The sequence below is a fragment of the Sorghum bicolor genome, chromosome 1 (genome assembly GCF_000003195.3).
Source record: "Sorghum bicolor cultivar BTx623 chromosome 1, Sorghum_bicolor_NCBIv3, whole genome shotgun sequence".
Lineage (NCBI taxonomy): Eukaryota > Viridiplantae > Streptophyta > Magnoliopsida > Poales > Poaceae > Sorghum > Sorghum bicolor.
Window position 1 is genome coordinate 21,727,936 of NC_012870.2, and position 143,541 is coordinate 21,871,476.

Here is a 143,541-nt window from a genome sequence, read left to right on the forward strand (position 1 = left end):
ATCTCACACAGACAAGTAACCTTCTCTTTTTTTAGAATCAATCAGCGGCTTCAAATAATATGCCTCATCAGCCACCACATCAGCCGGGGTGGCCAGCTTGGCAGTGAATGGTTCATGCTTATTGTGTTGGTGCTTATGTACTTGGAGACTTAGATTTACATTACTGGTTCACTTGTGCTTGGACTTAGAATATTTGGTTAACTTGGTGATGCACTTGGATTGTTTGGTTCACTTGGTGATACACTTATTATTGCACTTCTGCTTATATGTGATGTGTGATAAATGAGATATAAGTGATATATGTGTGATATCTGTGATATCTGTGATATGTGTGATATCTGTTATATATGTGTGATGTACAAATTATTTTGATTCATTGGAATGCAAAAAATAAAAAAAATGGACCTGGAAAGTTGCTTTGCCGAGTGCAGCAACCAAGAAACTCGGTAAAGATGTAGGCTTTGCCTAGTGCAGGAGCAAAGACACTCGGCAAAGATGTAGACTTTGCCTAGTGCAAGAGCAAAGACACTCGGCAAAGATATAGGCTTTGCCTAGTGCAAGAGAAAATACAATCGGCAAAGAATTTCTGCAAAAAAAAAGAGTTATTTTCTTTGCCTAGTGCCTGAAAGAAGGACACTCGGCAAAGAATTTCTGTAAAAAAAAGAATTATTTTCTTTGCCTAGTGCCTGAAAGAAGGACACTCGGCAAAGAATTTCTGAAAAAAAAATTTCTTTGCCGAGTGTCTCGACGTGTTAGCACTCGGTAAAGTCTCCGTTAGCCGTTTGGTCTCCGTTCGTGTCGCTTTTTTTTGCCGAGGGTCACAACAGCACTCGGAAAATATTTTGCCGAGCGTTCGACGGAAAACACTCGACAAAGTTTTCTTTACCGATATTTTTTTTGCCGTCTTGGCTCGACAAAGCCTTTGCCGAGTGTTTTAGTGCCTTTGCCGTGTGTCTTCGGCACTAGGCAAAGTAGCTGAGTCCGGTAGTGCGCTATCGGGTGCAGTGAGTGCTCTGAATGATGAGTATATGCAGTCCGCTCGCCTCGTCCGTGGCTCTTAAAATAGAGTCCAGAACCACATGCCCGCGTCGGCCCTGGCCGCCTACGCTTGTCTTGGAGCTCTCCGATTGCCCTGTTCTCCGATCTGAGTCTAAAAATCTCCAATCCAACCTATCATGGTGACCGGTGAGTGGTCAGTGGTGATCTAGTTTGCTATTCTTTTGGGCACTCACAATTTACAGGAAGGAAGTCCAAAACTGTTTGTTTGCTTATTTTGCAGTATTTTGTTCTTTCCGAATTCCCAATTTCCGAATGCTAAATCCAATTCGGATGGTATATATTATCTAGAAAAAATAAATTAGATGTGCTTCTTATCCCAAATTTCCTCGTTCATATGATATAATGACTACCTTTGTATATTTTTAGGTGAAATGGTTAAAGAGAAACCCATTTCTGAATTCTTTAAAAGGAAAAGAGGTGATTACGTTATTCAACAATCTTCAGTTCTTGCTCCTTAACTGAACTAGAACAAAGGCAAGAGTGGAGAAACAACTACATGGATTTTCTGTACATGCTAGACAAATACTCCCCCCCCTGCCCCCCCATATGTTTTGTTGCGAGCTCCGCCACTGCTTGACACCAATATAATCATTGTGATTTCTTTGGTTCACCATGACCTGTGTTAATTTAACAATATAATTTTCTTATTACCTAGCAAACTTCTGGTTGTGCAGTTTAGTATACCTTTCAGCTCAAATGCAACTAACCAGTACCGACGTCTACTCACTTGCTTAATTTATTTTAACATTTTTTGCCCAAACAATTTTCTTCTGTTAATAACATATATTCAATTCACACAAATACGATGGCTCTAGGGTGCGTCAACATTTTGATGCACTTTGAGGGTGCTTTCTTACAGGAAAGAGCACTACCTTATACCATTTTAAGGAACATATATGCATGACTGCAACATTTTCATGGTGAATATATATGTGCACAATTTTTAGGACTTAGGCAAATGAATGGCGACCTATTAATCAAATCACTTGATTGAACTGTTGGTGAAAGAAGAATCAATATGTATCTTAACGGCTGCACCAGGCTAGTAACTACCACGGCTTGGCATGTGCGATCAGCGTAGACCTAATCCCACATGAGGTTGATCAATTCATTCCAACCTTGGTTCCGACTTCATACTCCTCAGCATTTTCATGCCTATGTCTGGTGACAGCAATTGTCGAATTGTGTGTTTTTTCCATCTTGGTGATGAATTTTCAATGATGCCCCTTGGAAGCACAACTTCAAGCTGCTCAAGAAGGCCGTCTTGCTCGACGGCTCCATTCTTCGCGTTCGTCTGCTAGGACAATCGACCAAGGATTTCCTATTCACCGACCTGGCACATGTCGATGTTAGTTGAGCTCGAGCCCTTTTTATCGAAGTTCTGGTCTATTCACAGGTGCTGATGTGGTTTGGAGTAAGCGTGTGTTCTAACAAATGCCATGGCGTAGCAACAGCTTGCTCAAGAATCAAGATATGGAACATGAACAAGTTCATTGGCATCCTCGGTGTGTACAACTACCAAGGCACGACGTGGAGCTCCGTGGAGAAGAAGAACGTGTTCCAGCATATACTTGCACTAAGGCCCTGACATGCGGCATCAAGGGCAGCGACGTCCGTCCATCTCATGCCAGTGCCAACCTCGTGATCTCTGGTAAGATGCAGCCTTGCCCATATATCTCTAGGTATTGGAACATGGCATCCTCACCGTGTCACAGATCAAGGTTGGTGCCCATTTGGCAAATGATGTGAATTGGTGAAGTTGACCACAAGTAAATGATGAAATTATATGTAATTATGTTCCTCTAGGACGACTTGGCACCTAGTTTTAGGTTCACCCTGATCGGGGATCAGACTAGTTGACATGTTCAATAGCAGTGGGGCGGTGGAAGGCCTGACCTACCACCTCCTCGATGACAGTGGTTTTACCTCTTGCTCCGAAGCTGTCAGATTAGTATGCATGGAGGTGAAGCATTGTGGAAAGGTCAAGCGCCTACTCTTCAACCAGACCAAAGAAGTGCATACTAGGCTCAGCTCGGCTGGAGTTCTCCCATGACTCCTTAGGGATGCTGATTCTTCAACTGGAGGTGATGCCCAAGGATGGTTCACAAGATTGGTATTAAGTAATCAGAGTCAGAGTCCCCTCAGATGAGTATAAAGTAGTATTAGCATATTAATGGTAGGGACTTGATTTATAATTCAGGAATGTGTGCAAACTACGTGATTATTCTGTTATTTAAAGGGAGTCTAATTATTCTGCTTGCTTGAAGTCTGGAAAGGTATCGATCATCGGTTGACGAATAAAATGTGGTTTGGCTATTAAGTTACAGGGGTATCGATTAGGAACGAACCAGAGATCTATATTGCATTAGAAATTTAAGCTGATCATGGTACATGCTATCTCGTAATAATCTTTATATTCCCGGTGCAATGCAGGGTTGGTATTTAATTTGTATTTAATTTTTACAATATTATTATTTTATCGTACGATCTGTGTGTTTTTTTCTACGCACGGATACGCTACCTAGTAGCGAATGAAGGAAACAAAATGAGCAGAGAAAATAAGGAACTATTATAGAGAATAAAGGAAACAAAACGAGCAGAGAAAATACGGAACAGAGAAAAAAAGGAAAAAAAAACAGAGTACGTAGCAAGAAATCTTGGCTTTCCATCTATGCGCCCAATGGTAAGGCGGTGGGCGGTAAATCCCTTGCGGCCTGCTATATAAACATCGTCTCGTTTACTCGTTATCGTCAACAAGCGCAAACACAAACGGCCCAGTACCAATTGTGAAGCGCCGTCGACATCTAGGTCAATTGCTTCCATGGAGCGCACTGCCGCCGCCGTCGACCGGTGCGCCATCTGCCTCGGCGACATCCTCCGCGGCCAGGCCGTGTTCGTGGCCGAGTGCTCCCACAGCTTCCACCACCGCTGCATCTCCGACAGCGTCGTGCACGGGAACCGCGACTGCCCGCTCTGCAAGGCCACGTGGCGCGACGTGCCGGCCGTCGACCCCGTCCCGCCGCAGCCGCCAGCCCGGAAGTACGCCGACGACGAGGAAACGGTGGCGCAGGGCGTTGTCCAGGCGGACGCGGACGCGGACGCCGCCGGCGTGGCTGCCGCCGACGCTGGAGACATGGCGCTGAAGACGCACTGCGAGTTCCCTGCCGTCGCGAGGGACGCGTCCCACGACAACTTCGCCGTGCTCGTGCACGTCAGGGCGCCGGAGGCCGCTGCCGCGTCAGCCGACGCCGCGCGCGCCCCGCTCGACCTCGTGACGGTGCTCGACGTCAGCGGCAGCATGCAGGGCAGCAAGCTGGCACTGCTGAAGCAGGCCATGGGATTCGTCATCGACAACCTCGGCCCCGCCGACCGCCTCAGTATCGTGTCATTCTCGAACGACGCAAGCCGCGAGATCCGGCTCACGCGGATGTCAGGCGACGGGAAGGCCTCGGCAAAGGAAGCCGTGGAGTCCCTGGTTGCTGATGGCAGCACGAACATCTCCAGGGGCCTGCTCGTGGCATCCGAGGTGCTCGCCGACCGCCGGTACCGGAACGCCGTGACTAGCGTCATCCTTCTCTCCGATGGCCAGGACAACCAGTCCGGTGTTGGTAGGAACCACCAGAACCTCGTGCCGCCTCTGTTCAGGGACGCCGACAGCAGGCCGGGGTCGATCCACACCTTCGGCTTCGGCTCCGATCACGACGCGGCGGCGATGCACGCAATCGCGGAGGTGGCGCGTGGCACGTTTTCCTTCGTCGAGAACCTGGCGGTCATCCAGGACTCGTTCGCGCAGTGCATCGGCGGGCTTCTCTCGGTCGTGGCGCAGAACGCGCGGATCGCCGTGGACTGCGTGCCCCCGGGCGTGCGCGTCCGGCAGGTCAAATCTGGGCGCTACGAGAGCAGCGTCGACGCCGAGGGACGCGCCGCCTCGGTGAACGTCGGCGAGCTCTACGCCGAGGAGGAGAGGCGCTTCTTGCTGTTCGTGGACGTGCCGAGAGCCGAAGCTTCGGAGGATGTCACCCAGTTGGTTAGGGTGAGATGCACATACCGCAACGTCGTGACCGGGGCCACGGCCGCCGACGTCGTTGTCAGCGGCGACGCCGTGGTCCAGAGGCCGGTTGAGGTGTCAAACCCCGAAGTGTGCATGGAAGTCGAGCGGGAACGCGTCCGCGTGGGCGCGGCGGAGGAGATCGCCGCTGCACGGGCGGCGGCGGAGCGAGGAGCTTTCAGCGAGGCAGGAAGGATACTCGAATGCCAGCGCTATAGCCTGCGGAAGTTGGCCCCGGGGATGGCCAGGGACGAGATGTGCCTGGCGCTGGAGGACGAGCTGGAAGAGCTTGTGGACTACATGGTGGAAGAGAAAGAGTACGTGACAAAGGGACGCGCGCGTGTGCTCGAACGTATTTCCTCGCACGCCTCTTATGGTGCCTCTTATGGTGGCGTTCCGCCCGGCGCGGCGCCGCGGGCGTACAGGACTCCGGCGATGGAGAGCATGCTGCACAAGTCGAAGAAGTCGCGTGAGAAGCAGTCATCGCCGCCTCCGCCTACTAAGAGGAAGCATGGCGGCTCAAAGTGAAGAAGGCATGCATCCACGCACTGTCGGTGGCCCGTTGCATGCTCTGAAATAGTCGAGGTTTTGGTGGTGAAATGCTTGGTTTGCTTAATTAATTTGAAGTCTTGATAGTTATAGTTGGGTTTATTGTGGTTTGCTTATTTTGAAGTCTGGATGGTTTAGGTGCGTATGCTCTTTTGGTTATTATTAATATGTGTTTTTAAAGACATATACATCTAATTTTGCTGCTTCAGTTTCAGTTATGTCAGTGTTTCTCTACACTATTCACTATGAATTATTTGGTGCGAAATTTTTTTACTAATGCAGTTATATGCGTGCACTTTAGTGAAAACATTACAACTGTATGGAGAAACATCATTTTGTAGCTTCAACCATCAACGAGGATTACGATAATCTAGTCGATCTCACACTCCTGCCATGGGCCTATGTTTGCCACCGGGCATGGACTCCTACGTCTATAACAACAACAACAACAACAACAACAATAGTAATACTAATACTAATAGTAATAATAATAGTAATAGTAATATAATTGCGTTTTAAATTAATGTCGAGCTTGGAAATTTTTTCTTTCTTTTCTTTGGACCTGAACTTTATGATTGGGTTTCTGTGGACCACAATATTGGTGTCTCTAATAAGAAACATCTATATGCATTAGTCGATGCAGAGGCTAAGATATTTATAATGTATTCTCTTTTTTAAAAAATAGTAATAGTAATTATAATAGTAGTAGTAGCAGCAACAACAGCAGTACAAAGGACACTAGAAGACCTCGAAAATATATTGTAAGTTTGCAACCACTAAAGTCAAGATCAGATATACTAAAGCTTTTTTGTTGCAATTGTGAAAACTTGGAACAAAACCACAACTTTAATTTAGGTGCCCGTTGAGCTCGGAGCATATCCAATAGTTCCAAAAAAATTAAAAAAATAAAGAGTTTTTCAAGTGGCTAGAAAAAGTTGATAACATATTTCTCAACAGTTTTCAAAAACCTTGATTCTAAAATATAGAAGATAATTTTTCATTATGAATCATGAATTATTTCTAAATTATCTTTAACCACTTTTATATTTTCTTCTCTCTTGTACATTTATATCACGAACTGGTGTCTTATTCTTTCAACATACTTCCACCTCTAGTTTGGCACATCAATATGCATGCGTATATTTCGGTACGATTAAGTGTGAAAAGATTGAGTTAGGAAGTTGTTGGGGAGCAATTTTTCTAATCTTGCTAAAATAATCTAAATTAGGAGTGGGTTTTGAAAACTCTTGGACATACTCTAAATTACTATTAGAGATACTCTAAAAATCTACATCATGATCTTGGATTATTAAATTACCATGTACTTCACGTGACTACTCGCCCTCTGTCCCTGAAAGCTTAGGTTCCTAGAATATGTACCAGACAAACTTTTTTAAATTTGACCAACCTTATAGAAATGAGCATGAATATCTATAGCATAAAATGAGTATCTTATGAAAATATATTCTATGATAGATCTAATGGTACTAATTTAGTAATATAAATCTTAGCGTTTTTAGAACTTTGATTAAATTTTAAAAAGTTTGATTTAAGATAAAAATCTAGGAGTTGAAGTTTTCAGTAACAGAGGGAGTATTCCTTTATATAAGGAGTGAAAGTAAAAGGATTGTCATGTGTAGGTTGTTTTTTAAATTTCTTTTCAACTTATTTATTTACTTGCCTGTGTATTTTCAATATAGATAATAAGTAAAGCCTCGATCTTGTCATGGAAAGCTATCTATACCTTTCTTTACCATAGAGGTAGCAGATCCTATAAAGACACTCTGGCAAGGTGCTTGGAAAGCGTTGCCGGCGACGACGTCGTGGTGCTGAGGCCTGAGGCCAGTCCAAGTTGCCGACGGCGACACCGAACTATCCATGGAAGTGGAGCGGGAGCGCGTCCGTGTGGCCGCAACCGAGAACATCGCGGCGGCAACGGGCGGCAGCCGAGCGCGGAGACCACACTGAGGCGGCGCGCATACTCGAGAACGGGCAGGAGGCCCTGCGGCGGTCGGGGCCAGGTATGGTAAAAAGGACCCAACGTGCGCCGCGCTGGACGACGAGCTGAGCGACCTCCGGAACCGCGTGGCGAACCCGTGGGCATACGAGCAGACGGGCCGCGCAGTCATGCTGGCCGGCAGGAGCTCACACAGGCAGCAGCGCGCCTTGTCGGTGGCGCTGCGGGTCTGCGGCGAGCCGGCGACCATACCCGCGTTGTGGAGGCAGAGGTGCACGCGCGCCGGCCGTACGCGACTCCGGCGATGCAGAACATGGTCGAGATTTCGCGGAGTGCGCGCGAGCAGCAGCAATATGCGCCGTCGCCAGCGCCACCGGCGAAGAGAATGCACTTAATAGGCTCTGCAGAATGATACTGGTAGTGGATTTTAGCTTGAGCGTTAGACGCTAATTTGCTGTTGCGAGGGTTAAGTCGCTATTTCTCCATCTCAAATTTTTTTGTGCAGCTCCTACTTTTTAGAAACGACTGTATTTCCATCTGTCTCTATAAATCAACTTGTAGAGGCAGCTGAAAGTATTTCTAGAGACGGCAAGTATTTCTAGAGACCGCTCGATTCGGACCAATTTGTAGAGCTGGATGTAAATTAAGTCACCTCTAGAAAAATAGTTGAAAATCAATTCTACAGCAGTGAACACTAGAAATACATGGCACCGCTTGCTACAGCCTGAGGAAGTACTAGTTAAGGAACGTAATCTTTTGCAAAATAGTCAATTAATCAGGTTGATCTCAACTTCTTCAAAATAAATAAGGTCGCCACTCCAAAGTTCTACTGCAAAATATCTTGGCAATGGTGTAGTGTAGTGTGCCTGAGCGTGTGCCTTCATGGGGTGTTTTTTTAACTGAAAACTCATATATATGTCCCATGTACACAGATTAGGGATATAAATCCCCAAGTACACACCGAGTCAGCTACCTAGCATATGTGCATATGTATTACTACACTTAGTGACATGGTGAGAATGCAAGAGAAAAGCCTTGAAAATGTTTTGAAAATACTAACTCACGTGCACAAGTTGTTAATTAGAACATTTGGAGAAGTTAGCACTTTTGAAAAGGAGAGGATATGTGCTTAGTGGGCTACTGTGGCTTATTACCTAGCAGTTGAACTGCCCCTGCAGCAGTATCATCATGGCACCGGAGGTGCCTAAAGATGGCAATTTCTACCCGAAACTTGATGGGTAAAAACACTATTAGGATAAGGATATGGCTAATTTTTTCACCCATGGGTAAGTAAATGGGACAAAAGTCTTACCCAGCGGGTAAAGCGGGTAATGGGACTGCATTGCCCATACCCTTTAACTCATGGGTAAATTAAACCTGATTTAACTCTATGAATCATGGATCAAAATTACCACCACACAGCCCAAGCCCAGTAAAAATATATATAATGCAACCCTAGGTTTTCACCTCCCCATCCCACTTCCTCCCTCCCCTCTTGCGCGGAACGAGATCCTCTGCAGTTAGGGGCAGCGACTGCTCCCTGCAGTCTCTGGAGTATCTCATCGTTCAATGATATCGAACGGCAGTTGACTCCCAACGCTTTGTTTGCACCTGGTTTTATTTAGTTCACTTCAAAATTCCAAATGTTTTTAAGATTTTCCATTATATTAAATCTTTGAACATATGTATGAAATACTAAATATAATCGAAAATAAAATTTAGTTGCATAGTATGCCTGTAATTTGCAAGACAAATTTTTTAAGCCTAGTTAGTCCATAATTGGATAATAATTATCAAATATAAATAAAAATACTATAATAGCTAAAGCCAAAAATTTTTGCGAACTAAACAAGGCCCGAGTCTTCCAAGCGCCGCTGAGCCTTGGCCAACCAACACAACATTGTTGCTGGCGTTTTTGGCGCGAGGTACGCATGCTCTTCAGGCCTTGTTTAGTTCCTAAGAAATTTTGCGATATTTTTTGAGATTTTTCATAACATCGAATCTTGCAACACATATATAAAGCATTAAATATAACTTAAAAATAACTAATTGCACAGTTTATCTGTAATTTGCAAGACGAATTTTTTGAGCCTAATTGACTGCATTCGCTTGTCTTATAAGTTGTATTTTTCTACCGGCCAGCAGTGTTTTTCTTTCATAATAAATCAGCAAACAATACTTTCAGCTATGGCTTTTGAGACCAACGGACAGGTTAGTGCATGATTGGCCACTGTAACACTTTCGTTTGTATTTGATAAATATTATTCAATCATGCACAACTTATCTGAAAAGCCATGGCTAAGAGTAATGTTCGCTGATTTATTGTGAGAGAAAAAATACTATTGAGTGATACAAAAAATACAGCTTATAAGACAAGCGAACGGAACAAACTAGACTCAAAAAATTCGTCTCGCAAATTATAAACAAACTATATAATTAATTATTTTTTAATCTATATTTAATGCTTTATATATATGTCATAAGATTTAACATAATAAAAAATCTGAATTTTTTTATAAAAATTCTCGAAAACTAAACAAAGCCTGAAGCAGCATGCGTACCTCGCACCAAAAACACCAGCAACAACGTTGTGTCGTTGGCCAAGCCTCAGCGGTGCTCGGAAGACTCAGGGGCAAAAAAAAAACACTGCGAGTCAGTTGTCGTTTGATTTCAATAAACGGTGGATGCCTCTGACTGTAGGGAGCAGTCGTTGCCCCTGACTGCAGAGGATCTCGTTCCCTCTTGCGCTCCCCGCTTGCCGTGCCGCATCTCACGCAGTCACACACTTGGGAGTCTGGTATATTGACACATGTAATTTTGATAATATTCTTAGATCCATGGGTAAGGATAACCTATGGGTACCTGTTACCCGTATGGATAAGGATATGGGAAAGAACTCTTACCCGCGTATGGATATGGGTAAATTAGTGGTTAAAATATTTTCTCGTGGGTAAGAGGTATGGATATGGGTAAATTAGTGGTTAAAATATTTTCTCGTGGGTAAGGGTATAGATATCCATAACCCGGTGGGTAATTACCCATGCTTATTACCTAGCAGTTGAACTGCCCCTGCAGCAGTATCATCATGGCAGTGCCTGGTGTGGCCTCTAGTGTAGGTGTAGCCCTCGGCCTGTTGGCCTGCCTAGGTGGCATGAGCAGTCTGACCGCAGTGCTTGCTGGTCGGACAACCGCTGTGCACATAGGACAAATATCTGTGGCTTATTACCTCGGCCTGTTCTCTATGAAATTCATGTTATGATGTTGGCATTGTCTTTATTAGCGTGAGGAGAGTTGCTACTTCATTTAGTTGCTACAAATATCAAGCTTTATTCCTTACCCAGGCCGAAGGAGATTTGGAAGAGGTGACCAGCTGCGTGCAGCAGCGTGTTACACACGAGATGAACGAGCAGTTAATGGCTCCATATTCAGGGGATGAGGTATAGAAGGCACTAGAGAGCATTGGGGACCTAAAAGCCCCAGGTGTGGATGGCATCCTTGTTTTATAGGAGATTTTGGGGGCTGATTGGAGACCGTGTGAAGGGGGAGGTGTTAGGCGTGCTGAATGGGGCAGAGCTGCCACGGGGATGGAATGACACTCTGATCGTTCTTATTCCGAAAGTTGACAAACCAGAAAAACTAAAAGAGCTTCGGCCGATCAGCTTATGCACAATTTTATACAAGCTCATCTCCAAGGTGTTAGCAAATCGGTTGAAACTTGTGCTGCCTGAGGTGATCTCCCAGTCTCAAAGTACGTTTGTGCCAGGGCGGCTAATAACAGATAATGTGTCGGCGTCTAGACTCGTGGTCTAGACACAAACGAGTATAAGTTTGCGTGACTACCCAAGCCTAGATGGTGATGCAAGTGAGACGCAGAGGGTTTATACTGGTTCGGGCCTGGAATGCCCTACGTCCAGTGAGATCGGGGGTCTGTATAGCCTTGCACCCAAAGGTGCTTGTAGTAGGGGGTACAAGCAGGTTGCGAGAGAGGGCTAAGTCCCAGATCTCGACTTTGTGGTGGACAGAGTGCTGGTCGCTGCTCTGTGAAAGAGTGTGATGGTTGTATGTGTGAATCCTATGAACCTGGCCTTAGTTGTGAGCACTAGCTCCCCTTTTATAGCCTCAAGGGGAGACAGGTATTTACATGAGTAGATTTCCTCTGTTGAATGATGAAGCCACAGTCCCGACCCTGTTGAAGCTGGTCCATCTCGTCCTTGAGGGATGGCTGACTGCATGGCTGCTCCTGTAGAGGGTTACCGAGCCCTGTAGGAGTCGTGGGGGTCGGATCGGTGATGCTGCTGATCGTCCTGTTAATAGTGGGAGAAGACAGCAAATAGTGGTGTTGATTAACCTCTCCCATTCCCTTTCCATTGTGAGGCGGTACGCCACAGTGAAAGAGGTAAGGTCACACAGTGAAAGAGGTGAGGCTGCAGTGCCCAAGGTGGTTGGAACAGTCGTCACCCTGCCCTGCTGCGGTATGGGAGTCATTGCGCCTGTCACGTCGTGGGTACGGGCGTCGTGTAGTAGAAGTCTTGCTGACCTGGTGGAGCGGGGTCCGGCGCCCGAGCCCAGAAGGGATCGGGCGAGACGGAACTTGCGTCCGAGGCCCTGAGGGCTCGGGCGAATCGGAGCTTGCGTCCGAGGCCCTGAGGGGTCGGGCGAGTCGGAACTTGCGTCCGAGGCCCTGAGGGTCAGATGAGCTGGGGCTCGTGCCCTGGTGATTATGGTTTACATGCTCTGTTTTTTGCGTTTTTTATTGCTCTGATTTGGGTATCCCTTTTTATGGTACCCAACAGTAGCCCCCGAGCCTTTGAAGGGGTGAGGTCACCCCTTCAGAGGTTCTTTCCCAAGGGACTATTGTTGACTGAGAGCTTTTTTACTTTTCTCCGGAGGGTGCGCGCGAGCGCACCCGCCGGGTGTAGCCCCCGAGCCTTTTGGAGGAATGGTGTTATTCCTTCAAAGGCTTTTACCCCTGACAGCTATAGTCTGGAGTATTTTGAGGGATAGGTTGCGTGTTCTTTACACGTAGTGCCTGTTCCCATGGTGCGAGGAAGCCCCCGAGCCCTTTCCCCGCAAGGGTCGATCAGGTTCTTTCTCGTCTTGAGATTACGTCCCTCATTCTTCCTTTCGCTCGGAGGAGGGGTGGGTCATGCCGTACTACCCTCGATGGGCGAGTAACGACGCTTCCCGAGAGCTGCAAGCGGGTAGATTCAAGTGGATGTCCGAGTCCCATTCGATAGGGGTCGGCTAGTGGCCCTATAGGCACATCTCAAAAAATACCCGAGGGCAATCACGGTGGATGTCGGAACCGTTCGTTAGGTTCCGAGGGCTCAGTGCCTCCCTCAATGGGATCCCACTCGCGTGACACCCGCATGGGTCTCGGATATGACTTGTAAAGATGCGCCGACTCGCTATGGGGCTCGGACCTTGGCCTCTATTGTGCTCATCTTCAGTCATCCCTCGCTCAGTTATCCTGAGGCGACTGTTCGAACCTGTTTTGCAGGTCAGTCTCGCAACCTCTGGAACGTAGGTGGCCATGGCCTGGGGATTTTTGACCCCGAAGGGCTCTTTTCAGACTTGGCTGTAGTGTCGGGGTCGGGCGAGACGGAATCTGCGCCCGACGTGAACCGTCTTGCGATTTTTGCTCGGGGTTAGCAGGGGGTCGGGCGAGACATGGACTGCGCCCGACGGAGACCGCCCTGCGACCTTGGTCAGCGGGGGGTCGAGCGCCGCTTGCCCTGAAAGGAGTCGCCCTGACAGGACCTTTCAAGGCGCACCTTTTGAGGCGTGGCGCGTGGGGACTCGAAACGGCCGTGCCGTTTCGCCCTGGCTAGATGGGACGTTTCTCCTGCGAAATAAATGCGCGTGTGCGGCGGGCGCGGGAATCGGAGGGAGTTGGCGCTTCGAGTTTTTCACCTGGTGGGGAGTGGGCGACGGTCGCTCTCCTTCCCGCTTGGCCTTCTGCGCAGGCGGCGTGGTCGTGGCGCGCCCCTTCTATAAAAGCAGCCGCAGGGGACTTGCACTACTAGGAATCAGGTCTTGGACAACACCTATATTTGGTTGCAATATGGCTTTTTTGGTTGTAACTGGAATCAATTGCATCTAAGTCTGATGGTCGACAGATGGTTGCAGTTGGAACGGTGCAATAGCCTCAGGCAACCACACTTATGTGGCGTTGCAAAAGACTTTGCTATTGCAATGAACAAAAAAGCCTAATGCAACCAATAGTTGGTTGCATGAACAAATATTGCAACGATTAGATTGGTTGCCTAAGGTTCTATTGAGACGAAACACTTGGCTGCAATATTTCATGATTGCCACGAATGAATGTGTTGCCATAGAAAAGTATTGCCACTCCAATACTACGTGGGCATATGGTCATATTACCACAAAGTGTGATCCATTGCATTAAAGTGCTTTTGCAACATATCATATATGGTGGCAATAGATGATATGGTAATGCAATGAACTAGACTTTGAGGTAATATACGTAGATTGCAACGAATTTGTGTTGGTAGTAATAGAGGTCACATGCAACAAACATTTGTTGATGGCAATAGATGATATGGTAATGCAACAAACAAGTCTTCGAGGTAATATATGTAGGTTGCAACGAATTTGTGTTGGTGGTAATAGAGGTCACATGCAACAAAGATTTGTTGGTGGCAATAGATGATAGGGTAATGCAACAAACTAGTCTTCGAGGTAATATATGTAGGTTGCAACGAATTTGTGTTGGTGATAGTAGAGGTCACATGCAACAAACAATTGTTGGTTGCAATAGATTATATGGTAATGCAACGCATAAAGTTCGTGTCAATAATGCATATTGCAACCAAAATCAATGGTTGCCTATAATTCTATCGCAACGAGAGGAATTTGAATAGCAGTTTTTAAATTATTTTCACACCATGCAGATCACATATAATAACTGATGCATTCATTAATTAAATTGTCTCAAACCAAAGTAACATGACCAGAATTCTGCTTAAAAGAACATAACCATAGCTAACAAAATAAAGACACCATATTTAACTAAGTTTACAACATTGTTTAGCATATAATAAATCGATCTAAAAATGAGTTCGCTGGTTGCTCCATCGCCCATCAGCTACACCATCACAAATAAGCATCTTTGCAACCTTGTCATTCTTGTTGGTGTCGGCCATCAATATCAAGCCATAGAAGCATTCTCTAACTGTTTTGGCTGTCTAAGTTTCTCTGTGATTCATGAAAACATATATGATTAGATTCATGGAGTAATTAGCAATCATAGAACAAGAGCAATTGAGATCAAACAATTCCAAACACATTCAGCCCTACAAGAACAGCTGTGTCTTGTCATTGCTGGGAAAAATGTTTAACATTTCAATCTATAAATAATTTCTGTGAGCATCCAATGGGACACTAGAGTTGTTAAATGTAGTTTATTTATCCCCACACGTTAAACAAAAGCAATAGCAACATAAATGTGTTTCAGTATACACCAGATCAGTTACTGAATCAACTTAAATGTCAAGTGCAAAACAGCTGTAGTCAGTAAAGAAATTGGAATGACAAAGTTTATTAAATAGACATTGTAAACATCACTTGTTTCTTTACTGGACAGCATACACAATACAAGGCATAGGCAAAAATCTAGCAATGACATAGTAAACATCACCTGTAGATCAAGTTATGAGGATTCAAATCAAAACGTTATTCATACCTGTTGATTCTTTTTCTGATTACGAGTCCTCAATAGCTGATCGGAACTAACATAATTCATCGTTGATCCAGCAGCAGCAATATTTTTTGAAAAAATATTCCTAGCTGAAGTACTCTTTGCTTTCATGGTCTGATCAGGTGCAACAACTTCCTTTTCTGTAGTCAGCATGCTCTGTGGTTCAGTAGTCTGCCACAAAGAAAATTTGGTGTAAACAAAATGCATTTCATTTGGTAGCATGTGTGGGGACCAGCCTCTACAACAGAATTACCTGTACAACATCAGCCTCTGACCGTGTTGGTGTGATGAAGTTCTGGTTAGTAGGTCCATCTGAAACCTGTGTGGGGATCATGGTTCCAGACATGGCCTGTGCAGGACAGAAGGCAAGGGAAATTAGAGGAATACAAAGCTAAAACAATAGTTGAAACATGTTTCAAAGGGGGTACCTGTTGCAAAAGCTGATGGAATTCTACCCTCATTTCATCCATTTGTTTCTTACTTTCTTCCTTATCTCTTTCCCTTGCTGAAACTTCATTTGCAAGCTGTTCTTTTAGTTCTCGAACCTCTTCTTGGTGCTGCAATCTTTCTTCTTGGGCATCTAATTCAGCTCGGGCTGCATCTTCTTCTTTTTGTTTCAGTAGAGCTCTTCGTGTTGGATATTTCGCCATGTATCCACGTCCATGACACTTGTATGATTTTGTTCCAAGAGTTTTTGAGTAGTTGAGTTGGAAAACTAAGTTTTCCTCCTCAGCTGTAAGGAAAGGCCTATCCTTCCCTCTTTCTGCATTGGTAACTTCGATGCAAGCTTTTTCCTAGGTGTAACATGTCAAAGAAATTAGGAGCATGTCAGATTAAACAGTTCCAAATTTTAAGGTAAAAATGCTAGAACTTTAATGATGCAAACATACACAAGAACTCACATAAACATCCCTAGCTTCATCAGTTGACCATTCCCCATTTTTGGTGTGAGTAGTCATCCAAAGTTGCATATCAGTAGGTTGTTGACCATTAGCACGGTTTGTCTAAGGTGCCAAAAATATAGAATTAGGTGATGGCTATATATTTCAGAAAGTAATCTACACATTAGTTAATGTAGTTATTACCTGTTCAAAACGAATCTTGGAAAATGGTTTTGCTCCCATGAGATGCTTAGTCTTTTGTTTCTTTCGGTTTCCTGAATTCTTTGTGCTAAGATTCTACAAAAGGTGAATGAGCATAGCTCTATCAATTGCATTACAGAACTGGAATTAGTAACAAATTTGGTCACAAACGAACCTGGAATTTCTCACATCCAAAGTATTGGATCAAGTAGTACCACTCCACGTTGTCTAAGTCCTCAGGCTTATGCTCCATACATTCAGCATCAGTGGAGTATGCCTTGTATGTAGAACTAAATGAAGCTCTCCATCCTTTGTACCTCTCTTTGGCAATTGTCAATATCTTTTCACTAGCATCTTCAACAGCGTCTAAGTCCTAAATTTTCTGTTTCAATTTAATGATCAATATAACAGTAAAGTAGAGGCATTGAATTCATTAGATTTGGCTAAAGCTTAAAATTTACTTACCATCATCTCTTTTACTATTGATTCTTTTACAATTTCCTTGACTTCCTTCCAAGATTTCACTCCTATAAGTGGAGTCTTTTTCCTTGTGAACACTACAATCTCATCCACAAATGTACGACTATTTTCACCACAGACTCCTCCCGTCAAGGCATCAAATTCAATTTTTAATTTCTGAGTTCCGCTCCTGATTCTCTTAGCAGCTGCTTTATAACCTTTGAGACATCCACGCCGACGGGTTTTGGATACACCTAATTCACATTTGAGACAAATATAACATGCATGATCAGCAAAAGAGTTTACAACATACATTTTAAAAATAAGAGAGACAAGCAGATACCATTCCCTTCTTTTGGTTTCTTGCATGAGATGGCCTATTATTATTATTATTATTATTATTATTATTATTATTATTATTATTATTATTATTATTATTATTATTATTATTATTATTATTATTATTATTATTATTATTATTATTATTATTATTATTATTATTATTATTATTATTATTATTATTATTATTATTATTATTATTATTATTATTATTATTATTATTATTATTATTATTATTATTATTATTATTATTATTATTATTATTATTATTATTATTATTATTATTATTATTATTATTATTATTATTATTATTATTATTATTATTATTTGCTGTCCTCCTTTCCTGATTTCCCTCGCCTCCCTCACCTTCAGACAATTGATCATTATCTGTATCTGAATGTTCTTGTTATAACGAGACTACACACAACCAAAAAAACAACATATATCAATTAATTTATTCAATGAACAAGTATTTGATGATGTGATGAAAGAAATTTATTTACGCATATGGCGACGCCGGCCTGTGTGCCTGAGCCATTCCTTGTATGTATCAATTGTTTCGTCCCTAAAGTCATCCCTGAAGTCTATGAATCATGATTAAGCAAATGCAATTGTCAAACCAACATTATATCAGATCCTATCCAATTTAATGAATTATGAAAAAAATGAGTTTACCTATTTCTGGGTCTTCCTCTTGCATTTGTACTAACCAAACCTTGTAGGCATGAAGCTTATTTGTACCAGTATCAGCATGTCTTCGCTTCCCCCCATGTTGTTTTATTGGCGTTATGCTGACATTACCCTGAACTTCGGGCTCCTTTGACATTATGAACCTGATTTAATTATAAAACTACAATTAATTTTGGTTGAGCAAGGACATGCAGCAACAAAGTCTAGTATAAAAGAGAGAATTCAGAACTGTATATGACTAAACTAACTATAAACATGCAGAAAAAACAAAGTCTCTAATCATCAGACATTATCAACCTGATTTCCTTTTCCTTAGCATTGTCATGTAGCATTTTATCTGCGTCTCGTAAATATTCGATGGGCTCAATTGTAGCTGCATTGCCTCCGCAACGCTTCTTGTAGTATAAATAATCTCTTGATCCATAGCCAAACTGTTCCTTGAAATACATCAGGTTATGAAATGTGAGATGAACTCTATCGACTTCAAGTTCGATAAATTCATCGTCCTCAGAATGCCCCTTCAATTGGAAATAAATTGTCCACATTTCATCCGTCAGTGGTTCACTGCATATAAAACATAGAAACATTAGTCCTGCTTATTATACTATGAGTTCTCACAATATGATCTAATAATAAAACTATAATTAAACTTGGTTTAACAAGGACATGCATGCAGCAATAAAGTTTAGTATAAAAGTGAGAATTCAGATCTATATATGTACACTGTTGGTACTGCTGGTTCATCTCAACTACTAAACAAGCTAGATGATAGGCAAACCATGAGAAACGCTGCATATTGGTTAAACAGAAACAACAAGCTATGAATGAAACAGTAAAAAAACTAGAGTCGCAGGGAGTCTGTTTGAAACAATTATCTCTGAAACCAACTGGAAGTCTGTTTGAAACAATTATCTCTGAAACAAAAAAATGTTAACCCTAACCGGCCATGGATTCTAATCGGTAGAATCGCAAGGTATGCCAGGGCATAGATCCGCCCATGGTGCTAATCCTAACCTGTCATCGTCGCCAAGGCAAGAAGACATGCCCAAGAACAAGAACAACTAGGGGCAATCCAAATGAAGGTAGCTAGCAGATTTATTTAGTACCTCGTGTGCAGGAAGCGTACAGTCCCTACGCCATCATCGCCAAGTTCGTCATCATTATCATCGTGTTGATGTCCTGATGGGCGCATCTCCTCAGAAGATTCAGGCATGGAGGAAGGAGGCTCGGCGAAGCTGACGCTTCTGCATGTGGTGTTTGAAGATGCACCAATTTTCTTCATGATGTCCAGCCGTGGTTGTGCGTCGTCGTCGTCGCCGTCCTGGTGCAATGGGGCGAGGTTGGAGGAGTGGCGGCGTCGCCGTCTCTTGACCTAACTGGTGAAGACGAGCAGTCGAGTTGCTGGAGTAGTTTGAGGAGTCGGGCGGCAGGCGAGACATGCGGACGTAGTTTATTTTAGGCTGGAGTAGTTTTAGGCGCGTGAATTTGGCATCCAATCGATGCTTGGCGGGCTCCTAAAAAAGTAGCAGAAAAGCTAATGATCAACCTGTCTAATGCGTGTGTCCCTGCCTAATACACGAACACGAGCATGGAACACCCTGCGACAATCTCCTCTCTCACCTCCTTGTGTGGATTTTGTTTTTTTTAAATGTCTGAAGAATTTGTGAATAATTTGTCATATATTCCTCTGATGTCTGGAATCCAGAAACAATTTGTAGATCTTTTAAGAAATTTGACATATTTTTGTGTTATATTCCCAAGTTACAACTGATCGTTGGGTAGACATCTCCAAAAATAGAGGGAAATTGAGTACGGGACTTCATATGGTTTAGATATTGATCTTTTTACATATACTACAAAAGTATCCGTGCGTTGCAACAGGAAAAAAAATAATTATAACAACCATAATAAAATCATAAGTAGAATATAATTAGAAATTTAGAACCCTATCACTGATGGAAACAAAATTGGTAAAGTCTCGATCAGCTATGCCCTTGCTCTTTCTGCTCCGGTGTGTAGTAGTGACATCATGGAGCCACATCGTTGCATTGGACGATTGGGCAATAGGACGAGAAGACAATAAAGAGGAACATTGATCTGCTCAACTAATCGATCAAGCGAAAATATGAAGCAACACCAGCAATAGGTGGATGTGGATGACGTGTTGATTAATGGATTTCTTTTTTTAGATTAATTGATGGATTTCTATAGTGTCTGTATAAGCCTCCAAAAAATCAGACAAATCTACATATATACTTATAGGCCCATTAGCGCCGTGGGCCCTAGGCCGTCGCACCGGCTGCCCACCCCCTAGAGACGGCCCTGCCTATACTTTATTACCAAACAAATATTTACAGAGAGGAAGCATTTGAATTTCGACAAAAAAAAGGGTGACCCGGAAGCAACCAAACACCACGGCACCTGCGCGCTTGTCGATCTCCTGGTCTCTGAAGCCGAGCCTCCCTGCTGCATCGTCCAGCGCCTCCACGCACATTTCTGTCAGGATCATTTATTGTTTTTTCAAGCAACTTCCACACACGTACGAGACCCATTTGCACCTTATCGTCAGAATGTCAAGATCATTTGCACCTTATCGTCAGAATCATACGAATCGATGTGGCGCGCCAAGACGATCGGGCCAACGGTGCATGGGTGACGGGCGTGCCCATGGTGGGCGTGCCGCAGTGGACGGACCAGCCCATGAACGCCGAGTACGTGGAGGCCATGTGTCGGGTGGGCGTGCGGCCGCGCCCGACGGCCTCGTGCGGAGGGGCGAGGTGGCCAGGGGCATCGAGGAGGTGATGGACGACGACAGAAGTGCCGAGTACAGGAGCCTTAAAACCCTTTCAAGAAGCTAGCTTGCAAAATAGGCAATGCCGCTTCATGTTTGGCTACCCAAGTAGAGACATTATAGCTCAAGGAAGCTTGCGTACAAGTATTGTAAATCAATAATCGGATTTGGCATCAGATAGATGATAGACATCAAATTATTGCAACACCTGACGACATCCAGCACACTTAAATTGCAGAATTCAAGTAAAATCATAATTCAAGCACAGTTCACTGTCTAAATGAAACAAAAGATTTCATACTAGGTACCAAATAGAAACAAATATCACATGAATACATATAGGATCACAATTATGTAAAAAGCTCATCTTCCTCTCCCTGGCCTAAAGTGTTGACAGGTGCAACATGCCCGTCGTTGATGTAGGTGTCATCATTCTCATCATCATCTTCTGGTATGTCAGCTAGATCTGGTTCTGGCACAGGTATAGCACTTTGAATAATGCTGGCATCTCCAGACACTCTATCGAGGTCATTCCTTGTACAATTTGTCAACTCTCTAAGCTGGCTACAAATGTCCATGTCCTCCACACCTACATCGACTGAGTCAATATCAATCTGTCCCTGTTGTTCAGTTTCTCCTTGTTCTGGCATGGAAAACAAGGTCCTAGGCTTCATTCTAACAACACTGCTCCAGTTGGGTTTATTTGCACATTTCACATAAAAAACCTGCTCCACTTGAGTTCCCAGAACGTAAGGATCATTCATATATCGATGACGAGTTGTATCAATATCTATAATCCCATATTGATCCTTACTGAACCCTTTACTTTTACTCTTGGATGCGGTAGGAACATCAAACCAATCACACTCAAACAATATGACTTCTTTTTCACCAGGGAAATCTAGTGCGATTACCTTCTTATAAGGACACCGTACCAATCCATATTGCTCGCACTATCATCACCCTTCACTAGAACTCCTGAATTTTGTGTATTGAAGTTAGCCTCTATAGTAGCCGTTCGGAAAAAAAAATCATGAATTACGCATCTGTTGAAAACCCGAGCCACATAATGAGGACCCTGTGAAAGGTCATATAGCTCTTCACTGATCTTTCGTTCTCCATAAAGTACCTTAGCCTGGGTGCAAGAAAAAAGAATATAAGAACTGAAATATTTTAAAAGTACACAACTGTAATATTTTTTTTGTCATGTATATTATAACATTACTCACCTTACGTTCAAACCATCCAACAAAATACTCCCTGTGACGCTTATCAACGCCTTGTGCGCTAGTTCTTCTCAATAGCTCCTTATGCTCCCTATACATTTTTTGGGAAAAACATATTACTATACATTCAACTATAAACTATGAAAAAACACAAAAAAATGTTTCTAACAGCTTACTTGATCCATCTTAGTGCCTCATCACAGTTTGATAACATATAGTGCCGCATCCGCAGCATTTCAGATTTAGGAAGATGCTGTAATTTGCAGCCTTTCTTACTGTAGTCGATGCTGCCAACTATGCTAGATCCAGCCGGTGGTTCATTTACCACGCTCCTCTCATGGCGCATTGGCCGATCTAGCTTCGTTTCAATGTCTTCTAGGAAGTGAGAGCAGAATGTCATGCACTCCTCTAAGATATATCCCTCTGCTATCGAACCTTCTGGATGTGCCTTGTTCCTAACATATCCTTTAAGTGTACGTAGATACCTCTCGATTGGATACATCCACCGATAACACACTAGTCCACCCAATTTAGCCTCCTCAGCTAAATGAACCGGCAAATGCATCATAATATCAAAGAATGCTGGTGGGAATATCATCTCAAGCTTACATAAAGTATCTGCAATTGAAGAGCTTAGTGTTTCTACGTCAGTTTGCACCAGCTCCTTTGAACACAGCGCATTGAAAAACCTGCTAAGCTCAATCAATGGTCTAGCAACAACTTCAGGCAAGATTTGCCTTGTAACTAAGGGCAACAGTTTTTGCAAAATAACATGATAGTCATGTGATTTTAGTCCAGAAACCTTACATCCATTCACATCCACACATCTCTTTATATTAGACGCGTAACCATCAGGCATCCTCACTCCTTCTAAGAATGTGCATAGCATCTTCTTCTGGTCCCTGTCTATGGAGTACACTGATGGTGGCAAAGTATACTTTCCATTCTCCACCACTGGATGTTGATCCTGCCGTATCCCAAGATGCTGCATGTCAAGCCGTGCCTTTTCACTATCCTTACACTTACCATCTATGTGAAGCAACGTCCCAATAATGCTTTCACAGATATTTTTCTCGATGTGCATAACATCCAAGTTATGCCTTACAAGCAATTTTTCCCAATAAGGAAGCTGAAAAAATATACTCTTCTTCCTCCAGTTGTGCCACCTACTATCTTCTTCATGTTCTTCCTCTTCTTTGTTGCTGTCCCAAATTTTGGTTGCTCAAAACTTTCATACTGCTGTAAAACCTGAGCACCGGTCAGTGGCACAGGTGCCTCCCTCATCTCTATCATGTTGTTGAAGCTGGTTTTGTTCTTGCGCCACCTATGGTTCTGAGGGAGAAATCGACGATGACCCATATAACAATGCTTCGACCCAAATTTCAACCATAAGTACTCTGTATCTTTGTGGCAGTATGGACATGCAAACTTTCCTTTAGTACTCCAACCAGATAGCATGGCATAGGCAGGGAAGTCATTTATGGTCCACAACAGAAGCGCATGAAGAGTAAACGTCTCCTTCCCATTCTCATCCCATGTTTCAACACCTGTCACCCATAACTCTATCAGCTCATCAATTAGGGGTTGCAAATAGACATCAATATTCATTCCAGGTGATTTTGGCCCTGGAATGAGCATAGACATCATCCAATAGGGTTGCTTCAAACACAACCAAGGAGGCAGGTTGTAAGGGATTAGGATGACAGGCCATGTAGTATATGCAACATTCAACATCCCAAACGGATTAAAGCCATCAGCTGCAAGACCGAGCCGTATGTTGCGAGGGTCCTTAGCAAAATCCTTATACTCGCTATTCACACGCTTCCATGCCAATGAGTCTACCGGGTGACGCATTTTCCCATCATTTACTAGTTCTTCCTCATGCCAACGCATCAGCTTCGATGTCGATGATCTCATATACAATCTTTGCAAGCGAGGAATAAGTGGAAAATAACGAAGGATCTTACGTGGAAAACGCTTCTGCTTCTTTCCACAATCACTGTCAACAGGATCATCCTTTTCAGTACTGCCTATCTCTTTCCACCTAGATTCACCACATGTTGGACACTTATCCAATTTAGCATAATCCCCACGAAATAACACACAGTCATTGACACAGGCATGAATCTTATCGTAATGCAGACCAAGATCTCGAACAACCTTCTCCACTTTCTCCAAGGAAGTTGGGAGACAATGGCCATCAGGAAGCACAAGCAAGAACAATCGAAGTATGCGTTCTAGACTGCTATTACTAATACCATCCATGCATTTAATCTGAAATAGCATGACAATGAAAGAAATCTTTATAACCTCTTTGCAACCTGGATATAACTCCTTTGCCTCTTCTAGTAACCTAAAAAGTTTTTTTGCAGACGCATTTGGCTCGTCCTCATCTCTTCCTATGACTTCTCCATGTATAACACCTCTGATCAATGAAGAAATTAATTCATGGGAACTTTCAGCATGATCTAGTGCAGCGCCATCATCGTTATCATTCTCAAATAACAAAGGCTCACAATTACCTTCTCCTAAACTCTCATCAAACCCTCTCAGTGCCACATGAGTTCGAACCTCCTTTTCACTTCGATAAGACATGCAGCGGCATCGAGTACATGGACATGGAGCTTTTTCTTCACTAGATGTGCCCCCAAATACACTCTGTAAAAAGTTATTGAATCCTGCCTGCCATTCTGAAGTATATCTAGACATCCGCATCCAACTCTTATCTTCATTTGACATCCTTCACAGTGTCCCTACAGTGAGCACGAATCCAGTGAATAAATACCGGCTATCAAGCTAACATTATGAATTGAAAAGCTTTTTTTTCCTAATGAGCACGATGTGCCTTTGTAGCTCTCTACAAGAGTTTGAAGTTCTTCAATAGTTCACCAAGGAGAGGAAAATTAACTAGGACCCCTGTGTTGTTTTCTCACCTTGTTTGAAGCACAGTAGTAGCCAGATGAGGGGGAGCAAGCCAGGGTCGCCGGAGCCGGATGGCTGGAGGCTGGAGGGGAACAGAGGCCGCTAGGGAGTTCATGGCCAAGAGCAGGGAGCCACCACCGTGCCACCCCAGGCCGCCGTCGCCGCCGTGCCACCCTAGGCCGAAGCCGCCGCCGTGCTGCCCCCGGCCAGATCCGTCGGACTTGGAACGAGAGGACGCCGGGGGAAAGATGGGAGAGGCCGATAGGGAGTGCGAAGGGAGCCCTACAGCGCCAGCGGAAGCTGAATCCGGGCTACGCAGTATCCTCACTCGCAAAGAGCCCCGTCAGGATCTCGGAACCGGCCGCAAAGGGTACGAGTGACTGAGTTCGTGGAAGATGACGAGAGATTCAGATGGGGTCTTTACCTCCACGCGTTCAAATACCAATTAAAAATAAAAGTTGTGATCAAAGTACACAACAGTGGTAGTAGTCCAGTGGTCTGTAAGGGTGGTTTACATCACTTGGTCACTGGGATGCCTGCGCCCCTTGTTTTCTTTGTTTTTTATTTTTTTAAATGTCCACTGGGATGCCTGAATTGTGCGGCCCAATTATCGTTCTTGCTGGCTAGGCTTCAGGCAGCCCATGGATCACTTTGCACAGGCTCTCAAAACAAAATATTTACGGTGGGCTGGGTTTTTATGTTTATTCTTTAAATATGCCGGTGGGCTTAATTGCATCATCAACTTTTCTTTTAGCGCAACCAAGAATAGTCTAATAAATTCACATAATTTATTGGTGGCAATAGAAGCTAATTAATGCAACGATTTGTTTTCAGGATGCAACAGGCACATGAGCTATCACAACGAAGGTTAAGTTTAAGACAACGTTATTTCACCGTAGCCACAGGCGTGCATAATGGCAACCAATGAAATATTCATGGCAACAAACACCAATCAAACGCAACGAAATATTTTCTGGATGCAACAAGCACAAGAGCTATCACAACAAAGATTAAGTTTTAGACAACGTTATTTCGTCGTGGCCACAGGCATGCATAACCGCAACCAATGAAATATTCATGGCAACAAACACAAATGAAATGCCACGAATTGTTTTCTGGATGCAATATGCACAAGAGCTATCGCAACAAAGGTTAAGTTTTAAACAATGTTATTTCACTGTGGCCACAAGCAGGCATAATCGCAACCAACTAAATATTCGTGGCAACAAACACATATCTATCGCAACACTAAATTGATATTATCGCAATGCACAATTAGTTGTGGCAATAGGTACCCAAAAAGGCAACCACCCTTTTCACCATGGCATTAATAGCAACGTGTTGCAACGGATGTTTCAACAGATGCAACCCACAGTTTTGGTGGCCATAAGATCTAGATATCGCAACCCATTAATATGTTGATTGCTATAAAACCAAATATTGCAACCAAATGTGTTGTGTTGCGAAAAAAATGGTGCTCTAAGGGTCAATTCCTAGTAGTGTTGGTTTCTTTCCTCTCGCTCCTGCGCAAAAAAGCTCTTGCCTCCTGCCTTTTCTTCTGCCGCCATCTTCTCCACTTCCGCCGCGTAGACGTCCTTCTCCACCCTCGGCTATGGCCGGCGTTGAGGCGTGGCCTCCCTGCAATGTGACCAAGTCCGCGCTGGAGGCGCGTGTGAAGGCCGGGATTCTCCGTCCTCTCAAGGATGTCGAGTTCCCGGAGTGGATCGTTCCTTCGGCGAACGACAGGGAGCCAAACCCGCCACCGGGCTATGTGGTTTGCTTCCTGTCGTTCTTAGAACGGGGGTTCAGGATTCTGGCCGGTCGTTTGATCAGGGCGATCCTCCACTACTACGAGGTGGAGCTGCACAACCTGAACCCCAATTCGGTGATGCAGGCCGCCGTCTTCGCCACGGTCTGTGAGGGGTTCCTAGGGGTTCCTGTCAATTGGAACCTCTGGCTTCACCTCTTCAAGGCGGAGATGTCGGCCCGTTACGTGGGGAAGGAAAAGTTCCCCCTGCGAGTCGGCGGCTGTACGCTGCAGCTTCGTCAGCAACGGGTCGGGCTATACATCTGGAGCTCGATGCCCTCGTCAAACCGGGGGTGGCAGAACGGGTGGTTCTACCTCCAGAATGACGGCGGTCTGCTGCCGAAGTACACCGGGAAGATGGTGACGGAGGCCCCCCAGAAGTGGGCGTGGGGTGCTCCGTCCGAGGAGCAGAAGAAGCTCGCCCCGCTTCTTGCGGGGCTTCAGAAGCTGCGGGATGCCCGAGTTACTGCGGCCACGGTGGCAATAGCGTTCCACAAGAGGAGCCTGCTTCCGCTGGCGCAGCGTCGGGTGCCCATGTTCGAGATGACTCGGGACGTCCCCTGGGCTGGGACGAGGATGTTAGCCGAGCCGGTATCGGCGTCGGATATCACCGCCCGGGTCGAGAAGACCACGCACTCGGAGTTGAAGAACTCCCGGGTGGTGCCGATGCGCCCTGAAAAGGGCTACATTTCCCTGGTAAGAAAGTGTCTTTTGTTTCGATTTCTTGTACCTGTTTTTTCTTTTGCCTGACTCCCCCTTCATCTGTTTGCTTCACAGGGGATGGGGCTCGTCAGGGATTCCCTACCCCCAGTCCCTGAGGACAAGGAGATCCGGGCCAAGAATAGGGCCCGGAATGAGGAACAGAAAAAGGCCAAGGAGGAGAAGAAGGCAAAGGCGGCGCGAAGGGCGGAAAGGCGGGAGGTCCGTGAAGCCGAGAAGGCGGGGGTCGCCCCGCCTCCTTCTCCTGAGACTTCGGTCTCGGAGATAGAGGGCGGAGGAGACAACGCTGACTGGCTCGACGAGCTGGCGGAGGAGGATGACGTGATCCCTCCTGCCGGCGGGGGGACCGAGGTCCCGGAGGGGTCAAAGGCCCGAGAGGGGTCAGAGGTCCCTGAGGGGACCCAGGCGCCGGGGGGCGGACAGGCGGTCCCCCACATCATCGTGGATGACGAGGACAGCGCGCCTCAGGAGGGTTCAGCCCCCGTGGGTCCCCAGGAGGGGGAGAAGGCGTCGGGGGGCGAATCCGAGGCGCCCCCTCAATCGGTAGTGCCAGAGGGTCTGGCCGAGCCCTCCCCAGCGTCCGGGGCGGGAAACGGCGCCTCGGTGGAGGCGCCGCAGGCTGAGACCACCGTCGTGACCCCTGCGCCGTCGGCAGGCGAGACGGAGGTCCGACCAACGGCCCCTGGCGTTTCGGGAGGCCCTCAAGGAGCTCCGGGCTCCCAGAAGAAGTCTGCTCCCCGAGCGAGGTATGTATAGGATTTCTGATCCTTCTGGTGATTTTTTGTTTTTCTTTTTCTTCTGATTTGGTGTTGCTCCTTCAGCCGTAAGCAAAAGGCGCCTTCGGTGGCGCTGGCCCCCCTAAAGGCCGTAAAGAGGGGGCATAGTCGACTCCTGGGTCGGCTAGGCGCATGTCGCCTCCCCCTCTGAGCCGCGAGGAGAGGGGGCGTCGTCAGGAGCTGGATACGGGGGCGCCGAGGGCACAAGGGCCGGAGGAGACGGCCCTTGCCCCCGGGGCTACGCCTCCTCCGGAGGATGCTGATTTGGGAGGCGCGGCCCGACCCGCGCAGGTCGAGGAAGGGCGAGCCATCGTCGCGTTCAGCGCGACGCCCGAGGCCCCCATGGCGGGAGGGGGGGCGATGCCCGATGGGGCAAGAGCCCCGTATTCTGGCCCAACCTTGACGACGTAGAGGGAGGGGCCAGATTCGTTCTGGACGATCCGTCGGAGGATTACCTCTGGCAGGGTCTGGACGCGTGTGGGCGTGCCAGCGTCGAGGCTATCAATCGAGCTTCTCAGCTCGTGAGCCGAGACATGTATAACTTAGCTCAGGTAAGGCTTCTTCTCGTGTTGTGAGGTATTTTTGCTCTGTTTTACAGCACTAACTCCCTGTGCGACTTTTGATTCTACAGGCGCTCAAGGCCACATCCCTGGAGAAGTCAGTCTTTCTCCGCCGAGAAAGGGATGCCTGGGCGACCTATGAGAACGAGAGGGCTGCCAGGGAGGCGGCTGAGGGGGAGCTCACGAAGGAGTGTGAGATCTCTGCCGAGCTTCGGCAGAAGTGCTCGGCACTGGCAACCGAGGCTCAGGATACCCGGGACAAGGTCGCCCCCCTGGAAGAGAGGGTTGGGGTCCTTACCCGGGAATCCGAGGTGCAGAAGGCGGCGGCTGAGAGGTATAAGGGCGAGGTTGCTCGGCTTGAGGCTTTGCTCGTCGAAAAAGACCTTGCCCTGAACCAGACTCCGGCCGACCTTGCTGCCGCTCAGAGTCAGGTGGCCCGCTGGCACCGGAGCTCGACGGAGCATGAGAAGCGAGCTGATGGTAAGACTTGCGCCTTTTACCTTGGCCCCTTTGTACTTTGAGTTAGTCTTCCTGACTTTTTGTTTCTTGTTCTGCTTTTCAACAGAGTTCGAGAGGAAGGTGGTCGAGGCGACCTCTACTGCCGAGGCCCTGCAGAAGTCCCTTGACGCCAAGGCTTCGGACCGCTCGGCTCTTGAAGCCGTGGTCACCTCGGCGTGTGAGGGGCTCGGGGTGTCGGCGTCGGGATCGTCGCTGCGGAGTCGGGTCGAAGCCCTTTACTCCCGGGCTGGGGAAAGGATGAGGGAGGCGCTCCACGGCGGGGTGAAGAAAGCCCTGGCGGTGGTGAGCTCTCACTACGCCGACATTGACTTGCCGGCGGTCTGTGAGGGCTACGTTCTCCCCGATGATGAGACGGAGGCCCAGGAGGAGGTGCAGAGGCTTGAAGACGCCGCGGCTGCCCCCGGAGATGCCTTGGCCGCCTTCTTCGACGATGAGGTGGAGCTTCCCCCCTCGAGGTTCAAGGACCTACGCAGACAGGGCAGCAGGACCCTTAGTTTTCTTTTTTCTTTGTGTGGGTATAAAGGCCAGTGGGCCTTGTATTATATATACAATGTTAATGTCGAATATGGATATTTGTATAACTGCTCTTTTTAGGCTTTTTTTCCTAAGTGTCTTATTTTCTTTTTTTCCTTATGCCGATCCGACCTTGGCAACGCGAGGTCGGGTGAGCTACTTAGAGTTTTGCGCTAGCCAGAGTCTCCGAGCCTAAGTCCTTTTCCTTTTTCCTTAGTAGCTTTTAGAAGTCCGAATCCGTCCAACGAATCTAAGGTGAGTAGAGGCGGTCTTTGCTCGTGAGCGCAGATCTTTCCTCGGGCTCCTGCCTTAAGATTTAGGGGATGAGTTTTCAGTTTCTTAAGTCTTTTTAGGAGAGAGGAGGAAGACCTTGGGTCGGGGTTCTTTTAACTTGCGCGAAAAAAGGAAAAAGATTTGGGGTCGACACAGGGGGTTCCCCCCATGTAGCCCTCGAGGGAGGCTCGGACTCTGCTGGGCAGGTCCGAGGCTCTCTGATAAGAAAAAGGCCATATAACTTAAACTTTCATTTATTCCTCCAAGGTGATGAACAAACGAAGAAATTTTTACAAAGTTCTAAGGGTAAAAGCGACGTAGCTGTTATATGTTCCACGCGTTTTTGAAGACCTCCCCTGCTTCATTGGCGAGCTTGTAGGTGCCGGGTCGGAGGACTTCGGCGATGACGAAGGGTCCTTCCTAGGGGGGTGTGAACTTGTGACGACCCTTGTTGCTCTGTCTGAGCCTCAGCACCAAGTCGCCGACTTGAAAGGCTCGGCCTCAGATTCGTCGCGCATGGTATCGGCGGAGGGCCTGCTGGTACTTAGCGGAGTGTAGGAGGGCTACGTCCCTGGCTTCGTCCAGCTGGTCCAGCGCGTCTTCTTGGAACGTTTTGCCGCTATTTTCGTCGTAGGCTTGTACCCTTGGGGACCCGTACTCCAGATCTGTGGGGAGGACGACTTCCGATCCATAGACCATGAAGAACGGGGTGAAGCCTGTGGCTCGGCTTCGGGAGGTTCTTAGACTCCAGACCACGGCCGGTAGCTCTTTGAGCCACCTTTTTCCAAACTTGTTCAGACGGTTGAAGATCCTGGGCTTCAGACCCTAGAGGATCATGCCATTGGCACGCTCCACTTGACCGTTGGTCTTGGGGTGAGCCACTGCTGCCCAGTCCACACGTATGTGGTGTCTGTCGCAGAATTGCAGGAACTTTCGTCCGGTGAACTGTGTGCCGTTATCGGTGATTATGGAGTTCGGCAGTCCAAATCGATGGATGATATCTGTGAAGAACAACACCGCTTGTTCGGCCTTGATCCTTGTGATGGGTCGGACTTCGATCCACTTTGAGAACTTGTCGATTGCGACAAGCAAGTGGGTGAAGCCCCCGGGCGCTTTCTGCAGAGGCCCGACCAGGTCGAGGCCCCAGACTGTAAAAGGCCAGGTGATGGGGATCGTCTGTAGAGCCTGGGCAGGGAGATGAATTTGCCGAGCATAAAACTGGCATCCCTCACAGGTCCGCATGATCTCTATGGCGTCGGCCACGACAGTGGGCCAGTAGAAGCCTTGTCGGAAGGCATTCCCTACCAGCGTCCTAGGTGCGGCGTGGTGGCCACAAGCCCCCGAGTGTATGCCCTGTAGGAGCTTGATTCCCTCCTGTCTTGGGATGCAACGCATGAGGATGCCTGAGGGGCTGCGCTTATACATCTCTCCGTCAAGGAGGGCAAAGGTCTTGGCGCGACGAGCCACACGTCTTGCCTCAACCTGGTCTGGGGGTAGAGTGGCATCAACGAGGCGTTGGAGCAAGGGGTAACGCCAATCGGGCGAGTCGTCAGATGCAGGTGGCTCTGGCTCGATGTCCATGGCCTCCAATTCTTGATTTGTGGAGTCCTTTGAGTCGGGGCCTTGTTCGCTTGTGGATTTTTCCGACCCCCTGCAGTCCTTGTAGTCGACGGAAGGCTTGTAGAGGTCGCTGACGAAAACATCCGGGGGGATCGGGGTCCGCTCGGATGCCATCTTGGCGAGTGCGTCGGCGGCCTCGTTGTATTTCCTTAACACGTGGTTAAGTTCGAGGCCGTCGAACCTTTCTTCCAGGCGTCGGACCGCTTTGCAGTACGCGTCCATCTTGGGATCATGGCAGCTAGACTCTTTCATGACTTGGTCAATGATGAGTCTGGAGTCACCTCGGACTTCGAGCCGTTTGATCCCGAGCTCGATCGCGATGTGGAGACCGTTGACGAGGGCCTCGTACTCTGCTGTGTTGTTTGAGGCGGGGAAGTGGAGTCGGATTGCGTATCGCATCCTTATCCCGAGGGGTGAGATGAAGACGAGGCCCGCGCCGGCCCCAGTTTTCATCAGAGACCCGTCAAAGTACATGGTCCAGCACTCGTGCTGGATTTGTGGTGGGGGGAGCTGAGTCCCGGTCCACTCTGCCACAAAATCCGCCAGGACTTGGGACTTTATGGCTTTCCGAGGCTCATAGGTGATCCCATCACCCATGAGCTCTATAGCCCATTTAGCAATTCTACCATTGGCTTCTCGGTTCTGAATCACTTCTCCTAGAGGGAAAGATGAGACCACCGAGACTGGATAAGACTCAAAGTAATGGCGGAGCTTGCGTCGGGCCAAAACTACAGCGTAGAGTAGTTTTTGGATCTGGGGGTATCGGGTCTTTGTGTCGGATAGTACTTCACTGATGAAGTACACCGGTCTTTGGACCGGCAGGGCGTGCCCTTCTTCCTTCCTCTCGACCACGATAGCTGTGCTGGCCACCTGATTAGTGGCTGCGACGTAGAGAAGGAGTGGTTCCCCCTCGGCGGGGGGCACCAGAATGGGAGGGTTGGTGAGCAGAGCCTTGAGCTTGTCAAGGGCTTCTTGGGCCTCGGGGGTCCAGGAAAAATGCTCGGATTTCCTAAGTAACCTATACAGAGGTAGAACTTTTTCCCCGAGACGAGAGATGAAACGGCTTAGGGAGGCTAGACATCCCATGGCCCTCTGTACTCCCTTTAGGTTACGGATCGGGCCCATGTTCGCGATGGCCGAGACCTTTCCTGGATTAGCCTCGATTCCTCGCTCAGACACAATAAACCCGAGGAGCATGCCTCAGGGGACCCCAAAAACGCATTTTTTGGGGTTGAGTCTGATCCCCTTTGCCCTAAGGCATTGGAACGTTTCTTCCAGGTCGGCAACCAGGCCGCTTGCTTTCCTGGACTTGACGACAATGTCGTCTACGTAAGCCTCTACTGTTTTGCCTATAAGGTTCCCAAAAAACCTGGAGCATACATCGTTGGTATGTAGCCCCCGCATTCTTGAGGCCAAAAGGCATGGTTACGTAGCAATACATTCCAAAAGGGGTGATGAAAGAAGTCGCGAGCTGGTCGGACTCTTTCATCTTGATTTGGTGGTAACCGGAATAAGCATCAAGAAAAGATAAAATTTCACATCCCGCGGTGGAGTCAACTATCTGATCAATACGAGGTAACGGAAAGGGGTTCTTTGGACATGCCTTATTTAAACTAGTATAGTCTACACACATCCTCCACTTCCCATTTTTCTTTTTAACTAGCACGGGGTTGGCTAACCACTCGGGATGGAATACCTCCTTGATGAATCCGGCCGCCAGCAACTTGTGGATCTCCTCCCCGATGGCCTGATGCTTCTCTTCATCGAATCGGCGCAGGCGTTGCTTCACGGGTTTGGAGCCGGCTCGGATGTCTAAGGAGTGCTCGGCGACTTCCCTCGGTATTCCAGGCATGTCCGAGGGACTCCACGTAAATATGTCGGCGTTTGCACGGAGAAAGTCGACGAGCACCACTTCCTATTTGGGGTCGAGGCTGGAGCTAATCCTCAACGCCCTGCCTTCAGAGGTCCCGGGGTCGAGAAAGACTAGCTTGGTCTCCTCTACCGGCTCGAAGCTCCCGGCATGACGCTTGGGGTCGGGGACGTCCTGGTCACAGTCGCCGAGGCCGGTGAGGATGGCCAGAGACTCAGCCAGAGCCTCGGCCTACTCAATGCACTCGACGTCGCACTGGTAGGCGTGTTGACTGGTCGTGCTGACGGTGATGATGCCCTTTGGCCCTGGCATCTTGAGCTTGAGGTAGGTATAATTGGGGACGGCCATGAACTTGGCGTAGCATGGTCGTCCCAGGATCGCGTGGTAGGTCCCTGGGAACCTGACCACGTCGAAGGTGAGGACCTCTCGTCTAAAGTTGTCGGGGGTCCCGAAGCAGACGGGCAGATCGATCTGTCCGAGGGGGTGGGCGCGTTGTCCCGGTACCACTCCATGGAATGGCGCTGTGTCGTTCCTCAGCCGGGACTTGCTGATCCCCATGAAGGATGTTGAGGCCGCTGCCTCCATCCATCAGCACCTTAGTGAGACGGGTCTCGGCAATGATGGGGTCGACGATCAAAGGATAGCTCCCGGGATTGGGGATCCGATCCGGGTGATCCTGTCTGTCGAACGTGATTGCGCTCTCAGACCATTTGAGGTACGAGGGCGCGGCTGTGCTGACTGCGCAAACTTCTCAGAGTTCGCGCTTCCTCTGACTCGCGGTGAGGCGAGCCGCACGTCCCCCAAAGATCAGGAGGCAGTTCTTGATCTTGGGGAAACCTTCCCCCTGGGGGTCGTCATCCTTAGGGGGCTCTTTGGCGCTCTCCTTTGTGATGATGTCGGCGTAGTACCGACGGAGGACGGTGCACTCCTCAAGGGTGTGCTTGGTTGGTCCCCTGTGATAGGGGCACGGCTTCTTCAACATCTCGTCGAAGAGACCGGGGCCAGCAGGAGCCCGCTTGGGGTTCTTGCGATCAGCTGCGGCGACTAAGTTGTCGTCCGACTGACCCTGCTTCCCCTTGCGACCCTTCTTCTTCTTCTTGGGGTCACGTGAGCCCGAGGCTTCGGTGGCCTCGGCCTTCTGTTTCCCCTTGGCTGCGCCGTCGGAGAAAACGGCGCCAACTGCCTCTTCACCTGAGGCAAAGTTGGTGGCAATGTCGGGCAGCTGGCTAGTGCTTATGGGGGTCTTGCGTCCGAGCTCATGTACGAGCTCCTTGCCAGTGGTGCCAGAAATGAAGGCTCCGATGACGTCGGAGTCCGTGATGTTGGGGAGCTCGGTGCACTGTTTGGAGAATCGCCTGATGAAGTCTCGGAGGGACTCATCGGGCTTCTGCCGGCAGCTCCTGAGGTCCTAGGAGTTCCCAGGGCACATGTATGTGCCCTGGAAGTTCCCAACGAAGATCCTGACCAGGTCAGCCCAGTCGTGGATCATGTGCTCAGGGAGGTGCTCGAGCCATGCCCTGGCCGTATCGGCCAGATGTAGCGGGAGGTTGCGGATGATGAGCAGGTCGTCGTTCGCTCCACCTAGCTGGCATGCTAGGCGGTAATCCGCCAGCCAGAGCTCAGGGTTGGTTTCCCCTGAGTACTTGGTGAGGTTCGCAGGCTGTCAGAATCGCACCGGGAACTTGGCCTTGCGTATGGCCTCGCTGAAGACGCGGGGACCCGGAGGTTCTGGAGACGTGCTGCGGTCGTGATCAGGGTCGTACCTTCCACCTCGGCGCGGTCGATAGCGTCGAGACTCGGCCTCGTCCCTGTCACGCCGCCTGGCCTCGAGGGTGGCCCGAACGTCTGCGTCAGCCCCTACGCGTTCGTGGACTGATGGGGCCCTGTTGCCCCCTCGCGGATTAGGGGGCGGCGGGCCCTGTACCATTGGTGCCTTGTTAGGAGGGGGTCGGTCCTCTTGGCGTCTCGTGCCGTGGGATTGTGATGCAGAACTTTCCGTGTTCTGTACCACAGCCTGCTCTAGGAGGCCACGTAGCCCCTGGCGCACTCTCCTTCCCTCAGGGGTCGACGGCTCGGGCATCGCCCTGAGGAGGAGTGCAGCGGCCATCACGTTCTGGTTGGCCGTGCTGCAGACTGGGGCGTCACCCCCTTGGTCCTCGACAATACGGCGGTTCACGTCATGGGCTCGGCGTCTAGCCTCACCCCCGTTTCCGCGGCCGGATGGGTCTCGGACCAGGGCCTCGCGGAGTTGGCGGAGGCGTGTGCGTTCTTCTTCGAGCCTGGCCTCCAGCTCATTGAGCTGCTCGAGGTCAGGGCGGTGTCCTCCTACGGGGGCCGATGCTACCCCACGGGCTCCAGGATTGGTCCCGGGAGTACGGTTGGGAGGTGGGGTCGCATTCTCCTGCCTAGAGGGTCCTGCGCCCCCCTGGGTGTTATGCGGCGTCCCTCCCACTTCCAGGTTGAAACATTCTCGCGACGGGTCATAGCTCCCGTCGTCAGAGTCGGAGTAGCTGAGACAGTAGTTGCTGGCCTCCAAGAAGCGCATGAAGGTCCCCGGGTCGCCACACCCGGAAAAGTCAGCGCCGACCCACTCGTCGTCGCTTGAGGTAGGATCCTCCGGATATGACAAAACGGGCGGTGTGGAGATAAGATCTAGGGTAGATCTTAGGTGGTGCCCTGGAAGATCCGCGTACGCACTTATCGAAGTGCTCACGGAAGAGGCATAGGTGGCAGCCGCGTTTTTGAGCCCGAAAGGGAACTCGGGAGGTGCCACTGTCTCTCCTCCATCCACAGGTGGAGGCGGACAGGATGTTGAGGCCCCTTTGTCCCCCTTGCGGGGGACGGGCGCGGGCCATGCCTTCCCCTTCGACCTGGGCGGGACGGGAGGCCGCGATGATCCTTTGTTGGTCCTGGGAGCGGAGCTTGATGCCCCACGAGCCCTTCCTCTAGCGCCTGTCGGGCCGGAGGAACGGGCGACCTGGTGAGGAATATGCGGGGGGAGGGTCGGATGGACCCTGGTCTCAGTGGTAGGGTCAGAGATCCTGGATCTCTGACGCCCCCTCCGGTTGCCCCCCGCATTGCGTCCCGAACGACTCCCACGCACTGACTGTGGTGGGATCGACTCGGGGTGAGGCTCGACATCACCACGTGGCTGGAGGAGGACCATGTCGTAGCCGAACCGAGAGACATGAACTCTAAACTCCCGAACATCATGATGGTGCCGCGACGGAGTGGGTGAAATCTGTCTGCCATCCAAGCCTTCCCAGTAGGGACAGGTGAATGTCACGCAGAAGGCCCCTACCTGGCGCGCCAACTGTCGGCGTCTAGACTCGTGGTCTAGACACAAACAAGTATAAGTTTGCATGACTACCCAAGCCTGGATGGTGATGCAAGTGAGACACAGAGGGTTTATACTGGTTCGGGCCTAGAATGCCCTACGTCCAGTGAGATCGGGGGTCTGTATAGCCTTGCACCCAAAGGTGCTTGTAGTAGGGGGGTACAAGCAGGTTGCGAGAGAGGGCTAAGTCCCAGATCTCGACTTTGTGGTGGACAGAGTGCTGGTCGCTGCTCTGTGAAAGAGTGTGAAGGTTGTATGTGTGAATCCTATGAACCTGGCCTTAGTTGTGAGCCCTGGCTCCCCTTTTATAGCCTCAAGGGGAGACAGGTATTTACATGAGTAGATTTCCTCTGTTGAATGATGAAGCCACAGTCCCGACCCTGTTGAAGCTGGTCCATCTCATCCTTGAGGGATGGCTGACTGCATGGCTGCTCCTGTAGTGGGTTACCGAGCCCTGTAGGAGTCGTGGGGGTCGGATCGGTGATGCTGCTGATCGTCCTGTTAATAGTGGGAGAAGACAGCAAATAGTGGTGTTGATTAACCTCTCCCATTCCCTTTCCACTGTGAGGCGGTACGCCACAGTGAAAGAGGTAAGGTCGCACAGTGAAAGAGGTGAGGCTGCAGTGCCCAAGGTGGTTGGAACAGTCGTCACCCTGCCCTGCTGCGGTATGGGAGTCATTGCGCCTGTCACGTCGTGGGTACGGGCACCGTGTAGTAGAAGTCTTGCTGACCTGGTGGAGCGGGGTCCAGCGCCCGAGCCCAGAAGGGATCGGGCGAGACGGAACTTGCGTCCGAGGCCCTGAGAGGTCGGGCGAATCGGAGCTTGCGTCCGAGGCCCTGAGGGGTCGGGCGAGTCGGAACTTGCATCCGAGGCCCTGAGGGGTCGGTCGAGTCGGAACTTGCGTCCGAGGCCCTGAGGGGTCGGGCGAATCGGAACTTGCGTCCGAGGCCCTGAGGGTCAGATGAGCTGGGGCTCGTGCCCTGGTGATTATGGTTTACATGCTCTGTTTTTTGCGTTTTTTATTGCTCTGATTTGGGTATCCCTTTTTATGGTACCCAACACAATGTTTTATTGGCATATGAGCTAACGCATTACCTAAAGAACAAGAGGAGCGGGGAGAATGGCGTGGCTGCAATAAAATTAGATATGAGCAAGGCCTATGATCGGGTGGAGTGGGGATTTTTGCATAGTATGATGGTTAAGCTGGGATTCAAACAACAGTGGGCTGATTTGGTGATGAGGTGTGTCTCGTCGGTGAACTACCGTATCAAGATCAATGGAGAGTACACGGAGCCGATTATTCCACAGCGGGGTCTTCGACAGGGGGATCCTTTGTCCCCCTACCTGTTCATTATGTGTGCTGAAGGACTGTCAGCCATGCTAGAGAAGGCGGAGGCTGAACACAAAATTGTGGGCATCAAGGTGTGTCGTGCAGCTCCAAGTGTCAACCATCTATTTTTTTGCGGATGACTCACTGATCTTAATGAGAGCACGAAATGAGGAAGCAGTTGAGCTAAAGAGGATCCTGGAAGTATATGAGAGAGCATCTGGACAAATGATTAACACAGACAAATCATCCATACTTTTCAGTCCAAACACAAAGAGGACAGTAAGGGCATAGATGAAAGCAACCATGTCCATCTCTCAGGAGAAATGGGGGGAAAGGTACCTTGGACTGCCTGTCTCCATCGGGATATCAAAAAAAAGACCTTCGCATATATAAAACAGAAGATTTGGTGCCGGGTCCAAGGATGGCAGGAGAAGATGTTGTCCAAGGCGGGGAAAGAAATTCTAGTCAAGGCCGTAGCACAAGCCATCCCTACTTATGCTATGTCCTGCTTTGACATAACTAAGACCCTCTGTGACCAAAATAGTTCGATGGTGAGCCGGTACTGGTGGAGTCAGCAGGATAAAACAAACAAAGTACATTGGCTGAGCTGGGAGAAGCTGACGAAGTCAAAGAAGAAGGGGGGTCTGGGGTTTAGAGACCTACACCTGTTCAACATAGCCATGTTAGCCCGACAGGCATGGAGGTTGCTGACCAATCCGGACAGTCTGTGTGGCAAGGTATTAAAGGCCAAATATTTCCCTCACAGTACAATCTTGGAGGGTCAAGCTAAAGGGGGCATCTCATATTCTTGGAGGAGTATCTTACATGGGGTTGACCTATTGAAGAAAGGTTTGATTTGGAGGGTGGGTGATGGAAGACATATAAACATCTGGGCCGATCCATGGATCCCCCGGGGAGTGACTAGGCAGCCGGCCTCCCCAAGAGGGGCCTCACTGCTAACAAGAGTAGAAGAGCTCATAGACCCGAACACTGGAAACTGGGATGAGCAACTAGTAAGAGATACTTTATGGGAGGAGGAAGCTGAGGTAATTCTAACAATCCCAATTGGGGAGGGTTTGCTAGACTGGCCAGCATGGCATTTCAATTCAAAGGGGCAGTTCTCTGTGAAATCGGCATACAAGCTGGCTGCACAGTACCGTGACAATGAGGCAGATTGGGAGGCTGGGACATCAGCAGAAGGAGGTCCAGCGGCAGCTTCTTTTCCATGGCAAAAAATATGGCAGTTGAAAGTGCCTAACAAAGTCCAAATGTTTTTCTAGTGTTTTGTCCACAACAGCCTGCCACTTCGGAGAAATTTGAAAAGGAGGAGGATCAAAATAGAAACCCTATGCCCCATGTGTTGGCTTGATGAAGACTGTGGCCATCTTTTTTTCAAGTGCAAGGGGGCTCGGGAGTGTTGGCGAGCTTTGCACATGGAGGAGCTACGTTGTACCTTAGCAAGTTGTGGGTCAGGGAGGGAAGTAGCAATGAAAATTTGGGAGCAGCAATCAGAGACACAGCTAAAAATTGTAGTTTGGCTGTGGGCATGGTGGACGGCGAGGAACAAAGCAAATGCGGGAGGAAGGGTGCTTTCTGTTGGGGAGATGTGTGATACAGTCCAATATCATTTGAATGAGTTTGCAAAATTAAACGGTCCAAACAAGACCCGAAGCCAAGTTGTACAACCAAAATGGAAGCCCCCACACGAAGACCTTTATAAACTGAATGTTGATGCGGCATTCTCGGCCTCGACAAAGATGGGTGGTTGGGGTTATGTGGCTAGGGATAATACTGGTGCAGTGCTTGATGCTGGGGCTGGTTTCATCCAAAGGGCTGCGAGTGCTTTGCATGCTGAAGCATTGGCTGCCTACCAAGGCCTAAGCAGAGCTTCACACATTGGAATGACTAGAGTGCAACTGGAAACAGATGCTTCAAACCTAGGGAAGGCACTAACATCGAAATGCTTAGATAACAGCCCAGAAGGTGCTCTATTTAGACAAATCTATGTAATGATGTCAAACAACTTTGTGTCCTGCTCAATTTTAATCTGTCCTAGAACCTGTAATTGGGTGGCTGATGGTTTGGCCAATCATGGTGTAGCAATCCCTCCTGATGAAGGGGATGTGTTCTGGTGCCAGGCACCAAGCTTTGTAACTGATCTGGTCTCCGGCGATTTGCCTGGAGCTGATAGTCTATAAAGCTCTCTGAGTTTCAAAAAAAACCCAAGTCGCCTCCTTTTCAAGCAATGGGGTTCTCCAACAAAATGCGATCACTTAAGGGGTGGGTTCCACCTCCCCTGAACCCTCCACCAGTGATGAACTCAGGTGTGGCAATAAAAGTGAAGTAAGTAAACAATTGCACCCTTCTAATAAATTGTTGTTCTTTGTACAAAATTACTTATGTATCATTTGTGGAAAGATACTAGAAGTGTGGCTTCGGTGAGTGTCTCTATGGACAAGTCTCATTAGCTAGGGCCTAAACAAAAGGAGAAAGGGAAGGAGCATATCATAGCCCCACAGTCCTATGCAAATGTGGTGTTGAAGCCCATTATGGTCTAGTGCCTGTTGACGGTCCTTAAGTATCAAATTTAATTATCAAATAAACAAAGAAAAGGATCCAAATGAAATCAACATCTAGACTTAGGGTTTTATCTGACAGAATTCCACGAGTTTTGGTGTTTGTCTATTTCTGCAGGGGGTTATCAGGAAATAAGAAAGAAAGGCCCACATGTCAGGATTACATAGAGATATCAACACACCGCGCAATTTTCTACCATCTAGAAGACTCTAGAAGCCACGAGACCGAAGCGGAGGCGAAACGGGGCCAGGCCCAGGGCGCCCGCCCTGGTGACCTGGGCGCCCGCCCCCTGTTGGAGAGATTTCAACACTCTCTTCGCTCGGGATGTTCCACCGACCTATTGGATCAAGGAAAACGTAGTACCACCTCGCCTACCGACCCAAAAACGCATAGAAGGGGAGGACTATATAAGGAGACCCCCTGGCCCCTGGAGAAGACATGAAGAAATTATCATAGAGACTGAGGGGTGCCCTCGAAGGAAAACCTCTTCTCTAATTAATATTTCTTTTTAGGCTTAGCAATCAATGTAAGGTAGAAATAGATCTTCTAGTTTCTACTAGATTGAGAGAGATAGAGTGGAGGTGTAGATTGGAGGAAGCCCGGCCTGTCGGTGTCTACTCCAAGCTTGTACCTGCGGGATCAAGTTCTCCTAACCCGAAGCTTGCTCCTAGGATTCTTCAGTAATTCGACTTCTAAATTCTAGTAAGTTCTTGTTTTATTGTTCTTATGGTTTATGAGTTTACTTTAATCTCTTCGCGTAGAGTTTAGAGTAATCATTGCTGGCATAAACGTGGTGTTTAGGCTGGGGTACTCATAGATATTCCCTGACTAGCTAGACCGTGGTAGTAGTGAGGAACGTGACAATTCCGAGCTACCTTTGTAGATCACATCTCGTTAGCAGGAAGGACAGGGTTTATAGGTGCGGGTTGAACATCCTTTGTGGTGTCTAGATTCCGTTAGCCTCCCCATTAGAACAGTAGATCATCCTTACCAAGGTTAGAAGGAGACTACGGTTGCAGTCTTCTCTATTTATCACTCACATCGAGAGACATTCTTTGTAGCCTAAAGGGATAGTAGCAATAGATTTGGTTAGTCAGATGCACCCTTTCTCCCAGTGGTAAAAATATAAATACGATAACTCTGGATAACCTCCCGGGTGAAATGCTCACCGATATCCGTGCGCTTGCGGATCGTTTTCTTATTGCGTTACCAAATATCAACAAGCATTTCTGGCGCCGTTGCCAGGGAGAAAGACGGTTTGCTGAGATAACTTTGAGTCTTGCTATTATCTTGTATTATACTTTTATACTTTTATTCTTTTATCTTTTTATTTTTATCTTTATGGATAACTCAAATTCCATACCTATTATTAAATTCTTTGCACCTTCGGAAACCAGCCATAGACCATGGGAGTCAACACGTCCTGCCCCTAATTATGATCTGTGTCCGGAGTTGATTGCAATAGGTCAAAACCAACCCTTTTCTATAGCTGAGGTCCTATCTTTTAATCAAAAAGATAATGCACTTTTAGCTACACCTAGGGAATCTTTAATCTTTCTATAAATTCTGGTTTAGACCTAGCCCTACAAGACCATGTTTTTCCTAGATATTTTCACATTGGTAGAGTCTTTCTTTCTTTATCTATTAGTAAAGGAAGGTATGTCGTCATTCGTAGACATCCTTCTTGCACTAGTCTTCATAGAAAAATCTTAGAGATAGAGAAGGAATCATCTCCCATACAAGGAGAGGAAGTTTTAATAGCCGATTTCCAAACATTTCAATCTCATAATTCGGCTATCCAACCCATCCTTGAGCTTAATAATTTCTACTATGCCTTTTCTCTTGAACCTCCCGATAATCCTATGAATCTCTCTAGACATCCCATGCATAAGAAGGAGGATCGAGAAGAGCAACATCAATGGCTAGAGGGCATTAAAAATCCATGTGCTATCACCATTGAATGGATAGATAAAACAAACTTAAGAGACAATCCTAGAGGAATTTTAAGCATTCATGAAGAATCATCCTTGGAGTTTAAGAATGAGAGAAACAACAGTGAGCATGGAAGTTATTTCATAAATACCTCACCAAGTCCTTGCTCATATAAAACATCTCTCCAATCAATTTGTCTCTCCATCCTTACCACATTTGAGATCTCCAACCCCCTCTTCCTCTTCATTTATAAAAACTTTAAAAAGATGGTTGTCGATGCATATGTCTATAATAAATATTGCAGATCTCGTTAGGTGTTGGAGGGGAAACCACTTCACCAACATAACTTGATGGTTTCCCAAGGACAAGCTTAGTGTCCTAAAACAAGCACTTATCAGATCATAACATGAACTTCTAATTATTTGCAACATTGCCTTGTGTATTGAGCATATAAAGATAATTGTAGAAATATTCCTTCGGGTATTCTTGTCACTAACCTTTCCAGGATTGGAGCAAGAAGATCGGATGAATGACAAGCACAGGGTATGTCCAACCAACCATCAGACAACATTGAATTAAATTCATCCAAACTTGAATTTTGTAAAATTCAAGCTTGGGGGAGTACTTTACATAAAAACATCTTTTGCCATGTTGCTACGTTGGTTGTCCTTACCTTTGAGACATGCTCAATTTGTTAAATACTAATTACACTACCTCATCTCCACTTAAGTAGATCTCTATAAATGCTCTCATGCTACCTTTATTTGCTTTAGTATATGTCTAGGTTTGGAATAGTTTTATTTATCTCTTAATTAAGCATGGTGCTTAGTTTAGGAATGATGATCTTACTTCCAAGGGATTTTAAATTAAGCATGGTGCTTAGGTTAAAATGCCCTTCTAAATCAAATTAGACTTTGGTGTCTAGGTTGATTTTTAAGCCGATAGTATGCTATAGTAGATATGGGATATTTTATTGGACTAACCCCTGCAGGAAAACTTTCAATATCAACCTGGGAAGTCCTGAGATAAACTCGTATTGGAGATGAAGAAAGTGACACATGAAGTTTAACAATTTGCACAAGAAAGACGTGGCTCATAAGAGATGATTCATGGAGGGAGCCACAAACACGATGCACAACCGCTAGAAAGGAAAGCTTCTACAAGGTGATACTGTACCATCACACTTCAAAGGTAACATCTTAAGGTACTTGACTATCCTTTTATAAGTTTCTCCTTGGTTCTAGCATTCACATAAATAAAGAGACAAACATGTATGATTTATAACTCCAGATAACCAACTCAATTAATTCAACATGTTTGGTCCTTTAATCTTTATTCTTAGAACTACCTTCGTAATCCCACGCTCCTAAACATACAAGCTAAAATGTTGCACATTCAATCTTTGGAAGATATAAACAAAACATAAATATAGATAGATTATCTTTCCATTAGGTTGAGCCATCTGATCTGACAAATGTTTCAAATACTACACTCATGATCTTATTATCCATCAACTTTGTCTTGCTCACTATGCTTAAGGATAGAGAAGAACAAATACACTTTTGGTTCTGTTGGTGTTTTCCACCAACAGAGCCCATGCACTTGATCTCTGCCTTGTCTCTATGAACAGGTACACTTCAAGCAAAACATGAAGGAGTTTTACAACTCCCAGACTCCACCAAGTGAAGGACCTGGATCTATGAGCACAAACACACTGAGCAGGATATTGCCAACACCATACTTCGAACTACTGGGCAAAGAAGAACATGGGTGACACCGTATCAAGAGGTGCAGACGTCAAGGTCCACACCTAATCAAATGATGCACCTAAAGGATGAAGATGGTGGAAAGTCTTGTCCAGAAGACTTAAAACATTGGATCCTTGTCGGAAGAGGTCAACATCGTCGACTCAGGTCACCTTTCTTGATCAAGAAGGACGACCCTGGTGTTCCAAGCATCGAGTGCGCAATCAATGGATACTCTTTTCAGAAGACACTCTACGACACCGGATCTAACAACAACATAATGGCCGCAGTCACTTATCAGCTCCTGCATGGAACCATGCCCCTACAACCAATATATTCAGCTCCAGATGATTTTCAGGTCATTGACATGGGAGAAGACGAATATGATCCACCCACCATCCTTGGAAGACCGTTCCTCAACACTATCAAAGCAATCATCTACATTGGAACCGGAGAAGTCCACATGTACTTCCTCTCTGAGAAGGTACGCAACTATTTTACTGATCATAACTATATAGTTGAAGAGTCTAAGCAGGTCAGGACAAGAAGACGACGCAACCGCAACCAAGAGGAGGCAAATCATCAAGAACGGATGGGTAGACTACGAAGGAAAAGTGATAAGGACTGAAGTCATACAGCTTGAACAGAACTGTCCTGAGGAGACCGTAGCACCGAGTCAGGTGTGGAGGGAGAAGATAGTTATACACGAAGAGAGGCGCCGCCGGAATCACCAACTACGCCACCTAGCGAATCCCAGGACGACTGAGAAAACAGAGAGTCCCGTTCGGAGGACATAAAAATACCGAACGCCTTGCCAAGAGGTAAACTTGGTAGTTACCCTTTCCTTTCAATTATTCAATTATAATTTGCTTAGTTAATCAGGTTCATGCAATCTTGAAAAGAAAATAAAAATGTTAAAAAATAGTAAGCCCCATGTGAGTATGCTCATGGCATAAAACCCATAAGTACATTCACTGTGGTGGCATAAAAATAAAATAAATAAGTTTTCATCTTACAATAAAAATATATAAAAATAATAATAATAATAATAATAATAATAATAATAATAATAATAATAATAATAATAATAATAATAATAATAATAATAATAATAATAATAATAATAAGTGTATGATCTTGCTAAATAAATAACATTTATTAAGGAAGCTCAACATGATGAAGGCTAGATATTTATGCTAACACTTAATTAGTTCCACAAGCTTTGTTGTCTATTTGAGCTCCACAGAATTTAAGAATCCAGAAGACTAGCAGACGGAGGACATTCTAATCGCTGTCAGAATGCTGCTGACTTTCAAATACACCTCTGCCACCTGCTAGCTACATCAAGAGAAATTACGTCAAAATTCAGCTTGGGGGAGAGCACCCCCATTTATCTCGCTAAGTATTTCTACCTATCTTTATACTTATATTATGTTAGAATATTAAAATACATAAACTATGAAAAACCAAATAAAGATTTTGTGCTTATATATATCTTTTGCTTAGTATGTTTAATAAATAAATAAAGTGGCTATGCTAATCTGAATCTTAATAATAAAACTCTAGCATGGATATGATGAATAGTTGCTCTGCCTAATTTGCAATTTTGAAGTTCTCTCTCAAGTTTAGACATAACTGTTATAATTTAAAGCTTGCTCTAGATCTAAACTTGTGGGATGAAAACTTGATCTGAAATCTAAGTTGTTAACGGATATGATATGGGAAGGTTGAGCTGCTGTTTATCTGTTCCTAGAGATGCTAGAATTCTGGAAAATTTTATCTTGAAAAATCTTTAAAGTATTGCATGATGAGTTCCTGTATGATGAGAGTTTAAATTCCTACCACAGCCATATATACATGCTTGCTAGACTTTGAGCCACACATTTACTATTTACTGCTTATGAGCATTGAGTGTGGTCAAGCTGTGTAGACCCTTAGGAGCTTGTCATGTGGTTAAATCAAGATTCACTTGCACGATCACTCATATATGCTACTTCTACTACGGAAGTACCATCCACATATATCCATCCATTTCCATCTCCAGAATCACCCAAAAATATTCTACTCCTAATCCGGGAGAGAATAGTCAAAAACATTTTCCTATCCCTGTTATTCCCTGTGAAATAAATGCTCCAAATATTTTGGTTACTATCACTTGCTATATTATCTCAAGAGATGAGTGCTCTGAAAAAAAAGAGAAAGAAAAGAGAAAAAAATATATATATAAACGAGGAAATAAAAAGGGACAAGTGCCCGGAACCTCGAAAGAAAGAAAAAGTGAGACGAGAGGTAAAAAATGGACAAGTGTCCGACAGTAGAATTAGGGGTACAAGATACCCACCTGAGAGAAAAGAAAAATATAGAGCATCTCATTCTCCCCAAAAAGCTTCAAAGTGCAAGAAAGGTATGTATCCCCTTAAAAGAGCAAAAGTAGAATTAGACTTTCACCATTGTTATTACCATCATCACCATACACCATTCACTCGCCACACATGCACATCTTGATTTGACTTATTGACTTGTTTCTCTGGATCCATGGTTTGACTATGCAATAAATGTCTTGTAAGTATGTATTAACTGTCTCCCACCTATGAGCTCCAGATATCAAGCCTTATTAGAGTAGGGTGAGAGAGAAGGCAATGTCACTATGCCTTACACCACAAATACCACATATCTTGAGAGAAGGCATATACCATTAATGCCTTGGTAAGGATCCAGAAATACCACAAAAGAGAGATATGAGAGAGTCATACAAGGAATCTCTGAGTTTTATTTGAAAATCTGCAAAAACCCCAGAGCTATAGCTGATCAAGAATAAGAGACATGGCACTTGGCTAGACTGTTCTATCTTTTAACCTCTCAAGACAGAAGTGACGGTTACAAGTCCCATGGTGAAGGTAAAGTAAGTTTTAAGTCTTGACAGTTTACTCTAACTCAGAAATGAGATCTTATTTAAAAAGCATGTGTACCGTCAATTTTTAAAAGATATTGCAACAACTTCTAATCCATTGCTGAGTCTATCCTTGCTCAGGGACGAGCAAGAGGTAAGCTTGGGGGAGCTTGTTGATGGTCCTTAAGTATCAAATTTAATTATCAAATAAACAAAGAAAAGGATCCAAATGAAATCAACATCTAGACTTAGGGTTTTATCTGACAGAATTCCACGAGTTTTGGTGTTTGTCTATTTCTGCAGGGGGTTATCAGGAAATAAGGAAGAAAGGCCCACATGTCAGGATTACATAGAGATATCAACGCACCGCGCAATTTTCTACCATCTAGAAGACTCCAGAAGCCACGAGACCGAAGCGGAGGCGAAACGGGGCCAGGCCTAGGGCGCCCGCCCTGGTGACCTGGGCGCCCGCCCCCTGTTGGAGAGATTTCAGGACTCTCTTCGCTTGGGATGTTCCACCGACCTATTGGATCAAGGAAAACGTAGTACCACCTCGCCTACCGACCCAAAAACGCATAGAAGGGGAGGACTATATAAGGAGACCCCCTGGCCCCTGGAGAAGACATGAAGAAATTATCATAGAGACTGATGGGTGCCCTCGAAGGAAAATCTCTTCTCTAATTAATATTTCTTTTTAGGCTTAGCAATCAATGTAAGGTAGAAATAGATCTTCTAGTTTCTACTAGATTGAGAGAGATAGAGTGGAGGTGTAGATTGGAGGAAGCCCGGCCTGTCGGTGTCTACTCCAAGCTTGTACCTGCGGGATCAAGTTCTCCTAACCCGAAGCTTGCTCCTAGGATTCTTCAGTAATTCGACTTCTAAATTCTAGTAAGTTCTTGTTTTATTGTTCTTATGGTTTATGAGTTTACTTTAATCTCTTCGCGTAGAGTTTAGAGTAATCATTGCTGGCATAAACGTGGTGTTTAGGCTGGGGTACTCATAGATATTCCCTGACTAGCTGGACCGTGGTAGTAGTGAGGAACGTGACAATTCCGAGCTACCTTTGTAGATCACATCTCGTTAGCAGGAAGGATAGGGTTTATAGGTGCGGGTTGAACATCCTTTGTGGTGTCTAGATTCTGTTAGCCTCCCCATTAGAACAGTAGATCATCCTTACCAAGGTTAGAAGGAGACTACGGTTGCAGTCTTCTCTATTTATCACTCACATCGAGAGACATTCTTTGTAGCCTAAAGGGATAGTAGCAATAGATTTGGTTAGTCAGATGCACCCTTTCTCCCAGTGGTAAAAATATAAATACGATAACTCTGGATAACCTCCCGGGTGAAATGCTCACCGATATCCGTGCGCTTGCGGATCGTTTTCTTATTGCGTTACCAAATGTCAACAGTGCCTTCAGACCTTTGAATAGGCTTGGTGCTACCGTATGATTTATATATTATGATGAGGTTGATTATATCTTTAAAAACTTTAAATTCAACGTATGGCACTGACTAATTTTTTTAACGGAACATAGAAAATGTAAATGGAGGTTCGCAGCCTTGATGGCCACCGCACCTTCACCAACAGGTCACGAAGACCGTGGAGTGCTCACACTCAAGAAAGTAAGGCAACCTCATATATATAGCCTCAGCCCTCTTAAACCCTTGGAAAAGGTCTGCCGAAAAAATTTTGCACCATGGGATGATCTGCTAGGTGATCTTTGATACTTCACCATATCATCTAGTCAGGTATATTCCCTAGTTTACCATTGGATCTTCACTTGCTGACACTAGGATTTGTTCACCAAATGATCCACCAATTTGTCCTTCCTTGTCCACTGTATCATCCAACAAGGTATCCGACCATTGGTCATGATCTTGCCATGGCTCTGGGCTTCATTGGATGACCCTCTTGTGCTACACTATTTTTTCCAATGACCTTGATCTTCCAAGTCTTCAACTGTGCTAGCTCTTTGGTGTGCACCGGATGGTCCATCGATTATTCTTCTTCTTAGCAAACCATTAGTGGGCACTGTCTTCTTGTTAGATGTTTTGGGCTATGGGCCAGACAATTTCAAATAGATCTCAAAGGCCCACTCACACATGCATGTATATATGGAAAGTTGGAACTTTAGTCCCACCTTGCTACTTCAAGAGGAGTGAGATCAACTTAAACAGTTGAGTTATCTCTATCTTGTTCAAGCTATTGGGGAGAGAAAAAGGAAGAACCACACATGCGCTCACTCCCAGGGCGGGGCTAATGGGCGCGCATTCACAACATGCGCGTGAATGGTCCAGTGATTTCCCGTTTCGACCCTTGCGGGTGCGTGACTTCTTTTTGCCACTCTAAATTTTTGCATGCATGGAGAAAATTGCACCGGCCTATTTGGTAAGCAATTATTCTCGTATTATGGTAAGTGCACAAACGACAAGTAATTACCATAATGCTGTGATTGAGTGGCTAATTGCTTTCCTTAGCTACGACGCATGTATAAATATGGGGCGAGACATCATCCTCAGTACCGCAAGATTCATCTCTTCCTTGCCTTGCACTGCCGTCTTCTTTCCTATCCTGTCATCGACGTGCCATCGGTGTCAGAAGAGTAGGCTCTAAAGCCTACGTCTCCTTGTGTCCCTGCACGGGGTAGGGGGACGTATCTGGTTTTTAGGAAGCGCCATCGCGACTGCTCGCTGGACGTCTTCTTCCCTCTACGCCCAGTGTTCGCCAATCTCTATCGATTATCTCCTTCTCTTCCTCCACGCCGACAATCCTACTGTAAGGATGTCTATCTTTTCTTTATTGTTCATTCTCGCATCCTTTCTATTGCTAGCACTAGATGTCGTGACTTTGTCTCAGATCGTAGTGCTAGTCTTGATTCATATATCTGTGATACATGTTGTTGGTCTTTTCATGGTTGTCGAAATTAATCTATGCATCACTAAATTGATTTCAACACTTCCTATATACCTTGATTGACATATTAGACCCTACCATATGATCCGGTGGGTCAGAACAAATGACATAGTGAAAGCTTTGGTTGTTTCTTCTCAATTTCAACTTAGATCTTGATCAAACCTTAACCTTGCATCCCTTTGACTTGTTATAACCTGTCTAACACATCTTGGACACACATTAATCCTAGGCTTGTGTTGCCATCTCAATCACCAAAACTAGAAAGATAAGATCATGGGCACATGATCCTTACACTAGACTATCTAATGTTCCACATAAATGCCATGTTCATCTCTAGTCAACATAAATTTTTCAATTAGATATTTTTCCAAAAGTATGCATGATGATGATATGATTAATACAAATTTATGCAACTAGGTTGTTACATGTGTGATCATGATGGTCCAAAGGTTAAGTATGCTTAAGTTATGTGTAGGATACAAAATGCATGACTAACTTAAATGTATAGAGAGCATGCATGAGTTAGTTGTGCATTATTGATGGTATCGTAGTGCGATATCAATGATATAACTAGTGTGCATAGAGGTGTCAAATGGTGTGGTATGCAAGCATATCATATAGGTGCCAAATGGAAGGTGTAGTATGCGGGAGTGCATTTATGAGGAGATATGATAACGTAATAAGATACATATTTTGAATTAGCAAAATCATGCCAATGGGGTTGGTGAGAAAGGTTAACCTTTCGAGGTTATGGTCAAATGTGGTGAGTAGAAAGATTTGACAATTAAAACTCAATCAAAAATTTTAGTGATAAGAAAGGGTTCTCCATAATTATTTAGGAGTCACTCAATTTATATTTTCCAATTTTACCCCTATGGTACCACCACTTTATATTTCAATGATATAATTTTTATGATGTCATGTATGAATACATATATAATCATCCAAGTTTCAAGCATATTTATAAAGCTTTGTGTAATTTTTGGTTCAAATAGAAGGACATTAGCATCATTTTTTCAAAAAAAAAGTAAAAATGACCATAAATACCATGTAAATTTCATGTGAAATCCCACACTCCAATTTCCAATAAATCAAAGATGCCAAACGTTTCCTCATACACCTTTCCATTACCCATAAAAATGAGCATCGTTGTGATAACCCCTTTAATCGACCAAATTCCAATAAGAATAAAGTAAAAACAAAAACATTCCTACTTTGTAGTGGGGCAAAATGGAACAATTCTTAACACTTGTCCCATAGATTATTCATTCCCATCATTTTCCTCAATAATATATCTTCACCTATGATATTATGATGTGGTGTCCATGCACGGTATAAGTGTGATCCTAATGGCAAAATGGTTACCGGTGCCTAGATTGGATGCACAATATGGAAAACATGACTACCTCACAAAGATCAGGAGGCACAAAGTCAATGGTGCATTACTATAGGTATCATTGCGTGATTTTGAAGATACAACTAGTGAAACCAAAGCTCGAGAGAGGTGTACCAAAGAAAGGTATATGATGAAGGAGTATTTATGAAGAGATATGGTAGGGATATGTATTTTGACGACAATATAGCGGTGGGCAGAACAACCGGGTTGGTGCGAGGGAAACATGTGTGGTGCATGGTTCAAGGGGTAAAGGAGAAGATCCGATGGCTAAAAATCAATCGATCTAAAGAAAAGAAAGAAAATACAGATGTTCAAATTCTACCCCTATCCTACCTACAATTTGTATTTTACTTTTAACCAAATACTTTACAAGTTTCCATTTGAACACATAAGAGTCACCAAACTTTCATACATATATATAGTTCTACTGAAAGAAATGTAAAGAAGACTTCAAAATTAAATCACATATGTTTCTAGTGGCATTCTCACTCCAAACTCCAATAAAAATGACCAACAAAATGTCATCTTCATATTTTTTATGACAATGTATTGTGATCCCAATGGCACAATGGTTACGAGTGCCTGGATTGGATGCACAATATGGAAAACATGACTACCTCACCAAGACTAGGCATAAAGTCAATGACACGTTACTAAAGGTATAATTGTGTGATTTTGACGATACTGCTAGTGAAACCAATGCTCGGGATAGGTGTGCCACTGGAAGGTATATGATGCAAGAGTATTTATGAAGACATATGGTAACAAACATTAGGATATGTATTTTGATGACAACACAGCGGAGGCGGCACGACCGGGTTGGTGAGTGAGGGAAACATGTGAGGTGTATGTTCATGGGGTAAAGGTGAAGATTCGATGGCTAGAAATCAATTGACCTAAAGAAAAGAAAGAATATACATTCCCTAGTTACCTGGGAGTTACGCAATCTATATCTTCCATTTCTACCCCTATCCTACCACCAATTTCTATTTTACTTTTAACCAAATACTTTACAAGTTTCCATTTGAATACATAAGAGCCATCCAACTTTCATACATATATATAGTTCTACTGAAAGAACATGTAAAGAAGACTTCAAAATTAAATCACATACAGTTCTAGTGTCATCTCTCACTCAAACTCCATTAAAAGATTGCCAACAAAATGTCATCTTCATGTTTTCATGACACTATTGTGATCCCAATGGCACAATGGTTACTGGTGCTTGGATTGATGCATAATATGGAAAACATGACTACCTCACCAGGACGAGGCACAAAGTCAATGATGCATTACTAAAGGTATCATTATGTGATTTTGATGACACAGCTAGTGAAACCAATATTGCTTGAGATAGGTTTGCTAAAGGAAGGTATAGGATGCAGTAGTATTTATGAAGAGATAAGGTAACACAACATCAGGATATGTATTTTGACAGTAAGATAGCGGTGGGTGGCGTGGATGGGTTGGTGAGCGAGGGAAATATGTGAGGTGTAGGGTACAACGGGTAAAGGAGAAGATCCAATGGCTAGAGGAGAAGACCCAATGGCTAGAAATAATTCAATCAAAATAAAAGAAGAAAATACATTCCCTAGTTACTTAGGAGTTACACAATCTATGTCTTCCAACTATACCCCTATCCTACCTCCAATTTCTATTTTTTACTTTTAACTAAATACAAGTTTCCATTTGAACACATAATAATCATCCATACATATGTATAGTTCTACTGAAAGAATGTAAAGAAGACTTCAAAATTAAATAACACATATTTCTAGTGGCATCTCATCACTCCAAACTCTAATAAAAAATGACCAACAAAATGCCCTCTTCATCTTTTCATGAAAGTGTGATCCCAATGGCACAATGGTTACCTATGCCTAGATTGGATGCACAATATGGAAAACATGACTACCTTACTAGGACCAGACACAAAGTCAACGACGCATTACTAAAGAATCATTGCGTGATTTTGACGATACAGCTAGTGAAACAAATGCTCGAGATATGTGTGCTAGAGGAAGGTATAGTGTGCAGGAGTATTTATGAAGAGATATGGTAACGCAACATCAGGATATGTATTTTGACTCGGCAAGATAGCGGCGGGCGGTGGGCGGCGGCCAGGTTGGTGAGCGAGGGAAGCATGTGAGGTGTAGGGTTCATGGTGTAAAGGAGAAGATCCAATGGCTAGAAATCAGTTGACCTAAAGAAAAGAAAGAAAATACATTCCGTAGTTACTTAGGAGTTACGTAATCTATATCTTCCAATTCTACCCCTATCCTACTTCCAAATTTTTATTTTACTTTTAACCAAATACTTTTACAAGTTTCAACTTGAACACATAAGAGTCATCCAACTTTCATACATATATATAGGTCTACTGAAAGAACATATAAAGAAGACTTGAAAATTAAATCACATACATTTCTAGTGGCATCTCTTACTCAAACCTCGAATAAAATGACCAACAAAATTCCTCCTTCATCTTTTCATGACAGAGATTCCTAGAACAGAACAAAGATGTGCCAAACCCCATAAGCATTTGAATAGCAATATAGTGATAATAAAAAAACAACACCAAAAAACATTCCTACTTTTGAAAGGGGCAAAGTGGGAAGAACAAGTCAAAACACCGCCCACAGATTCCTCGTCCCCCTCGTTTCCCTCTTTGGCTCCTCCTTTATATCTCTCCCCTGTTTTTGCTCTCCACACACCACTTCGCCGCAAAACCCAAACTCGGTCCACTCGCAAGGACTCCGCTCTACGGAGAGGATCGCACTCGACCCCCAGACCCTCCGCTCCGGTAGAGAAAGGAGACGCCTTTCTGTGACACGCTCACGCTCTTGAGGTAATGGCGCCGGTGTGGGAGCGCGCCAGGCGCGCTCTCGCAACCAGGTTTTGCATGCACTTTGCGGCGAGGCGCGTGGTCGTCGATGACGCGCCACGTGAGTTGGTCGACATGGAGGCACAGTTTCCGGTGGCAACAGAGGCGGAGCAGCAGCAACAACAGCCGGAGGAGAGGGAGGTGTCACTGGCGTCGAGGTCATCTGGGAGCCGGAGTTCAGCGGTGAGATCTCAAACTCAAAACTATAAAGTTTTAGTCGTTTGTGAGCTATATCACGTTGTACTTGTTCTCAGATGAAGTGTTGAAAGTAAACTTGAGACACCTTGTTCATTTGGCTGATAGGCCATCATAGAAAGTATCGTTCACTGATTTGTTGTGAGAGAAAAATATTGTTGAATGGCTAGCAGATTGCTGCAAGTGAACAGGCAGATTGATAGTTTTGTGCAAAGCGATGTGTAATTGACATAAAGGATTTCATTCAGCAATACATCAACCTACATGTTTGTTCTTACATCAACTGAAACATGCATGTCATGCCCATCTTCAAGTAATACTATGCTCCTTGAAGACTTAGAGGGCCAGTGTCAAATATCTTCTGAAACATGCATGATTACAAGTTTCTAGTTTGGCCCTCTGAGAAATCCAGGGTATATGATGCACCACACCTTCCTCCCATGTGCTAGGTATCATTCAGAAAAGGAAAGAGCTGAATAATGGAGGGATGGACTGATAGGCTGATGTGTCTGCACTGCACTTGACCTTTTTTTTTATGGATGCATCTAATTTTTTTGTGTCGCCTTTGGATAATCCCAGCCTGATAATATATACCTGACGCACTGATGTCGTCGTTCATACTATATACAGGAAGAAATAACACTTACACTGTTGCCACTAGTATTTAATGCAGTTATTTGTAAGCCCGCCTTCCCTAATTCCAAAGCTAGCTATTTTGGTTCTTATCTGGCAATTTTTAGTCAAGCTAATATGAAGATGATAAGTATTACGTGCTATGCAATATATTGATGTTTCTAGTCACTATTAAACTTCATTATGTGCGGCTTATTGCTGATTCTGACATCATTGCTGGTGCGAAGAGTAAGAGTTAGCATTCTTCTCAGTGTTCTTTGCAACCACAAACATTTGTCGGGCCATTGGTTGACTGAGGTGTGGCTTGCCTATATTCCTGCTTACATTAGTTCTGTTTAAGCAAGTATTGTGATTCCTGTTCTCAGGATATCTTGTCCTTCACTGCAAAATTTATGTGTCTTTGAAGTGTTGAAATGTCACCCCCGACTTACTGATCTCTGTAATAATGTACTGTGTATTTGTACAAGCAAGGTAAAGGAGTAGCCATTTTCTAACTTTGAGTTCTCTTGATTTCAGAAGATGTGTGCAATTTGCCTCAGCGCCATGAGGTCCGGCCGCGGCCAAGCACTGTTCACTGCTGAATGCTCCCACAAGTTCCATTTCAACTGCATCTCCTCAAATGTGCAGCACGGCAACACAATCTGCCCAATCTGCCGTGCTGTGTGGAAGGAGCTGCCTTTTCAGGGGCCTCAGCTTGCTGCATCTGCTGCCCATGGGTCAGGGAGACTAAACCCATCGATTTGGCCCCAGATGAGCATGCTGTCGGTGAATCCGCTGGAGGATGAGCTCCCAGTCGTCTTTCTCATTCCGGAGCCAGCAGTTTTCAATGACGATGAGCAGATAGAAACAGCAGTTGGTGGTGGGCATTATGAGATTCCTCCATTGCTAGAGATCACGACATACACTGAATTCCCAGCAATTCAGGAGTCCGTGGCACAGGAGCAGTTTGCCATCTTGATCCATCTGAGGGTGCCGACGTGGGTGCGCACCCGAGCACCACTGGATCTGGTGACTGTGCTCGACGTCAGCCGGAGCATGTCGGGCCCCAAGCTTGCGCTCCTGAAGCGCGCCATGAGGTTCGTGATCGAAAACCTTGAGCCCAGCGACCGGCTCTCCGTCGTCGCCTTCTCCTCGTCGGCCTGCAGGCTGTTCCCGCTCCGGAAGATGACCGCCTTCGGACAGCAGCAGTCGCAGCAGGCTGTCGACTCCCTCGTCGCCGATGGCGGCACCAACATCGCCGAGGGGCTGCGGAAAGCTGCCAGGGTGGTTGAGGACAGGCAAGCCAGGAACCCGGTGTGCAGCATCATCCTGCTCTCTGACGGCGTGGACTCCCACAACCTCCCGCCGCGGGACGGCTCGGCGCCGGAGCCGGACTACGCGCCGCTCGTCCCGCGCTCCATCCTTCCCGGGAGCGAGCACCACGTCCCGATCCATGCCTTTGGCTTGGGCATGGACCACGACCACGACCACGACTCTAGGGCGATGCACGCCGTCGCCCAGATGTCCAGCGGCACCTTCTCGTTTATCGACATGGTGGGGTCGTCGATCCAGGACGCCTTGGCGCAGTGCATCGGCGGCCTCCTCAGCGTCAGCGTGGTGGCGCAGGAGACGCGGCTCAGCGTCGAGTGCGCCGACCAAGGCGTGCTGCTCACGTCCATCAAGTCTGGCAGCTACGCCAGCGGAGTGGACGGCGACGGCCGCGGCGGGTTCGTCCACGTCGGCCGCCTCTACGCCGACGAGGAGAGGGACTTCCTCGTCACCGTGCGCGTGCCGCCGTCACGCGTGTCGACTGCGCTCGTCCGGCCGCTCTGCACCTACCACGACGCGGTCACCGCGGAGATGGTGCGGGTGGGAGGCGACCCGGTGATGCTGCTCCGCCCGGAGTTCCCGGTAAGCGCGGGGGTGTCCCTGCAGGTGGAGCGCGAGAGGCACCGCGTCCGCGCCACGGAGGACATGGCCGCGGCGCAGGCCGCCGCGGAGGACGGCGACTACGCCCGCGCGGCTTCGATCCTGGCGACCCGCCGCGTGCTGCTGGAGTCGTGCGCGTCGCTGTCCTGGGACCAGCAAACGCAGGCGCTGGTGGCGGAGCTGCGGGAGATGCAGGAGCGCGTGCTGAACCCGCAGCTGTACGAGGGGTCCGGCCGCGCCTACATCCTCTCCGGGCTGAGCTCCCACTCGTGGCAGCGGGCCACTGCGCGCGGCGACTCGACGGAGCTCACGTACCAGACGCGGTCCATGGTGGAAATGCTCAGCCGGTCGCAGGCGCTCCAGCCTGAGGTACCAGAGGCGCTGAGCCGGACCCCGTCGATCTCGTCGACATCGCGCAGCCCGGCACCAACCCCCGCCCCCGCCCCCGCCTCCGGCTCATCAGGGCCACGACGCAGGCTCCGCCTCTCGTTCAGGCCGTTCCATTGACAGTGCGAACTGTCATTTGAAGTAGCAGCAGCTAGCTAGGAGGGAGAAGAAAACAATTACCATTAATTCGTTTCTTCAATATACTCCGTTGTGGTATTACCGTATTGTTGTTCGGTACTGTTTTTTTTTTGGCCGGGGATTAATCCTGATCACCTATTAAACTAGTGGGAATTAACTATCGCTATCCGGGTGATTGTTTTGTTTTAACTGGTTGTACTGTTCGTCCATTGTTTTTGCATGGAGGAGCTGTTTCGCCTGCGCTGGTTGGCTTGGTTGGAGCGCATATCGTTGCACTCCTAATTAGTTGGGCCTCTTTGGCTTTTCGACAAGCCAAGAATGTTTCAGATCTCTCATGTTCGTCAGGGCACTCACAATACAAGACTTTATCACAGAATCCAAGACAATTAATTACATATTATTTATGGTATTTTGTTGATGTGGCATCATATTTATTGAAGAAAGAGGTAGAAAAATAAGACTCCAAGTCTTATTTAGACTCCAAGTCCATATTATTCGAGGTAATAGATAACTTTAGACTCTATGATAGAGTCTGCATTGTGAGTGCCCTCAAAGCATCCGCAATACTATATCATGAAAAGCATTCATGTCACTAGTAGATGGTGAGGGCGTAAACTATGATCCTCCTCAATTTTCTCAATCTGATCGCCGGTCTCCTCTTCTTCAATGGGTTTGATTTCTCCAATAGCTCTTCTGTTACATGACTTCCATTTTTTTTTTCAAGCAGTGTGGAGAAGCAAATTAGAGCGCCTTCTTCTCCCTGATCATGGTTCCCTGCACAAGCAGAAGAAAAAAAAATACAAGTACTTTAGCCGTTTCCATTCACTCAAAACGAACTACAACAAACATACAGATGACACATTCCTCCTTTGTGTTGGCATCCCACCAAGCTTGACTTGCCATGACTGCCCCCAAAGCTGGGTTCCTCCCAAGACCTGTATTGGTCCAAATGATTTCTCAAAAGTACTGATTTTGAGTATATTATTTCCCTGTTTGAGAAAGAAAAATTGCCACAAATTTATATAACCTCTAGCATTTAGGGTCTCTAGAGATATGTTTCTAGCTTGAATTTCTTCAACACAAATATTACTAAAAAATGGGTCCGATGCCACGTGCAAACCCCCCTCCCCTCCCTCAAAGGGCCCGACGTCCATCCCAACACATCCACAATTGAGCAAATGATAACCCAGGAACGTTTTTTCTTAGCACACGCGACCGTACGTCTAGTAACGGCACATGTAACATGTCGTGCACCCCACATGGCCTACACACGCAATGAGCCCCATGCCCGTGCCCCTAACCTGCATGCGCCCGTGGTTGCAAAGGTCAAATTTGATACCATTTATAACGCTCTGAAGTCCAAACGGCTTAGATCCACTTTGTAAGAAAAAATAGACTCGTATGTATTTTTCTTAGTTTAGATTTTTGGTGTTTGATAATCAATATGACTAAGTGGGACTAATGTATTTGCAAGTGTATGTTTTCTAGTTCAATAGGATGACTTGGGCTGAGAGAACATGAAGAATTGATCAGCACTCAAAGTAGGGCAATAGAGGATGTGTGATCAACCCAAAAGTAAAGCTAGGCGTCCAAGACGCGAAGATGAAGAAGCCTGACATGAACAAATTTGAAATCACTAAAGCTACGATAAAAATGTGAATGAATTGGAATTGTCTCATAATTTTGGATCAGCTTAAATTGATATGTCACCCGTTCTTTATTAGCTTTCTAAAAAGTGTGAGTGTTGGTATATAAACTAAATGCACACAAGTAAATATAGATATCCGCAAGCGCATATATATTACACCGTTGTAGCATTTTACCAAGATTAGCCCAGTTTTAGTATTGAATCCAAAGGAATAGTACGTGAGACTATTTTTTAAGTTCTATAACTTAACCCAACTTCACAACCAAGATTAGTAAATAGGAGTTGTTGGTTTGTGAAATTGATATATGTTCTTGTGAAAATAGCTTCTAGCTTCAATAGAAAAATATTCAACCTTAATAAAATATAAAAAGTTCTATTTACTTATTTATAATGTACTATATATTTATTAGCCACTTTCAGTGCCCAATGAAGAGAATAAATATAAAATTTATTTTATGTTATTTAAAACATATGTTTTACTAGCCATTGATAGTATCCAATGAAGAGAATAGATATATGAAATCAAAGAGAATGAAAATTTAAAAAGAAAAGAAAGAAAAATAAAAAAACACAAAAATTCAAAGAAACTGAAAAAACAGTCCACAAAGAAGCTTATGTGTTTTTTAGGCGTTTACATGTATGTCATTATAAAAGTTGGTAATTATCTATAAACTATTAAAAAAGTTGAGTTTTTATAGGTGCCATTGCTCTAAACTTTTTTTTGCTCTCTGTGCCACTTTAGTCAGATTTGACTCTGGGTGTTAAACTGTAGGAATGAAAAGTCGAAAATACCCTCGTGCCTGAATATAAATTATTTTTTGAGAATCTTAACGATCTGAAATGAAAAGGCTCAAAACTAGAAAGTTGTAGATCTCGCCAAGATCTATAAATTTATATAAAAATATTTTTATTTGATTCCATATAAAAAATATGATTTTCTAAAACATGTTAATCATATCAATCATATCAAATCATTTTTTACGAAATTCAATGAAGATAGTTTTTATATATAAATTATAGGTATTATCGAGGTCTAAAACTTTGTAGTTTGAGTTTTTTTATTTAAGGTCATTAAAATGCTCGAAAAAATTAATTACATATTTAGATTTGAGAGTATTCTTTTTACTTTTTATACTTGCGGTTTGACACCGTTAAGCTAAATCTGACGGAAGTGATGTGAAGGATAAAAAAAAATTTAGACCAGAACTTAACTTTTTAATAACTTGTGGGTAATTATCAGTTTTTATAATAAACACGTAACTAAAAATCTCCTTTTTTTATTACTAGCAAAATATGCCCGTGCGTTGCTACGGGAGCAAATAGATGTTTGTAGAAAATGAGCACTCTGTTATATTTTGTGTTTTATCTTTTTTATTAAATTTGATAATTTTTAAGCTTTTAAAACTAACTTTGAAGGAGACTGTCCATATATAGTTTATATACATGCTCTTAGGCTTTTTAGGATTTGTATTTCACGCGCAATGGCACCTTATACTCTCTAGTTGAAAGGAGCCTAATATTGAATTATAATTTCTAGTTTGATTTTGATTTTATATAGATTGTATAAGTTTCTGTCAATTTGTGCATTGTTTATGAAAAGATAAGAAGCTAACAATACACTTTTATTGGTAAGCCGAAGTTTATGTAAATATTGAGATTGATTTTTATTGTGCGTTGCAACAGGAGAAAAAGCATCAAATGACCATAGAAAGTTATAACATAATATTACATTCTATTTATAGTTATGTTTTTATAAAATTTAAAGTCCATAATTTATTTTATTGATAACCATGACATCTATAGTATTAGATAGTTAATATTTAAAATAATATGTAGCTTGGAGAGATATTTATTTAATAATAAAAATAGAAATTAGTCAAACCTTCTTTTACTTTAATATTACCTTTTAATATACCATAGTATTATGTTAAAACATGAGAAGTTTGTTGGTAGCTTTATTTTTTTTATTTAGATTAGGATTTCTATGAAATAAGATATATCAGTTAAATGTATGTAGATTTTAAACACATGGGTTAAATGTATGTAGATTATAAACTTATGGACTTATAAAGTGTTCATATGACATAACAACATACCATGCAAAGGTAGTGCAAGCATCCTCAAGCATAAATTTAGTTAAATTAGTAAATCAGTGAGATATACAGGAATTGTGTTAAAACTTTTACCATAAATCAAGCATCACATTAAATAGGCTATTATAAAATTTTTATAATAATTGGAGCAAGATAACTATAATTTTAGTTTTACACTAAAAAGCATAGGCAAGCATCTACCAGCAAAAAAAATATACTAAAATTTTTCATATTTTTTGTTTACTATATGGATCTAAATATGTGGAGCTGAACAAAATTTGTTTTATAATTTTTAGATTTTTCTATGAATTATTATATATTTATTAATTTTTATAGGAGATTTTGCATTATGAACCCTAAAAAAACTTCTATTCTTTTTTTTTCGAGTAGTATATGTACGGGCCGATTGATGCGGTTGGTGCTGACAAATTTGTATTTAGGACCTTGTACTTTTTTTATTTTTAATATACTTTAATATGTATAGGAGATTTTGTATTGGGAACCCTAGAAAAACTTCTATTCTTTTTTTCCTCCTACAGCTACCAGCGCCGATTGATTCAAACAAGCGGACACGACGGATGACGGATAGGAGGTAGGGGCAGACTGAAATTTTCTCCTTTTATAAATAGGTATAGATTCCGCCGTCAATTCATCCGTCTTCCCCTTCCGTCTGCTGCATCCCTCTTCCCTCCGCCTCCTCTCTCTCTCTCTTCTCCAGACGACTGTTGGCCCCGCCGCCGCCGCCGCCCTAGGCCAGGTGCGGAGGCTTTCCTTGGTCTCTTCGCCGGCGACGAGCACCCACCAAGTACTCCCACCCCTTCTCTTCCCTTCCCTTATGCTGTGCGAAGCAGCGAAACCCTAACCTAATCGCCGGCGACGAGCACCCACCAGGTACTCCCTTCCCTTATGCTGTGCGAAGCACCGAAACCCTAGCCTAAAGCTATTTAGCTATTTGATTGACAATCCTCCTAACTTTGAAGTTTTTGCAAAAATTATTGGGTGTACACCCATGTCCCTTTACTGGATCCGCCCCTGGTGGATGGTGTTCACAGCTAAATGTATATTAGTGGGCGATGTGGCTCGCAGACATAGATATCTTGCATGAAGAGATAGCTATTATAATTGCATGGTAGTGAGTGATGACGTGGCTAGCCCATGGGTTTGCTTTTAAAAATAGGACAAAACCAAAGTGACCTACAATTTGAAATGGAGGAGGTATAATTTTGTAGCTGATGTTCGCACTGCAATCTATTTTTGTAAATGTTACTGGATTCAATTCAGTTGTTAGTTTGGAGTGGTTGCTGTTATGGACTGTCTCACTGTCATATGAGTTATTAAGCTCATTTGTTTTCTAGCTCTGCACAATTTGATGTATGCCAAAATCATTGATCATTTGACAGGTCGTGTGTCCCAAAACCTCTCTGTTGCTGCATTGAAGCTTGAAATGTCAGCACCGATGCCCATTTCCCGGCTTGTTTCCCATGTCATCCTTGATTTGGATGGCACCCTCTTAAACACAGGTGACTGAGAATTGAAAACACTAATAGTTCATGGGTTTCTAGGCTTAGAGTATGTACTAAATTCTGTCTAAGCTGACTTTGATTCTCTTGGTTGTACTAATTGGCAGATTCCGTTGTAAGTAAGGTGGTAAAACCATTTCTTGTCAAAAATGGGAAAACGTGGGACAGCAAGAAAGCTTACAAGGTAGTTGGGAAGACACCTTATGAAGCTGCAGCTATTGTTTTAGAAGACTATGGACTCCCTTACTCTACAGAAGAGTTCCTCTCAATGATTACTCCAGTGTTCAGTGAACAGTAATGCCATTGGAACTACATGCTTGTATATTTTTTATATTTGGAAAAAAAAACACATTGATTTTTATTTATTTATTGGGGGGGGGGGGTCTATGTATTTGACTATATGGTTGCATTTGGTTGATAAGATCCATAGCTGTGATGACCTGTTTCCTTGCCAGTAAGTTCTCTTCTTGAGTTAAATATTCTTGACTGACTACACCTCATATTGCAGGTGGTGCAACATAAAAGCTCTTCCAGGAGCTACTCGGCTGCTAAAACATTTAAGGAGTAATGGGGTGCCTACTGCTTTGGCTTCAAACTCACCAAGATCTAACATAGAAGCCAAAATTTCATGCCATCAAGGTATCCCTGGAAAATGTGGTTACAAGGAATCCTTTTTTCTGTTTATGTGGTAGAGTTACTTACTAGTGAATTTGTTCCTACCTTGTATAGGATGGAAAGAGTCTTTCTCTGCAATTGTTGGTGGAGACGAAGTAGAGAAAGGGAAGCCATCCCCAGATATGTGAGACATCATGTTGCATGATGCCATCATCTCTGATACTCCAGATTTGCTTAACTTGTTTCAGTTTTTTTATTTCCGGCTGTCTGTTGTGATGGTATTCAAGATTTTTGGAAGCTGCTAAAAGAATGAACGCCACTCCTTCAAATTGCCTAGTAATTGAGGATTCCTTGTAAGTTTTTCTTCAAAAAACTTTATGCTATATGTGGTAATACTCTTCACAAAGACATCATGTTCCCTTCTCCCACCTCCTGAAAACATAGGAAGGCTAGTTAAAATCATGTTGTGGATAGGCTTATGGAAATTGATGAGATTTTAGCCAGTAACAAGTAATGTTTTCCTTGCTGTATTTTAAGAAGAGAATATTGTTATACACCATATTTGACATATCATTTTAGATATGAAGCGTCATAATAATAAGATATTGGTACAATCCTGTTGGGTTTAGTAATAAGCAGCATGGCACCTAGAATTTCTATTGAAGTAAATGTTTATTTTCTCTTCCATGTATTCTGGGCTCACATGACATCACATGTATAATCTGTATTTTTTTTTCTGATAACCGTTCCTTTTACTGGTTCAAACTATGATATAGGATGAAGTACTTTAGTGAAGAGTGAAGACATTACCTTTAACATTGTAAGTAATGGTTGTGCTAGGCCAGGTATTACAGCTGGTAAAGCTGCAGGGATGCATGTCATAGCTGTACCTTCAATACCCAAAAAGACTGCTGAGTTCAGTTCTGCTGATGTGGTGATCAATTCCCTCCTTGATGTGAGGCCTGAGAAATGGGGTTTACCACCATTTAATGATTGTATGTTTGAATTCGTATATTAGTTTTATTCATTCAGAGGAGAATATATCTAGTCCTTTAGCTTATCTGTCATCAAATTTTCTGCACAGGGATTGAAGATACCTTACCAATAGAACCGTGGTTTATCAGTGGACCAGTGATCAAAGGATTTGGCCGTGGTTCTAAAGTACTAGGAATACCAACAGGTATGGTGGGCTAGAACCATAAAGGTTGAATATTACAACTGTTTTGAATCTCAAGTTTTTTCATTGAATGGACCATTTCAGATGTTTCCCCAAATAGCTGGTTTACTTTTGAATCAGTTCAGCATTTTACCTCACTAAGAAAGTTGCTAGACAAAACTATTGATAGACTAATGGTTTCATGCTGGTTTGCAAGCTCCCATCTGAAATGGACATTATTTGGTAATACTTCTGGAATATATTACATAGCAGCCCCTTTATATTAATATTCACCAATACAATTTCTCGTGTACAAGGTTGGGGGATGTGCCATCATTTTTCGTTAGAATGGCAATATCCTAACCATTACCAGTCCTCATATCTTGGCCATTATTGGACCTAATAGCACTTCATGATATCATATCTGCATGAACCTGTATTGATTAAGCTAGAAAGGACATTAGAGCATTTTAGTTCTTTTTCTTACATGTACACAGTACACTCATTTCTGTATAAGTACATTCATATAGCAATTGAGCAATTATTCTGCTCATTCTATTATTGGCTCTGTTCCAAATTGCAAGACGTTTTGGTTTTTTTAGATACATTGCTTTTATTATGTATCTAGACATAGTGTATATCAAAGCTATGTATCTAGAAAAGCCAAAATGTCTTGCAATTTGGAATGGAGGGAGTAGCTTTCAGTTCTGTTCCCTATGTGGTGAGAACACGCGTTTAGTATGATGTTGTGGCAGCCAGGTGTGGTGCTGGCCAACCAGGTCTAGAATCCTGGGTCTCACTAAAAGGGCCCCTCACCAGACCAGAGTTAGGCCCAGTTTTTTTGTTTCCTCTTTCCTGTATGGTTATTATTTTGATTTTTTTTCTTCAATAATTCTCCCTGTTTATGTTATATGCTGTTCTTTTTTCTAGATCATATTGTAGTATACTACTTTCTCTGTTCCAAATTATAAGTCACTTTGACTTTTTCGGTACATCCATTTTGATATGTATTTAAACATATATTATTCTAGATACATAGCAAAATAGATGTACCAAAAAAGTCAAAGCGACTTATAATTTGGAATGGATATTCTATAGGAGTTCATATTTGTTTCTTTGATAGTACTACACTTAATTTTTCAACCGGAGCACTGATGGTTTTCATTTTGTACTGTAGCTAATTTACCTGCAGAGAACTTTTCTGATGTAGTGTCCGAGTATACATCTGGGGTATACTTTGGCTGGGCTGGACTTTCAACACGTGGTACATATAAGATGGTTATGAGTGTTGGCTGGAACCCATATTTTGACAATACTGAGAAGACAGTAGTGAGTATTCTTTACAGCCATATCCATGCACATTCTATTACTTTGTTTTAAAAGACTTCAATTGCAGGAACCTTGGTTGCTTCATAATTTTGGTGAGGACTTCTATGGTGAGGAGCTGCGCCTTGCCATTGTTGGCTACATAAGACCTGAGGTAATTGAGGGCCCAAACAAATATTTTAGCAGATACAACTGATCCATGAGTTGGAATGCATGCCTGACCTGTGACATCCCTTCGAAATTCTTAGGCCAACTTTCCTTCGCTTGAGAGCTTGATAGAGAGGATTCAAGAGGATGGGAGAATAGCAGAGAAGGCACTAGACTTACCGATGTATGCCAAGTACAAAGACTCACCATATCTGAGAAATACTTTGCAGCTGGGAAGTACTAATGATGATAGCCAGGCTGAGCTGAATTCCAAGTGACAAGCCCCTGCAGTTGGTCACTAAATAAGTTGCCGGTTATTGTTCTGTTCGCGATAGAGTGAAATACACTTGTATTACGATTGGACTCTTGTTGACCTTATAGGCTTATACGCAGTTCTTTCCACCTTTTCAGAACCAGTGTTCCTCAAAGAACAGTTCATTCGTTGAGGAAAATGGTGGTTGCACTATATGGTTGTTCCTCAAAGAGGGGTGTTGATACCCTTTCTAAAGAAAATGACGGGATGTTGAAAGGTGAATACAGGGATACTTCATTCGTTGATTACTGAATTGATGCATTCGAGATTGGGAAGATATCACTTGTACTAGTTTAAGTTAAGAAACAGTAAAAAGATACTTAATAATTCTTTCTTAATGAAATGATGCACAGCTCTCTTGCATTGTTCAAGAAAAAAGCAACCATTCATATCCACAACTGAGGCATTTCAACAGCATATCATAAATAATTATTGAGTTGTTGATCATTCGATATTGAATACATATGGATGTTACCACAATAGTGAGTACATTAATTGTTATGGTGAATGTTAAGTAAATGGACATGGAAGCATGTTCTCCTTAGCCTTGACGTGTATTTGAATGTTTGTGCTTAGATAATTAAACTTAATTAAATGTTTTTGTGCATATTAATTAATTTTTTTTTCATGTTTTCTATAAACCACTTGTTGAACCAGCTTCCCATATATCTCACTATAACTTTTGAAGGAGGCCGCTTTGAAATGTCTTAGGCCGCGATTTAAAATATGGATGAAAATATTTTATAGGGTGTTTGGTTTAAAGAATGACTCCATTTTAGATGAGGTAATGCATCATGAATTGATTTCTCAAATTTAGTAGAATGACTTCATTCTTTATATAAATATTAATTATTGACCTAGAAGGAATGAAATGACGACGCATCATTCTATTCTACTAGCAGGAACCCGCGCGTTGCCGCGGGCATGACATAGGCCCGAAAAAGGCAAGTTGTATGGAGTAGTTGTAGATGAAGCCACCTATGAACTGGTATATTACAATTTGTTTAAAATAATAGCATTGATATTAGACACTGCATCTTTGTGAGGATAAACACGCTCATTCAGGGGTCTGTTCCTTTTGTACGGTATGACCTATCGGCATCATAGATTTGGATTGGAGGTAAACACGATGGAGGTGTAAGCTCTGAACTGAACTGTAGAGGAGTGAGGAGCATTAAAGACGTGGAGTTCCCGTATATTAAGTAGATTCACGCAGGAGCCATTGACGCGCTGCCCTTGAGCCGTCCATGGCGGAGCAGAGGTTAGGCGTACATGCCAACGCAGATCTGAAACACCTACGCGATGGGGCGAGGCGGCACAGTGAGGATGGGCGGAGCGATGACGGCACTGGCGCCGGCAGGGTTAGGCAGCAGTGTTACAACGGGGGTTGCGAGATGACAGAGATGGAGCTGAGGAGGTTAACTCCAGCATGTATTATAGCGCCGGCGTGCGCACCCCCCGGTGGGTAGCCTGGGGCGGCGGAGGGTACTGGGAAGTGGGTTTGGGGAGGGCGTGGAGGGTGTGCGAGCATCCTAGAAGCTTTGCAATGGGTTTTCATTTTTTTTTCCCATGCCCCCCCTGCCTGACCGTGAGGATGAGGCCGTTGTGCGTGCAGAGACCGAGGATGGGAAATCAAATGGACAGGGAAAACTGGTGACGTGGCTGGCTGTGGGATCAGTAAATGGTGTTGAGAAATAAGGGTAAAGGTAAGATTACACAACCCAATGAAGTGAGGACGGACTAGACTAGATGGACTAATTCATTCTTCAAACCAAACAATCCAATAAAGTCTAAAACAACTGATTTGTTCCTCGCACATGATCATTTTCTTTATAGAATTATCCTATACTTTTTTGGTTTCAAATTATAAGTTACTTTAACTTTCATAGAGAGTCAAAACATATCAAGTTTGACAAAAATTATAGAGTATTACAAAGATTTATAATGTTAAAAGGTATTTATACTATGAAAATATAATTAATAAAGAATCTAATTGTACTTACTTTTTGGTATCACAAATGTTGTTATTTTGTTATAATAAAGTTTGAGATTTGAGATATTGTGATAAAGTTGAAATGATATTTGAGTCTTTTACCTATGTGCCATTTATAAAAGATTGAAATGATCTCTATACCATTGAAAATTTTAAAAGTTCTCTTGTACTATCGTATAAATTTTTTTCCCCTACATGCCACTTCCGTCACTCTATCGTTTGATTTAAACAGAGCTGGGTGCCAACTAGATGCGAAATGACTTTTTGCCCATCACTTCAATCCTCGTCTCGGGCTTCTTGTTCTGGTTAATTCCTGAGCTTTTTGTTCACCACCTAAAGGCAAATCCTAGAGCTCGTGGAGAAGGAAGGCGTGGGCAGCTGGGCATGTGTGAAGGCAGATCTTCATCTCGGGTTTCTGTTTTTTCTTTTATTATGTGTAATCGGTTCAAATTTTGAAATCCATAGCAAATAATAGAAAAATACTAAAATAGAAAATTTGGTTTTTTTTTGAAAAAAATTGAAAAATCTAGTTTTGCTAAAATAAAAAATGCATATCGATGATAATTTTGAATCTCTTTTTATGTCTGAATGTATTTAATTTAAATACTTATTTTGGTTATCACAATTGTCGAAATTTTTTTGATGCATTGCAAATTTATTTTGTTTAGTGATATAGAGGGAAAGTGATGTTTTTTGCAACACAATGGGCTTTAGAGAAAATAATTAAAATGTTTGTGCATTCTACAAGTGAGGGCAACAATGTCTTTTTTCACTTGCAGTTAGTTGTTGCTACAGGCAAAATAGATGGAAGTGGCACGTAGAGAAAAGAAGTTTCGTGCAAGAATATAGGAGAATTTTTGAAATTTTCAGTAATATACAAATGATTTTGATCTTTTATAATAGCACACAGGTAAAAAGGCTCGTGATAATTTGGGAGGAGGGAGTAGAAAACAGTTCCCACAGCAAACAGGTTTTAACGAGCAAGACAGCACGCTGAAGCCTTTGTACAGGCACCGACTCGCTCGACCGGTTTTGGAACACACGAACCCGCATCTCTCCTGAGCTGGCAACCTCGCGCAGAGCTAGCAGACCTCGCCGGCGGCGACCGTGTGCCCATGGCTGACGGGGCCGAGATGGACGAGGAGGCTATGCGAGCCTTCTTTCCGCTCTCTTTCGGCAAGGCGCCGGCTCGGCCCGGCTCTGCGGCCTCCTCCGCCCACTCCTCCACCCTTCGCAAGCCTCAAAACCCTAGTAACCCCAAGCCCCCCGCCTCTACCGCCACGGACGACGATGGAGCCGCTATGATTGGTCCCCCTCGGCCGCCGCCGGCGCCCGCGGAGGAGGACGACGACGACAAGGACCGCGGCGGCGTCATGATCGGGCCGCCTCGGCCACCGCCGCCCTCAGCTCGCGGCGAGGGGAACGACGACGATGGCGACGGCATGATTGGGCCGCCTAGGCCGCCGCCAGCGGATGATGAAGACGTCGATGATGATGATGATGACGAGGAGGACGACGGCGAGGAGATGGAGGATGACGGCGAGGGTGGATTCAATCGGATCCCTCTCAGCAACGAAATTGTTCTGCGGGGGCACACTAAGGTACGAGCGACGAGCTCCAGCTCTCCTCCTTCATTTGGTTTTGTTATTGCTTTAGGCGCCATTTGGACGAATTGTTCTTTTTCTGAGACAATTTAGCTGAATTAAGTTGGTTTTAGAAAAAAAAAAAGGAAAAGGACTAAAGTTCCCATGCTGTTAGCTGTTTACGGTTTTATTTTTAGTATTAGGATACACCCCAGAGAAGGTAGATGGATTACTGGTAGTATTGATTGTTAGAACCTGTTTGAAAAATATAATGAAATTGCAAATGAATATCAGCTTTTGTTTTGTCTTGAATTAGATCTTAGATTTAGTGTGATTGATGATAAAACTGGTTTTGAACATTCAATGCTTATCAAAAGTTCAGCAAGATGTCAATTGTGGTGTTCTAATTGAAATTTCTCACAGGCTAGTCAATGGATAGTTTGAGATAGAGATTTCATGAGATTGCTAACTTGCTAGACATTCAAATCATGTTGCCAGTCTCTAATGCATGCATTTTGCTGGTTAATAATAATACTATTTCTGCCAGGTTGTCTCAGCCCTTGCTGTTGACCATACAGGATCCAGAGTGCTCTCTGGTAGCTATGATTATACAGTGCGTATGTACGACTTCCAGGGTATGAATTCAAAGCTTCAGTCATTCAGACAATTGGAACCCTTTGAGGGCCATCAAGTTCGTAGCCTAAGTTGGAGTCCAACATCTGATCGATTCTTATGTGTTACTGGTTCAGCTCAGGCCAAGGTATTCTGCTCTTGTAACCTTTCATATTTTTCCCAATACTTCACCAGTAGAGCTGAAAACTTGTTGACAAGTATGCTTTAAATCAGATTTATGACAGGGATGGGCTTACACTAGGAGAGTTTGTTAAGGGTGATATGTATATTCGTGATCTGAAGAATACAAAAGGCCATATCTCCGGGCTTACAGGTGGTGAGTGGAATCCGAAGTCAAAAGAGACCATTCTGACATCATCTGAGGATGGCTCCATACGCCTCTGGGATGTGTCTGACTTTAAAAGTCAGAAGCAGGTATTTTGATCTATTATTTCTATTTGCCAGACATTAACGGATTGTTTTTCTAAAATAATATCAGGAGACCCTTGGAAGGCACTGTTATTGGCTCATTTTAGTACCTCGAAATTCTTTATTTGCTATTTCAAATAATCAAAATTTTTATCATTTGAACTGCGCCTGGCTGAATCTGTTAATTACTTTATGAATAGGTCATCAAACCTAAGCTGGTAAGACCAATGCGGATTCCTGTTACATCATGTGCATGGGACCATGAAGGAAAACGAATTGTGGGTGGCATAGGAGATGGTTCTATACAGGTACATATTTTATGTAGAATTCTTATGTTCCGTTATCACTTTATATTCAATCAAATTGTTTCTTGTAATGCTCACTGACCTGCATACTGTATCCCTCATAGGTCTGGACCATAAAAGCTGGATGGGGTAGCAGACCAGATATCCATGTTGAGAAAACACACACAGAGGATATTACTGGGGTTAAATTTTCAACAGATGGACAGATTCTTCTGTCAAGAAGTATGGATAGTACTCTTAAGGTAATTTACCTGAGCTTTGAGGATTACAATTTCAGAACTTTATATTAATATTTCAACTTGATTATGTCCTTATGGGTGTGAGGGGAGGTTACATGTTTATGGCAACTTGCAACTTTGTGGATTGGCTGGTCGTGTTAGATATTTTTTGGGCTGGTCTGTTGTACTGTAGCTATGCAAATATGTGATGGCATTGATGTGTTCTTCCTTGTTTAGAACCCTGCTATACATACAACCAGACACAACTCGACTGTACGCTAGTTCAAACTTCAAAGTAAGAGATTAGATTCACACTAGATCTACAAAATAACACTGGCTGTGCTAGTCCCTGTATTGTTAGTGTCAAGTTGTATGCATTTCATTTTTCTTCTTCTTATTATTCCAAGATATTTAATTGGAATGTTACATTGGTGAATGCAGATATGGGATTTGAGAAAAATGAAAACTCCTTTGAAAGTATTTGAAGATCTGCCAAATCACTATGCTGAGACAAATGCAGCCTTTAGCCCAGATGAGCAGCTTATTTTTACTGGAACATCTATTGAAAAAGATGGTGACAATGGGGGATTACTTTGTTTCTTTGATAGAAAGAAACTTGAGCTTGTATCGAGGGTGGGAATTTCACCACAGTACAGTGTGATAAGGTGCCTCTGGCATCCAAGAATCAACCAGGTTTTTTTTTTCTCTTACTAATGAATTTCAAGAAATGAGCACTGCCATTTTAAAGGATATTATTGAACTTCTTTGTTTTACCTTTAGGTGTTTGCAACAGTTGGAGACAAGAAAGAAGGCGGGACTCATATCCTGTATGATCCTTCTATTAGTCAAAGGGGAGCTCTTGTATGTGTTGGACGAGCACCAAGGAAAAAGTCTGTTGATGATTTTGAGGTGCAACCTGTCATACACAATCCACATGCATTGCCACTTTTCCGAGATCAACCAAGTCGCAAACGCCAAAGAGAGAAGATACTGAAAGACCCGCTCAAATCACACAAGCCAGAAGCACCTGTTAATGGTCCAGGATATGGTGGAAGAGTGGGTACTACAAAAGGCAGTTTGCTGACACAGTACCTCTTGAAGGTAGTGCACATACTTAATATCTCCATGTGTTTTGTATGTATATATGTTGTACTTGGGGTTGTTTTAGGTTTTCTGCATGTCCCACTGATACCATTTGGGGTCAACTGATTACTTACCCCATATATTTGCCCTTTTTCTGCATGTTACAGGAAGGTGGTTTAATTAAGGAGACCTGGATGGATGAAGATCCAAGAGAAGCGATTTTGAAGTATGCTGATGCTGCAGAGAAAGACCCAAAGTTTATTGCGCCAGCTTATTCTCAAACCCAGCCGAAACCTGTTTTTGCAGAGTCTGATTCAGACAATGAAGAGAAATAACCATGTGCCTGGTTACCTAAGCAAGCATGCACCTGCATTCTATTTTCTGACAGCTGTCTCTTGCTGAGCTTATTGCACAAACCCAGTAACCTACTTTTTAACAGTGGAGAAACAAAAGAGCATATTTTAGGGTCTTGAAGGCAAAATAGGTACCACAAGTCTTTTCAGTAACGTCTAATTTTTGGAATGGATGATAGGAGCTCTGCCCCTTAATTACAGATGGATAGGATTAAGTAATTACAACACTTGAGCACTAAAGCCTCTATGATTTGTTTGATGTTGTACCCACTGTATGTACTTGGGTGTAAAAGAGTGGCAAATTTATTTACATGCCTTAAACATAACTGTAGTGCTGAATGTACCGCTCTGTTTTCTTGAGTTTATCTGTCGAATCTGCCGGTCATTCCACATTATTTTTCGCTCACAACAAGTTTGCCTTTGTTTGCTTGGGAGAATTAGTTTTATTTTATTCTGGTGTTCCTATTGGACTAGTTGGAAGACATTCTCAGAATATCTTTCAAAATCCTCTTTGATGTTCCTATTGGGCTTGTTGTAAGATATTCTGAGGATTTTGAAAGATATTAACTATTTCTTTTTTGTTGCTTGAACTGTACGGTTCAAACAAGTTGTGAAACAGTGGCGTATCATCCTTGTTATTATTATACTATTGTCCAATAAGCCAGTGGCCCTGGATAGCAACCAGTTGAAAACATCTGGATAATACAATTCTGACTTACGTGTCTGGATCAGAATATTATATTGTTAAATCACATCTATTTTCTTTAGTAAGCTCGTCTGCATGAATCCATGAACGTTTAACATCTTTATTTTTTCAACATAGGGTACGATATGTCTTAATATCTAAAAAGGAACTTTTTCTCAAAAAAAAAATATCTTTAACGTTGTATAGATCCAGTAAATAATTCATTATCTTATTTTTGTATTAAAGATTTTTCTTTATGAAATAGTATATGAATTGATATATTAAGAATTTAATTAATATTTTATTGTGTATTTGATTTGAAATATTTTTTGTACCCATGTGCGTGTAGTAGAAAGGCCTATTTTTTGCTATATAAAGAGAAAAATAGATAGGGAAAATCTACGGAAAACGACTGTATTCTCGGCCTTGACGTACGCACCGAGCCACCGAGGCACACAGACGTGCCGCCTCCCCTGTCTTCTCCCAAGTCCCAATTCACGAGGGGAAAAAAAAAAGAGGAAGAAGAAAACAATCCCACCGCTTTGCTTCAGATCACCCGCACCGCACGTCTCCTCCCCACCCACCGGCCACCGGAATAGGAACAATCAAGCCAGATTCAGCTCGTGATTGCAAGTATGCGATGACGACGCCGTGCCCGGGCGCCGCGGCCGTGCGCGTCCAGTGGACGGCGCGCTCCCTGGCGGGGGCGTTTCTCGACCTCACGCTCGCCTGGGCCTGCCTCTGCCTCGCCGCGCTCGCCGCCGCCGCGGCCCGCTTCCTCGCGTTGCTTGGCCTCCCGCTCCCCTGCACCTGCGCACGCCCTCACCTGCCTTGTATCCTCGCCTTTCTGGCGTGCTACCCGTCCCGCGCCGTCGGGTCCCTCCACGCCGCCCTCCGCGCCCGCTTCCCCTTCGCCGGCCCCACCGACGACGAGGACCGCCGTCAGGAGGGGGCGGAGGAAGATGGGGAGGAGCAGGCCGTCGACGCGCGGGAGGAGGAAGCGGATCTTCGTCGCCGCGAGGAGGCGCGCGCCGAGCTGCAGCGGGAGCTCGAGAAAGAGCGCAGCGCCGCGGCGTCGGCGGCCGAGGAGGCCATGTCCATGATCCTGCGCCTGCAGAAGGAGAAGTCGGCGCTTGAGATCGAGGCGCGACAGCAGCGCCGCACCGCTGACGAGCGCTGCGCCTTCTACGAGGACGAGGTCGAGGAGCTCCGGGACATCGTGCTCGTGCGGGAGCGCGAGGCGCGCGCGCTGCGCAAGGAGGTGGACGCCTACCGACGCCTGCTCGGGCTTGGCCCTGCCGAGGATGACGAGGAGGAGGATGACGAGCAGGAGATGGTCACACCGCATAGTTTCCTCATGTCCGAAGGAGAGCCCAGCTCGTCCAGATCGGTCGATGCGAATCGGATGCAGCATTTTCGGAATAATTCTTCTGGGTTCAGCTTCAAGACGCCATCACTGCGTGAGCAACTAATTGTGCCGCCTCTTACTGCGGATCGGATCAATGTGGGAAGCGATGATAGTGTTGCTGTTCAGACGCCAGCCAAAGTTCCCACACCTCAATCAAGGCTGGAGCTAGATAGCTCTGAGGACGAGGATGAGGATGATGGAGCAGAGACGGTGGAAATCCTCCCCCTGTCCGCCCGGAGCCAAGATTTGGATCAAGGTGGCGATTTCCACGTTGATGCTGCACCAGGTATGGAATCTACTTGTGCCAAGGATACTTGCACCAAGGAACAGACAGCTCATGCATTTCAGGAAGTCGAGTGTCCGGGTATAGACAAGATTGTCAACAATGACCAGACAGCAAGTAAGAATGATGCCAATGTCTATGATGTGCATGTGGTCGATGACATACGCTTCTCAACAGAGGTCAAGGGCCTGATTGGCCGAAGCTTCTCAGAGGCAACAATGCAGGCAGAGAGATTACAGACTCGAGCTGCTGCAGATGATCTCCTTGGGAAGAGTCTGAATGCCATTAAAGGTGCACAGGACAAGATAAGGCATGCAGCAAATGAAAGGAGGCAGTCATTACAGTTGCAACTCTTAGAGGACATAGCTAATCAGCTTCAGGGAATCAAGGATGCTGCAGAAGCAGGGAGACAAGTGTACTGTGCTACTCCTAAAAGCTCCAAGAGGAGCTAGGGAGTTGTATTACGCCACTAATGCTGTAATGCATGTTGGCGTCGTACATAAGTTGTTTTTGGGTTTGTAGACTAGGTCTGTTGATTTGTTGGTTCAACAAGTTTGCTGCTTCCTTTTTAAATAAGTACGTATTGGCTATTGCTCTGTACATGTATATATATAAACAACACGGGATTCGTCCCATTGTTTGTTATCCTGTGATTATGTGTCCTTAAGAACCAATTCTTTATAAAACGAATGTATGCGTAAAGGAAAACGAAATGGATGTTTGATCAGGAAGCTGACTGTACTGCCGTTCAATGGGCGGCAGTTTATTAAACATATCCAACCATAATACTCAATATATCCTCTAGGAAGTTTCTCCTTGCGCTGTGGGCAAACGGGTTAGACCTGGGAATCACAGAGCAAATGCAGACTGCAGACGTTGAACTGAATATGACATTTCTTCATTTGCAATGCCGAGTACTCGAGTATAAAATCCACATGCCCCCATTGTCCAAGATAGCTCATAGACGGAATTCAATCACTCCATATCTTTGTCAACCATTCAAACCATCTTCACAAGTTAACTCATTCAGCAGCCTGGTGCTCAAAGGCCGAAGGAGAGGATAATGTAAGTCAGTTATTGTCATCCCCTCACTATTCTGATGTCAGCATTTCAGAAAAATGTGTTACTAAACGCCTTGGCCCTAGGTTTAACTCTTGTGGTTCACTCATTTGGGTTATACATCTAAGAGTTTCTCCTTACGCACACAAAGTTCTATAAATAATAAAGCTCACTAGTTTTGCACTACTTTAGCAGTACTTTTCAGCGAATGAACAATAACAATGTTTTTCTCTTACAATATTTCAGCATAAGCATCAACCTAAGTCAAATAGGTCATCCTCAATTAGAGTTTCATAACCTGGTTTCCAACGTATCCATATTTTGAAACTGTGCAGAAAAGTTTCATCTCCATAAAACTCTCTCTATTATAATGAAACTCTTATCATCTCTCTTCATTAATACAGTGCCACATCAGTATATCGAATATGTGGTATGTGTTAAGATAAGTATTAGTTTTTACCGCCTGTTTGCAGGCAGATCTTTTGCTCAACTTATCTAATAATGTTTTTGAACTCTTATTTATTTATATGCATCCTGTCGCAGGATAATGTTTTCGTTACTGTTGTTGTATCCATTCAATACCAGGCGATGGAAGACAAAACAAGTGATGCATATTAGGACACTCAGAATGCAGACTCTATCATAGAGTCTAAAGTTATTTATTATCTCGAACAATGTGGACTTGGAGTCTAAATAAGACTTGGAGTCTTATTTTTTCTACCTCTTTCTTCAATAAATATGCTGCCACATCAGCAAAATACCATAAATAATATGTAATTAAGTGTCTTGGACTCTGTGATAGAGTCTTGCATTGTGAGTGCCCTTATAAGCTGAGCAACCCAAATGCTCAAATTCAATCATACATCTTTGAATGGTAAACCTACTTATGCTAAATTCTTACCGTTTCGAATGGCGTACAGGTACAGAATAAATGTAGTAAATCAACAGAGTTGAACCATTTACCCACATGAAATACTCCCATTGTTCACAAAGTGATGTTTTGGGTTGCATGCAGTAAACCACTGAACCTCTGATTACAATTTTATTATGTGTTCAGTTTGGAAATTAAAATGATACTACTAGATTCCTCTGGAAAAATACTTTCAAAAAGGTATATCTTTACTATGATTTATAAAAATGTACACAGCAAAAAGGACTAGTCTAAATTATGTATTGAAGATTGTGTCGATGTCCAAAACCAAGTGACCAGAGGGAGTATCTCATTTTTCAACTACTTAACATCTTTTTCAAAGTATTCGTAGGCAGAAAAACTCTAATAAGTGAACTCTTTTATTCCACTATTTTTTTTTGGAACCAGAATCCTTAAAACCGGGTAGCTATTCTGAATTCTGAAGCAGGGAACAGGGGAGTAGTAGTCATTTCTTAGTTCTAAGAGTTCAGATAATAATTAGTTTTGACAGTGCTACAGAGGAGGTTTTTGATAAGGACAATATACAAAATATGTACATAAATATCCACAGACGTTTCATGATATAATAAGGTGGCATATCCTATTGAATCTTCCATGCTCTTTTTCTTCACAGTTATAACTTATAAGGGCAACTGTTCCCAAACTAGAACTGGATGATACTTTTGAGCAAAAGAATGAAATAGCAAAGGCTGTGGAGGAGGAGCTTGAAAGGGCAATGTAGATTGTGCAAACACTCATTGTTGATATTGAACCAGATGAAAGGTTAAAAGAGCTACGAATGAAATCAGTGTTGGTAAATATCCATCTACATTGGTGAATCTTGCTTTTGCGCTATGACATATGAACTCATATACAATTTGCATAAACTTTCAAGAAAATTTCCATTCACACGTTGTATTCTCTCAGTTTCTTTTTATAAGGCATGCATCCGTTCCAATATTCAAACCTTGTCATATTTGACCAACTATTCCTCGAACAGTATTTAAACACTATGATAAACAATGGCATCATTGGATTGGTATATTTGAACATACATCCAAATGATCATAATTTTGCTGCAATAGACATTATGCTCAGAGAAATCAGTGGTCAATGTGAAAAATTGGAGATTGTGCCAAGTCAAACCGCACTTTATATTTGAAACAAAGGAAGTACATTTCAACATGAAGAGCTGCTAGAACTTGAAGAACTTAGCAATTGATCATCCATCTAAAATCTTCATACTGGTTTGTAACGAGCCATAAATTAATCAAACATTGATATCACAGTAATATAGTGCAGTTTCATTTCTACCACTAACCAATTTTTCCTTTTCTTCAGCTGCAAGACTGCGTGTTGCGGCAAATGAGAAGGCAGAGGCAGAGAAAATCATTCAGATCAAAAGGGCTGAGGGTGAGGCTGAAGCCAAGTATCTCTCTGGTCTAGGAATTGCACGGCGACAAGCCATAGTTGATGGGCTAAGAGATAGTGTACTTGGCTTTAGTGGCAACGTGACTGGGACTTCAGCTAAGGATGTCATGGATTTTGGCACCATGAAAGAAATTGGTGTAGCATCCAAATCTTCTGCAGTTTTCCTCCCATATGGTCCTGGTGCTGTTGCAGATATTGCCAGTCAAACCTGAGATGCATTTCTTCAGGCAGCTACACAGCAGACAAAGTGATAGATTACAGAGAAACCCAAATTCAATCAAACATGATTTGGATGGCAAGAACATCCCTACTGCCTGCTGGCTTGTCATAACTAAGTGGTCAATTACATGCTTGGGAGCACAGTGTGATATTGTTAAATGGTATCAAACTTGTAAATGATTTGTATTTAATAAGGTTAGATAGGCTGTGTACAGGTGCCTCAGATACAAAATGGAGCACAAGCACCTTACAAGAATCTAGTTAAGTATTGTGGTGTGAGTGTGTGAGTATACTTGGTCTGTGAGAGCTCTCAAAATAATGTTATACTCCCTCCATTCCAAAATTTCCAAATTATAAGACGTTTTGGCTTTTCTAAATTCATAGAGCCAAAACGTCTTATAATTTGGAATGGAGGGAGTACCTTTTACAGCCTCAATATACATTTTGATTCCACAAACTTCTGTGCTCCATTGTAATAGTCTTGTCATATTTAGTCAGATAGTACCCGCAAGCAAAACTTGCAGTATCAAAGAAAAACAGGAAACCAGAATCAAGGGAAACGACTATGAATTTGAACCAGGAGCATGGAAGCATCTATTGTGAACAACATAATCACACCAAATGGAGTAACAGGATTAGCATCTAAAAGGCTAAATAGTCAAACGAAATATGAATTCAGTAAGCTCTTAACTCTTAAGGTTAGCTCAACCACATCAATCCAAATGTAGTACAGGAGCACTGTTCATTAGCCAGTATGGCATCCTGCAGTTCTGTAAGTGTGAAGATTGCAAAGATTAGGACTCCAGTTCCACCCATTTCATTACAAAGTTCATACAATACTTAGGATCCGTTCGTCAAACAAGTCAAATTGCAAATGCTGGGCTTGGAGAGTAGTTGTAGCTGCGCATTTTCCCTCCCATTACATAGGTGCAAACACTACTAATCAGGACTACAATTTAGTGACACATACACCTCCCTGGAGCTAACCAATTAGGTAAATATGATAGCTACTACTGAACTAGCAACGCAGAGTAAAAGCTGCTGCCTTTGCAATCCCCCACGAAGCCACCAACGATTGTCTTACCTAGCAGAGGAAACGCACCGTGCGTCAGTAGGGGTGATCTTCCTTGCGGAACCCCTTCTCCGGCCAGTAGCTCAGCCACTCGAACATAGGCCCCTTCGCCAACGCCAGCTGCAGAATGTCGGCGGATGCCAGTCCCGCGTCCACGTCTGTCGGCACCTTCTTAACCGCCTCGACGAGCCGGTCCGGCTTCCTCCCATCTGTACCGTATGAAGTCGCAACCGTCAAAGTGGACTTCGTCCCCCTGCCGCCACCTCGCCCGCCGCTCCCCGACGCCGCAGCCGCCCTGCCGCCGCGCGGGCCCCGCGCCCTACCGCTGGAAGGAGGCGGGTTGTCAAGGAGCATTGTGGAGGGGAGCACACGAGGGACGGGTACGGAAGGCGAGGATGGATCGCCGTTGCCAGCGGACGCCGGTGGTGACGAGGGCATCGCCGGCGCATCCGCCATGGCTTCGCAGGCCAGGAGATAGTTTTTTTTTTTCTTTCTTTTTCTCGCGGGCAAGGAGATAATTGTGAGACTCCAAACGTTAGCTTTTACTGTATACTGAGTATATCATTGACACCTGATCTCAGTCCAGATTTGGCTTCAGAAGTTTAACACTTATTTCGTTTTATTTAATAATTAGGGCCTGTTTAGATTTGAATTTTTTGGTTCAAAGAGGAAAATTTTTGTGGAAACGGGGCCTAGGAATTAAACGGGGTCAAAAAATTTAGGGCCAAAATTTTAGGCTGCAGGGTCTGCTAGTGTGCACGCACTCTCATAGAAGCCCACAAATAACAACTGCAACTGCATGCAGCCCAAGTTGTGTTAGAAAAAATTTACCAAACTAAACACCTAAAAGTTTTCGCGTGCGTTATATTTCTGAGCTAAAGTTCTGACCACAAAAAATTTTACCACTTTGACCAAAAAAATTTCAAATCTAAACGGGGCCAAGCCTAATTAGGTTTTAAAAATTCGTTTTGCAAATTATTCTCTACATGTGTTTTTAGTTTCATAAATAGTCTATATTTAAAACTTCATGCATGTGTTCAAATATTCGATACGATAGACGGTAAAGTTTAACAGACCCAACCAAATAAGGCGTTAACTTATTAGCTAGTTGTACTTTTCTAATCACATTTATTTTTCTCTCACAACAAAAGTATCACCATCAACCGAAGAAACAATCTACCGAATAAGGATGCTTCCACAATATTCAACCAATAATAGATCTCAATACGCCTTGTTTAATTAAGGAGGTGAAAAGTTTTTGAAAAAGGAGATTTAGGCTTTTTATGGCGTTGAGTTATGTACCCCGGTTTACGGTATCCGACAACAATCTTCACTTGAAAACCATATTCTAACAAATAATAGGACCTCCCTTCCATTCACCAAGCAAGGAGTCATGGATGGACACATCTTCAAGGATCTCGACGACCTTTAGAGCCACGACAGATTAGCGAGGATGAAAAGGACTCCATTGAAATCACTTATGACCCCACAAATATTGTAGCAAAAGGGAAAGAGTGAAAGACGGTTCAAGATGGGGCTATGAAAAATAATTATTTTGAGATAGGAGAAGGTAGACTTTGTCTTGGGTTTAAATAGGACAATATCTCGCTTTTTTTCTACAAGTGTTTGGTTGTGGAACAATGATGTTTGTCCCATTTGGAATATCCTACTAGTGGAAACGCGCGCCCCTATGTGCAATCTGTATGGATCTAGTGAAGTTTGCTCAGAGATAATGCAGATGTTATGAATATGGATATGTGCTTTATAACATTGTGGTAGCGATGATTACAGAAGTCACTAAATATTTACGAAATCACAGACGCAAATCATAGTGGATATATTTTTATAAGATTAAGCACTATATTTACGGATCCAGTCGAGGTGGCATAATACATGCAGATGTCGTAAATACGGTACATATATAGCTAAATTTACAGATAGTGGTCCAGCATTGTCAGGAAGGAAACCTGAGTTTAGGCCATGCGAAGACAGCAAGGTATACATATGTAGCTAAATTTACTGATAGTGGTCCAACATTGTCAAGAAGAAAATCAATCTTGACTTACTAAGTTTGTGCCATGCGAAGGCAGCACGGTACACATAGTCCTAAACATGTAGTGCATAACCATATAGCAGGTCTGTAGCTGCAGATAGACAGGACACAGCAAAATCCTTGATTGTGTTGTTTTGGAGTTCACAAAAGCTAATGGCACTACCCAAGACATGGCAATGAGGTGGGTTACGTTGCCTTCAAAAGAGGCCTGGAAATACAGAATTGTGCACAGTGTTAGAGGCTGGATGTTTGCCGTATATATGTATTAAGAGTAAAGTTTGCTATATGCATCGATTCTATTTCATAATTATTAGGTTGCTGAAAATGCAAGAACTATATAGGAGAGGGACGAACCGGAATATATCTTAAGATTGATTTTGGAGCTTTCTTTGCCGCACAATGTCCCCGCTCTTGGAAGATTTAGGTGTGTCACTGTATTTTACAAAGCAGATAAAGTCAATGGAAGCAACCGAACTTAGCACAACTGATTATATATCGTGATTTTGTTAATGGCCTTACATTTTTCTTGCTGTTTTTTGGGTGACATTAGCCTTATGTTTTTTGGTATTTTTTCGGTTTCATTTTAGCTGCCACCTCTGTTGGGTACCATAAAAAGATACCCAAATCAGAATAATAAAAAACGCAAAAAACAGAGCATATTAACCATAATCACCGGGGCACGGTCCCCAGCTCATTTGACCCCTCAGGGCCTCGGACGCAAGTTCCGACTCGCCCGACCCCTCAGGGCCTCGGACGCAAGTTCCGACTCGCCCGACCCCTCAGGGTCTCGGACGCAAGTTCCGTCTCGCTCGATCCCTTCTGGGCTCAGGCGCCGGACCCCGCTCCACCAGGTCAACAAGACTTCCACCATACGGCGCCCGTACCTACGAAGTGACAAGCGCGATGACTCCCATACCGCAGCAGGGCAGGGTGCCGACTGTTCCAACCACCCTGGTCACTGTGGCCTTACCTCTTTCACTATGCAATCTTACCTCTTTCACTGTGGCGTACTGCCTCACAGTAAAAAAGGGATGGGGAAGGTCAACCAGCGTCACTGTCTGCTGTCTTCTCCCACTATTAACAGGACGATCAGCAGTATCACCGATCCGACCCCCCTGACTCTTACAGGGCTCGGTAACCCTCTACAGGAGCAGCCATGCTGTCAACCATCCCTCAAGGACGAGATGGACCAGCTTCAACAGGGTCGGGACTGTGGCTTCACCATTCAACAGAAGAAATCTACTCATGTAAATACCTGTCTTCCCTTAAGGCTATAAAAGGGGAGCCAGGGCTCACAACTAAAAGGTTCACACACACGACCACCACACTCCTTCACAGAGCAGCGATCAGCACTCTGTCCACCACTAAGCCGAGACCTGGGACTTAGCCCTCTCTCGCAACCTGCTTGTACCCCCTACTACAAGCACCTTTGGGTGCAAGGTTATACAGAACCCCCAATCACACTGGACGTAGGGCATTCTTGGCCCGAACCAGTATAAACCCTCTGTGTCTCACTTGCATCACCATCCAAGCTTGGGTAGTCACGCAGACTTACACTCGTTAGTGCCAAAACCACGAGTCTAGACGCCGACAACCTCCTTCACTTTTGTCATCCTATGTACAATGAAGTAGTAGTCCAGTTATAGTCATAGAAGTTTAAAACAGAGCTGCTGGCGACGCTCATAACACTTGGTTGTTGTAGATATATCAATGTTGATACATGTAAACAAAAGGGGAAGTAGCTCAAACCTGATCCTCAGGTGTTATGTTGTTCGTATAAGCGCTTCCGAACATTCCCACGAGCTAAAGTGGAGTCTTCATGTGTTGCAGTAGATATGTAGGAACAAAAGTGAAGGGAAACGAAATAAATAATTTGTTAGTTGTAAATAGCTGTCTTCGAGGACCAAAAAAATTAGTTTGTTTATGTGCAGGTACTGATGAATCAATAATATTTAATGTGGTCTTCGTTACTTTCTATGCATCATCTTTTGTAATGTATGGACTGATATAAGCAAACCTTTCAAAATTTGACAGTGGTTTTTTTTTCTACTTGTTATTAGTTCACATCCTAGTATTGCACCTTGTCCACAAATTTGGTGGACATATACACATGCATTGACAAGAAACAATAAACTTATTTCATGTAAAAAAAAGGGAAAAAAAGAAGTAATTGAAGCATGAATTCACGAATAAGCACTGTATGCACACCATAATGCAAGTAATATCATAAATGCAATTTTCTGTGCACATATACTTGGATGAGACAGGAGGTGTTTTTGCAAGTAGTTTATGAAAAGTGCATTTTTATGAGAAACTTGTGTGCTTCTGCATAAACTGACAAATTTCAAGAACTTTCCTTGCATCAAAAGATTGAAATGTATATATTGTTGCTGCAAGCTAGTAACTGAGTTGTTCCTCTTGCATGATCTGCAGTGCAAGAAAAGACTGCAAAAAGATAAGGATTGTGTGTGTGCTCAGATCTCAGAGGTATGATTTGTGCTGCATTTTTTTAGCAGTTTATTTCTAAACATAAAATCTTAGATGAGCTGGACGACGGCACAGAGAAGAAATTAACAAACAATGAGTGTAGGTACTCAAGATATAAAATTTGAGATATCTTTATTGGAATATCTTCTTAATGCAATGTCCGAGGGCTGTCTTACCCTCCAACCCCCCGCAGGTCGAGATGAGTCTTACGCTCAGTTCAACATGCATTTCTCGAATCGAAAAGGCCAATCCAAATCAAAATCACAGTAAATCAAACATTAAAATCTAAAGAAAAATAAAGACATGGATTGAAACATGGAAGACAACAAACTAATTAGGAGTAATGACCATATTGAGGGGGGTGGAATGGGATAGGAATCTGAGAAGGGAGGCCTTTTCTGATGTTGCATGTGTTTCTTACTAAGGTGGAGTTTGTCGTGGGAGTGTATCCTGGATGTTGAATCCTGACGAGGGTGTCTGCCAATAGAAACAAATATTAAGAATCATTAGTATCGTGGTAACCTATGTGAGTTGCCTAATTATAGTTGCAAGTGTCGATACAAAATTTTCAAAGATCAGGGATAAACATGGGATGCAGAAGTGGCCCCAATCTGAGTATTTTGTAATTCTAGCATTCATGTTTGTAACACCCTAAAATTTACAACTTTTGAAATATAGATAAAATTATTTAATTTTGTATTTTTGTGCTCATGAAAATATAGGAAAAATAATATTTTTTATTAAATTAAAATTTATCATAAGGCGTAGCAATATTATTATGCATACATGTTGGTGCATATGTTTTGATGTGATGCTTGTTGCTCCTTTATGTGTTGATAGTAAGAAAAATATTTAAAATACGTTTAGTAGATCAATCTTCCTTATTCGGCACGTATTTATGTTTTATCTACAACCAAATTCCTTGTTTCTAAGCTCAAATTTTTATTAGGACCTTCCTAAAATATTTTCTTTGTCACTCAAAATACTTCTTTTAGTTCCTCGTCCATCAAGCACTCTCTACAAATTTTTCGGGAATTTTTCCATCTTCTGTTCTCACTTTTCTCTGAGCATGATCTAATTTTTAGATGCTCTAAATAACCTTATCATGAGCTCCAAAAACTTTATTCGAGTTCCCCATGTTCTATAATATCTCTGAGAATTTTTCCCAAATTTTTGGAGCTTTTGGAGTATTTTTCGTGGCTTAACTACTAATTCTAAACTTTTCTAGAATTATTTTATCAATGAAAATAATTAATTCTGAAAATAATAAATCTCTTATTATTTTTCCAATGTCAAAGCCCATAATAAATCCCAAACACTATATATTTATTTACTAATGGACTTTAATAATTAATTAGGCCTATTAGTAAAGATGAAGGTTGCAAATCAATTAGTACCATATCGCTAGTTGACGTGGAGGTGGGGAGTTTTTCTCCCTATATATATGTACCAACCCCTTAGGCAAAGCATATCAAAGACTATCATATGGGAAGCCTCTAATTTGAGAATTCTTAAGGTAGTAAAATACAATTTATATTTTCTTCTCTACAACGTGATCGCCATCGTCTCGCCTATACACGACATCTACAAACGGTCGGCTCCTCCGGCGTTGCTGTAGCTCCAAGAAAGCGTCACTGCCAGTGAACCTACTCTCTGTCCACCAACGTAAGCCCCAATCACTTTATCTTTCAGTTTGGAAAATACAAACAGCTCGGTTTTAGATTAAAAATACGTTTTCACTAATTAGAGAATTGCCACTGACTTTCTTTTGGCCATAAAATATTCATTTTAACTCCGATTTGACCCATTCAAATTGCGTTAGGTTCGTTTTAATGAGCTCTACATGTTAGTAACATTGTTTTCTCAGTTTGAAACTTTTTATTTTCGTGACCCTAATTAATTAATTACTTTTCTATATAAAATCTTAGAAAATTCATAACTTCTCCGTTTTAGCTCCGATTTTCGTGATCTTTACGTCTATGATATCGTAGCACTGCGTAGAATCTTTTTATGAACTCTCTATACTGTTTTTATATGATTGATGTACTGTTCTAATTGTAGTCTTGTTTGCTTCGTGTATGTTTGTCTTCGATTGTTATGTGTTGGTGATCGATGATCGAGTTTAGACGGTGAGTAATCTGTGGTGAACAAGGGTGCTTCAGTGATCAAGATCAGAGCCTTGGACAACTAGTAAGACCAGCAGGATCAAGTATAGCATTTGGATTAAGGCAAGTATAGCATTTGGATTTTATTTCTGTGACCATGATCCAGTGACTAGATTAATGTTAAATAATAAATGATAAAAATGACTTTTTAGCAACTTGATGATTTATCTGTACGTGATCACCCGGGACAATAGTGCAACCATGAGGGCTATAATGGCTCTGGCTTTAGCTTAGTATGAAGACCTTTTCTAGCGTGTTAGAGGTTACCCGAAAGGGCGGAGGGGCTGAACCGTTTTGGGTATAGTGCGAGCCCCTGTCCTTATGTGTATAGGCTGCGCGTCATTGTGCCATTTGGAAGGAGGGTATCTATATCTGCGTGCAAAGGAAACCTTGCGGCCCTAATAGACGAACTTTTGAAAGGCTTCATAGTGATCCCTGCCGACCTTCCTGGGAAGTGGGTTAAGAGGCTGATCACCTCGGGCGAAAGGGTAAATCATGACTCATGGGTAAAGATGTGCAACCTCTGCAGAGTGTTAAAACTAGTATACTAGCCGAGCTCACGGTCAGGAGCGGCCTTGGGGACATCTACATTAAAGGTGATGATTCTTGTGTGTTAAATATGTTCATTGTTTATTGTTTAATGCTTTACATAATTTATGTCACATTGATCATGAGATTGTGGAAGTTATACAATCTAGTTGCTATACTTGTGGAGTTCGACATGGACTCACTCTTGCTACTTCCCCCAAACCTCAGGAGAAGTTTAGGCTTGTGATCAACCAGTCAGTTGGATCCTGTAGAGTGAAGTTAATACCCGAAGGTTGGAGTTGTCTATCCGCTGTTTGCTATCAAAGGTTATCTCTTTTATACTAAGTACGTTATATATTTATGCATTGTCTTTTGATATTACCCCTTATTTGTAGCTTTATGTGAGATTTGGTCTCTAAAACTCACATATGGTGCATATCTGGTTTTGTCCTTAAAATCGGGTATTACAATGTTCACCCTGAGTGGCTGCTGGTTCTATTTGGTGCGAAGATGCCTGCAATTTACTCTTCACTATATTTAAAAAGGTTTGTTCATAATTATTTGTACAAATATAATGGGCTAAGGCAACTGTCATTTGAGTTGCATATAAAAGAAGGGACATAAATGACTTACTACAATATCAGTATTGGTATAGTAATCCAGCACACACCTTTATGAAAAACCATCCACTATCTACCTCTTTTTGGAAAAAGAAGCGTACAACAACAAAGGACGGTAATGTAGCTTCAAAATTGATATTATCAACATTGCAGTAGCCACTTGCGATTCAATTAAAAATGGATGAAATATCATCTCCTTAGATAAATAGTTTTCTCATGGCACAAAATCATGGAGGCATTTTTCTTAGTATACAGTGATGGAAGCACATGAATGTAATACCAGATCATCCGAAAAGGCTAAATCATTCAGCTACATATACTGATCGACCACTATACATACAGAGGAATATGAACTGTAAATTAAAACTCAAATCCCATAGCAACATGGCAAGTAAATACTAAGGGACAGGTAACTACACAAATATATTTGATCTATATGATCATGCTGGCATTAAGATGAATGATAAAACAGAAACTGCAATCAATTTTAGCAGTAATTGGTGGAAGGGACACCTTCCAACATAGTTCTCAATTTCACGTAGGATTAATTTTAGGATGCATAAGTCCAATTTCATGCATGTAAAACTTGAAATAGTACTAACCTGAATAATAAACAAAAATACAGCTATTTCATGAGGCATTGTAGCCTTATTTCTTTCTGTATTGGCTAAGTAGCATCATATGACCAAACCTGCGCAAGGATTTAAATCCTTTTGTGTGATGTAGTGACTAACGACATGCTTAAACATCTATTCTATAATAACTCGAAGAAGATTGAATACTACCTCTGAAGCCTATGGTCTATGAAGGCCATGAGAAGTCTAGAGTATATGAAAAAACAACTGAAGTAGTTCTATTTGTTCCTACTGAGAACATAAAAAACAAATAGTAACATTTTAATGCACTATAGTTTTTTTCCTGGAGGCATAACTGTACACTAAGCACATAATTTGATAACCAAAATGTGAAATGTTACTAACTTGAATAATGAGTAAAAGAAATAATTACACTGAACCCTTTAGCTCTATTTATTTCATTGCTAGGACCTACTACAAATGAGGCACAAAGCAAGCTGCAACTATAAACCGATTGCCCTGTGCTTGTTGTTCTAGACACCGTTTTCTCCGCTGATACTTTTCGGGTGTGCACTGTTTTTTCATCAAATAACATATTTTAGAGGTTGGTAGGCGAGTTAGAAAATTAGCAGACTATTGGAAAATTAGTTTTAATAGGCTGTGAACCAATTAATTGCAGGAATTACCATACCATTATATATTGCAAGCACAATAGACTGTAGTTAGCTCAGATCCTAATACAAACGAATTAAGCTAGGGTTTGGGGTGCTTGGTGTCACACAGCAGGTAGTGAAGAGAAGGGATGTGTGTACCTGGTGGGTGCTCGTCGCCAGCGAAGGGCCTGGTGGTGGTTGCCGCCGCATCCGGAGGCTAGGCTGAGGCGCCGCTGCCACTGGAGAGGAAGAGCTGACGTCTAGCCGCCCCGACCAGCACATTTGGTGAACTCACGGGCGAGGACACGAAGTGCCCGATACCCGGGATGCGGGGGGAGGAGAAGAACGAGGATGGCACATCTCTAGCCCTGCCGGTACGCTGCGACGCGAGGGGGTAGGAGGAGGAGGAGGAGGAGGAGGGGGGGGGGGGCGCCGCCGCCGCTGTGGCTGCGCCAGGAGAGGGGGAAAGAGCGCGACAAGGAAAGTGGAGGGGAAGAGGCCGTAGTTTTTTTTGTTTGCCGATGGGTGGGTTCCGGAGAAATCTGGAGAGGCATAGTAGATCGATGGGATGGTGAAACAATAGCCGTAAATACAGGATCGAACGATGAATTTTTTTTTGCTTATGTGGCTTGCCTGAGCGCTGAGCGTCGCGTTGTTAAAGAGGTGAATTAGATTGGGGATGAAGTCATTCCCTAAAAATCATGCGGATGTGCCTGTCCCATTTGTGGTAGTGCTCTCATACAGATGAAGAAAGACACCACTGCGTAGAGGTCATACAAAAAGAAGTGAAGTAGTGTCACGTCTTAGGGAGGAAGAGAGATACTACTACTACAACATGGGGGATGAGGAGATAGGGTCCAGCTAGCACCCGGACGTCCGAATAAACGCGCACGTCTGGACGCTCAGACCTGTACTCCCCATGCACAACTGTATCTCGCTTCTGTCGGCTTACACCGCTTGGACCCCATCCCGTGCTGCCTCAACTGCACCCTGGAGTTCTCGCTCGCACTCTCACCCACTTTCGTCCACGCGGGCTCACACCGCTTGGATCCCACCCCGTGCTGCCTCGACTGCACCCGGAGAGTCCTCGCAACAATCTCAACAATAGTACTGTCTTTCTACAACACATGATTCACACCTATTGCAACACTTGAAAATCACTTTTGCAACATCCCAAAAATCTATTACAACACGGAGAAACAAAAAAAACTTACAAAACAACAAGGGGATGAGTTCGAGGTGTAGGATGCTCTAGCCCTAGCCCATCACCTTCGAGCTCGCCAGAGGAAGGAGAAAATAGGATCCCAACCCACTATTGTGTCCCTCAGATTTAGAGAAGAAGGAGGCTCGGATCTAGAGGATGAGATGAGTATGAGGGGAAGGAGGAGGAGGGCTCAGATCTAGTGGAAGAGGAGGAGGAAGAGGGCTCAGATTTAGTGGAGGAGGAGGAGGAAGAGGGTTCGGATCCAGTAGAGGAGGAGGAGAGCTCAGATCCAGAGAAAGATCGACCTATCCGAAGTCGCCGCCATCATCCTCATCTCTGGTGGGAGGAGCAAGAGCTGAGTCGCTGGTGGAGTAGAATGAAGCTCGTAGAGAAGGGATGAACGGAGGAAGGAAGAGAGCACGAGCGGCTGGGGGTGACAACGAACATGTGTCCTGGTGCAGGAGCCGTATGGGGTGGGTGAGAAAGCGAGCAGCAAAGTGGGGATAAGGAGAAGCGAGTATAGAGCAGAAGGCCAGGAGCGGATGCAGACGACTCGATCAAGTTATTCCGTGTGCGGATCTGTCCGGACGGAACAGACGCCCGTCATATATCATTACCGGAGGAGATATCTTAGCATGCGCCTTGGCAGATCTCAACAAGGTGACTATGAGAAAAAAGAGGATAACCATTGGTGACTTAGGGGGTGTTTGGGACTGCTCTGCTCTATATTTTTTTTATCTTCGCTCCACGTTTTTTAGCCAAACGGTTTCAGCTCCACGCACTCAATTTGAAGAAAAATAGAGTTGTGAGAGCACCTAAAGAGATACTTCACAAACTCCAGTTTTTTATGAAGCTGCTCCACAGTGGAGTTTATGAAGCAGTCTCAAACACCCCTTAGGCCAGCATGGCTTAGAAGGAGGGACCATGGGTTGGAAAGGAAGCTTGCGGATGACCTAGAGAGGCACATGGGCTAGGCAAGAACTTGCGTGGAGAAGCTGAGCAATGGTGATGACCATCCTCCGTCCATGAGGAGAAAAGAGAAAAATGGAGATATATAGATTGACAATAAAGCCTCACGTAACATTCAGACCTTGTTTAATTAGCCAGAATTTTTGGTTTTAGCTACTGTAACATTTTTGTTTGTATTTGATAATTTTTGTCTAATCATTAATTAATTAGACTTAAAAGATTCGTCTCGTAGATTGCAGATAAACTATGTAATTAATTTTTACTTTTATCTATATTTAATACTCTAAAGTTTGGTATAACGAATTTTGAAATTTTTAGAAACTAAACTGGACATCAGTTACCCTTAGTTTTATGTCTCCCAACCGCAATTACTTGTGAATGCCCATTTTCAGCTCAGCTCAAGTTTGACTTGATACAATCTGGTCCTATTAACAACCTCGGAAGACTCCAGCAGGCCCACTTTTAGACTTTTAGGCTTGGATTGTGGCCTTGTTTAGTTTCCAAAGGAAAAAATTTCAAGACATTGTAACATTTTTGTTTGTTTGTGGTAATTATTGTCTAACTATAGAGTAACTAGGCTAAAAAAATTTGTCTCGTTAATTCCGATCAAACTGTGTAATTAGTTTTTATTTTTGTCTATCTTTAATATTCCATACATGCGTGTAAAGATTCGATGTGATGGAAAATTTTGAAAATTTTTGAGTTTTTGTTGAAAGTAAACAAGATGTGGATAGACTCGTGGGTTCGTCGTGGCAGTAGCACAAGTCCCGCTCGCAACTCCAAACCCCTTTCCACGTCAGCCGCGGCCGTCCGCATCCTTCTCCATGCTTCCGCTGGCTTCGTCCTCGTCACGACTTGTCAGCCGCACTGGCGGTACACTCTTCTTCATCACCCGGACGCCCGGAACGGCCGCACACGGCACACGCATTGCTTGCTTGTCGTGCTGAGCCGCTCCACTCCTCTTCCCCCCGCTGCTCGCCTCTCGATTCCTTCCGCCTCATCGCGTCCGGCGAACCCCATGTCCACTGCGACCGCGGCCCTCGCCGCCGCGCGATCCCCCGCTGTCGCGCTTCTCAGCCTGCGCCGCCGCGCCCACGCGGCTGCTCCCATTCGCTTCCCCGGTCTCCGCGTCGGCTCCGGTTGCCGTCACGTAGCTATGGCTTCCGCGGCGCATGCCCGCGCCCCCACCGACCCGCTTCCCAAGGTACGACCTCGACGCAAGCACGCACGCTTTTGGTTTCTCTTTAGGGCCCAGAACGCACCGTTTTCTTTTTCTTTTTTTTTTCTGAGACAGAAGGACGCACTGTTTCCTTTTGAGAGTGTAACGCACTGTTTCCTTCTGAGAGTGGAACGCACTGTTGTTAGCTTGTTATTGTCAGAGGGACTATGATCTCAGATGTCAAATTGGCGAGGCGTTTGACATAAGTACAATCAATTTCATCGTACTGGGTCAGCACCATGGAAGGACATTGAGGGTGACTGGCGACCAAACGGGCGCTTAATCGTTTTGCATCTTCAGGGATTTTTTTTTTCGAGGAAGCACTTTTTGGACTTAATTATAGTGGCTAGCAAAATATCATGCCTCAGGTGAGGCTTTTACTTTGGATGCCTTTTAGGGTTTAGGGTTGATTTCTGACTCTCATGGGGCAGAAAAGTCAAGTAGCCGTGTGGCGAAGTTGAGGCAATGCAATTTCTGCATCTCTGCTGGGTGCACATGAATACTGACTTAGCTGAAGATGTAAATGTAGACTACAGAGTGTTGACCTACTGTAATGGTGGAACACAAAACCTGGAATAATTTCGCGATAAAAGGGCTATATAGCATGCTTTTTGCATCTGAAATCTAATTCTTATTATCAACTGCAGTATATATGATGAATACACTTAATGCATGGTTTGCTTACTCTGATGTTTATATACTGTTCAAAACAGATAGTAGATGTGGCATAGGAACAAAATATACTTATACAGCAATAAGAGAATTTCAGAATGTAAAATAATTTCACACTTGTCCTCCCACCTTTATGTATACCTTTTGTTTTGTCCTGTGTGATTTATGTTTTTTCCCCCAAATTTATGAGGGGAATTGAGTGACTCTTAATTTCCTTGTATTTCAGGGTGCTGATTCATTTTTCCGGGCAGTGATCTCGAACATGGAAAAGGTTTATTTGAGCAGGAATCCTACAGCCAAAACCATTCTAGAGCTTGTACGATCTTATGATGGTGATCACATTTGTTATGACCACCTTGCTTTCCGGACATTTGGGGTGAGCACTAGCATAAATTCAGTTATATGTGTTACATAGTGTCAAATCTTGATGTATTGATGACTGTAAAGATAAGCAATATTTTTATCTGTTGCAATTGCAGGTCAATGGTTATGGTATAAACTCACTTTCTGAATTTTTCACTGATTTTGGTTATGTACCTCGCGAAGAACTCAGATTTCCAGCTAAAAAGCTTAGAGCACTATGGTTTTCCCCGCCCACCAATGGTGGCTACTCTGGAACTGGTACATATGGACCTTTGCCAAGGATATTCATTTCAGAACTGCTTGTGGATGAGTTGACTACTCAAAGCCAGGTAATCTGTGTCACTTGATTCGCCCATTTTTTTTGGGTGAAATGGATTACAATGAAGAATTGCGCGGTTCATTGATCAATACTTATGCTAAGGGAAGGATTTTGAAATGGATTCACATTTCACAACGACATTGCGTGTTTTAGGGGAAAAGTAGGGGTAACCAAGAAGTCAAATCTCCCATATTGATTACAGTTTTGTTTAGGACTAAAGTAACTCTATGGATTAAACGATTAAGCATGTTTCGGAAGGTTAAAATTACTTCCTGGGTTGCCATGCCTTTTGGATGTTTCTGTGCTTCAAGCTGATGGCAGTGTGGCATGTAGTGGCTCACTGCTGATTAGTCAGGCTAGGGATCTGCTCCTCCTAGGCAGGTGTTATATATTTTTTATATGCTATTAGGTGATAAGAACGTTAATCATGTATGCTAGTTTGAAAATCAGACCATAATTCAGAATTTCAGATATGCTGTCAGGCAAGGGATATGATATTGTTTTCTTATAATAACTGCAGCTAGTCTTGCTTTATTTCTTTAGACCTTTGTTCTTGCAAATTTCTTTTGGTTACCAAACAAATTCATCAGATTGTTTGTCTGTACAGGAAATTATACATAAGTACATTAAAACTTCTGGCAATGGAAATAATCATGCTGCTCTTGCAAGTACTTCTGGGGAGCTGACATGGGAAAAGCCCATCTATTCAGATTTCCAGATTTTGTCTAGGTAAAAGTTTAATGACTGTTTGAGAACTGAAGCATATGTTGTTAACACATAATTGTTTGAACAAATTAGGTCTTCATTTCAAATGATGGAAGACAGAAAGTTATCCTTTTGTTCATTTCTTCACTGGTGTTTCTGATGCTGTCTTTTGTTGTTTTGTGTCTTTACTCCATTGGTGTTTTCACTTTCTCACTCTTGTTCTTGGACACCAGTGAAAGTGAATATGCTGCATGGACTCTTGTTAATGGCTATGCACTAAATCATGCCACAATTGCCACCCATCGCCTAGAATCAGATATCAGAAATATTAATAAGTTCAACAAATTTGTGGAGGACAATGGCTTCAAGTTAAATTCAGAAGGAGGGATTCTGAAAGGTCAGCTGTTGATATCTGTCCCACCCAGATTATATTTAGTAGCTAGTGTCACCTGACATAGTACCTTTAATTTTTTATGCTCTATTTGATTACATAAATTTTGGAAATCTACTTTGCTGGGAGCATTACAAATCACTACATTTTCTGATACTTTAATTAGTAGTATAATTTGATCATATTGAAGTACCCATGTGTTTTTGGGGAAATAAGTACACATGTATCCAAACTCCAAAGTAGGTCATTAGCTCTTGCGATGTCTTGAATAATAATAAATTTTTAAGTATGTATCTGGCCCATCTATCCCATGTGTTGTTTATGTGTACACATCAAGACTAATGGAGATTGATCTTCCCACAGTCGGAGTTATGGTATTTAAACAAAATACTTAAAGCGTATGCACCTAAGTCATACTGTCACACACCTAATTCACGGGGAAGGTTTAGAGGTAGAATTGGGGGATTAGGGGGAGGAACGGCAGCCCTAGGGCTGGCCACGCCTAGAGAAAGGGAGGGAATGGCGGCAGCAGCAAGCTGCAGCCGGCCTGGCAGATGGTGGCCGGCACAGCCATGGTGGTTGGAGCAGGTGGTGGAACGGCGGGCGGCATGGATGTCAGTGGCGGCAGCTCCCGTCGCCTGCTGCGGGGAAGGGCGGTGCAGCTAGGGCGGGCATGCGTGGGAGAGGGAGATAGAGCGTTTGTTGGCACCTGCACACAAGCACCAGGTGAACAGACCCTGCTCACCTTCCCTTTCCCACTCCCCTGCTCCAAGGAAGAGGAAGAGCCCTGAGCTCCCTCACTCACTCACGCAGCACACACACACACAGTTTTCAGACTTGAACTGAAAACTGGAGAACTGAATGAGTGGCAATGAACTTGCTACTTCTTCCATTGCATTGGGCTGGTTTATATACACCAAATACATGTACCTTCTAAGGTACAGTTCTACCAACTACATACACCTAGGGTACAAGGCTGAAAACAGCCAACAACTACTCTAGTACCAGCCATACTGCTGGTGTACTTCTACTAGTACAAGTATGGCCTATTGCCTTATACTCTACAGGACCAAAGACTTGACCAGCCATGAAATGATCTGATCCACTACCATGCCTCTGTCCTGGTCAGCAAGAAGAAAGGAAGGGAGCAGCAGATTATGTCTTACAATCTTCCCCTAATCTTTGCTGCCCTCATTTGACTTCCACCATGCCAATCATCTTCCTCAGTTCCTGAAACCGAAGCTTCCCGAGTGACTTGGTGAGGATGTCAGCGAGTAGTCGACCGGTTTCGACGAACTCGATGACCAGCTGCCCTCCATCGACGCAATCACGAAGAAAGTGAAACTTCACATCAATGTGTTTGCTTCGGTCGTGGAGAACTGGGTTCTTTGCCAATGCTATGGCCGGCTGATTGTCCATCTTTAGTGCCGGTGCCTGAGCTTTACTTCCTGTCAGCTCACTCAGCAACCGCTGGAGCCACACCACCTGGCATGCTGCCGTCGCTGCCGCGACATACTCCGCTTCACAAGTGGACAGAGCCACCATTTTCTGCTTCAGTGATTGCCAGGCAACCGGCGCAGCCCCGAGGAAGACAAGCACCCCAGAGGTGCTCCTCCGTCCATCCACGTCCCCGGCCATGTCTGCATCACTGTAAGCCACCAGCTCTGCTTCCCCTGTCCTGGGTGGTGCCTCGCTGAAGACAGACAGCCGAAGCCCGCCGCGCTTGGGGAAGATGAGCCCCATCTCCACTGACCCCTGGACGTAACGCAACAAGCGCTTCACTGTCGCCCAGTGATCTTCCCGCGGATCCTTCATGAAGCGGCTCACATAGCCGACGGCGAACGCAATGTCCGGCTGGGTATGCGTGAGCCACCTCAAGCCACCGACGATGCTCCGGTACAAGGTGGCATCCACCTTCTCCGCCGTGCTCTGTTTAGAGAGCTTCACGCGCTCCTCCATCGGTGTAGCCACTGGCTTGCAGCCCACCATGCCTGCCCTTTCCAGTAGCTTGAGCGCGTACGCACGCTGTCCAAGCTTGATGGAGTCCGCCCCCTGCCTCACCTCGATCCCGAGGTAGTAAGATAGCGATCCGAGATCACTAATCTTGAATTGGCTGGCCATCTCCTCCTTGAACCGAGCGATGTCGCTCGCCCGCGCGCCGGTGATGATCAAATCATCGACGTACACCCCGATGATGAGGTGCTCCTTCCCCCGTCGTCGGGTGTACAGAGCATGCTCGCTGGCGCACCGTGTGAATCCAAGCTCCGTCATGGTGGCGTCGAGCTTGCATTCCAGGCGCGCGGAGCTTGGCGCAGTCCATACAACGCCTTCCGAAACCGCAGCACCTTCCGCTCCTGCCCCGCCTGCACGAATCCTGGTGGTTGCTTGACGAAGACCACCTCCGCCAAGTCGCCATTGAGAAAGGCAGACTTGACGTCGAGGTGGTGGACCTGCCAGTCCTTGGCCGCCGCGAGCGCAAGCAGGAGCCGCACCGACTCCATGCGCGCCACTGGCGCAAAGACCTCCTCGAAATCAACCCCTTCCCTCTGTACAAACCCGCGGGCGACGAGCCGTGCCTTGTGCTTCACGACGGCGCCCCGCTCGTCGCGCTTGACCTTATACACCCATTTGAGCCCGATCGGCCGGCATCCCGCCGGCGGATCGACAAGCTCTCAGGTGCGGTTGTCCTCAATGGACTTCATCTCCTCGAGCATTGCACGCCGCCATGCTTCATCGCGCTCCGCAGCTGCAAACGTGCCCGGCTCCTCCGTTCGGCCAGTCCTGGCACGGCTGCCTCCCCGACCACGTTGTCCACCCGCCGGAACCGCACCTCCTCCCCTTCATGGAAAGCATCCACGAAGTCTGAGACGTTGGAAGGTGGCGAGGCGTACTCGACTGTGGCCGCAGCAGGTGTCCTCTGCTCGGGCGAGCCAGGGGATTCTTCCCCGGCCAGTTCGGGCGCAACCAGGTGTCCAGTCCTGCTTGGACTGGGTGGCTCCCCTGCTGCAACCGGCGACTCGGCATCCCTCGCAGCTGCTGATTCTGGTGGCTGCTCCGCCGCTGCACCGTGGCCTTGAATCACTAGGTGTTCGACGTCGAAGAAGTCGCTGATGCCACCGCCCTCTGATGCTTCCCCCAAATCAGTCTCCTCCTCCCACCTCCAGGCAGCCGCCTCATCGAAGACGACATCTCTGGACACCATCACCTTCCCGCCAGCCGGGTCGTAGAGCCTATAGGCTTTGGACCCTTCCTCGTAGCCAAGGAACACTGCCTTGGTGCTCCTATCTTCCTGGCTTGGTGATGCGCACATGGCCAATGCAGCCGAATGTGCGCATGAACGAGACATTAGGCTTGCGCCCATGCCATGCCTCTAATGGTGTCTGCCCTCTCAGCGCCTTGGTGGGAGCCCGGTTGAGGATGAAGACGGCCGTGCTCACCGCCTCGCCCCAGAAAGCTCCCGGCATCTTCTTCGCCTTCATCATCGAACGCGCCATCCCAACGATGGTTTGGTTTCGGCGTTCCACCACGCCGTTCTGCTGAGGAGAATAGGGCGCAGTGAGATGGCGCCCCATCCCCTCCTCGGCGCAGTAGGTGGCGAATTCTATCGCCGTGAACTCGCCCCCGCGGTCTGTCCTCAGCACCTTCAACTTCTTCCCGGACTCCACCTCCACCCGCGCCTTAAAGCGCCTGATGGCGTCCGTTGCCTCGGCCTTGCTCGTTAGAAGCTGCAGCCACATGTAGCGACTGCAATCGTCTACGAGCAGGAGGAAGTACCTCCACCCGTCGTGGGTCCGGTGTGATTGGTCCGCAGAGGTCTCCATGGACCAGCTCGAGCAGCTCCTCTGCGCGACGCTTGGCTGCCTTGGGGAACGGCAGCCGCCTCTGCTTCCCCGCCAGGCAGCTGTCGCAGAGCTCGCCTGCGTGCCTGATCTCCGGTAGACCGTCCACCATCTTCCCGAGCCGGCCCAGTGCATCGAAATTGAGATGGCCGAACCGGCCATGCCACAACCATGGCTTCTCTGTGCACGCTGCTGCTAGGCACACTGGTTGCTCGATCTTCAAATCAAGGAGGTAAAGTCGGTTTCGTGATCGCTTTACCTTCGCCACGAGTCGCCCGTCCTGGTCCCTGATCCGGAGCACGCCGCCGCGGATGAGCACCTCCGCGCCGTGCTCGTCTAGTTGACCCAAGCTGACGATGCTCGACCGAAGTTCGGGGATGTAGTAAACCTCCGAGAGCGCTCGGTGTTCCCCGTTCTTGCACCTGAACAACACCGTCCCTCGTCCGCGAATCTCCACCCGAGAGCCGTCCCCGAACCGGACGCTCCCGGCATGCTTCTCGTCCAGCTCGGAGAAGGCGGCGCGGCAACCGGTCATGTGATTGCTTGCGCCGGAATCCAAGTACCACCGTTGCTCGGACTCATCTCCGGCGACTCCAAGATGGACTTGCGCTCGCGGCTCATCAAAGTGATGGATAGCCAGCGGCGCAAAACTATGCTCCGCCTCCAACACTTGATCTCCGCCACTCTGCTCCGCGCAGTACACCCTCATCAGGAGTGCGTGATCGCCGTCACTGTCGTCCTGAGCCAGGTGCGCCTCATCCTTCTCCTTGCGCTCCGGGCACTCCCGCGCCCAGTGCCCAACCTTGCCGCACTTGCGGCAGGCGTTCGGGTCGGAGAACTTCTTCTTCCCCTTCTTCTTGTCAGCCGGCCCCTTGCTCTGCTGCTTACCGCCGCCGCGATCGCCGCCACCACGGCTAGAGCCTTCCCCGGACCGCCGCTTGTCCTTCATGCGTGCTGACCACTCTTCCTTGGTTAGCAGAAGCTTGGGCTTCTCCTTCTCTGGCGCCGGTGTGGTGCGACTCTCTGCTACCCGCAGCCGCCCGGCCACGTCCTCCAGAGACAGCGTGGAGATGTCCAGCATGGTCTCGATGGACATGGCGAGCTGCGAGTATCTTGCCGGCACGGTGCAAACAACTTGGTGTTGAGGTCCTCATCGTCCACCTTCTTGCTGTAGGTGGCCAGCTGCGTGGCCAGAGATTGGAGGCGAAGGGTGAAGTCCTCCACCGACTCCCCGGACTTGAACTTGATGTCGTTGAGCTCCCTGCGCAGCTGCTGAATCCTCTCCCTCTTGGCTCGATCCGAGCCAATGCGCAGGGACTCCAGCATCTCCCAGGCCTGCTTCGCGGTCTCCTTGGCGCCCAGCGCCTCGTGGTACTCCGCCGGCGTCGAGGCCATGAGCGCCTCCATGATCCCCACCTGGGCATCCTCGCTCCGATCGTCCTCCTCGATCGGCCGCCACCACTTCCGCGCGCGCAGCTTCCACTTCATCTGTGTCGCCCACTCACCGTAGTTGGTGCGGGTGAGCATGGGCCAGGAGCCGCTCCCGCCGAACTCCTTCACCACGCGCACCTCGACCTGCGGTGGCGCCGGCTGGAGCTGGCGCTCAGCGCCCTCCCCTCCGCCGTTCCGGGCCGCACTGTCCGCCATTGTCGGTCGATGGACCTAGCACACGGCTTGTACGGCTTTGATACCACTTGTTGGCACCTGCACACAAGCACCAGGTGAACAGACCCTGCTCACCTTCCCTTTCCCACTCCCCTGCTCCAAGGAAGAGGAAGAGCCCTGAGCTCCCTCACTCACTCACGCAGCACACACACACAGTTTTCAGACTTGAACTGAAAACTGGAGAACTGAATGAGTGGCAATGAACTTGCTACTTCTTCCATTGCATTGGGCTGGTTTATATACACCAAATACATGTACCTTCTAAGGTACAGTTCTACCAACTACATACACCTAGGGTACAAGGCTGAAAACAGCCAACAACTACTCTAGTACCAGCCATACTGCTGGTGTACTTCTACTAGTACAAGTATGGCCTATTGCCTTATACTCTACAGGACCAAAGACTTGACCAGCCATGAAATGATCTGATCCACTACCATGCCTCTGTCCTGGTCAGCAAGAAGAAAGGAAGGGGGCAGCAGATTATGTCTTACAGCGTTTTACCCCAAACTATTCTTGCTTAATTCCAAAAGATACATCTCCCTTTATATTTATAGGGAGGACTTTACTCGACTTGACTAACAAGTAATCCTAGCTTCTAGACTCTTCCTAATCCTAAACATAGCTGGGTCTTGCAACGTGCTACTGTTCACGTTGGGCCCAATTGGCCCGACTTGGGCCCCACACCTCCGTAGCCCGTCATGGCTATGTTGGCCCATGACACATACATTACCATGTTACATTGACCCGAATCATGGGAAAATAAATGTCTTCATTAGTTTTGATGTGTGCATTTATACGATGTATGGTCCAGTATGGGCCTAGAATAGATTGGCCTGATACGTACTTAACAGCTGATGGTCAATACCACCTTCTTGCAAACATTTAGCATTCGCCTAGAGCTATTTACTATATACTACTCATAGCAGTTCAAAAAACAACAGCTAAGGCACTAACACACAGGTTGGGTTCCTCCCACCAACTCGCTCAATATAACTGCTTCTAATATGACACCAAATTTCTTTGATTATGTAAGAAAAATCTAAAAGGCTGAAAATTGGAGCATTTTTGCTGGAAAACAAACAGTCTGCCTACCCCCCCAACCCTGTGAGACGATGTATGAGCTTCCCTCTTGATTTTGCTGGTTCTGGTTTTTTGAATCCTTTTCTTTTTTTGTCTCAAACATGCAAGAGGAATGCACATCATTATATTAAAAGGAGAAAAAGAAAACCAACAACCCAAGTGGACCAATGCAATATAAAGCAGGAAGAGACCACAACAGAAAACTCACACACCCAAACTCACAAACCCCTGAAAGCTAACTAAAACATTGAATTCATCATCAACAGAGAGAGGTACCAGGGTCAAGGCCCCGAGTCGGCTCCGAGGATAAGCGCAGTTGAGAGGCTGTAATCACCACTGTTTATAGGCCCGTATGTTAGAGAACTGTGATTCATTGCTTAGGCAAACCCTAACCAGGGTGGCCATATAGTTAGGAATACATGGGCCTCATGGGCCTAGCCACATGGGCCTGCATTACACATACTCTAACACCCCCCCGCAGTCTGAACTTTCGGCGCAGCGGAGTTTGCAGACTGAACACGAAAAGGAGTACAACACACGGGCCCCCCCACAGACGCAACTAGCCACTGGTGATGTTGAGGCTGGAGCGGAACTCGGTGAAGGTCGAGGACGGGAGACCCTTGGTGAAGATGTCGGCGAACTGGGAGGTGGTCGGGACGTGGAGGACCCGAACATCGCCGACAGCGACCCGGTCCCGGACGAAGTGTAGATCGATCTCCACATGCTTGGTCCTCTGGTGCTGGACAGGGTTGGTGGAGAGGTACACCGCACTGACGTTGTCGCAGTAGACCAGTGCGCTCCGGGAGAGAGGGCTGTGGAGCTCGGCGAGGAGCTGCCGGAGCCGGGAAGCCTCAGCCACGCCGTTGGCGACAGCGCGGTACTCCGCCTCGGCACTGGAGCGGGAGACGACCGGCTGGCGCTTGGACGACCAAGACACCAGGTTGCCGCCTAAGAAGACGGCATAGCCGAAGGTGGAGCAGCGGGTGTCCGGACACCCGGCCCAGTCGGCGTCAGTGTAGACGACGAGCTCGGTGGAGGACGACCGTCGGTGAAGGAGGAGACCGAAATCGATGGTGCCGCGGAGGTAGCGAAGGATCCGCTTGAGAGCGGTGAGGTGTGGCTCCCGGGATCATGCATATGGAGGCAGATCTGCTGAACTGCATAGGTGATATCCGGCCGGGTGAAGGTGAGGTACTGAAGTGCCCCGGCAAGACTCTGATATGCAGTGGGATCTGTCACTGGTGTACCCTCAGCCTCCAAGATCTTGCCCTGTGTGTCAACTGGAGTGGAGCAGGGCTTGCAGTCAGTCATCCCAGCTCTCTCCAGGATATCAAGAGTGTACTGCCGCGGGTGAAGGAGTAATCCAGCAGGGTGAGGCTCAACAGTAACCCCGAGGAAGTGATGTAGTGCACCCAGATCCTTCATAGCAAACTCCTGCTGAAGAGAGGCGATGATCCGCCGAAGGAGTGACTCAGTGGAGGCTGTGAGGACAATGTCATCAACATGGAGCAGCAGATATGCAGTCTCAGCCCCATGGTGATAGATGAACAGAGAGGTATCTGACTTAGCCTCCACAAACCCCAGAGTCAGTAGAAAAGCAGCAAACCGATGGTTCCACGCCCGGGGGGCCTGCTTGAGGCCGTAGAGAGACTTGTTGAGCCGACACACCATGTCGGGACGAGAAGAGTCAACAAACCCCGCCGGCTGACTGCAGTAGACTGTCTCAGTAAGAACGCCATGTAGGAAGGCATTCTTGATGTCCAGCTGATGCACGGGCCACCCGCGTGTGAGAGCTAGCGAGAGCACCGTGCGGACAGTGGCCGGCTTCACCACCGGGCTGAAGGTCTCGTCGTAGTCGACACCGGGCCGCTGAGTGAAGCCTCGGAGAACCCAGCGAGCCTTGTACCGCTCAAGGGTGCCGTCAGCCCGGCGCTTGTGGGTCCAGATCCACTTGCCGGTGACGATGTTGGAGCCCGGGGGATGAGAGACCAGATCCCACGTCTGGTTGGCGAGGAGGGCCGCGTACTCCTCTTCCATCGCTCGGCGCCAGTGAGGGTCCAGCAAGGCCTCGCGGACGGAAGAGGGTACCGGTGAGACCTGCGAGTCCCCGGGCATCGCCGCAAGAGCCCGGGGCTGTAGGGTCCCAGCCGCGTGTCGCGTCACCATCGGGTGAACATGACGCGGGTGTCGGTGAAGGAGCGGAGGGTGGTACACTGGCGTCGCGACCCGGGAAGCTGGGTGCCTCGGCGGCGGGGTCGGTGTCGCCAGCGGGGAAGACGTCGTCAGTGGCGCAGGTGAACCCGGCGAAGAGGGGGCCACCGGCGCCAGCCGGGCACGTCGCTGGTAGACGCGCACCGGCTGGGCAAAACGTGCCGGTGGGGCCGGAGTTGGAGACGCCGACCCGGGACCCACGCCGGGAGCACGCCGCTGGTAGACACGCACCGGCTGGGCGAAGCGTGCCGGTGGGGCCAGTGTCGGAGGTGCCGACCCGGGACCCGCGTCAGGCGCAGGGGCCGGGTCGGAAGGGGACCCCTCGGGACCCGGGCAGGGTAGAGGCCCCCAGGTGTCACGGGCGACAGGCGACGTAGCAGTACCTGCAGGAAACACTAGCAAAGGTGGCTCGACCACCGGGTCAGTAGGAAACACAGAGGAGAGGTCAAGCTCCGAGGTGGAACCGGGAGTGGTAGTGGTGGAAAAGGGAAAGATCGACTCATTGAACACCACATGGCGAGATATGAGGACTCGACGAGAGGTAAGGTCGTAGCATCGGTACCCCTTGTGATCCGGGGAGTACCCAAGGAAGACACAGAGAGTCGAACGAGGAGCCAGCTTGTGAGGAGCGGTGGCGGTGGTGTTGGGGTAACACGCACACCCAAAGACTCGAAGGTGATCATAGCGAGGAGGGGTACCAAAGAGAGCGTGGTGTGGTGTGGGAGCTGGACAAGCAGCGGAAGGAAGGCGGTTAAGGAGGTAAGTGGAAGTGTGCAAGCTCTCGGCCCAGAAGCGAGCAGGAAGAGAGGCCTGGAGCAGGAGAGTGCGCACGGTGTCGTTGGTGGTGCGAATCATGCGCTCAGCCTTGCCGTTTTGAGAGGAGGTATATGGGCAAGACATGCGTAACTGGACACCGTGAGAGAGAAAGAAGGCACGGGAGGTGGAGTTGTCGAACTCCCGACCATTGTCACACTGGACAGCCTTGACAGTGAGGCCGAACTATGTGGACACCCAAGCGAAAAAGTGGACAAGCGCGGGGAAAGCATCAGACTTTGCACGTAAAGGAAAAGTCCAGGAATAATGAGAATAATCATCCACCACCACAAGATAGTACTTGTATCCAGAAATACTGATGACAGGAGAGGTCCATAAGTCACAATGTACAAGGTCAAAAATGCGGGCCGCATGAGAAGAAGAACTAGAAAAAGGAAGACGAACATGACGGCCCAGTTGGCACGCATGACACAAATGCTCATCGTGAGCCCGAGTACATCGAATATCGGAACTACGACTAAGCTGCATCAAAGCATCACGTCCAGGGTGGCCGAGACGCCGGTGCCAAGTAGTGGAGGTAGTGGTGGCGAAGGCAGCTGACAAAACTGGCGAAGGAGGCGAGGCAGATGCCGGAAAGCGAAGAGTGTAAAGGGGCCCCGTGCTGTCACATCGGAGCAGAGGACGCCGGGAAGCCAAATCCTTCACAGTAAGACCAGAAGAGTCAAACTTCACAGAACAAGAATTGTCAGCTGTAGAATGACGAATAGAAAGAAGATTGTGAACCATAGAAGGAGCAACAAGAACATCAGGAAGACGAAAGGAACCATGGGGGCCGGCGGCACCCACAGAGGTGACAGGAAGACAAGACCCATTAGCGACCATAATGGACGAAGGGAGAGATGGAGAAGGAGGGTGAACAGAAGAAAGTATACCGGGGTTAGGAGTGGTGTGGTAAGTAGCCCCAAAGTCGGTGACCCACTCCGGCCCAACTGGAGGTGTCAGGGCCATGGTGCTGAAGGAGTGCGCCAAGGCCGCCTAGTCCCAGCCGGCAGACCCGGGCAAGGTCGCGGGTGAAGTAGCCCACGAGGACGCGGGGAACGGGGCCGCCTACGGGGTCACTGAGGGGAATCCCGGGGGGGCACCCACGAGCATGGCCGCCGGCGGGCGAGGCTCGCCACCGGAAGCCTGGAACGGCCACATGGAGATGCGCCCTGACCATGGGTTGTGGAAGGATGGCCAGGGTGCACCCCGTGGAGGTGGCTGCGTCGTGTTGCCCCCACGACCTGCTCCACGTCCCCCACCACGGCGACGGCGGCCGCCACGCCCCCCCCACCCCCGCTCGGCCCGGGGGAAGAGGACCAAGAAGTGACGACTGTGGTGGTGTGGCGGGACGGGGCGGAGTGGCAGCGAGAGCAGTCGAGGAGGATGAGGAACCCGACGTGGAGGTCGAGGGCACCTGAACTCCCTGCTGTAGCTCCTCCATGACGAGGTCGTCACAGATCTGCAGGAAGGTGGGGAAAGGCCGCTGACGAGTGATCCACGTCCGAAGGTGAGAGTAGCGATCGCTGAGCCCGTGGAGGACGTTGAGGACCAGGGTACGGTCCTCCACGGGCCAGCCCAGATCGCCGAGGGAGTCCACCATGCCCTTCATCTGACGACAGAACTCGCTGACAGAGAGGTCGCCCTGGACGAACGTCCGGAAGCTCGCATCGAGGCGCAGAGCCCGGGCCTCGGCATTGCCCAGAAACTGGCCCTCGAGCGCCAGCCAGGCCCCGCGAGCGGTCGGGGTGTTGCGGACGAGGTCGTGGAGGTCCAGGGAGATCGTCCCCTGGATCCAGGAGAGGACGATGCTGTCGAGGCGCAGCCACGAGGCGGTCTGCGCCACGCCCACGGTGTCGAGGAGGACGTGGTCGTCGAGGGCGTAGCGGCGGAGGGTGAGGAGAACTAGGTCCCGCCACCGGGCGTAGGAAGGCGACTCCGGCTCGAGGACAACCGGGACCAGGAGCCGGATGTTCTGGACCCCTCCAGCCTGGTAGTGAAGCTGGGTCACGAGTGGGTCGGCCGGGTCGTGCCAGATGACCGCGGTGTGAGACCCGCGGGGACCGGCCGATCCCGAGGACGTGGCCCCACCGTCGGGCGAGGCAGGTAGGCCGAGGAGCTGCTCCGCGTCGGCGATCTGACGAGCCAAGGCATCAGCTGCATCACGTTCGCGCTCCCAGGCGATGGTGGCCTCACGCACGCGGGCCATGCCCTCCGCAGCAGCAGCCCGAGCTGCGACGAGGGCGGCAGCGACGGCGGAGCGGGACGTGGGCGGGGGCAGAGTGGGAAAGGCAGCACCAGGCCAAGCGGCGGCTGCCTGGAGCAGATTGCCTGCGCCCACGGCCTCCCTGGGCAGAGCAGGCGCGGTCAGGAGGGAGCCGCGCACGCCCACTGCCAGTCCAGGTGCGGGAGGCGCCCGTCCGGGCAGATCAGGCGCAGCCAGAGTCCTTCCGCCCAGCTCCAGTGTAGGAGGCGCCCTTGCGGGCAGAGATGGCGCAGGAGGAGGTAGAGAAGGCGACGCCAGGGGCATCCCGAGGCCAGCCGCGGCGGCGGTGGCGGCGGCGCGGGCGTAGGCGGCAGCGGCGGCGGGATCCTCGACGGGCGCGCCCTGGAGAAGGCCGTCCTCGGCTCCCCCAGCGGCGGCGGCGCCGGCTCCTGGCGCGGCACCCGCCGGTGCGTCCGCGGCGGGGTCGCCCGCGGCCAGGGCGGCGGCGGCGCCCGCGGGCATGGAGGAGGCGGCGCTGGCGGATCCTGGTCTGGGAGCGACCGTACTCTGTGCCCACGTCGAGGTAGGGAGGGAGGGGAAGTGATGGAAGTAAGAGGAAGGAGGAGGAGGTGGCCAGCCGGCCATGGCTGCCGCCGGCGGCGCTCCTGGAGAAGAGGGAGCAGGAAAGAGAAACCCTAGCCTACTGATACCATGTTAGAGAACTGTGATTCATTGCTTAGGCAAACCCTAACCAGGGTGGCCATATAGTTAGGAATACATGGGCCTCATGGGCCTAGCCACATGGGCCTGCATTACACATACTCTAACACCGTAGTCTAAAAAAACTGACAATCTATGGAGTTGGCATGTACTTGGCCCAGGTTCTACATTTAATATAATGACATGCAGCTCTCCTGCAGTCCTGCATGTTGAGAGATAAAAAGAATCAACAGAGGGTGTGACCATTTTTACGATCGCAAAGGCTTCAATGCCATAAGCTACGAAGCCCTTTTATGCCAGCGAAGCACCATAGTTTGTCTTATCTTGAATATTGTGCAAAATAGAAGTATAGAACTTATGGTTTGGAGAAATGTCATCAGCACATTCCTATGTTTCCACAGGATGTCAGGAGGTTATCTCATTAGCTTGATCACATAATGGGCACTATTCAGGATGATCAAGTCCTTGGTGTGCCAATTTGTCAGCTGTCCAGCAGCAATTCAAGGGTAACCAAATGAAAAATTTGCATCTTGGAGGCGTTCAGGATTTCCAAACTTCCTTCCAAGGCTCAAACTCCACCACGCCAGTGAAGAAATGTGCATAGGTCGATGTGCAAGAAAAATCACTATCCAGTGGTGTTGATCCTCAATTTCAGGATTGAGCTGCACATCACTCATTAAGTCCAAAACATGGAGGTACTCCAGCAGTGCCTCAGTAGATATACTTTATGACCTCAAACCCAACAGTTAATAGTTAAAGCCTCCTGGACTGTCCTGTTATTAGCAAACTGCTTTGGAACCAAAGTCACCAAAGAGGGTCACTTAAGGTTGATCATGTAGCCATCGCCCTGTCCAAAAGAGCATTCTCTTGTCATTGCCTACAACAATATATTTTTTCTCGAACTACACAGGAGAGCTGCGCGTCATTTCATTAAGAAGTGAACAAATACAAAAGATTAGGGGAGAACCCCCAATCCTCACACACCAACACACCCACCAAAACAGTAAACAAAAAATTGCCAACAAAAAAAATGCAGACTTGACCGATAGTCATGGCGCCTAAGTGCCCAGCACCAGTGACCTAGTGAGGAGCTCCTGGAGCTTTGAGGCCCCAGCCATACACCACAAGGAGCTCTCATTTGCCACTGTTTGGAGTAGTATCTGGATGCTTGGACGTGCTCCTTCAAACACACAGGAGTTGCGGTGCTTCCAAACCTCCCAAGCCACAAGTATGGTGAGATAGTTCAAACCTTCCCGCATATCTTCTGGCACAGTCCGAATGGTGTTGCACCACCAGGACGAGAAACTAGAGGACTCAGCCGTGGGCAAGTCGACGACCAGTTTTTTTTTTCGAGAACATGCCAAGGCATGTATTTCATTAAGCAGAAAGAGAATCCGCACACCCCACAGTAATCCGTAGATTACCGAAAGAAAGCCCTACGTCTACTGCCAAAATACAGGATCAGAGATTACATAGAGACAGATTTTGCTTCAAAGAGAGACATGGCGCGCACTTAGTCCTGAAGACGGCGACACAACAGAACCAAAAGGCGTCGAAACCCAGCCGTGATCCACAAGTCAGCCTCAGCGATGATCGCCTGGAAAAGCTGCGCAGGCGAACGAGGGATCCCTCCAAAGGTTCTTGCGTTACGCTCTTTCCACAAGAACCAGCCGACTAGGAAGAAAAGCGAGTCAAAGGCGCGTCTTATCACCTTGGGCAGCCACTTTCTGGAGTCAATCCACCAGTACATCACCCTTCGCTCGTGGACAACGATTAACCCCTGCATATTGAATGCCGCGAGGCAGAGATGCCAGACTTCGCGACTGTAGCCGCAGCCAAGCAGCAGGTGGTCCATCATCTCATCCTCTTGATCGCAGAGAACACATTTGCAGTCGTCCTGCAATCCATGACGCCATCGCCTATGCGCTGTCCAACATTTTCCATGCATCACTAGCCAGAAGAACATCCGAACGCGTGGGGGCGCCGATGTTTTCCAAAGCTGGCATGCTCCCACCGGCCGAGAGCAGCCAATGAACATTGCACCGTAAGCAGATGACGCCGAGTAAGCCTGATCGGCGCTCAGCCTCCACGAGAAAGTATCAGGGACACCAAGAGTGAGCTGAATTTGTTTGATGGCGTTGCTGAGGTTGACGAACTCCGCGATGAGGCGCACCGTTCGCGACCCCGTAACGTGGTGTACCCATCTGGAGTTCTGGAGCGCCTCAGCCACTGTGACTCCATGTCTTCGCCTAGGCACAACACAGAAAACAGCCGGTGCCAGGGAGCGGATGCAAGTCCCCTGGATCCAGTTGTCCACCCAGAACAATGTGGAGCAACCATCCCCAGTACAGCCACTGTTGCTGCCTTGAAGAACTCCACAGTCGCCTTTTCTTCTTTGTTAGGGAGCCCAAGCCACGGACGCTGCAAGTCGGTACGTCGGAGCCACGGCCATCTCAAGCGCAGTGCAAGACCCGCACGTTGTAGGTCGACGACACCAAGTCCACCCAGCTCGGAAGGACGGCATACCGCCGGCCATGCCACCCTGCATCGGCCACCAGAGGCGGTCGCAGTGCCAGTCCAGATAAATCCACGGTGTAGCTTGTCGATTCTCTTGAGCGCCCACTGAGAGAGGCAAACTGCGATGGCCGTGTGCACAGGTATTGCCGAGAGCGTGCTTTTGACCAGCGCCGTCCGGCCTGCAATGTTTAGCAGGTTGCCTTTCCACCGCGGAATGCGTGAGGCAACAGCATCAATGAGTCCCTGCTCATCCCCCCGCCTGAGTCTGAAGATAGACAACGGGATGCCCAGGTAGCGGCAAGGGAAACTCTCCACTCGGCACGCCAGAATGTCGTGGATTCTCGCAATGTCGTCATCCTCACAATGCAGAGGCGTTGCGATGCTCTTCTCCAAATTTGCAAAGAGCCCGGACGCCTGACCAAAAATGTCCAAGGCCGTCCGAAGGACCAAGAGGTCTAGTTCCAGAGGCGCCACAAAGAGAACCACGTCGTCAGCATACAAGCTGATGCGCTGTCCTGGTCCAAGCACGCCCAGCTCAAAAGCAGCTCATGATTGTGCAGCCAATTAATCAGATGGTTGAACACCTCCATGACAAGCACGAAAAGCATCGGTGACAGCGGGTCGCCTTGTCTGAGGCCCCTGGCGTGACAAATGCGTCTCCCCGGCGACCCGTTCAGGAGGATTTTGGTACTGGCCGTGCACAGGATGGCCGCCATCCAGTCCCTCCATCTAGCGCCAAAGCCCATCTGCTGCAGCACCTCGAGCAAGAACGGTCACGAGACAAAGTCAAAAGCCTTGGCGATATCAATTTTCAACATGATCGAAGGCACCCGTGCCCTGTGCAGCGCCTTGCAAGAAAGTAGGACGGCGCGGAAGTTATCCTGGCCGACCACCATGTTGAGATATTGGAAAAGGAAGAACCAAATCTGACGAGTGAACACGCATGATAGAAGAAGGTGCTGGGCTGTTTCCTGTGCCTGGTCACACAGAGGACAGGCGTCTGGGTGTTGCAGCCCACGCTTGGCCAGGCGATCCGCCGTCCAGATCCTTCCTTTCAAAGCCAAACAAATGAAGAATTTGCAGCGTAGAGGTGTCCAGCTCCACCAGATTCTTCGCCATGCTGGAAATTTTATGGAACCAACAAAGAAGGCCTCGTAAGCGGACTTGCTGCTATATGTACCAGTTTGGGTCAACTTCGAAAATGATCCTGAGCTTCCTGCTGCAAGACCACTCTTTCCAAAAAGTCCCAAATCCTAAAACAGTGCCTACAACAATATCACAGGATTGCCAAATGTTGCCGAGGTGTTGGGATGCACCTTTATCTTTTCCTGACCATGGTTGGTCTGGCTGGGTTTTCTTCAACCATAACCACCCTCATATGTATGCTTCAGTTGTGTAAATAGTCCAAAGATTAAGTGTCCTTGCGCCCCAAGTTTTTGCATTGGTCTCAAAAAGAAGAGCTAGCTGGAGGACTATACATGAGGCCCTCTCAAATAATTTGTGGATCTCTGATATCCAATGTGCTCTAATTGTGGGAGTCATATCAGAATTTCTATCTCTATGGGATTTGATCTTGCAGCCTGGAGTCACAGATTATCATATCTGGCGACTGGCGTTTATCTTCAAATGGCCAATATTCAGCAAGGTTGGCTTACAAAAATCTCTTCCAGGGATAGTTCTTTTCGGCCTTATACTAGAATTTGGAGAACCTGGGCTCCAGGAAAATGTAAATTCTTTTTATGGTTGGTAGCTCATGATCAGTGGGCTTCCTCATCCTGATAGATGTCCTCACTGTGATCAAGCTGAAGAATCTATCAACCACTTGCTCCTGCTTTGTGTTTTTGCAAGATAATTGTGGTTCAAACTTCTACAAAGAGTCGGCCTGCAGTTCCTTGCCCTGCAGATTGATGAGGAGTTCTTTGATGATTGGTGGGAAAGAATCAATTTGAATGCTGGGTACCAGTTACAGAAAGGCCTCAACCCCCTTGTCATCCTTGGCACTTGGACCTTCATCGTAATAAGTGTGTGTTTGATGGAGTTTCTCCAAAGCTTGGCTAGAGCCTTACTGCTCGCTAGAGAGGAATTATTTTTGGGGGGTTTGGCCTGGGCTAGAGGTATGTCCTACCTAGGGATGGCAATGGGTAATTACCCGCTGGGTATGTGTTACCCATACCCTTACCCATGAAAAAATATTTTACCCGTTAATTTACCCATACTTGCGCACGGGTAAAAGTTTTTTACCATACCCTTACCCATGCGGGTAACGGGTAACCCATGGGTATCTTTATCCATGATTTTAAGAATATTGGCTACGAAAAAATACATGTTTTAATATATCAGGCTCCCAAATTTAGCCAAAATATCATAAATCATAAATAAACTCTTCAAATATACAAGCTATATGAACACACAATCAAATGATCTAATGGATAAATCCATCATTACTAGATAACAAGTCATAAAATCTACAAGTTCCATGATTCTAGTATAGTTTATCGGGTTTAATTTACCCATGGGTTAACGGGTATGGACAATGCAGTCCCATACCCTCGTTTTTCCCATTATCTTACCCATGGGTATAAAAAATAGCCATACCCTTACCCTAATGAGGTAATTACCCATCGGGTTTCGGGTAAAAACTGCCATCTTTAGTCCTACCTGCTCGCCCTTGTGCCGGTGTAGTGTATTTGCTTTAGTTGGGTCGTTTCATCTTTTGTCACAGGTGAGTCAGATTGTTAGTAGCATGGCTTTGTGTTGTTTGTGTGTGTTTGTAAGGACTTTTCCCTTTTTTTCTTCTCAATACAATGATACAAAGCTTTCCTGTGTGTTCGAGAAAAAAATGTGTATAAGCATATCTTAAAAATTTACTGCATGAAGTATACAAGTTCTTTTTATTGTTATTCCACATATTGTAGAGAAGCTAATTTGCATGTTTTTTTTTCTGTCTATGTTTATGATCAATAGTGAGTCCTGATGGTCTCCTTCAGCAAAGTTCAACAGTAGCTGATTCATCATTGTTTACATTTGCTGATGGAATAACTGAATCTATTCCTCGATCTTACATTGAATTTGCTGAACGTCTCCTGCTACCACAGTTCAAAGATTTGCAAGATGAAGAGGTTTGCATCATTTTCTCACTGATTCACACTGCTCTTGTACATGACACTAACATTGAAAAGCATGGCTTAGAATTTTGTATGACACTAACAGTATGATTCCCTGAAGACCTGTTGTGCTTTATTCAATTACTCTTTACCTGCATCAGATGCCTTATCTGGTACTCAATATTCCCCTTTGTAATTTCTGCAGGTGAAAGAATACCACAGGCGTGATGGTTTTGAGGTGGGCAATGCGGACAAGATATTCGAAAGTACATCGAGGGATCAGCTGACAAGGACATCTGCATAAACAGTGAACTCTAGATCTATTGTGCAAATGACCCAATGTGCCTCTTGGAAGTGTGTTGGAGGCATGTATTGTGAAATGATTGTACCTACTTGAGTGAAATAAAACATGAGAATCAATAAAAAGTAACTGTTTTTTATTCTACATCTGTTGAATCCAAAGAGAGAATCAGTTACTGTTTCTGTTCCTTTGGCCCTACAATCTTTCATCATCATTAAATCCATGTCTGGGAACTTGGGTGTTCCAGAATAAACATGGCACCTGCAGTAAGGACTTCACCTACTTCTCCCTTAAAAAAGAACTAACGTGCAGGATGACTAGTTTTGTTTTTGTTAATTTCTGTTGTTTTGTGTTGTGCATCCTAGCACTTATGGTTAATGTATTGGGAATCCTTGGAACTGTGAAAGCAGGTGGGCTGCCATGCCGGGGTGTGCACTTATCTTTCAGTAAGGTATTCAGTAGGTACTAGGATACTACTACAGTATAACTTGGTGCGAGTAGTCAGAAAGAAGACCCAGCGAAGTTCATAAGAAAGGGCAGTATTAGCAATTGACAGATCTTTATTAGCATATGTTTTGTCTTTCAACTGAATTGATAGGATTTTTCTTTGCAGATGTGTCCTCAGTTGGAGTATGGTTTCCTGGCATTCATATTTCATTAATTTTGTGCCTACTTTGTGACTCATGGTACCAGCTTCTTGAATTGTTACGCCAGGTACATGTTCAGTAACTAGTACCTACTTTCTGGGTTCATGAAATGTGTACAACAGTTGCTGAATATGTATAGTTGAGGATAAGTTGCAGTACGTCGTTGTAATATAGTTTATAATCAATAAATACAAAGCATTCAATTTCATTTTCTGTGATAAACCTTTGGATGCAACTAAGAAGTCACCAAACGAAAAGCAGAAAAGTAAATTAATGCATGACCCCCAAAGCTTTTTAGTCTAGCAAGTTGGGGTCTGTTAAGAAAAACAAAGAAAATGGATCACCCAAAAAGACGCCCATTAATTTAGTAGAGCTCTTGATTCTTGGTGCCAGCGAAGAGGCAAAGAAAACCAAAGCAGCAGTCTCAAAACTCAGATTGATCCATTTTTCCTTGAGATCTCAAGGGTGTCCCCAACATTAGGCCGTTTCCTCACTTGAATTTGGTAAAGCAGGTGGCTCGTGTGCAGACATGGACCATGATTCTAGCACCTGGCATGTCGAGAAAAGAAAAGGAAAGAATTCTGGAAGAGGCACTGCTTAAACAAATATGCTAAAAGGTTGCTTTAGTTGTCCGTTGCCCTTCTGCATATATAGTAATCCACCAGCCATTTCTCCTTTGAGGGATCTCTTTTAGCATTGTTTCCGTACAACACTGCATTAGGAATATTATTGTATTTTCATATAGCAGAATGTTTGTCCAGTCACTAAGATATATTTTGCATTAGGGGCTTTGTTGTTGCTTGCAAACATTTCAGACTATTAACATGCTCAATCACCACCAAAGGAGAATTGCTGACTTTTCATTTCTGGAGAAAAATCAGATCTAATTTCCCTGTTCTACATTATAAGGACCCCTTTTTCTTTCTTACTTCACCCAGTTACCCACTGTAAAGAAACTCTTGCGTTATCCGTAGTAGCAAGTAGCAACCTGTAAAGCTGTCACTGTCCATCTGCTAATTTATCCATCTACTGATCTACAGGCCTACTCAGATACCAGCACTCTGAAGCCTAAAGGCACTATCCAAGCCGTGGTCCAAATCCAACGGTGAGCTCATATAGCATCATGGATTTATATGATCCAAACGTTACATATGCCTTTCAAGCTTTCAGATCATGCATGTACATGTGTGGAGCAAACCGGTTTGCTGACATTTGTGCGCATAACATGGTTGCAAGCTGAGGTTTGTCGCATCCACTTATAACAATTCCAGGCTATCCCATTCAGAGAGGAGGAAACACAATGCTTTTGTGAAGCTTCCTTGTGCTTTCTGGTGCAGTTGTGCATGCGAGCTTCTGAAAAGGTGTCAGCTTAGTCCATGTAAGTGAACAAATTCCAGTTGGGCACTACTTTTTATAACCGTGAAAGAATTTAGGTGCTGCTGATGCAGAATGAAAAAAAAACACTACTCTTAGAACCCTATAGTAGCGAGCTTAATGCTAAATGAGATTTAAGTAATGAAGATGGTATGATTCTCCATTTGTCGCATCCAAAAAGATTGGGACCCAACACCACTGAATTAGCCAAGTTGGTTCTTTGTTTGAAAACGAGTTTAGTTCAAATATCATTGAGAATATAGTTGGTTAAAAAACCCCATAGAGTTGATCGATTGGGACCATTTAGATTCGATATTGTAGGCACAAGAATTAGTTGCCATTTTCCACTTGGAAGTTAGCATATACAAAACTTGAGTTTAAAGGGGAAAAAAGTAGTTAACCAAAGTGCAGAATAGGCAGACACTGAGACTCTGAGTCAATTCTAATCCATCACAATGCTCACGATGTCTTAATCTTTAAGATTCTAGAGACATGGTTGCGAGATGGAAAGGTTAAAGCGAGGATTCTGAGTCTCTCGGATAGCAATGCAGAATCAGCTTTGGCGCACTGGCTTCAGGCAATGCAGTCTCCGTCCGCACGCAGTGAGGCGGACAGCAGATGAATTTGGGGGACTTTAGCAGGTGCGATTTCCTACCTGTACACTTTACTGATTCTCTGGTCATAGCTTATTTGCACTCCTAGATACAGTAGTAGATTCCCAGCTCCGGCTTTAACCTGTAGGTTTTGCTCCACTGTCTATAATTTAACCAAAACTATTCACAGGTTGGATAACAACTTTGTTTCCGTTGAAGAATCAATTTAAGGCACAGGCGCTAAGATTAAGTGGTGCACCCGGGTCTCCGCAGACTACTGGAGATCTTAATGATGCAACAGTCCTTGGCAATAATATTTCCCGTACACTACCTACCATTGCTGGTGACCGGCACTCCCTTTAATTAACTATATATATTATTATATATGTGTTATACTAGTAAAGTACTAACAAGGACCGACGTTTCTCTTTCTAATCTCGCTCATTTGTAATGGGCACATCGTTTTATTTTAGGTCCACAGGCGGTTGAAGTTGCCAGTGGCTACCAATTCTCCAGGAAAAAAAGAAAACTACACATTGGATGATTTCTCACGAAATTCATGCATTCCAAACTGTGGATGAAGCGGCAGATAGGCGTGCCCATGCCGGCCTTGTCATCAAGAGGTACGCGGCGGCAATCTGATCCTGATCTACCTCCACCTCCAGTTGACGAGACGTCCACTGGTGAATATTTGATTCAGTGACAGGCAGCGGAGACGCCCTCAGGATCCGCACGTCTCGCCTAGTTTACTCTGTGTAAGATTCCAACCCATCTCCATGGCCTAATGATTGCCATTAGTTTAATCACATCGCTGAGGTGCACCCCTCGTTGGCCGCCCTCATTCCCCTCCTTTTTCTGCCAATGGGAAGTGAAGTCACTCCATCGCCTTTGTGTGAGGTAGAAAGGCACTTGGTACTATCCACCACGTCCCCTCCTTTTCGGCCCCCGGGCACCTCTCTAAATCCTCTCATCTGTGGTCGTCCGTCCAGACTCCACAGACCCACAGCTGGGATCCCGATCAATGGCGTGGCATGGACGCAGCGGCGATCAGCGGCAGCGCTTGGGGGCATTGCAGGAGGAGGCCGGTGACGCGGAGTGGGGAGGGTGTGGCGACAGTGGGAATGGAAGGAGCAGCGAGGTGATCACCTGATGGATTTCCTACAGTGGTAGGCAAGTCTGATTCTTGGCTGATGTCTTCTTACACACAATGGCAAAAGATTATCTTTTTTCTATCTCTTTTCCGGTTTTCCCTTCTTTTGGGGAACTGGAGGCTCACGTCGATTTGTTCAAAACAGTTGTTTGAGTGTGTCTGGTGATCTGTCGTGTGTCTGGAGTGTGCGTGCGTGTGCGTGTGCTGGTCTCAAAGGATATATGTAAACACATTCTGAGAGGAATGGGGTGTTGTGAGAGGGAAACAAAAAAAAAATGCATAGATTGGGTGTTTGGTGAATAATAATTCTCGGCGTTTTGTATTTCTGTTATTAAATGTGTCTTCCATCTTTCCTGCTGGGATATTTCATATCTGTTCATGTTCTCCTCGCAAAAGAAAAGGCGTTTGTTCATATTCTGATGTTGCAATCACCGGCATATGCATGGCATGACTCAAAATATTTTGAGTTTAAGGGACTCTTTTGGTACCAGTATCACTGATTAACTTGTGTGGCTTAGAGCATCTCCAGCAGGCTACCTAAATGGACTACCTATCCCCAATCTGAGTAGTGGAGGGTTAAAAATCCACTCCAGCAGACTACCTATTCCACCCAACAGATTTGTTGGCTACCTAAATCCCCCTCTTCACTACCCATTCCTGTTGGGTCAAAGACACTACCCAAATCTTCTCTTCCACCTACACGCCTCTCTCTCCCATTAATGCTCTGTTTGTGGGACCTAGAAGTCATCCTCTGCTAAGACAAAAATGGGTAGCTAGTTTTAGATAGTACTGCTGAAGTTGAGAGCAAAATCTAGGTAGTATTAAAATGGGTGGCTACTCAAATAAACATTTAGGTAGTCTAATTTAGGTAGCACTGCTGGAGATGCCCTTATTAGGCAAACAATACCCACACACAAAACTGTCACGCTTCTTCATGAGATGAGGTACGGTGATTTCGTTTATAGCTCGCCGGCTATTTTTTTTTTCAAACAGCATCTATATATGTACACTTTGAGGAAGGCCTTATGACTTGAAGCTTGCATGGGGCTGCAATTCATGCGGCAATGCCCTGCTCACGTAAGAGTCCGAAAGCTCTACAGGCAATGATTGATTGATTGATGATACTCAAGTGTAACACTAGTAGAATCGTGAGTTAAATATGAGCTGAGACACTCGTGTTTTCTGATTTGTTCTTTTTTGAGCAACTTCCGATTTGTTTGGTAGTACAAGTTTCTGCTGGGAGGGCCTAATCATGCCAGCTCGGTGTGGTTTCATGAGCAGGTTAGTGCCGCACATTTTGCGAAGGTCGAAAGCTCAGATGGGCTGCCGTTTCGTTGTAACCTCGACTGTGCTTCTCGTGGGCCATCAGATTGTGAGTTTAGTGGGCCAAAGTACATTCGTCAGAATTTCTTCACTGTTCCCATCATTCGCAAAAAAGAAATCCTAATAATTGGGAAAAGTTCTTTATAACTCTCAAAACCGTTTCAATTAGCTCCCTAACCCTGATTTGAAGCGGTTTTAAACACAATTTGTATTTTTAGTAAAAAGATATCATAATATTTAATAAGGTTTTTAAAGCATAAAATTGTTTCTAAAATTCCGAGAAAAATCCTAGAGACAGATTGGTATATGAATAAAAGAATATTTATAGCTCATGAGAACATATCTAGATGCTTCAGGAAATAGATTTAGCTATAGGGAAACAGAAAAAATATCCTAAAAAATAGAAAGAACTTCTCTTTTTTCAATCCATAACTCCCATCAACAACTAAGCTTAACCTCTGCTCATCCCTGAGCAAACAGCTAAACCAGAGATTAAAAAAATTATTTTTCAAACCATTCCTTATACCCGCTTTCAAACAGAAATTCTTCTCCGGACAGTAATCTGACTTTCAAAACTCATCCTTTTTACCTGTAATCTTGGGGCTTTTTACCTTTTCTTGGGCCTTGAGCAATTGAAAGAGAGAACAATCCAGTCAAGCACTATGTCCTATATTTGTTGTTTCACCTTCCAAAGTTTTCATATATTTTTTAAAATAAAACTTAGAGATTCCTTTGCATGACTCTCTCTAGTCTCTCAAGATATGTGGTATTTTTGGATTCTCCCTAAGACAGTAATGATGGTATGTCTTCTCTCTCTCATTCTATAACTAATAAAGCTTATGTGGAGCTCATAGGTATGGAGACAGTACATACATACATACAAAGCATTTATAGTAAAGTCAAATAATGGATACAGAGAAATAAGTCATACAATCAAATCAAGATGTGCATGTGTGTAGATATGGTGGAGTGAATATATATAGTGGACGTGATGAAAAACTAATTCTATATTATTGCTCCTTTGAAAAAACTTATCTCTCCTAGAAGACACTTGCAAGAAAACATGTGCTATCTTATTCTTTTCTTTTTTTTCCTTTTTAGGCGGGCATCAAAGTTCTCATTGTTTTAATTATTTGGACACTTGTCCATTTTTTCGATTCTTTATTTTCCTGAGTAACTTTTGCATAGCCCATGCATCTCATCTGCAATTAATTTTTGAGAGATGATAACAATAACTTGGAGCATTTATTTGGTGGATGAAAAACCTAACAAACATGTTTTTGGTGTTCACTCCTAGTGTAAGAGTAAAACAGTTTTGAGTGGATCTAAATGGAATGCATGTGATTGTGTACTTCCAGTCTAGAAGTAGCATATGAAGGTAGTGCGTATGTGATCTTGATTAAAAGCATGACAAGTCTCTAAAGGTCAACAAAGCTCGACAAAACTCAATGCAAAAATAAGCAATAAATAATGTGGTTTTACTATTCTAGCAGTTACGTATGGCTGTGGTAGGAGTTTTAAGCTCTGTCATATAGGAACTTATCATGTTGTATATTTAGAGTTTTCAAAAGTAAATCTCCAGAATTTAGTGTCACTAGGAACAAGATAAATAGTAGCTCACACCTTCTCATATCATGTCCATCAATTACCTAGATTTACATTTAAGCATGCTCCCACACATTTTACGTTCAGAGTGAATCTTTAAGTCAAATCAATGGTATCCATCTGGAGAGAACTCTAGGTTTAAAACAAGGTATTTTAGGGCAAATATTTATTATTCCATCATGAGCAATCTCTCAAAGTTTTGTCTATTGGCTCTAAAGAATAGAAATATAAAGCAAACATTTATACACACTCTTTTTTTAATTTTTATTATAGCATCCTAACAAGAAGATAAATAGAAAATTTTATTTGGTTTTTTGTAATACTTGTTAAAATGTATAAATAGAAAATAGTAACTAAAGGTAAAGAACACTATAGGGGTTCTGTAGGATTTGTGGTAGTCTATGATGGCCTAGAGGGGGGGTGAATAGGCCTGTCAACTTAAAACTTTAACTTTATCAATTTCACCAGACAGGGCAGCACCGCCAGCCTCTTACAGAGAGCAACAAAGATATATTCAAAAAGTACTTTGGAAAATCTAACACGTAAAATTCCTAGCTCCTTGCAACTTAGTATTCACCAGAACCACCACTACAATCTATAGAAGTTACACCACGAGGTAGATCAGGTTCAAACCCTAAAACAACTCAACAACACAAGTAAGCCAAGAGTAAATGAGCATAAAAGGATTTATCCCATGGTTCAACAGTCGCCACACAAGGCTGCACTTACTCCATGTTATTGAGGTGCCCACACTAGGACCGACTTGTCACAAAGGCTTGTCCTTCCCTCGTTCTCCAACAAGAGTGTTACCTCTTGAGGGAGGGGTGATTTCTTAGCTGCAAGATGTACTTACAAACTTCCCTTGGCTACCACACAAGTTGGTAAGCTCTAGGGCGACGCCTAGTGGCTAGGAGCAAGCTCCAAAAGTAACAAACCCTAGGACCACCGGCCAAACGTGTACCAAATGTTCTTAGACTTTGGGAATTAGTGATCTACTCTCCAATCCAAGTTTGCTGCCTTTTCTCTCAAGAAATGATGGTGGAAGTCAAGGATTTGCTTGAGAGCTTGAAGAGCAACAATGGAGGAGAGAGTGAGGTGAGCACTTGTGCTCTGTAACGGTTGGGACAAAAGAAGACGACGTGAGTAGCTCAGATGGCCGTTGTGGTCAAGTGGGAAGGGTATTTATACCCTGGTCTTCCAACAGCCAGATTAAGGGCGGCACTAGCACCCTAGCTAGACCAGCCAAGGGTAACCAATGAGAAACATGCTGGTTTCGCTGAGGGTTGAGGATGTAGAGATAGATTTGAGCATCTAGTTCATCATTTGATCAACAGACTTAGAGTCCCTCTTAATAGTACGACTTTTTCTATACTCAAGGTTAAACAAGAGCTAAGGTAAACCTTCAAGAAGCTTTAGGAAAGCCTTCCTTTTAGATTGGGCACCCTCCAACATGTTCAACATCCTCCTTTCTTAATTCCCTGCTTGTCATCTCATTAAAGATCATTAATCCTCTAATTCGGTGGTCATCAACACCAAAATCCACAATAGGCTTGATTGCACTTATAGGTTCACTCCCCTAAAGGCTAGGTGTCACGATCTTCTTACTTAGGGGCTCCTCTCCTATGCTAGGTGTTGCTGTCTATTGATCTTGAAATGGCAGGGACTCACTCTCTCAAGTTGATGTCATGTCGGTTACTAGTACGGTGGACAAAACTGGGGAAGGCCTCATAGCCTATCCTAGTGTTGGCTTTGTTCTACCTAGTTCTATTGGATCTCGGCAAGACTTTGTGCTTCTTGGTCGTGCCACTATTGATGTTGATGTAGTATCTGCTGGATGCCGGCTTGACTTTCTTCTATGCTCTTGAGTCTGGTATGGATCTCATACCTCTCTATCTGTCACTCATGGTAAGTTGGTCTAGAGAATGATGCACGTCCAAGCTGATAGTGATGATGGCTTCTAGAGGACACATCCTACATATCAATAAAGTGACGACCGCTACCTTGGCAATAATGTTCAAAATGGCCTTGCTGCCACCAGCCACTTGATCCTTGTTGCCAGGATCCTTCGGAGTGCTGTGGTGTCGCTTGCTCCCATGGATTTTGCATGCCATGGGGTCCTCGAGATGATCCTGCATAATCTAAAGTTTGATAGGCAGTGTACACAGGGGCCTGTGGAGTAGGGTTTGCACCATAATAATGTGTTGGTAATGTGCGGTTGAGTCATGCAGAGGCACTTCTCCCTATAACTAGAGTAGATGGCAAAACAAGCAAAGAGTTCATGGCATATAAACCAAGTCCTAGGTTAGGAAGCATGATCTCAGTTGTACATCCATGGGAAATCATGATAATGCTAGTGTTATTGCCCCTAATCAATTGTTATATATAACCTTCCCCTAGTAATTTGTTCTATCAAGACATTTTCCATTAATCCAAGTCTATTTGCAACACGTGTGACTAAAGAAGAATACTCAATATTTCCCTTTCTCTTAAAAATATCTACCTAGTGAGACATCATAAATTGGACAGGTGAGACAAACATGGGTGTCCTCTCTAGGGAAGAGAGTCATCCCTAGACATTTATGCATGGAAGAAAGTGTAAGCAACTGAATAGAGTTAGTACGGCGGTGATCACAAATATCTTCATCTGAAATTTCTTTCTAAAACTGAGTTCTTGCAAACTCAGGCATGACATAGTCTACGTCCAAAACACATTCATCTTTAAATCCTAAATACTGACTTAGTTCTTTCCAGGTACAAAAAAATCTTTTGTGAACATTCAAAAAGTTACCCCATTTTGGAAGAGTTAGAGGGTGCATAAAAATTTAGCAGTAAGTAACTTATACCCTGGTTCTTCCACAACCTAGAAATTTTCCCATCCTATCTCAGCAAAAATGAGTAGGAATTCAGTATCCATACCCAATTCTATTATATGGGGCTCATATACAGTTGTAAGGGTAAAGGGACAATCCTTTATTGCTGCATACATCGATCTCTTGCCTCCTCATAGCTTCATATTCTTGTCTGCCATGAGGGTGTTCACTGTGATGGTGGATGGAGATGGTGCACAGGGGTTGGTGATGAGTCCATGTTCATATCAGATCCTACTAAAGAGTTACTCTACAGTGATCAGGACAATCCCATACGGGTGAACTTCTTCAAGAAACTCATCCTGCACACACTTAATAAACAAAACTCATGGAACAATATTAGTTAAAAGAGTTAGCAGTTAGTGGTCCAAAGTCAGTCGTTCTAGGGTTTGTCGTCTGACTAGTTTTCCTAATGATTTTATAAGTGAAAGTGGACAACACCTTCCCCTAACATTTTTTAGTTTTCTCTCTAACTTTGGATAGCACTTCTACTGATGATCTTACCTTTTCTTTGTAAGACCCGATTTTAAGGACAAAACCAGATATGCACCATATGTGAGTCTTAGAAGCCAAATCTCACATATAGCTACAAATAAGAGGTGATATCAAAAGACAATGCATAGATATATAACATACTTAGTATAAAAGAGATAACCTTTGATAACAAACGACGGATAGACAACTCCAAACTTCGGGTATTAACTTCACTCTACAGGATCCAATTGACTGGTTGATCACAAGCCCAAAACTTCTCCTCAGGTGTGGGGGAAATTGCAAGAGTGAGTCTATATCGAACTCCACAAGTATAGCAACTAGATTGTATAGATCCCATAATCTCATGATCAATGTGACATCAATAATGTAGAGCATTAAACAATAAATAATGAGTATTTTAACACAACAAGAATCATCACCCTTGATGCAAGAATCCCCAAGGCCGCTCTTAACCATGAGCACGGCTAGTATACTAGTTTTTAACACTCTGCAGAGGTTGTACATCTTTACCCATGAGTCATGATTTACCCTTTCGCTCGTGGTGATCAGCCTCTTAACCCACTACCAAGGAAGGTCGGCAGGGATCACTATGAAGCCTTTCAAAAGTTTGTCTAACATGTTAGGGCCGTAAGGTTTCCTGGGCGCGCAGATATAGATGCCCCCCTTCCAAATGGCACAATGACGCGCAGCCTATACACATAAGGACAGGGGCTCGCACTATACCCAAAACGGTTAGGCCCCTCTAGTGCCCTTTCAGGTAACCTCTAACAAGCTAGAAAAGGTCTTCATACTGAGCTAAAGCCAGAGCCATTATAGCCCTCATGGTTGCATTGTTCTCCCGGTTATCACTTATAGATAAATCATCAAGTGCTAAAAAGTCATTTTTATCGTTTATTACTTAACATTAATCTAGTCACAGGATCATGGTCACAGAAATAAAATCCAAATGCTATACTTGCCTTAAATCCAATTGCTCTTGCTTATCCTGCTGGTCTTACTAGTTGTCAAAGCTCTGATCTTGATCACTGAAGTACTATTGTTCACCACGAATTGTGCACCAACTAAACTCGATCATCGATCATCATCACACAAACAATCGGAGACAAACATACACGAAGCAAACAAGGTTACAATTAGAACAATACACCAAACATATAAAACAGTATGAAAAGTTTATAAAATGATTCTACACAGCGCTACGGTCTCACAGACGTAAAGATCACGAAAATCGGAATTAAAACAAAGAAGTTATGATTTTTTTAAGAGTTTATATAGAAAAGTAATTAATTAATTAGGGTCTACTAACATGTAGAGCTCATTAATATGAATTTAGCGCAATTTGAATGTGTCAAATCGGAGTTAAAATGAACATTTTATGGCTAAAATAGTTTCAGTGGCAAACTTGTAAATATCAGAAAACGTATTTCAACAAAACCGAGAGAGAGTACGTTTTTAGAATTGGAAAACGTAATCTTCCAGGGGCGCCATGGGCTGCGAGTTAAGACTTTTAAAAGAGCAGGGGCTCTTTAGCAAATGTTACCCCGAAGGGGTAACTGAAAGCCCTAGTTTGGTTTTGGATAATTGTTGAAACTTTAGTACTAACCTTTATACTAAGTGTGTGTAGACTTAATGAGGTTGGTACATGCCAAGTGATGAAGCAAGTGTTGATCATGGTGATGATGCTGTTGACCACAAGATGATCAAGTGCTCAACTTAGAAAAGAAGAAAGAGAAAAACAAAACCGTATGGAGATCAAGGCAAAGGTATTGCTTAGGTTTTTGGTTTTGGTGATCAAGACACCATAGAGGGTGTGATCATATTTAGGATAGATAGCCATACTATAAAGAGGGGAATTCTTTGGCTAAGCGGTTATCAAGTGCCACTAGATGTCATTGTTCATGTGCATGCATTTAGAACCTAGTGAGCTAACTTAACTCCTTCGAAGAAAATATTTGTGAAAATGCTAACACACGTGCACACTTGTTGGTAAACACATTGTGGTGTTGGCACACTTTGAGAAGGAGGTGGAGTTTGAAGGGTAGAGAGAGGATGGGTTTGAAGAAAATATTCGGTGCTTTTTGAGAAAATGAAGTGCATATTTTCTATTGCGCTGGTGGGAAATTTGGAGAAGTCACGGGAGTGTTTCTCGCTGAGAAAACACTCACCGGACGCTGGCTTCTGGAGCACCAGACACTGCGTCTGAGCGTCCAGTGCAGACAGTGCCTGGCCCAGCTAGGGCGCACCGGACGACAGGCACCGGACGCAGGCCTGTGCGTCCGGTGGTCCGTGTCCGGTGTGAGGTCCGTTTTGCAGAGCTCTCTGAGTTTTAGTCCGGTGAGCACCGGACGCTTGGGGTGCGTCCGGTGGCTCACGTCCGGTGACCCTGCAAGTTTGCGGAGCTCTCTGCGCATGGGTCCGGTGTGCACCGGACGCGTCCGGTGCCAACTTGTTGGTGCCCTGCAGGTTACTGTTAGACTCTGACACGAGAAGTTCAAAAGGCGACACGTGGCTGACGTTGGAGCACCGGACGCTGGTGTTGAGCGTCCGATGCCCCTTTAAGAGCGTCCGGTGACCCCGAGTTTTGCCCAGTGAAAGAGCCAACGACTCTATTTGTTTGAGGGGCTTATAAATAGTTGTTGGCTGGCTTAGGGCTTACTCTCTTGGCATTCTTGACTACTAGACATCCTTGTGAGCCTAAGCAAACACCTCCCACTCATCTCCTTCATAGATTAAACATATTTGTGAGATTGGGAGTGATTCCAAGTGCATTTGCTTGAGTGGTTGCATCTAGTGGCACTTGGGGATCGTTTTGGCTGCGGATTTCTTGTTACTCTTGGTGGTTGCCGCCACCTTGACGGCTTGGAGCAGCGGAGGAGCATTGGCACGAGTTGGTGATTGTTCGTGGCCATCTCCTGGTGATTGTGAGGGGTCTTGTACCTTCCCCGGCGGAGAGCCGAAAGGTAACTCTAGTAAAGTGCTCGTGTCATTGAGCTACCTCACTTGTGGGTAGGTTCTTGTGGTGTCCTAGTGAGGACGAGGTTCGTGCTACACCTCTTAGCCACCGAACCACCAAGTGTTGGTCGACACAATGGGGACGTAGCGTGTCGGCAAGCACGTGAACCTCGGGAGAAAAATCTTGTGTCTCCATTGTGTTTGTTGATTGGATTTCTCCCAGTGATTGGACTTCATAATATTGTGATTGGTTCATCCTCTCTACGCGGTGGTATATAGATCAAACACTCTCTCTTACTTTCTTGCAAACTAGAGTAGCTTACTTCTTGTATAGAAACTTTAGGTAGCTCTCTAGTGTAAGTAGAGACATAGTTCTTGTGTGCATAGTGATCATAGCTACTAGAATTGTTGGGTAGGTGGCTTGCAAACACCCCTTTAGAGCTAGAGCAAAAAGCTTCACTTTATTATTTACTAACCTCTTGCTCTAGTGATTTTGTAGAATTTTTAATAGGCTATTCACCCCCCTCTAGCCATATTAGGACCTTTCAGTAACTTCTATTCTGAGCCGTGGATTTTCAAACGGGTGGCTGGGATTTGATCTGACCGGACTGTTGGCGCCGGCGGTGAACCTCCACGGCGGCGCCATGGTCGGAGCATCGCCGGAGCTCGGATTTAACGTTCGCACTAGTCTTGAATGTGAGGAAGAACTTTGCTAGGAAGGCAGTGGAGCAGATATCTCATGTAGTGTTTCTTTCTTTGTTGGCATAGAACCATTGCTTCGCCTTTCCTAATAGTGAGAATAGGAAGAGGCAGAGTAGAACGACATCTTTAGTTACTCCCTTGATGGTGAAAGTGCTATAGATCTCTAAAAAGTGTTGGAGATGTGTACTCGTATCTTCATGTGTCTTCCTACAAAACTAGCTGGCTTGCACCATGTTCATGAGAGCTGGCTTGAGGCTGAATGCAGTATCTCCAATATCGACTACTGGTCCAATACAAATATTGGCTATAGTTGGAGTAGAGAATTCACGAAGAGTCTTGTTAGTCATGGCTTCAAATTCTGGTGCACCTTATTTGACTATCTTATGATTTTAAAGCTAAGACTTTCTTGAGTTTAGCTCTAGTTCTCCTAAATAATGCTTCTAGATTTTCAACGTAGTTTGTCACAAGTTCAAAATTAGTCATACATTACCCTGCATAAGATATCAAAAGTAGACAAAACAAGGGTAACCCTGTTTGAGTAGGTGGTTTGAGCTGTTATCGGTGTATTGAAATGGGAGAGGGTTTTGGGTGGATCCCCTTTTATAGTATGGAATGCCTTGCTTGCATAAATTTGGGTTGTTGGGATGAATAAGTGCTTTGAATGTGAATGTGACTTGCAATTACTTCTAGTATGTTTACCATTCGTGATGTTGTACTTATTCTCTGCTATGTCCTAATGCCTAATGAGGACACAAGTCTTCATCAGGTGTTCTCCAGAAGCATGTGACAAAGATAGGTCTTTGTTGGGTTTCTAGCTTTTAAGCTTGGAGGTTTACACCTTGATGCCTAAGGATTGATAGGTCTTCATCAATGGTAATTGTTTTGAAGTCATGGAGGTCGCTCTATGCCCATTGGCCTTCAACTATGGACGGTCAAAAGTCCTCCTTGTGATTTGTTCATCGAATCATGTGACTTTGTTGCTAGCCACTTTTGACCTTCGCTTTCAAACATTTTGTGAGAGGAGTTCATCTTTATATTTTAGAGGATTTTGAAATGGGTCTTGCCTCATTAAAAACCTCACCTCCACTAGGAGTACCCCTCTATAATGAAAAGAGTATATGTCCTTTGCTTGCATGAAAATGTAAAAATGAAAAAAGAAATGCTAGATACAACTCATATATAGTATTAGTGTTGGGGCAAGAGATCCCAGCAGGTTAAGTACTCAAGAGTCTTCGTTATAGGCGAAGGCCAACACACACAATAGGAGTAATACCATAATTAGGGTTTCATTGATTCCTTGGTCTCTCTCTTTATGTAGGGTTTGCTCTCCCCTTTTGTAGGTCACTGTACAAAGTGAACTTTTGTACGTCTATGCCCTACAACCAACAGGGAATATTCTAGGGATATACTTGTATAACTACAAACCTCTAGGGTATCTTTGACCTTCTCCTTCCTAATCATCTTACTCTATGGGCCTTGCTTGGAGCCCGCTAGAGGCTAGTAGGCACGTAGAATGAGCTTCCTCTGAGAGCCCAGTATTTGGGTGGTGAAGGCCTGGTTTCTGCCAAACTTCATCAGCTTCCATGTTGACCCATCGTGCCTTTACCTAGTGATCGCCATGACACCCACATGATTATCACCTTCAAGTGTGATCAAAGCCTTCGTCGATGGTGTCGTCGCTAGCCATGGGCCTTTGCATGGTCAGGTTGTCGTAGGTGAAGGCTCATGCAAGATTCCTATCAAAACAAGCACAACAGCCCACATTCTGGCTCAGTCTGTTAGATGTACAATGAGGAGATAAAAAGGACGATGGTCTTCGTGACCAAGATATCTTTATTCCAACAATTAGCATATTTTTGTGAAAGAAACATTTTAGGTGCCCTTGTTTGAATGTTCTCAGATTCACCTCAATCCACATGTAGGGTGGACTAAGGTGGAATTTAGTTCAAGTTCCACTTCAATCTATCCCAACATATATGGGTTGATGCGAATCCAATTGTATCTAATCAGATAGGAGAGCTATCGATTATATTTAAAAGTAGATGAAGCCTAAACTAGGCAAAATAAAAGTGATAGAACTACAGTCAGTTGGATTGGACCATCAACACACACCGAACTCAAACTCAAGAGAAGAGGAAAAACAACTCTAGCACTCAAATGGGGCATCAACACGAGCCACACATGTTGAAGCTCAACACATACACATGCTTGCCCACCTCCAAACTACCATAAGTCGGTCACCACACTGCACCGCTACAACCAAACGACACCATCGTCACCACTTGTGTCTTGTTTCTGATGTTGTCCCATGCCAAGGTAGCTTGTTGTGAAGAAGGACTAACCGTCATAGTCTGCCTTAAGCCATAGCTGCCTCTGGTGCTCGCCAAGCCAATTCCATCCACCAAGATCCAAGCACACACACTTTAACTTCCAGAACCTTGCTACCTCATCGAAGGTAGAACATCCTCTAGCTGCCAGTCAAAATGCCTCCGTGCACCGAAAATAGTCATCACTGAGCGGGACCGTTGGCTACCACACCATGCAAGTCACCTTCGCAATGTAAATCTACTGGCTATCACCATCCATGTTGGCCTCAGCACCAACTCCAAGGGTGCCTCCCGTGCCATCTTCATTACCAACTTCGTGGTCGCAACTTGCATGTGGTCCCACCAAACCATTGCCCAACACTTCTAAGCAGAAGCGAAGCCCTCCAATCACCGCGCCAACACCATCCTCCTAACCTTCTTCCTCCACCATGGACAACGAAAACTTTTTGGTGAGAACCAATTATAGACACAGACGCTCGCATACACAATCACATACTCACCACTATGAACATATGAACGTACATCTTGCCCCTATGAGCACCTCTAAAAACTGAGTTGGACCGGTAAATCTCGAAATTGATAAAGTCACTGCAGACACCTCGCTATCGACGGACACGCCAGCTACCACTGAAAGAGTAGTGCCATTAAATCTTGTAATAAATACAGAAAAATATGACGACCCGTGTCAAAGTCAGAGACTTGAACCTAGGTATGTAGACACCGTGGACACCGAAAACTTGAATTCTCAACTAGGCCTCCACCTTCCTAGTCGTGACGTTGGCCGCCGCTGTAGACTGAACAAGCATGAGCTTTAAAAATGATGTCTCCAAGGAGCGTGATGCCACTAGCACTGTTGTCGCCTAACTAGAAGGTTAAGGTTTTCATTCAAGAAAGACACGAGGCACAAAGTGGAGAGAGGTTCGTTTGATGGACACTTTCAAGGAAGAAAACATCGCCTAGAGGTGTCGCCATCATCGAACCAAGAGGGACAAAGCTTTCGCCATGGTGCCTCAACCCTGTGGACGGCAATGGCCACATCTTGTCCACCGCACCAGCCATCACCCCATCATTATCGCCTCGTCATTGCTACCCCTGTCATTGCTGCCCTGCGAGTCGCCGGCCCGCACGACCAGCCACACGCCGCGACTGTCGCCGGCTCAAGCATCCGCCACACCTAGCAGCCCACGGTCATGCCCGCTGATACCGGCCTCCTAACGGTCACCGCACACCTCTGCCAGGTGTCGCCACGGCCTACAGTCCTGGCACCGATGCACTAGGACCTGGGCTCGCCGGATCTGCCCCCTACCTTGTCAGATCTTGGTGAGGAGGTTGCGGGTCTGCGCGCCGGCGGCCAAGAGCAAGCTAATTTCAGCCTACGTGGCTCCTGTGCCACTGCGCCACCACCACACCACTGTGTCGCCACAACTGCCTCCCACAACCACGTCGTCGCAGCCCACGATGTCGACCGCATCCCCCGTTGAGGCGGTACCATTGACCTTCTGCTCTAGATTTGGGTGCAACTCAAGTTGGAGAACGAGATTGGCCCCATCATCACCGTCCTAATAAGCTAGCTTGCACGCGGCCTCCAACAGCTCCCTCTGGTGGCGGCAGCCACTTTAGTGCACCATGTCACCCACGGGGGCGAGCTAAAGGAGACTTAGAATAAAACTAAACTCCTTAAATCCCACTAGATCTATAAGACTTTAATTAAGAAGATCGTCTCTCCGTATCTGACATGCATGCATTACCACGTAGAAATGCAGCATAATATAGATTCTGTGGTGGTTTTCAAAAAAAAAATATAGATTCTGTGGTGGATACATACTCCACTACCAGCCGGGGGCGCAAGCGCTTTGGCTTATTAGTAGCTTTTGAATTTCCCGTCGTCGATGACCAACGTCGCCGTCGCTGGTGTCGCATTTCGTTCACATGGCCGTGTAAAAGCGCGGCGCACGGGTAGGCGTGTACGCTTCGTTGTCGATGTAGCTAGAGGACAGCTAGCAACTGTGGATCGGAACGGATATATTGGACGTACGCAGCCAAGCATATAGGCTTGCTGTAGCTGCAAAGCGTCCATTATTCCTCGCCCACATGAAAAGTTAGGTGCAGCTAGCTGATGATGGAAACTTTTACTGCAAAGTAAAGCGTATACGTCCATGATCCCATATACTAGTTAACAGTTGGGAGTAGGCGATGGGAGATAGCACCGGGTATAGAGATATATGCTCGCTCGTCGACAACGACGCGCGGTGACCGCGCGCGTGCATTTTGCCGGCCACCACACAGCACCTCACGTTAGGGTGTGGAGGAGGTGAACTCCACTTGGCGACGGCGGATCGAGTTAATTTAGTCTGCCTCCAGCAGCTGTCAAATTGATTCCTCTCGACCCTAGCTTTTTCCCTCAGCCAGAGCCTGATGAACCGAGACGATATATACTCCTCTCGCTCAGTTCTCTCTTAGCTATATTATATTCTTTCCTTCTCTATACCACATGCATGCCCCGGCCGCGATCTCCCTGTATCATGCATGTTGGAGCAGAAGCACATATTTTTGCTAGCCGGATACTGTATTATTTCACATCTTCAAGTGTTATTTATTGCATATATTGGAGCACCAGCTAACTTGGAGACCATCAATATATCCGGGTGTGTGATCACTGCATCGCGGATATATATACATATAGCTCCATAGCCGTGCAGTAAGTGCTTTATTCAATATCGCATGTGAAATATACTATGATGTGCGAACTTATATATGCTAAGTGCTTTCAACACACAGCTAGCGCTCGATCATGTTGAGGTGCTATATTTGCATGGACATGGCTAGCTTTGGTTTAAGTTGTCAGTTCTCCTGCTAACTTGCTCTCAGGCATCCGCAATTTAAATTTGTGTATTAAGCTTCATCAATCATATTTTTGCAAATTTGCATTGGGATGCTAGGTTAGAGATAAGTTGATGGTTGTGAAAACTCAATAGTAATATACACTGATTCAAATCGGTAGATAGCTACACTAGAGAGGAAAAGGTCTGCAGGCGATATAAAGATAGTTAATAATTTGGCTCAAATTTGTAGATCCACATTTTTTTGACATTTGTAGATCCACATTGAAAATTAGTACTCCCTCCAGTGTGAAAATAGTTGATATTTTGGACAATGATTCATTCTCTAAAACATATTTTCTTTGACTACTATTTTCTATCAGAATACAAATTAATATCCTAACCATTTACTTAAGACAAGTGTACATATGATCATCAAGTTTCTAAATTAAATATGTTAAAAACTCTTTTGTTACCAAAGTTTTAAAATATTAACTGAAATATTGTCCAAAATGTCAAGTATTTGCAAACCAAAGAAAGAAAGTTTTTTGTCGTACAAAGTCCGACGGAAACAAATTTTATACGAAAAGGCCATTTTAATTTACTACCATGAAAATCCACTTGGTCCACTAGGCTTAGTTTACTACTACAAAATGTTTTGAATTGATCCAATCGAACCCAAACATAGTCTTTTTTTTGTTTCTAATAACATCTATAAAAAGAGTTTTTAAGTTCAGTTGTTCTAGGCCAATGCTAGAAATGGTGCCCTAACATAGTCACAGGTTTAGCATCTAACACTAAATTAGTCCATAGAGATACAGAATTGCATGGAAGTAATTACAAAAAAATCTTGGTCTATTTTTCTAATATATTACATGATAGTGCAAGTTTTATTACTCAAAAGTCAACTTGTATGCACAGAAATTAAAAAAAAAGAAAGATCTCATTTGGGACCAGATTGGATCAATTGAAATCTTTTTTTCTTGGAAAGTTTAAATTTACTCTATTTTTTCAAGAGGTTAAGTGGACAAATTAAAGTTGATTGTTCGGGGGAGTAAAATGGACTTCTTCCATGTACATGAAACTGTAGCTCTTCATGAGTTCGGTTCGGTCTATAGTTACATATATATAGTTGCATTGATAAAATTCTGTTTGAAGTTATTATCTTGATCCACAAATCTGGACTACAACAAATTTTGTATTATATTTCTAACTTGCAATGTCAAGTTGGACTTCTTTCTGTCGTGGTTCATTCAAGAACCCCTAGATGACATGGAATGATATAAAACTAAGAATGAAACATGGAATAATAATATATGTGATATATTACTAATTAACTGAATGATTGACATGATGTATTTAATTAAGTCCAAGTTGGATGTAATAAGGGCAGCTCCGGCAGTGTTAAAACAGCTAGCTCATAGAATAAGAGAGAATGATATGTTAGCTCTTCATGAAGAGCTAAGCTCATACATTTTCCTATGGTTCATGTGTCTATGCTTACACATTTTTTCTATACTAGCATGATGTTATGTTACTCCATTTTTATATTTTTTTAATGTTTATATAAATGAGCTAGCAACTTAATTAACCCTATGATTGAGAGTGCCCTAAAAACAATGTACAGGTAGTTTTCTAGTAGTATTGGATTGAAGGGTAAATATATATGCTTGTATATCTATGTGGCCTATAGCTAACATGGAGTAAAATTGCTCTCTCTCTCTCTCTCTCTCTCTTGATAATCAGGTCGAATGGACCGGGAGCTGTGGCCTTCTGGGCTAAGGGTCCTGGTTATTGATAACAATTCTTCATATTTGTCAGTTATGGAAGAACTACTTATCAAGTGCAGCTACAAAGGTAATTCATTAGAGACGATATTATATGTGTATCCGAAAACATGATGGATAAAGCTTTATTACCATTAACGCATATTATTATTATATTTTTAAAACCCAACTGCATGTAAGACCATGCGGTCTCCAATCGTACATCTCCTAGTTATAGAATATTTATACAATATACAAGAGATAATGTTAACTGGTCAACGATATTCTCTGTATGCTTGAACTATTCATACAGAAACTTATTAGGTCAACGACGCGTTCAATGTAAAATGATTCTTTCAGTTCAGTACAACACATATTCGTATTATACTTTCTGACATAGTTTAGTCCCCAATCACATCCAGTTACGTCATATAAGGACGTCAGGGAAGCAATGTCCTTCATCTATGGAAACATACAGATTGTTGATCTCATAATTAGCGATGTGTGCTTTCCAACTGAAGACAGTTTACTTATTCTGCAAGAAGTTACCACAAAGTTTGACATCCCCACCGTGAGTAAGTTTATCTAGCTCTCTATCCTTTACTCTTTCCGTCTTAAAATATCCCGACAATATAATTTTAGGATCAAATAAAGAAGTCTGGCAAAAAAAAACTAATAACCCGCTCATAACTAGTTAGTTTGGTTATTAGCTTGCTCCCGCCTCTTACTAATTAGTTAGTTTGGTGTTAGCTTGCTTAATTTCTAGCAACGCCGTGGCAGTTTGGAAAAAAAAAGAACATGCATGTCACTGTTTTTGCTACATGATGTTTAAAAGTGAAGGACCAGAAACAATGGCCAGAAGGGGTGGGATGAATAGGGCCTCAAAAATTTTCTGATAAAAATGACGTGGAGGCCTATATCTTGATACCACGAATCTCACAAATACAACTAGCCAAAAACATGTAATCACAAGTCCTTATAAAGTAGGTTCAGAAGATACGTAAGCAAACAAAGATCAAAACGAGCAAACTTGGAAACCAATAGCAAAAATTGTTTCAGCCAGTTTTTTTAGAACATAGCTCTGAGAAGAAGAAAAGTCAAAACCTGATCGAATGACCTCAAACATCATGAAATTTTATGGAGAACTTTGTAACGCCGTAGAGGATATCTCAACAAAAAATCAGCTCAAACAGAGCAATTTGAAAAAACCAACCTAGACTGGTTTGTGAAACCAGCAGAATCCTCCCTAAGAAAAATTTAAAATAATTTCAAATAAGCTCTGAAAATTCAGAAACTTAGCACATACCTTGACTAACCCACTTAGAATCTATCCCCATGAGATCAACTACAAAAGATGAACACTTGAACATAAATTTCAAATTGTGGTCTTGTGTCAAGAATCCCCCAAATCATGATTTCTAGGTGCTCGTGGGTAATCAGTAGTCACTTTGCAAGGTCCCTCAGCACCTAAAGATCAATCACAAACAACCCAAAACCTTCCGATAAAAGATGTCTAAGAAAATCACCAAAAGAGACTTAAAAAGTCAAGTTTTGGGAAGGAAACTTACAAGATGAGAGCTGGGCTTGAAGCCATGGTTTGAACAAGTTCTAAGAGTCCCAAAACACTCCAAATTGAGGCTGCAACATAGCCAAACCAGTAGATTGAAAAACACTAAAAATGACTATGAAAATCACTGAAAAAGGAAAAATTGGAGGAGGGATTGACTCGAGATTTCAACCAAGAACTTGATTAAACAACCATGAAATCTTCTTTACAAGACCAGGTGTATCCTCCTCCCTTCATCCTCCCACTAGAGATGGAAAACTAGAGCAAGAGGTGCTTATCTCTCTCTACTTCTAATCTCCTGCACAAGAAGCATTTGGCTAGTCTAAAGGAAGAGGTGGCTGTCTTGGGCAGCTTCTATCCTTATTTATAGGGCTCTTACATAATTCCAAGAGTGCTCCTAGGTTCAGGCATGAACCACTTAGCCACAAGGACAAAATGGTCGAAATTGATTTCCATACGTACATTGGGTGGGCACGAGTCCTTCATGAAGTCGCTTTGCCTCAACGCAAGCTCTTCGATGACGCTAGAGATCCTCCCCCAAATTTTGAGGCCCAAATTTGGCAAACTTGCTTCGCGTGGTTTTCAGGCCCAAACTACCAAACCCACTTGGAATTGTGTAGCCGCTACACCTTCTTCACGATGTCATTATGTGTCGTCTTTGAACGACTAATCACCTAGTGCCCGCACGTCCGCTTTGACTTTGTCTTATCGCCGTCTTGACTTCAGTCAACACCGTCTCGACTTCAGTCAACACCTTCTCCATCACCATCGCATGTACACTTGCTTGTGGATGTGTCTAGGTGCTAGCCATCCACGGTCTGTCCTCTAGCCCTAGGTCTCTCAGTCCAAGCCTTTGTGTCTACCCTTCAGCTAGTGCTCCTGGTCTATCACACACAGACTCCTCGCTTGACCTTCTCCATTGCCATCGATCGTCTCATGCTCAACACCTGCATATCACATTACCAAGAGACATGTTGCACACACACACACACACAACTCTCATAAAAACTTAACCAAAGTTCTGATCACCTCATTGACAGTCACTCATCACTCACACATGATCACATATCAACCATGTGTTCGCAAAAAAAAACATGCGTAAAAGGTGTTTAATTAAAAGGCAAGCACATATGTGAGGTTGAGCAATATAATTCATAATACCTTATAATTTGGGAGAATTTTTAAACCTTTAATACCTTGTATTTTAGGATAGAGGGAGTACTCTCCATTCTCTATAGAAAGTTTCTTAAATTTGTCAGATTGATTCATTAGGTTTTATTCTGCTTGCATGATGGTTTTACTGTTTCTGATTTTGCTTGTCACATCTCCCGTGACTAAGTTTATCTAGATCTCTATTACTTATTCTCAGTTACACATAGAAACTTTCTCAAATATTTATCAGATAGATGCATTAGTTTTATTTGATTTTGTATGACGGTTTTTTTTATTTTGCTTGCCATGACCTCTTGATGGCCCACGGGTCTATGATTTCCTAAGTAGTACAACTACTTGCATCTATCTGATATGGGTTAGCTATTAGCTATTCCAGTTGAGTTTAGAAGTATGTACCTTTCTCATTTATAGCCATGTTAACCAGTAATGTTTTCAAACGGTGATACGAGCTATGTGTTCACTAAGCTTTTCATATTATATGTCCATGTTAACCAGTAATGTCTTCCAACGGTGATGCGAGCATAGTTATGAAGTACATCACCAGTGGGGCTTCCGATTTCCTGATAAAGCCTGTGAGAATTGAAGTGCTGAAGAACATATGGCAGCATGTGTTCCGGAAGCAGCTGATCGGGGAGAACAGAAGCTGCAGCAACAGTGCTCAACACCTCGATCAGGTTTCATATCCACCAACCATAGCTCCTGCTTCTACATGTGCCACAAGAACCACAGGAATAATCACTGAAGCAGCCACGGCGACACTGGAGAGCGCGACAAGAGAGACGACTAACGGGACGGTCACAGATATACAGGATCTGAGGAAGTCAAGGCTCAGCTGGACCACACAGCTGCACCGCCAATTCATTGCTGCTGTGAATTCCCTGGGGGAAAGTGAGTAGTGATCAACCACATTTCCTTAGCTTTAAGCATGTTCGTATATATATATTAATAAAGTACGTGTTTAATTTTCTTTGTGTTTAATTATATATATTGGTTATATATACAATATTGGTTTACAGAGGCAGTTCCAAAGAAGATACTGGAGACAATGAAGGTTAAACATTTGACAAGAGAACAAGTTGCAAGCCACTTGCAGGTAATTAATTAGTATATTCTGATATATACTTATGTTCTTGTGCAAGGCCTACTGGCATGCATGCCAGACGAATATGCATGTCTCCTATTTAGGTTAAACATTGGACAAGAGAACAAGTTGCATGATAGATATCTCCATCATTAAAAGTCCATGATTATGTTAATGTTTCTTTTTTTTGCAAAGGCATGATTATTAATGTTGACTTAAACTAATATACAAAAATACAATTATTTTGCATGCATGTGCTAATAACCTAGCTCAAATAATTCGTTCAAGAACTGCATATGATGGATCATTTCATTTTGTAATACTCCTGTAATATAATTATGTTGTTTGTGGATATACTGATGAACCATAAAAATTCTACTTCAAAAAACTGATGCAGAAATACAGGCTTCACCTAAGGAAATTGAATCAAACATTGCACAAGGATGACACACCTTCACCATCAAGCCATCCCAATGAATCAAACATTCTCCGAACCGAATTCAATAGTTCTTTGAATTCAACGTATTTTGATCAAGATGGATGCTTGGAGATCACAGAGTACTCTTTGCCCAAGGATGACATCTCAAGTGGTTCAGACTGTATGCTGGGAGAACGAAACAACTACTCACCTCAAGGCTTCCAGGATTTCAGATGGGATTCAGAGAAACAGGGATCTGAAACGACATATTTATGGAATTTCGAGGCAGAGTGATTCTATCACTATAAACATGCATCATACCACCAAACATAACTAGGTAATGATGTGCACTTATATGCCATGTCCTGAATAATGACAGCTTATATATGTCTAGAGTATTACGTCCTGTAGGCTGTACTGAACCTCATTGTGTATGTGTTGCCTACTTGAGAATAATACTGGAGCGAACAAGAACTACTTTACTACTATATAGCCAGACCTACTTAATTTGTAATTATGTAATTATGCACTTATAATTCCCTACAGGAAACAACTAAGATATGTATGTTTCTGGCTTTTCTATAAGCATGTAATAGGTATTACTGTTTCAGTTGTTTTACTTTTTATTTTGTTCTTTTTATAAGAGAGCTCGGCTGCTTGATTCTACATGTGAAGGGCAGTAAATTCTGTATCCACAAGAAAAAAAATATGGACCAATTCCTCTCTTTAAGGGATGGTACCGATGCATATCTGTGGTTGTCTCAAAAGACAAATTGGCACCAATAGTTTCCATGCTAGGCTGACCGGCACATGAGCAAGAACTGAAGAAGAATGTGCAAGAAATCAAGTGTCGCCTAGACAATATTGTGGAAGTGTTATATTGTGTATTTTCTTCTTTTTCTTTTTTTTTGTCTCTCTAATGTTAGTCTAGGTAATGGTGTTTGTCAATCTAATTGTGTCGCGACGCGACAATAGTTCCAAATTTTAAATCTTTGCAAACCCTCGGAAGCCCTAACTTCTAACAATCAGCTTCTTGATGATCAATGTGGACCCTACTAATCTCCCGAGGTACATCTCTCTTCGCTCTCTTACTGCAATGGTTACGCTCGTTAGCGAAGTGAGTATCCCTCAACCCTAATCTCGACGACATATTTCCCCAAAGCAAGCAAGCTAATCCCACGAGAATCTCTAGTCAACTCAAGTCAAACTAACTAGCTTACCCGGACCAAGATCCCAAGAAATCGACTAGAATACAATCTTCAACCTCAATAGGTGCTAATCTATACTCCCAACAAGAATGCCCAACATCAGTCCTCAATTTCTCACCTTAATCAAAGAAATCAGCTCTTTTAATTTGATGCCTCCTCAGACTGTCTGGAGTTGCCTCCTACCGTTGTGAAGAACATGTCAGACCCAAGTTGACTAGTAAACATGGAGGAGTCAGCAAGGTTGTGACGGACCGTCCGATCCATCCTGCCGGACTATCTGACAAGACACTAAAGCAGCAAGCATGAAATCAGTTGAATTATCCTCTCCTCTCTCCTTGTGGCTCCACATGTCAGCACAAGATGGAGCCTGACACACACCAGATTAGTCGCCCTTGGCTCCTCACTCTCCCACTCTCATCCCTCCCTCGCCCCTCTCACTAGAAAATGAAGAACAAGCAAGAAAGAAAGAAAGAAATGGAGAACAAATCAAAGACAAGATCAAGCTTACTTGGAGAAAAATGAGGGCGATTGTCACACCAATTTTAAGGATAAAATGGGTGCCTAAATCTTATGTGTGCCCAAAGATTAGTCACAGACATAAGTTGACAAATTACAAAAGTACCATCATGAGTGTTTATTACATCATAATAATAAATATCACATAGTCTTTACATAAGCATAGCATAATAAGTAAAGATAACTCTCTCGTGGTAGCTCCATCATAGGGACGTAAATAGGTTGACCCCAAGCTTAGTAATCCTCAGGGTACTAGTCATAACCATTGTCATCTGTTACCCATCCGACATATTTATCTAAATAATAAAAATAAACAAGCATAACTACATCTCATACTTAACAAGATAACATGGGGTTATATTAAGCTTAAAAGGATGGCAATGTTTATTGTGGTTCATATTTAATAAGTTACAATTTTAGCATTAAGTAGCTTTAAGTTATGCTTAAGCTATAATTAAACCACATGATCATAAACATGAATAATAGCCATCATTAGAATTAACATCATTAATAATGTCATCATCAAATGAGCAACTATTCCGTCAGTTTTCTGGGCCACTCGTGACCATGAGCATGGTTGTTATAATAGATTTACACTCTACAGAGGTTGAACACTTTCAACGTGAGCTATGATTTACCCTTTCGCCTAAGGTAGCTAATCTCTTGACCCATTACCAAGGAAGGTCGGTAGGATTCACTATAAAGTCTTTCAAAGATTTCCCTAATAAATTAGTAGCCACTAGGTTTCCAATTAGTAAGCAGATGTAGAGCTCCCTTTGAAATGGCACATTCCGTGCAGGATATACACATAAAGATAGAGGTTGCACTATACTTGACTCGTCAAGCCCCTATTGCATCCTTTCGAGTAACCACTAACAAGCTAGAAAAGGTTCCTCTACTGAGATAAAACAAGAGTCATGTGGCACTACCAATTGTACTATATGTCTCAGATTTTGTCAATAGATAATTCCTTAGAGAGGGCCAAGAGCATCTTGTACAAAAGCCAATTGCTCCCTCGCCCTATGGTCCAGTTGCTCAAAGAAAGTCTTGCCATTCATTCCATAGAATTTGTAATCATCATTTAGATCATGTATAGTTAAATTGAGTGCTAGCAAACTACCCATATGCAGGTATCATCCATCGATAATCAAGGTACAAGGTGAAATGTCCTTGTTTGGTTTTGGTAATTGAGTGACAACTTAGGTGGACTAATAGTGTTTATGTGAGATATACATGAGATTAGTCCACATGTGAATATGTGATGATGGAGCAGCTCATTGCATATGAGACATGATATGGAGTCATGTGACCAAGGTGGAGAAGATCAAGATGAGGCTTGGCTTGATGGACCGGTTGCAAGACTGAAGGGCAAGTAAGAGGCTTTGAAGCGAGGGACCGCATGTGACGGTGAAGCTTGAGCAAGACTTGGTGTCGATGGACCGAGGCAACGGTGAAAAGCAAGTGATGTCAAGATCGATGAACCAATACGGTCACGTGATGATATAAAGTGGTCATATCATTTGGTGATTGGTTGGTGCATGTGTTGCATCAACCTTGGAGGAGATAGAATGGAATGCGCAAGGCAAAGGTATAACCTAGGGCATTTTCATTTCACTGGTCATAGGTGTGTAGAAAAGTTGATGACAGGATTTAGGATAGATGGCCATACTATTAAGAGGAGCAAACTTGTTTACATATAGGTCATCTAGTGCCACTTGGGCGATCTAACTTTGCATACATGTTAGGATCGAGTGGTGTGGCAAGTTTGAGAAGCTAACTCCTTTGGGAAAATGTTTGTGAAATGCTAACATGCATGCACATTGGTGGTGTACACTTGGTGATCTTAGCACATTTGCAAAGGCAGTGGCGCTCGTGGAAATGAAGTACTCATTTTCAATTTCACCGGAGAAAGATTTCGGAGAAGTCACGGGAGTGTTTTCACTAGAAAACACTCACCAGACGCTGGTTGCGGAGGCGTCAGATGCTAGCCCAGTGTCCGGTGTGTGCTGGTTGAGTAGCGCAGTTCTGAGCGGCACGTCCGACGAGTTCACGTTGGACACTGGCTAGACACTATTGAGCATCCTATGCTGAGTGACATCGATAGGGATATGAGCGAGGGTTTCGAGCGGTGTGCACGTTGGACGTTGGCTACACCTGATGGCACTCCGTTAGATGCGTTTGACGCATCTCTGAGAGGTTTTGAACCTCATTGATGAGCATCCGGTGTGGATCATTGGAGCGTCTGATGCCACTATGTTAGGTGCACGTGTGAATTAGCTGTTAATAGAAACAGTTAAGTTCAAATGGCTAGTGACAAATGTCAGCTCGGTGAGCGTCAGACGCTAGGCTACCACGTCCAGCGCCCACACATTTTGCCCAGTAAAGGGGGCAACGGCTAGTTTAGCCATTGAGACTATAAATAGACGTGGTGGCCACCTTTGTCTAGTTGCTAATCACACTAAGGCCTTGGTGGCTTATGTGGTGGTGCTTGGGAGCCCTCTAACTCAAATATGATTGATAGTGATCATTTTATTGTGTGAGTTAGCGATTATAGTGTGATTGTATTCAGAGATTACATCGAGTGGCACTAGGTGTTCGTGTTGCAAGCCGATGGCACTTACTCTTGGAGGTTATCACCTCCTAGATGGCTTGGTGGCTTGTGACTCTGTTCAAGCACACAAGGAGATTATGCATTACTCCAAAGAAGAGATTGTGAGGGGTACGGTGCTCAATCTGTGGATATCGTGAAGAGCAACTCTAGTAGAGAGAGATGTGAATGGCGACAAGTGGTCCGGCCAGGTCAAGTGCTAGAGCCTATAGTAAGCACTCTATGTGGGAGAGTGTGACTTGTGGGTCACCACTAGCAAGAGGACCGGCGGCAACCTTGGAACTTGTCTCAACAAAGACTTAGCTTGGTGGCAACCAAGTGAACCTTGGGAGAAAATCATCGTGTCAACATTGTTCTTCTTGTTGGTTTGCAAGTCCCTAACACAAGCTTATATTTACATTCATATACTTATGCTTGTGGAGTTGTTGGGTAATTATTTAGCTTGTGTAGCTTGCTAGTTACCTTCTTGCTTGTGTAGCTAGAAGTAGTTTCCTTGCGTGGCTAATTTGGTTTGTGTAACCTTGTTAGTCACATTGCTTAGTTTATGTAGCTAAGTAAATTGCGCTCTCCAATTTGGCATTAGTTGCCTTGTTATTGAGCTTTCTAGTGAGCTTAGGAGCATTGTGCTTTTGCTTACTAGTTGTGTAGGAGCTCCCCCCGTTTGCAAAGTACTAGTGGCATAGTTTGTGTGACCTTGCTTCTAAAATTGGTTAGTTGAGCTCTTGTTAAGGTAGCATCTT

At 44.9% G+C, this 143,541-nt stretch overlaps 9 protein-coding genes, 1 long non-coding RNA gene and 1 pseudogene across 12 annotated transcripts; 10 read left to right on the plus strand and 1 right to left on the minus strand.

The window, feature by feature from the left end:
• On the plus strand, positions 2,276 to 3,179 carry LOC110431658 (annotated as a pseudogene).
• Positions 3,881 to 5,635, plus strand: LOC8070508. The gene has a single exon (XM_002464466.1). The coding sequence runs from the start codon at positions 3,881 to 3,883 to the stop codon at positions 5,633 to 5,635; it is 1,755 nt and encodes a 584-aa protein (XP_002464511.1).
• LOC8070512 lies at positions 54,353 to 57,919 on the plus strand. Its single transcript, XM_002464470.2, has 2 exons — positions 54,353 to 54,689; positions 55,851 to 57,919. The coding sequence occupies exons 1-2, from the start codon at positions 54,474 to 54,476 to the stop codon at positions 57,747 to 57,749; spliced, it is 2,115 nt and encodes a 704-aa protein (XP_002464515.1). The 5' UTR covers positions 54,353 to 54,473; the 3' UTR covers positions 57,750 to 57,919.
• Positions 62,150 to 66,943, plus strand: LOC110435469 (bifunctional riboflavin kinase/FMN phosphatase-like). 3 transcript variants are annotated; one of them, XM_021461032.1, is made up of 12 exons: positions 62,150 to 62,399; positions 62,909 to 63,028; positions 63,136 to 63,322; positions 63,537 to 63,667; positions 63,758 to 63,827; positions 63,931 to 63,996; positions 64,484 to 64,638; positions 64,728 to 64,823; positions 65,977 to 66,128; positions 66,196 to 66,279; positions 66,374 to 66,585; positions 66,684 to 66,943. In XM_021461032.1, exons 2-11 carry the CDS (start codon positions 62,953 to 62,955, stop codon positions 66,548 to 66,550), a joined length of 1,194 nt encoding a protein of 397 aa, XP_021316707.1. In that variant the 5' UTR covers positions 62,150 to 62,399; positions 62,909 to 62,952; the 3' UTR covers positions 66,551 to 66,585; positions 66,684 to 66,943. The 3 variants fall into 3 exon arrangements, with proteins under 3 accessions (XP_021316707.1, XP_021316702.1, XP_021316712.1); XM_021461027.1 differs by having other exon boundaries at positions 66,374 to 66,941; XM_021461037.1 differs by having other exon boundaries at positions 63,136 to 63,212; positions 66,374 to 66,941.
• Positions 69,283 to 73,607, plus strand: LOC8070513 (WD repeat-containing protein 70). The gene is made up of 8 exons (XM_002464471.2): positions 69,283 to 70,179; positions 70,709 to 70,921; positions 71,008 to 71,208; positions 71,403 to 71,510; positions 71,612 to 71,749; positions 72,167 to 72,418; positions 72,506 to 72,826; positions 72,976 to 73,607. Exons 1-8 carry the CDS (start codon positions 69,694 to 69,696, stop codon positions 73,141 to 73,143), a joined length of 1,887 nt encoding a protein of 628 aa, XP_002464516.1. The 5' UTR covers positions 69,283 to 69,693; the 3' UTR covers positions 73,144 to 73,607.
• Positions 74,273 to 76,188, plus strand: LOC8070514. Its single transcript, XM_002464472.2, has one exon. The coding sequence runs from the start codon at positions 74,487 to 74,489 to the stop codon at positions 75,987 to 75,989; it is 1,503 nt and encodes a 500-aa protein (XP_002464517.1). The 5' UTR covers positions 74,273 to 74,486; the 3' UTR covers positions 75,990 to 76,188.
• On the plus strand, positions 76,231 to 79,168 carry LOC8070515 (hypersensitive-induced response protein 3). Its single transcript, XM_021450928.1, is given in 6 exon segments — positions 76,231 to 76,275; positions 77,140 to 77,205; positions 77,415 to 77,466; positions 78,145 to 78,288; positions 78,291 to 78,320; positions 78,848 to 79,168. Coding segments are annotated over 6 exon segments (639 nt in total). The 3' UTR covers positions 79,150 to 79,168.
• Positions 78,637 to 80,769, minus strand: LOC8070516. The gene is made up of 2 exons (XM_002467075.2): positions 80,241 to 80,769; positions 78,637 to 79,168 (listed from the first exon to the last, which is right to left on the minus strand). Exon 1 carries the CDS (start codon positions 80,682 to 80,684, stop codon positions 80,265 to 80,267), a length of 420 nt encoding a protein of 139 aa, XP_002467120.2. The 5' UTR covers positions 80,685 to 80,769; the 3' UTR covers positions 78,637 to 79,168; positions 80,241 to 80,264.
• Positions 92,350 to 113,754, plus strand: LOC8059264. Its single transcript, XM_002464474.2, has 7 exons — positions 92,350 to 92,686; positions 93,600 to 93,749; positions 93,853 to 94,065; positions 94,663 to 94,784; positions 94,994 to 95,157; positions 113,170 to 113,324; positions 113,515 to 113,754. The coding sequence occupies exons 1-7, from the start codon at positions 92,501 to 92,503 to the stop codon at positions 113,611 to 113,613; spliced, it is 1,089 nt and encodes a 362-aa protein (XP_002464519.1). The 5' UTR covers positions 92,350 to 92,500; the 3' UTR covers positions 113,614 to 113,754.
• On the plus strand, positions 114,369 to 117,736 carry LOC110436758. The gene is made up of 7 exons (XR_002454596.1): positions 114,369 to 114,874; positions 115,298 to 115,362; positions 115,529 to 115,635; positions 116,113 to 116,272; positions 116,415 to 116,567; positions 116,698 to 116,979; positions 117,214 to 117,736. It is a non-coding gene; the product is annotated as an uncharacterized LOC110436758 (long non-coding RNA).
• LOC8070517 (two-component response regulator EHD1) lies at positions 132,143 to 138,870 on the plus strand. Its single transcript, XM_002464475.2, has 6 exons — positions 132,143 to 132,343; positions 134,211 to 134,321; positions 134,653 to 134,805; positions 137,466 to 137,858; positions 137,987 to 138,063; positions 138,449 to 138,870. The coding sequence occupies exons 2-6, from the start codon at positions 134,216 to 134,218 to the stop codon at positions 138,761 to 138,763; spliced, it is 1,044 nt and encodes a 347-aa protein (XP_002464520.2). The 5' UTR covers positions 132,143 to 132,343; positions 134,211 to 134,215; the 3' UTR covers positions 138,764 to 138,870.

Coding starts and splice junctions, on each gene's coding strand:
- LOC8070513 (XM_002464471.2), top strand. CDS start 69,694: ATGGCTGACGGGGCCGAGATGGACGAGGAGGCTATGCGAGCCTTCTTT. Junction 71,209..71,402: donor ACTTTAAAAGTCAGAAGCAG/GTATTTTGATCT, acceptor CTTTATGAATAG/GTCATCAAACCTAAGCTGGT. Junction 71,511..71,611: donor TAGGAGATGGTTCTATACAG/GTACATATTTTA, acceptor TATCCCTCATAG/GTCTGGACCATAAAAGCTGG.
- LOC110435469 (XM_021461032.1), top strand. CDS start 62,953: ATGTCAGCACCGATGCCCATTTCCCGGCTTGTTTCCCATGTCATCCTT. Junction 63,828..63,930: donor GGGAAGCCATCCCCAGATAT/GTGAGACATCAT, acceptor ATGGTATTCAAG/ATTTTTGGAAGCTGCTAAAA. Junction 66,129..66,195: donor ACAATACTGAGAAGACAGTA/GTGAGTATTCTT, acceptor CTTCAATTGCAG/GAACCTTGGTTGCTTCATAA.
- LOC8059264 (XM_002464474.2), top strand. CDS start 92,501: ATGTCCACTGCGACCGCGGCCCTCGCCGCCGCGCGATCCCCCGCTGTC. Junction 94,785..94,993: donor GATTTCCAGATTTTGTCTAG/GTAAAAGTTTAA, acceptor CTTGGACACCAG/TGAAAGTGAATATGCTGCAT. Junction 113,325..113,514: donor AAGATTTGCAAGATGAAGAG/GTTTGCATCATT, acceptor TAATTTCTGCAG/GTGAAAGAATACCACAGGCG.
- LOC8070514 (XM_002464472.2), top strand. CDS start 74,487: ATGACGACGCCGTGCCCGGGCGCCGCGGCCGTGCGCGTCCAGTGGACG.
- LOC8070516 (XM_002467075.2), bottom strand. CDS start 80,684: ATGGCGGATGCGCCGGCGATGCCCTCGTCACCACCGGCGTCCGCTGGC.
- LOC8070512 (XM_002464470.2), top strand. CDS start 54,474: ATGGCGCCGGTGTGGGAGCGCGCCAGGCGCGCTCTCGCAACCAGGTTT. Junction 54,690..55,850: donor CTGGGAGCCGGAGTTCAGCG/GTGAGATCTCAA, acceptor TCTTGATTTCAG/AAGATGTGTGCAATTTGCCT.
- LOC8070508 (XM_002464466.1), top strand. CDS start 3,881: ATGGAGCGCACTGCCGCCGCCGTCGACCGGTGCGCCATCTGCCTCGGC.
- LOC8070517 (XM_002464475.2), top strand. CDS start 134,216: ATGGACCGGGAGCTGTGGCCTTCTGGGCTAAGGGTCCTGGTTATTGAT. Junction 134,322..134,652: donor TATCAAGTGCAGCTACAAAG/GTAATTCATTAG, acceptor AATCACATCCAG/TTACGTCATATAAGGACGTC. Junction 137,859..137,986: donor TGTGAATTCCCTGGGGGAAA/GTGAGTAGTGAT, acceptor ATTGGTTTACAG/AGGCAGTTCCAAAGAAGATA.